Source organism: Limanda limanda, chromosome 14, assembly GCF_963576545.1.
Source record: "Limanda limanda chromosome 14, fLimLim1.1, whole genome shotgun sequence".
NCBI lineage: Eukaryota > Metazoa > Chordata > Actinopteri > Pleuronectiformes > Pleuronectidae > Limanda > Limanda limanda.
The window spans coordinates 17772116-17893099 of NC_083649.1; the positions used below are offsets into that span (position 1 = coordinate 17772116).

Consider the following 120984-nt stretch of genomic DNA (forward strand, 5'->3'; position numbering starts at 1 on the left):
ATTAGGTGCAGATGTTCATTCCTTCCTCAGGATAAATTGTGGTGATTTATCTTGTCAATATTTTTGATTCGGTCAATTTCATGACAAAAAAAAATCAAAAACATATGACATTTCCGTACTGCACTTCATATCATGCTAGCATAACTATTTGTCATGTTTCAACGTAAAAAATTCTGAAATCGGGGAGAAATAAATTGCATCATGTTAAATAGCTAGCTGATTCAAATCAATGATATTTTCCTATTCAAATATGCCATAAACATATCCTTTCAGTGTAATACTTAAAACTAGGGTTAATAATTTGTTTCTGGAATACTTTTTTGTTGAAATCCCCTTCCTGATAGCATCAACAAATGAAGTCTAATGGGAAAAAAAACAAGACAAAAAGCTGGTGTCTGGGGCCCTGGCAGGACTGTAATAAAAATAATCAATCATTTCATTGGACCTGCGTATCTGTCACTAGCTGAGAGGCAGGAGAAACATACATGGCTGAAAATTAGACAATAGTCAGAAGCTAGAGAGATACACGAAATTGAGCTTTTGCATTTGTCACCTATGTGTGTTCCTATGGTTGTAGCTCTAATGAGAGGGCCAATGGGAGGGGTGGGATTTATCGGTAGCCTGGTTTTACTAGCTTTTCCAGGATTACCAACCCTAGCTTTAAACATTGTGGGAAGTAGCTACTTAAGGTTGGAAAAGTGAGTCTGTGATTTAATCTGTGTGGGAGAATCACACACACACACACACACACACACACACACACACACACACACACACACACACACACACACAGAATTTAGATCAATTATTAAATATTTCCAAAATTCTAAATTACACAGATTAAACATGGTCTGTCAGTGTTAACAAGTATTCTGTTTTGTTCAGAAGCACATGAGACTTTAGACTGTGAAAAGGCTCCGGGTCAGGGTTTTTTCACCATTAACTCACAAAGATCTCATTTGCTTCAGGTCAGATTTTGTTCTTTTTATCAGCAAAAATACAGGATCACATTCAGGTTTGTCAAAAAATTAATGAACGTCTACCTGAGTTAGAAGTTTCCCACTGAGGGCTATAATCAGTGGGTTTCTTCTGGCTTTACTCACTAAAAACATAAGGTGTGTTATCAAATTCAGGACTTGCCTTCAATTGTTTAAGTTCTGTGCAGACTCCGTGGAGACAGCAACATTATATTAACTGTGGAATGGTTTCTGATAATTATTGCATTCAAAGCTTATTGTGGAGTCACCACCATCTCATTGTCTCAACAGAGTGTCCTAAAGGGAAACGCTCACTTTTATTTGTGTGTTTATGTTTCCTGTAAGTTCTCAGCACGAGGATATCCCTGCACCTCTACCCCTCTGTGTGATCATTTGACAGAAGCAGAAAGACTCGAGGCGGGTCCATTATGAGCCTTTGAAATGAGTCATGCACAGTGCTGACCCACATTCGGGACTTCAGCTGAGGGAAAATGCAACAAGGAAGTAGTCAAAAACAAAACACAGGAAGAGCATGGGGAAGTACTTTAGGGCAAAAACCAAAAGTCTCATCCTCTTGCCTTTCTTATGGATTAGAGTCACCTCTGTCTGACAGTGAGGGGATTACATTCACCCTTACATGTACATTATAGGGTTGCCTCCATGCTGTGTGTAGTCTACCTGTGGCCACCCCCCCCTTACTGTTGACCTAATAGATTCAAGGTCTTCTTGTCATGCGTCCATGGCCAAGTGGTGTTAGACTTTCATTTCAGACTGTACCATTCACAAATTTCCCACCCAGTGCAAAAGTGCGTTGTAAACCCACATCAGAAGACATGCAGGAGATTGTCAATCCCAGTTCTCCCAGTGACATTTAATGTGTTGCTATTAGCTGTGTATCAAGCACGCGTTAAAGATTACAATCCGCCCCCCCCTCTCCTGGTCACTGAAGGTTTCTCTCGGTTGTGTTGCACAGCCGACTGACTGCTTATGCTGCTGCCGTCGTTAGCCGAGTATTGAGCTACCAGCTGACCTACTTTCCTCCGCTCTCAGCCACTCAGTCCTGTTTACAAGCCGCTGCCAGCGGAGGATGTGGAGCACAGTGCCTGGAACATAGACGGACACAGCCCACCGGGACCAGGACTGGGGGATCTGGTCGTGTGTGGTTGATTCACTGGGAACTGTCAGATCCGCAGACCAAGATCACCGGTGATTCCAAACAGCACGTTGATAACTTAGGCGTTGTTATACAATTTAACGCTTTCGGCGCTGGGAGCTGCTGCTGCGATCAGCTGCTATGTTGTAGTTTTGTATGCTCTCCTCCTGTGAGAAAATGACTGGATCGGCCAAAGTTAAATGTGGATTTTTGGTTTCTGCCGGAGAGCCGCTTTCAAGGTACGTGCGATTTCATGTGCGCTTTCGCTTCTCCTCCTGTTGTCGTGTCGCTGCTGCCACCAGTTTGCACTGCGCGTAACATCAAAGTTCACCAGTGGCCTCCTCGCAGATTAAAGTAGAGTGAGCCGACCACATGATCAGCTCCTGTCAATACCCAGTTAATCATTTTCTACCACAGCCAGCCTGCGGAGGCTCAACATATATATACTGTGTTTTCTGGCAAATACAGGCGCTCTTGAACGCCGCTTGCATGTTTTCAGCTCTCAGTCACCAAGAGCCCTGATTACAACGTTTAAATAACCTATTTCCCCCTCTGCTGATGACACTCAGTAGCAAAACACTGGAGGATATGTTTGTTAATGCCTCCTCTGAGACCGACAGATAGCAAAATGTGAAAAGATATCCTTAAATAATTTCGCAGCAGGCTTATGTCAGGCTGATGTTACCCAACCTGGCAGCTTTTAAGTCTACTGGAGGTCACATTTCTCTGGCTAACCTGCTGTTTTCTTGTTCTCAAGGCATTTTGTGTGTCTGGTGTGAAGCTGACACGGTTCTCTGCAGAGACACTTCCTCGGTTTGACCCTGGGATGAAGTGTAGCGGAATAACTTATTTACTATGTATATACTAGGAAGCAAGGTTCATTGAGTGCATTCGTTGCCCTCCCACTGTTTTCCATTTGTAGGTGGGTAACCAATTGAAGTGCCTCCTGTTTCCTTATCAGTGAAGGGGGAGCTTCCCTTTCTCCAGAAACCCTGACGGAAAGCTGAGACATTTTCTTTTTGTAAATTCAGAAACTGACCTGTTATTAATGATCAAATGGTTTTAAAGCATTCAGAAATGTTCTTTATGTTTCCACTTTGTGTGTGTATGTGGTTTATATGGGCTTTTATGGGGATATGGCAGATGCATTTGGTTAATATTTAACCACAATAACCATCTATTGAGGAAATGAGGCAAGTGAATGAATTATAATTGTGTACAAATGTGATTTAGATTACATTCAGCCCAAGCCAATATAAACAGACTGAGATAAATGTTAAAACAAAAGTAAATCCTTGAGTAAGTACCAAAAATATTGTTTTTCCTTTTTGTCATGGACATTTCACAGTTAAGCAAAAGTGATTTTATGAAGTTCTCTTTAAAAAAAAGACAAAAACTAAACTAAGACTGAAACTAAGCCTGTCCAGGCCTTGTCAGTGTTTACCTGACAGCTTGACCTGCAGCCTCAAAACCAGATGCAGGTGGTCTGGAAATGTAAACTTTCAGACAAGCAGACAGTAGCATCCCACGCTGCGGAGTTGGATTAGCAAGTAGCCTGAACAAGTAACCCCAAGGCACTCATCCATCAGCACAAGAGAGGTAAAACAGTGTGAGCTGGAATAATGCAATAACTTTTGAAAGACTGTTGTTGGCTTTCAGAAAGCTTTCACATAGCTTTTTCTCATGGCAAGCTTGAACGTCTGTGTGGGCGAGTGAGTGACAGAGACAGAGAGAGCAGGTGAAACTTCCTAAACCCAGTGAAAATGTCGTCTCTTGTTAACATTAGTGGTCAGCATCATGTAATTGGTGGATTTATTGTTATTCCAGGGAGGAGATTTTTCAGTACCACTTTAAAAAAAAAAAAAAGTAAAGAGAAAATCCCAGTTGAAATATTAATAAACTAGGTCCGTCTATAATCTAGATGCAAGGTAAATGTGGAAGTTCTAACTCTAATATGTTCCATAAATTAAGGTCAATATAATTACATAGTTCTTTGCCAGTACAAGGGATATTCACCGTCTTGTCCTATATTCTAAAATAGATGAACAAAGCAGGTTTTCTTTGGTCTGTGGGTTTACAGTAGATTACAGATAAATGCACTGCTGTATGAATTACCCAGTTCCATGTTACAACAGTTGCTTTAGTTGAGAAGTCAGGACTTTATTCTCATGTAATGTATGAAGGAGAATGACTAAAGTCTGTGTCATCGCTGCTAACCCAAATGCTGTGTCATTAATAATAAATCACCATGAGTTGACGTTGACAGGCGTGCAGCCACACCCCATGCACTGACATAAAAAGGTATTTTGTCTTGAGAAATATCTGCTGTCAGTATCTTTTATCTGTGCCCATGTCATTCACCATTGTAAGTTTACAGTTACTGACACTATCACCTTTTTGCACAAGTGGTGTAATCCACCAATAACTAAAAGATAGTCAGAGGTTTTGATAATCTGTAAATGATCTGTCACATGACAGTGGTGTAGTATCTCAGATAGTTAACATTTTTGTATTTACAAGATAACACAGCTACCCGAGGGAATGTGGCTGCTGCATGTGAGGAACTCAATGTTCAGGGCCAGTACAATTGTCATTTCAAAGAAAAGGAGCTATGAGCTTGGCAGATGTACTTTTATTATTTCTGCTGTGTAGTATTAGAACTTCAGCAGCGAATGAGCCAATCATTCAATCAATCAAATCCATCAGACGATTTCAATGACTGCACAATGGTTTTTGGAATGAAAGTAAGACTGGTTGTGACTTTTAAGATTAGCTAGATGTTTAGGAATACAACACTGGGTGCAAACATTGAATATGTAAGAGCTGTTTGCCTCAGGAAAGCTTGTATATATATACTGGGCTTTAAATTAAATATACAAATGGACAGCATTATCTCGCAAGAGCTTTTAGGTAGGGAAGGTTTAAGACGCTTTGGCAGCAGGTGTTTTTCCTCCATTAAAGTTTTAAATTAATGTATTTACTTTCAAGAAAACACTGTAATTCCTGCATTTAGTTTCCTCTGTGGAAGTGTATGCACAATAACAAAGTCTGCATGTTTTGTACAGCCTACACAGAGTTTGGTCCTGAACTTGAACATGACCGTACTGACCTCTACAATGAGTTCAGGTTGCTGGTTTAAGGCTTTAAATACCTGGGGGCACAAGTGTAACTAGACTCTGGTGTTTTCTTGCTGTTAACCTTGCGAGGTGTGGTCTAACCTCAAAATATTACAAGAATGGAGGCTGAAATGTAAAGATTCATTTGACATGGTTGTGGAGAGTGAAGAAATCCCTGAAGCACCCAAAACAGTGCATTTTTTGTAGATATATCTTTTTTTTAATTTTACCAGTAGTTTAAATTCAATTATCAGTGGACAGCAATGCAGAAGTTATGTTTCTGATTATGCATTAGTGTTAACCCTCAGTTATAACATTTTATGTTGGTGCTGAGTATGAATAGATAGTCAGGGTTAATTTGGGAAACATCAATATAACAATGGTCCATTTGAATGATTCATATGTTTGTGTACGTTCAGTGGACAAGAGAGGAAGGAAAGGGATCGTGTGCATTCATTAAGACTGTAATGGAAAGGTCTGTTTCATTTGAAGTGTTTGGGTAAGTGTCAGTATGTTGGATAACCAAGTCATCTTACCTTCATCAAGCTCCCTCAGGGTGGGGTGACACCATGGGTACGAGATAATAATATTTATAAATAGTATAGACATATATATAGTATAGTCACATTTTTATGCTAAGAGTAAACAACACCATTGTTTAGGCCTCAAAAGTAAAGACTTGGGAAATTACATCCACAGAATATTTAAGGTGTGTTTCAGGGTAGTTATTATAAAACACTTTTGTCTGACTGTGTTCATGATTCATTATTGCTCAATGGAAGCAGGAGATGGGATGTGAACCTGGGCCTCCTGTGTTTAAGTCAAACACCTTGTAAGCCTGTTCAAAAGGGCATTGCTTTCTGCTTTAGAACTATATGCATTTTAGTTATTTACTTTCTGCAAATTAGTTGTTTATAAAGGCGCTATCCTCTGGTGGCTAATGTCAAATGTGAATTAATTCAATAATTATTATTATCCTGAACAGGAATTTGGGCTTTTGGATTTTTTTTATGTGTGAAGCAGTGAAGCGCTGTGTGGAAGGTAAGAGTTTGGGAGAAAGCACAGAAAAGCGGAACAAATCAGTCTGTGTAATCAGTAAGAACAGGAACTTATGAGTTCTTGGTTTAAAAACAAACAGCAGTATTTATATCTGACTTGAACTGTCTGAGATCAGAGCATAAGTGACATGCTTTTAGTAAAGAGTGGCAATTTTTATATACACTATATCGAGAGGTCGTATTATTTATTAGAGCCGGTATTCTTAAAAAAACCTACACATGAGAATTTTAAATCAGATAATATCATCTGACATGAACGTGTTTGAGAATTGCAGTGATGCTGCAGATATTTATTCGGTAATATTATGGACATAATGGGGAAGTTGCATGGAGAAATATCACAGTATGACATGTTTTTTTTTTTGTTTAGTATGGTATGATAAAAATAACTCATGTATCTGGTGCTAATGGAAGTCAGTCTTGTAGTTAGGGGCTATTGGACTCTTTCTCCTCTCATATATTTTACCCTTGAGCTGCAGTGCTTTGTAACTTGAATGCAGTTTGTTCCACTAAGTACATCTCTGTGGCTGAAGTAAGTGAAATTGTATTTTACCAGCTCCATACAGTTGTACGTGCTTATATATTCTATAGGGGTAATATAATTTTATTTGTATAGCACCAAAACATAACATGCATAATTATATAAATATTGAATGTACTCTTTTTTTCTACTGTAAAAGGGCAAAAGAAGACTAGTACAGAATACAGACCATTTTTTGTTATATCAAGATTAATAATCTGCTAGTAGTTCATAATTCAGGGTTACACCAAATCACTCTTGCATTTCTCTTCTCATATTGGCTCTCCTTTGACTTGAAAATGCAATAACAGGTAGTTTCCCCGAGGCCACTTGTGTACATCACTCGACTGCCTGAATTCTCATTCCGCACCAACTCTAATCATAACTTGAATATGATTCATATTTAATGTCAAATGTTTCTAGACCACAAAACCCATCAACCATTTTAAACAACCTCAAAGGAACGTGTGTGTTTTGTTTTTCTACTAGAACTTGATGGAGATTTTGAATAAAATAACAGCCCTTTGTTATTATGCGTATTTAAGACAGTTTTGACATGATGCAGGTTCTGTTGACCAAATAAAGAAAACATATTGGTTTGAAGTGTAAGCCAAATGCAGAGGTGTCACTAATAACTATAAACAAATACAATCTCCTGTTGTTTAATTGCTGCCGAACAAAGCTCCAGTCCGTGAGCTCTTAGTTGGGATTAGGTGGCTGTTACTACACAGGGTTGTCAAAATGAGGTGTCGTCTTCAGACTCATTTTTCTAGGTCAGGGGAGCTCCTCCTGTGCAACAACACTTCTTTTGTGATGAAGTACTCTACTCAGGTGGAGGCTGAAGGGAGTAATGTACTTTACATTGTGTTGTAGTTGCAACACACCCTATATCTTATGTAGGAGGATGGATGTTTTTCACAGATGTCCGGAAGATCTTATGTATTTTCCTTAAAGCAGGTCTCATCGAAAAAGCCTTCCTACAATATGTTAACATGAGTTCATCAGGAGTTTTCATCCTCCGTCCAAAATCTATCTTTTAGGTTGTAATGATTTTGTCTATGTTCACAGGACTTGGCGTTTCTTTGGTGGACTGGAGGAAGTGGTGGGTAGCTGGTCCGGGGTAGGATTTTCCATAAGAGTGTTCAGACAAGGTGAGCGCGGATGGGACTTATAAGACTTCCGAAAGGGCCTGGCTGGGAAAGGGTGTGAGAATGGACAACCTTTCTGACTTTGGTGTCCCTTGCTCATCCGCCCACAGGGATTGGGAGTGAGTATCAAATCGATTTACCTTTAGTTTGTGATCTGTTTAATACACAGGACTTGATTTATTCACGTATGACATGTTCTTCAACATTTGAGTGGGCTGAAACTGAGCAGGGGAACCTTGTGTGTGTGCATTTTAAATATAGTCAAAGATTCACTGAAGTCCTCATTTACTTTGCTTTAACTAGTGTCTCATATAGTGGATGACTCATAACATATGTAGTTTAGTAAATTGGCTTTGACATACAGATCTTAAACAATCTGATTTAATGTTATCAGTCAGATTTATTTCATAAGTTAAAGTCTTGTTTCGGGCTGGGTTTTTTATGCTTTGTGACGACTTATTTCTTTATTGAACCTGTTATAGTACATTTAAGGATAATGTGGTCTTTTGGCTTCAGATACTAAATATGTGCTTGTGATTTTATGTAAAGAAGATGACATTAGCTGAAACACAGTTTTAACTTTAACACTCTGTTTCTAGCACCAACAGCTGCGTGGACGATTTAATGGATGACGACGAGAAAGACAGGGCAAAAAGGTACTGATCAGTCCTGTGTGTATGTTAATGATTGAATTTTCGTTTGGTTGGAGGTAACATGTGTGTGTACTGTATAATGCAGGCCAATGAAGTTTTGGCTCATCTTCAGTGTCAAATTTCAATTCATGTCTTGGAAACTGAGCATAAAATTTGAAGAAAATGTAGATAGTTTAATACTATTAATACCAGTTTAAGTATTTCTCAATAGATCAGCTCAAGTTTCCTGATTAGTGGAGCTTTTGACTTTAAGTCCACTGATTGATAATTGGTTTCGTGTGGTTACGTTTTAAGGGCATCCCGTAACAAATCGGAAAAGAAAAGAAGAGACCAATTCAATGTGCTCATCAAGGAGCTATGCACTATGCTGCAGGGCCAAGGCCATCCACGCAAGATGGACAAGTCCACCATACTGCAGAGAACTATTGATTTCTTGCAGAAACAGAAAGGTACGAAATGCATTCTATACAGCATGAGTTCTCGAAAAATTGTGACATTATGTTTTTCCCCACTTTTTTAGTATTTAACTTCTATTATTCTTGGGAGTAATGTTTAGATTCCGTCATGAAGTTAGTTTAATCCTTTTACTTGCCCTTCTCTCTTCTTTAGACATCACTGCACAGAATGAAACCTGTGATGTGAGGCAGGACTGGAAGCCTTCGTTCCTCAGTAATGAGGAGTTCACTCAGCTAATGCTGGAGGTAAAGCTCAGGAGGATGTGTTTGTAGAACAGCTTATGATGATTAAGCTTTGACTAATATTGTTAACAAAATGAAAGACACAGTCTTTAACTGACATGTTATTAATGTGTTTGGCTCAGTTATATTTCCACTGTTGTTCAAGTTGGCTTATCCCAGAGCATTGTAAGAATTGTAAGAACTCCTGAACTGTGGTGGCAATGGAGGTGGCAAACACATTACTAACATGTCAGTATGATTTTGTTATGCAATTATCTACCACAGATGTAGATGACATGTGAAAGTGTACGAGTGTAACTGTTCATTTGCACAATGCTGTTCTACATACTTGTAGCCTCAATGTCAAGCCCCCACCTTTTCCCTCTTACAGGCCCTAGATGGTTTCTTGGTAGCATTAACTACAGATGGAAACATCATATACGTATCTGACAGTGTGTCTTCACTTACTGGCCATTTACCGGTAAGTAAGGAAACTAAAATCAGTTACTTTACCCTCTTGCTTAATCTGCATTGTGTAGTTGTTGTCGTCCTTTTTTGTTCAAATTTTGATGTTTTAATCTTTTTTTTTCTATTTTAAGAAACGTCAAGATACAAAACAAATACACACATGCATTTTACTCATATTTCAGAGCGATAATAGAAACATCATATTTAGGCTCATGGCTCCTTAGTGTATCTGAAATAACTTTAAAACACTGAAACCTTGCAGTGGTTAATGATGATGTCACATGTAATTATATTTGTATCGCAGCACTGTTACATATTGTACACTCCCCCAATACTGACCATCATTCTTGTGTCCTTTTTTGCACCAGTCAGATATGGTGGACCAAAATATCTTGAATTTCCTCCCGGAGCGGGAACATGGGGAGGTGTATAAGCTGCTATCATCCCACATGCTGATGACTGACCCCATTGCTGCTGACTTCCTTGACAGTGAGTATCCTGCTGGGCGGCCTCTCTGTGCCGGCTGGCCCTTGTCCACGTCTAACACCACACTGCGTCTGGGTCATTGAAGCACGACAGTTGAAAGGTCAAAGCCTGCAGATTTGTCTCCGATCTTAATCGGAAGGTCAAATGATGGGGATGAATGCGGAGCAAATCCTGTTTCCCTCATTTTATTCATTTTGTAGCTCAGAGTTGTTTTATTTAGTGTAAAGTTTTTGGTGGAAATATAGACACTTCACAAAACTTCATTCGTAAATACCACTTCAAGCTCTTTAAATATAGAGCAGGTTGCTGAATTGGGGTCTATTCTTTATTGGATTGCTGATTAGTGTGTATCTATGATTAGCCTTTTAGCTAATAATAGGTGCAAGCTTAGTATCATAGTTAAGACTTTAAATCACTGTTATGCTCTTGCACTAATCCAAAGCAATGTAGTATCTGGAGCTTAAGACACTGACCTTAATCCGGTGTCACTATTGGGCATTTCTGGGGAAGAGAGATGGTGAGTGGCAAGTGTCTCAGTCTGTCCTCAGAAGCCTAAATAGAAAACTGTCACAGAGCCATGCAGTAATCACCATCATCTCCTTGGCACAGTTTTAAAGACACACATCAATCTTTGGTGCTTCCTCCATGAAAAGGAATGTCTGGCTTTTAAGCAAATAACACTCAGTCAAGTTCTATCAAATGAGGATTTTCAAGTTCACCTGCTTGTTTTCTCCTTTAACGTGTCTTAAGTCACCAAAAAAGCAAAATTTAAGTGGTGCCCAAACTATCCTGACCTCTTCATTTAAAACTATATGATTTTGAGGATCTGGAGAATGACCACATGCTTGTAGATGGTGGCAAATTATGCATAGTTAAGTAATAAATATCTTTTTGATCAATCTAAAAGTTTTCTGCCGGATAGTTTATATGTGAGGACGACACAAAGACAATTGTATGTGTTGTTAAACCATTTATCAGCTCCTCTGACTCTAAAGTTCTAATTACTATAAATATAAATATTTCTTAAGCCGTATTTCATTGCGCTATATTGATATGAAGTCTTTCTTTTACCTCAGGATTTTCTATAGCAAACATTACGACGTGGGATATCATCTGTAGACCTGTTCGAGTTTGCAATGTTCCAAATAAATTGTACTTCTCTGTTCTTCATCTGCAAACTGCAGACCTGCAACTTGTCTGTCAAACCCAACCCCAAACAATTGAGAAGCTCCTCATTAATAATAGAGGCAATTTGTAGATACATGTATATTGTATAATGACTCAGAAAATCTGCTGTTTTTCAGGTGAGGCACATATTGAATTTTGCTGTCATCTAGCCAGAGGTAACATTGACCCCAAAGAACCACCTGTGTACGAGTATGTCAAGTTTGTTGGAGATTTCAAGTTTCATAACAATGGTAAGGATTTTAGTTTCCGTTAAAAGTCTTAAAATTGCGTAAAATGTTAATTTCAGTGTTGTTCTTGTATCCTCTTAATATGTAGATATAAATAGTTATTTTCATTGGATAAGATTATGACAGATGTGTCAACTAACTGTGTTCCCATATTCTTTTCCTTCCGTCACACAGTGCCTAGATCTTGTAACGGTCTTGAGTTGACGCTACCAAGAAGCCTACAGTCAGCATTGGAGGAGCAGGTCTGCCTCATTGCTACTGTACGATTAGTCACTCCACAGTTTCTCAAGGTGAGACCAACCGGGAATCTGAAACTCAACCCCTGATGTATTTTGCATGGGGCATTACCCTCAAAGGAAGAAAACAGGGGTGAACTGAACCAATAATGATCTACCAGCAATAAGCTGTGGTCTATGTGGCATGAAGGGGATTTAGTCTGGTCCATATTGACTGCACAGAGTCAAGTACTCTCTTGACATTTCCTGTTGCACACTGTCACACTGTGTTCCTCCCAGCTGATTATATCATTAGGATGCACCTGATCCCTACGGTGCTCAGTGAGTTTACATCTGGACCCATGCCAAGTTAGAGTCAAATAGAGTTGCGTTCATATGTCTGCAACCTTGCTGTGATCTACTCAGATCACAGGATCTCCGGCTGGGGGAGGAATAGCTGCACTGTCACACTAGTTGTTATAATGAAAACAATAGCGATACTTAAAGATGTACCAATGTCAATAATAACAGCAGCAATTGTAGCTGCGCCAATCAATGATATAGGTAGTAATGAGGTAGCCTTTAGAACGCAAAGGGACCTAATGGGATAATACAGTGCTATGAGCTCTTGAAGATATGTAGGGAGAAGGATTCTGAATTTTGTTCTCGATTGAATGGAATTGACACGTGTCATTAAACTCCTGTTTATCATGTCACAATTATTATGTCACCCTACAAAGGTTTAGAAAATATGAATTTATGAATGTTTTTAATAAATGGAACATGACAGAACTTTCCATTTTACCTTTCCACCTAAAAATATGCTGGAGCTTAGAGGGTAGATCTATTGAACAGACCTCTATTCTTCCCCACTACTTATTCCAAAATGTAAAAGAAAAAAACACTGATTACCCTCATTTACCGTATGGAATGACTGGAACAATGAATGTCTGGACTACGTGACATGGAATATTTTTTCCCTCAGATTCTCAGACACAAGACACATCCTTTGCACATACTGGTTTTAATCTGCAAGTTTTGAACCCTGCACAGTTCCTTCCACAGACCAGTTTCAGTGATCATAAGCTTTTGTTCACAATAAACTTAAATGTTAATTGTTGCAGCTTTTTAGAAAATAATCCTACCATGCAGACAACACAAATATAATTCCAAAATAGTATGTACATAGTACAGAAGTTATACTGTACATTCTGTTACATGCTATAGTACAATTATTATACCTGTATTTATTCAATAGTTCTGGTGGCTTCACATTATAGTAGTGCATCAATTCTCCAAACCAAATAATAGAAAGTATGATGAGACTGTTAATTCCTGTCTTTATTGTGAGGTTTTAATCATGACTTTCTCAATCTGTGACTGTGGCTTTGTTTAGGATCTGTGTAATGTGGAAGATCCTTGTGATGAGTTCACTTCCAGACACAGCCTTGAATGGAAGTTTCTGTTTTTAGATCACAGGTAAATGGTTTGTTTCTTCCTCTCAATAAATCATTAGGTTTTTATTTGGAACCAAAATCTTTCTAATGTGAAGATCATCTTCTTTTTTTTCAGAGCTTCACCAATCATCGGCTACTTACCCTTTGAGGTTCTTGGAACGTCTGGCTATGATTACTATCATGTAGATGACTTAGAGCTTATAGCTCAGTGTCACAATCAGTGTAAGTAACATTTCTGTCTGCTGCATCTTTCTTTCCAAACTTCACCACCACATCCAGGAATCCATTTCTCTCAAAGGGGTTAAATTTAACATACATGAATTCACTGTACTGGTGCAAAGACCTGTGATGCCTGAATATGTCACTGATGTGTGTCTTCTTTTCTCCTCTTAGTGATGCAGTTTGGAAAAGGTAAATCGTGTTACTATCGCTTCCTGACCAAAGGGCAGCAGTGGATTTGGTTGCAGACTCACTACTACATCACTTACCACCAGTGGAACTCAAAGCCTGAGTTCATTGTCTGCACTCACACTGTCGTCAGGTAAAACTGATTATTTTACCCTGGGGCATCTTGACGTGTGCCAAGTCTGTGTGTAGGTCGTCGGTTGTTTTGGCAAAGATAGCGGTTGTTTTAGATTCAGACAGGGGTTGATCTTCACCTGTCACTCATGGTGTTTCTATCTGCTGTTATTCAGTTATGCTGAAGTGCGAGCTGAAAGGAGGAGAGCGTTCGGCCTTGAAGAGATCTCTCCACCTGAGATAGCTCCCTCTTCTGTGAAGGTAAAGTATCAAGACTCCTTTTACTGTACACACAGTCTGTGAGGCCTCCAAGGACCAAGCCTTATACCTGACCTTCTGTTTTAAACATGGCTGTGTGTTCTAGGCTCAGGAGCTGTACTTGGACATCTGCTCCACACTGGACCCTACACGGGACAAAAACAGTGGTGCACGTTCGGTATCCTCCCACAGCTCCCGGAAGTCCTCCCACACAGCGCTGTCAGACTCTGCATGTGAGTCATCCTCTGCTCCCTAAAGTGCTAACTCATCCAACAGCAGGTCAATATTTGCAGTTATCCTGCTCCTGTATGGCTGCAGGAAAAACTGTCATTTACATTTGGCAGAAAAAATGTAAGAAAAAAAAAAAGTTGAGCCTTCGTATTTTAATCTGAAAAGATCTTGTGGTCAGATTTAAAACCTCTTCAACAGACAGATTATAAGTCAATAAAACGACCTCTGTTATATATGTGGATGACGATGCATCTATTTAAACATTAAACGTTTCCAAGGTTTACTTTAGCGTGGCCTATTTTTCTGAGCCTCCAGTCTCTCCGACTTCATCTGCTCTTCCACCCACCAATTAATGGACTAAAAGCCTTAACGCCATCTGCATATTCATGAATAATACACAGCAGCCGGCACTGCTGCTGTTGTCCTCTTCCCTTCACCTATTGTCAATGTTTCATTGTTTTCAAATATATTTTTTCAAGCTACATCTCTGAGAATAACGTGTTTGTCAATGATTTTTCTCTGCTTGCTCATTTTGCGTCAGCTACATTGACAAAAACGTCCAGTGAATGAATCACAGTTTGTGGGCTCAGGCAGAATTCGGTGGCAATCAAAGTCTAGTGAATCAGCAGATTTGTTACACAACAATAGAAGAAATGCAATTTATAAGTGGTTCTGGCTTTATCTTAGAAAAAAATCTGTGGATCTTCTTTTCAGGTTGAAACAGAGGTATTTTGAAAGAGGAGAGACTGCTGAGTTAAATATTGATAAGCATTATGTAGCACAGTGTTTCCTTCCTGAGAGTTATACAACCTATTTCCCATTTCATCCAGTTGTTATGCCTCAGCAGCAGCTGGTGGCTTTGTTTTTGGGTTGTCCTTCCGTCCATCCTATTCTCATGAATGCGATATCTCAGGAACACCTTCAGGGAGTTTCTTCAAACTTGGCTCAAACGTTCACTTGGACTTAAAGTGGAAGAGATAGAAATAGAACTGAATAAATCTTGGTGGTCAAACGACACCGTTACCTCACAAACAATAGTTCTGGCCAATAAGTCAAACATTCATATGGTGATTGACAGAATTTAAAACAAATGTCTAAATCGATAAAATAATGAAGTGAAAGAATTATATGTCCAAATGGTTAAAGTTAAAATTCACTGGCATCAAAATATTCAGCAAAAAATACTTCTCTGGCCCTTATTCAAGGACATATCTCAAAAATAGAAGGGAAGATTTGGGCCATATTTCCTGTAACTTAACTGGTTGGCAGAGGCAGACAACCACAAGCTGCTAATTCTAGTATTTATTTGCAGCCAAGAAGTTCTTAAAAAATGTTAAATGATAGAACTGTCTCTTGCACTGACTAGCAAATGCTTGACAGATAAAGTAATGCAGGAGAAACTGTATCTAGAGCATCAAGACCTTGTATATAACTTACCGGTGTTGTGGTTATCAGTTAACAGAGAAAAACACTGATTACAATCTAACTGAGCAGTGACCTGTTTCTTCTGCAACAGCTAACTCCTACACAGAGGCCTGCACACCATCGTGGCAGTCGGCTTCCATCGGGACGGAGAAGACTTCTGCCAGACTCCAGCTTAGTAGTTCAAAGGTCAGTTTATTCAACGTTTCGGTGTCTTTGGAGATAAAAATGCTCCGTGAATAACAACCGCACCCAAGTTGGCGCAATATCATGTCAGAGAGTGTGCTGGATTGTAAAACTTTGTCATTTCCCCCCTTGTAGAATTTGGCACAAAGACAAAATTCCTTTGACCTCGCCCCCCAAATGAGCCTCCCCCTTTCTCCTACCTGCAGCAAGCACTCCGCCATGGTCAGTGTTTAGAATTCCTCTCCTGCCTTTTTGCCTTCCTCTGCTCTGTTTGTGTACAATGTCTTACTGTTCTGACTGTTGCTGCTGCATGTCTTCATTTGTTGCTTGTGCGGACACAGTTAAAAAATAAATAATTATGAAGATTATATCTTGTTTATGTTTTTTGGTTGTTGCTTTCCACATATTTGTGCTTGTATATTGTTGTGATAGAAGAGCAGTTTCCATAGAACTCGTCTCCAGTTCCTCCCACTATCCTGAAATGAAGCCAAAATATTGCAGATGAGAACACATCTTGTGCTGAAGATTTCATTTACCTATGACGACATTCATCTTTATCATACATGTATTTTGACTTTTTAGTTGGCCCATGTTCCAGCGACTAACATGGAGGAGGCCTATACTGCAGCCAGCCTCCAGTGGCTGATCAATATGCTTTGGCGTAATTTTTCTGAGCCATCATTTCGTCCACCTTTGAGGGATAGTTCACCGAAAAATGTAAATTCACTCATTATCTTCTCACCACTATGCTGATGGAGGAGTAGGTGAAGTTTTTGAGTCCACAAAAAACTTAAAGAGTCTCAAAGGGAAACAGTATTGCAGCCAAAGGGACCTCTTCTTCAGATGTAATAAAACAACAGACAAAAACATAACATGCCTCTATACTTCTCATGTGGTGTCATCCAAGTGTCTGGAGGGTCCGACATCGTTTTCGGTGAATTATCCCTTTAACATACAGTCTATGGCAGTTTCACAGGAAAAGGTGTAAAGCCTGCTGTGCTTTCCTCATCACGAGAATTAACCATTATTATACAAGTATTGAAAAATCATTGTCTCCTTATGTAGTTACTTTCTCTGGAATACAAAATAATAGAACACAACTGCTGTACAAAACAAAACTGTCAGCTCATTCCCAGTTGATTTTTTGGATCATGTCTCTCCAGCAACAGCAAACACAGCAGCAGCCTCATCCGCAGTCGCCCATGTACCCGCTGCAGCAGCCTCAGCTCGGAGTGATGAACCAGCTGAAGGAGCAGCTGGAGGAGAGGACCCGAATTCTGCAGGCTGACATTAAGACACAGCAGCAGGAGTTGCATGCCATTAAGGAAAAGCTTCAATTGGCTAACCTCCAGGTAACTCTTAGACAGAAAAAAGTAAATATGAAATAAGGTATTCTATCTATTTAATTATGTATTAATTTATAATTTATTCTTAGCCACAGACTTACATCTAAGAGTTCTAAGTTAGCTTTTCTGAAAAGTCACCATCACATCAAGGGCCCATGTTGCCTAACTTCACACTGCAATGTTGGAATGGCCCCACCAAGAGGCCAGCACTAACAAGCTCAGCTCCAAGCGCTCTAACCACTACATGACCTACATAACACGCACAGAGAAGAGATTCTTCTGTCGTGTTGTAATGTTTGTTTAGTAAAGATGAGTTGTCTCTTTGTTTAATATCATTGCCTCTCGGGTGTGAAGATGACAAGAGATGAGCTGTGATTTGAAACGCAAACACCTATTATCCATGCCACATATGACCAGTTACCAGCGTGTTACCTCGACCAATTATGAATAAACTGAAGGCAATATAGACATACTGCTGTGAGCTTAAACAGACTAAACCCTCAACAATTATATGCAGAATAGCATTTGAGCCTTGTTTCTCTTTATAATAAATATACTTCTTCAAAAAAAAATCACTGTTAAAGTGAAGCAAGGATAAATTCATATTTTCTGTGTACGTGGATTTGTTAGATGCTGTTACAGCAGCCTGTCCACGATGACTTTGGCCCGGCCCAGCAGCCGCCTCAGCAGCAGGGCCTGGGCAGGCCGGCCCAGCAGAGCCCATTAGGGGTGATCAGGCAGCACTCAGGCCACCCAAAACCACCAGCCTGCAGGGTCCTCAGCTCGTCCCCTCACTCACTCCTGAGAGAGAACAGCTCACCCTCGACACAGGTGATCATGAAAACCTGACACAACACAAGAAGTGTTAAAAACACAGCTGTTAACAAAACGAATCAAAATACATGCAATAATTAGCAAGTGGCGTCTCACAACCTACTTCAGGCGAACGGGGTAAATGTTATGGTTCAGCCCTGGAGCAGTCGGTTATCGAAAGATACAAACACCACAACAACAGCAGCAGCAGGCAGTAGCTTCACATCCAGTTTCTTTTTCTCATGCTCACTGCAGCTGCAGCTTGTTTGCGTTGTAGCGAAAATACAGAAGAGAACATGAAAACCTCAATTGTCAGGTGATGGATGGAACTTAATAATAATTTCATACAATCCACTTTCATACAGGAAGGATGTATGAGCATAGTTAGAAATCATGTAATTTTACTGTTGGATTCTACTGTTTTTATATGCTGCTTTGGTATTTCATCGCAGGTCCAGCAGAGAGCTGCGCGAGGGGGGCAAGTGCAGGCAGTGAGTCTGCCCGTGCAGACCAACACGGGGCTGGCGATGCCCTTCTACAGCAACCCCATGATGTTCTCGCAGACTAACACGCGGCCTCTGCAGGACGCAAACCAAAGACTCACAGAAAACGATTTCAACCAAGATGGACAACTACGGTGAGAATATAAAAAAAAAGTATCATCAGTAGTAATACAATCAGATTTAAAGGGGACATATAATGCCCATTTCACCACAGTTGATATGGTTCCTTGGGGTCTTAATGAAATGTCTGTAACATTTTTTGGTCAAAATACCACAAGGATCATTTAAAACAGCAGCCTTTTTACCCTGTCTAAAACAGCCCTCCTCAGATTGTCCTGTTTTGAGTGCTCGGCCCCCCCCCCCCCGTCACAGCCCCGCACGTACACACTCCACCAGATCTCCGCCTCCGGGGGGGGGGGGGGGGGGGGGGCTATGCCATGCAGACAGACTGTGAGGTCACAATCTTGTGTTTTCCCATTCGACTCACTCTAGCTCAGACATGGGCAAAGTACGGCCCGTTGGGCTTTTTAATCTGGCCCGCCAAACTTGTCCAAATAATTAAAAAAAATTTTTTTTTTTTAAACTAACAATTTAGTAGCACTTAAATGGCACGTACTTATAGCACTTTGTAGTTTTGCTTTATATTAAGAAATCGTACTTTCTTGATTCTTGTTGTTGTTGAATGCACTTATTGTAAGTCGCTTTGGATAAAAGTGTCAGCTAAATTAAATTTGCCCCGGAGTGTGGTGTATAGGGCTCGAAAGGGCACATGATCTCCCTTCACTTTTTCCCTTTGCCCTGTGAGCCCTTCTGTAAAATGAGAGGATCAAGGAAACGAAAAGTGGACAATGAGTGCCGATTGTTTAACACTGATTCGACAACAAAATACTTTTTCACTGAAATCCAATCAAAGGCTGTATGCCTGATATGCCGAGAAACTGTCGCAGTTTTCATGGACTACAACATCAGCCGTCACTTTGCTACGTAGCATGCTAACTACGCTAGCAAGCAGTCAACGCAAGAACAGTTGGCTGCAGCTCAGAGGTTGGCGACTAATTTACAGACTCAGCAACATTTTTTTTCACAGACAAAATGCAATTAAAGAGTCATCTACCAAGGCATGTTTTTTTGGGGGCATTCGAAATAGCAAAGGTTAGCAAGCCTTTCTCTGAAGCGGGTTTTTGTTAAATGGCCTTGCAAATAATTGCTTTGCTACTTGTTAAAGGCCAAATCCTTTCATGTAATGATTTTTCCATGTCATTTATATTAGTTCACAAAAACACTCCATCCATCTGTTCCTGGCCCGGCCCCTCTGTCAAATTTTAGAACCCATTGTGGACCGCGAGTCAAAATGTTTGCCCACCCCTGCTCTAGCTTATAGATTCTGACATAGAGGAACCACAACAAATCGCGGGAGTTTTTTTTTTCAAGAGTTTTTTGGACGGTAGACACGCCAGATACCCAAATTAACGTGTAGAAGCACTACAAAAGTGGAATTTTCATAATATGTCCCCTTTAAGAACTGCATCGGTAAGGTAGAGATAGAAGAAAGAAAGAAAAAGCAGATGTTCCTTTTTGGTAGAATAAAAGTTTTATTCCAGCGCTTGATACTCTTTAGAGGAAAAGTTGAACGTGAGAACCTCATTCTTTTTGACATCCTGATTTGAGTTTTTATTTCCAATGTATGAAATGAGTTCTTCTAGTAACACATTAAATTTTGTGCAGCATGCTTCTCAACCAACCAATGCAGACACTGGTTCCCAGTAGCAGTGTCACCTCACAGCCTTCCCAGTGCAACATGGGCATCTCCCAAACCATGTGAGAACTGCACAGACACACACACACACACACAAACACACACACATACACAATAGTCTGTTTGTGTGGTAAAACCTCACATTGTGCTTGAGCTCTTCTTTGTGCTCTCTGTGCAGATACACCTTGGAGCAGCAGATCATCGCCCCGTCGTTCTCCATGCAACAGGTCAACTGCAACGCCGTCCTTGTTCCCTCCCCGGTCTTCACGTCACCCATCATGTTCCCACACAACAGTTTCATCCCACCCCAGCCTCAGTCAACCTACAACACTCAGCCTCAGGCCGCCCAGCACTCCCTTCAGCTACAGCAGCCCCAGCAGTTCTTTCAGGTATGGCGACCACCCACTATGTGTAGCGATGCAGTATTAGCAGTCGCTGTGTGTTTTGGTTTCTACTGACATATGTTAGACTTTAAATTTCATCTTCTGTGATGAGTTTTTGTAAATCGATGCACAAGCCGTTTATTCACTGAATAATATTAATTATAGGCGTTACACTGCAACTAAATCCTCCTTCAGAAACCTCAGCTTTTTAACAAATTTGTGATAAAATCTTAAATTAATTTGGTCAAATCAAATCATGTCTGAATTATTTTATCATGAACATCATGAACCTCCATGGATCATAAAGGTGTGTTTCACCAGGTGCCATAAGGAAAACAACCGTGTCTCGGGGCTTCATTTATTTTAAGGATTTACTTAGAAGGGACTGAGCATTCCTCAAAAGAATGTAACTATTGATTAATAAGCTAACAGTCGCATTTGCTTAGAATTAAGATGAATTTTGTAACATTCTCTTTTGTGTCCACAGATGACTCAAGGACTTGTACATGGTGGTTCTACTCCAGCATTCTTACACGCCACTAACGTTCCACAGCAAAGCACTGTGGGATACATCCAGCAGCAGCCGCAAGCTCAGCAGCAACAGCAGCAAAGGCAGTACCAACATTCCCAAAACCAGACAGGCAGCGTTTCAGACTTCCGAAATATGCTGACCCGGTAGCGCTGTGTACTATGTCATTGCGCTGAGGTCTCCCTCTGTGCCGTCGCCATGTTGGCAACAGCACGCTGTGGCGTTTGAAGTCAAACTTGACGTCATGTTCTGCAGGAGAAATGCTGGAAAGTGGAAGATGCTGGTAGTGACCCTTTTGATGTGAAGCTGCCTGTTCAGAGGAAGGAAATGGAGCTATAAAAAACCCAAGCAGAAGCTGCACTGACCTGACGTCAGCCCCGGCCGTCAGCCTGAGGGGCTGAGCTCACTTCACGCTCAGTCGTCAGTCAGTGACGCTGCTGGAACAAGTGGATTATCAAAGCTCTCAAGAAGACACCATTTTCACATGTTTACATGTGGACGTTTTCATCTAACACAAGAGAGTTTCCTTCTTAGTGTCTGTTTGCACTTTGTACCACCACCCCCCTGAAGTAGAATATGTATTTTTGCCCATGAATTAATTTTCTATTTTTCTCTCTAATAATGGCTTATCAGTGAGATTAGTTTTCACACCTAAAGCTTGACACCCCCTCCCCAGCAACCTAATATACCCCCCTGAGTCAAATCTTTAGCTCCAATGAAAATGCTTCATCTCATGAGGAAATTACATTTTGTCCCACCAAGCAAAGATTTATTTGCAGGAATGTTTGTGGCAAGTTGCTTGAGAGGAGCTTTACAGCTTTATGATTGTGGCACATGCAGTAATGAGATGACGATCATATCTAACATAAGGTGTAATCAGGTGTAACATGCTACACTGGGAAACTGGGGGGAGGGGAGATCCTCTTATAACTAGAAAGGTCTATCTAGATTTTTAAAGCCTCAACCTGGAGTGTTACGACTATCACACCACTTCTCACAGAGAATAACAGCAAAGCTCGGAAGTCTTGGTGCTAATGATGAGCTCTGCAGCACGAGACTGCAGGTGAAAAACAAGCTAAGGGGGGGGGGAATAATGTGTGCCTTTAACCGTGGCACGTCCGTGGTGCAGTTTGATAGTTTTGTCTGATTAAGGCTTTAAAAATCCAGCTCAGGTCCGTTTGGAATACAAAGTTATATTTTCATAGGTCATAATTTATTATTTTCCGCATCAGATTAAAACAAAGGACATCTAGATTTGTATCGGATATATTCCAAATATATATTGGCTGCTTTTTGCAACAGTGAACATCTGTATTTCCCAAATCTTTCTTTAAAGATGGTATCTAATAAGATTAATTTAACTATTTACTGAAACCCTAATGAATAGAGTTCATGTTTTATTTATTACATATATATTTGAAAACAATATATCAGATGAGAAACTAGTTTTATATAGATTTTATGTTCACACAGACATTAAAAGGTCAACGCTGGTCTTAATGTCTCACCCCATCATGTTCTTAGGAGAAGAGTGCACCACCTCTGATCTGTGGGTTTTTCCAAGATGCAGCAAACTGCTGCAACAAGCATCTCAGACACAGTGAGAAGAGATTTTCTGCCGGCTGTGATATCTCTGAACTGTTGCCCTGTTTGTTTAAGTCTGGTCATTTGATCGCATCAGTTCAAACATATGAAATCATGACATTTTGTTGAGAAGCTGGGCTCATTGACAAGTGAATAACGCACTGCTTCCTGCTATGATTGTGATCTCATTGGGAAAAAAGAGCAGATAATTCATTTACCTTGGAAACAAGGCCACTGTCAATGTGCTTCTTTGTGAAATATTATACAACAAAAACACTAAATTTGTCTTTATGTTGAAGTATTGAGCATCGGTCTTTCATATGTCGGAGGGTGAGTTGCGGAGTCTGTTCTGTCTGTACGTCAAGACCTCGTTCTTTACACACTGTGCTGTGAGAGACAATCTCCTGAGATGTTAGTATTTGAGAGAGGAAGAAACATAAAGGTTGATGCGCTGACATGACAGTTGTAAAAGAAGGAGGTCAGGAGGGGTTCGGTGGAGCCAGATTTGCAGTTGAACGATGTTGAGGAAGAAAACGTACGTGCCTCTCTTTCTGTAATGACAATCACACACTACTTTCAAGATTTTACTGTGCAGGACCTGTCTGTGTCAGAGTCTGACCTTTTGATTATTTATATCCTTCTTCTACCTTTAAATTTGTGTTACATTTTAGTTTCCTACAGGTGCATATTGCATTCACTTGAAAAAAAAATCCTGCTCTTTTTTTTTTTTTTTTTTTACAAGATCATTTTCTGTTGCCATGACAAAAATCAATCTGCTCTGTTTTTAGGAAATTAACGAAAGCTGATTTGTTTTTCTTGTGAAAACTGGGACGGACTGTTTTCTCTTGAAAACTCAAATTAGTAAAAAAGCAAAAACTAATTCTCATGAAAGTAGAAAATTTGTTTCAGCAGACACACTTGATTCAAATTGGCCCCATTCAAGACCGACGCTGTTCACATTGGACGATAAGACTCAAATGTCATAATACTCTGTGTGTATGTTTAGTGCAGTTTCACACTTCCCATCTGCAATGTCATTTTGGAAAGAAAAAGAATGTTAATTTATACTGTTTTAAATGTTTCAGAACAGATGTACGATGTATATAGAAGTGTATAATAAGCCATTGTACCATGTAAATTATATGGAAATATTTTTTTAATGAAATTGAAACATTCCTTCAGCAGTCGATATAAGCGGTATCTTTATGTAAAAAGGTACAGCGCGTGTCCACTGAAGGCTACGATCACAATGATTACACAGGACTTGGTCTGCATGGGATTGTGGTGCAGCGTTAGCTTCAGAAACATCATGGCAAATGAAAACCAATGAAGAGAAAAAAAGAAATAAAATTCAGAATCTTAATCTTTACGTCCTCATCAAGCAGAATTTCCGACATTTTTAGAGCAGCAACAGCTGTGTGGTGATCAAAAACAGCTGCGTCTTTAAAAAGGGTAATTCAGCCATGAGCGACTGAAGTCGTTTGTGCTCTCAGTTAAATTGGTTTCAGTCTTTTTTAAGATAAAGTGCAATTGTAAACAGTCATGAAAATATATTTTAGATGGGAAGCGTCAGTCTCTCTTCATAAGTCTCCAAACTTTCTCATGTTTGAATATAGAAACAATAAAGTGACTACCCGTAGCCAGCGACTAAGAGGTGCCATAGACGACTATAATTCTGTTTTCATTCATTTTTTCAAGATATTTATCAACCTTTCGGGAAGTGCAAGAAAAGATTTCTCCTTGAGGTAGTTTTCCATAGTCACACACCAGATCCAATTTTCAGTCCATTTCTGTATAACTATATATTTGTTGTTTTGCCTTGCTAAGGTGGGCTACTTCAGTTCTACTCATTAAACATAGTGCATTGTGCTCCAGCTGTGGGTTAAATTATTTTTGCTTTGGACAAATCACCAGAATGTTTGGATGGGCTTTTATTTTTTTGGTGTGAATTGTAAATAATCCCTCTGCTCTGTTAGAAAAGTTTTTGTTTGAGTTAAATTCTCTCCACATCTGTTGCTGCTGCACCTATTATTTTATTTGTCTTTCCTCAAACTGTCAGCTTTTCTTCTTCATGGGCTTTTCATCGAGTGTCTATGTCCTTCGAGGGCATGTGGTCTTTAAGTCACATTTAAACTTGTACTTTTTCCTGATTTGTAAAACAATGACTCTCTGGATGAGATTTGCCAGGACATGAACAAAACACACCTGGTACACAGCCCTTTCTGTTGTTTCCTTACAGAAACAAAGATTGAATATATTGTAAAATAGAATGTAAAAAAAAGTTTAGACTACATAGTTGTTTATTTTATATGTCTTATAGATTACATATGTATGTTACATGATTTTAAAAATTAAAGTAATTTTGTAACAGATAATGAAGTGTCTTATTAGAGGAGGTGAGGCTTTTTTGCGAGTTCGAGTTGGTATTGCACAGTCACTTGTACGGCTTGTTTTCTTTCTGTATTTACCAACAAAATAAGCTTTAAAAATATTGTTAATATTGTTTTAAAATAAATTAACAAATTAAGTTTACATTCTAAAATATCTTGATATTATGCTATATTGAATTATTTATAAATCAACCTGGATATTGTGAAATATATTGAAAATAAATATTTTAAACATATGTATTGTTATTCTGAGCAAACTGTTTACAAAGCAAATGATTCTTGTACAAGTGTGTTTCTCAGCTGTGTGTTCTGAATGCAGAAATATTTTCACTGAAGAAAAGTGATTCAATCTATGAAAAATTATACCAGCAGATGTAATTTGCAACACTTCTCCGAGGATTATATATTGTTTCATTAAAGAATTAAAGTTATTTAGACCTTAATTACTGGCTACCAAAAAAACTTAAACAATCCTCACATCAAAAACTCCCGTCACACAGAGGTTGAGTTATTAACTCTGCAATTAAAACCTGAACTTTTTTGGATTTTTCTCGCAAAAGGTTTAATTAAATACTTTCATATTATACCATTCCTGGGATTTTACTTCCCCCATCAATGATTCATGTATGTTTTCTCTTGATATCATGTTTTTTCTCCAGATATGTCTCTATACATCCACCTAAATGTTGACCTATGGTGTTACTCCATATTTTAACATGTACCCAGAGAGGAAGCCTCTAATAGCTACTATTGATGCAAATTAAATGTTACGAGTTTATATTTTGTACACTATTTTTCTATCTACTATGATATGTATATATTCTGCATTGCAAGTAATTTGTTAAAATCCATTGTGGTTATCTAAGATGGCGACTCTTCTTATATCAAAAGTCTGAGGCGGAGCCTTGTACCTAGAAAATCTTTGACATGATTTTATTTTTGGAGATTAATTTGACGGCAGACAATCAAAATACAGTTCCTTTGTAAAAATGAATGAATATTTCCTGGTCAAAGAAGTGAAACTCACAGGTTTTTTACAAACTGACACTGCTTGTATTTATTTATCTGTCAGTCACAGTAAATATACAGCTGAATTCTGAAGGTTAAAAATAAATTTGTATTTTACAGACCAACATTAGATTATAAAATATTTCACGATCTACAAAATCTTGTGACATTTACTGTACATGTGTTACAGGAGAATTTATAAATTATCAATTGAAGCTGGATCTAAAACAAGTGAAGGTTATGTTTCTGGACAAAATAACTTTCTGCTGACGTGATTGTAAAGTACCACAGGGGTGAACACTTGTTCTTGTCGAGCTGTTAGTTGAGAGAAACCTCCAAAACTCTGTAGATCTTGTTGATCACGACTTCCACCGCTTCTCCACCCAGATGACAAAGGTCCAGAATACACACGACATGTTTATCCTCCATCTCACCGGCACTCTCTAAGATCTCCTCTGCAAGACACACATAAAAAACACATTGAAAACTTGAGAGGTCTGTGATGTAGTGACCGTTTCCTGAGCTGGTTCTGTTCCTGGCCTACCTGGCTGGGGAAGAGCTGAATCACTTTGGTTCTCTGCGTCACTGAGAGGACAAAGGAAGCCTGAAGAAAGGCAGGACAGCATTGTGTTGCCATGGGGATCCTGAGGAAGACCCACAGCCCTGGGCTCATCTGCACTCACAACAGGAAAATATGCAGCATCGACTGCTATCTGTTTGTTGATGCCTGTCACGAAGATTTAGAAGAAGAAAAAAAGGAGAACGTTTAGAAAACTGATTTTAATAATCTTTGTTTTAGCTCGACAACCTAATAACATTAAAACTAAGGTAATTTTCAGTCCTTCCTGCAGGCTCGAGAATTGGCCCTACCTGAAATATGATGGCTACTCATGATTCTAAAAGCCAAGAGCATATGTAACAACACTATTTGTTAATAATAGACAAATAGACAGAACAAATGTAAACTAGAAAGGCATTCAGTAGAGGGCAAGCCTCCACCAAGGCCCAATAGTCCCCTTAAATTCAATCAAGCTGCCCGACATTGTTCACACATTTTTGAATGAATTATTGAGGAAAACAGTGAAAATGTCAAATAAACTGTCTCTGACAACGTTAAAGAAGGTGAAGAGTAATCCCTGGATCTTCCCTAGAATTTAAAGGGTTTTTTCTCCACCCATGTGCCATCTTTCCACCAAGTTTCATGGAAATCTATAGAGTAGTATTTGCATAATCCTGCTGACAATCAAACAAATAAAGCAACAGACCGACACAAAACCATAACCTCGTCGACTCCAGAGATGTGTGATGAGTTTTCTCACTGTGACAATGTGCAGCTCTGTTTCTGCTGGCAGCTGGTCTCAAACCTCAAAGTGACTTATTAATGGCATAAAGGTAATAAAATAAAAACATGAAAAGTCAGTGCTCAATGACTACGACAGCAGATTTTCTCCTCTTGGGCCAGATAATTCTAAGACAGAGATGCTGCCTGCATCATCCGTATGATTCAGAGTTTATTTTAGGGAGCGAGAGGATGTTCTGACACAGAGTGTGAAATTGGATTTGTACCAAGACCGAAAAAATGTGTTTTTCAGTGCGGGGTCATCTTGTGCATCACAAATCAGAGTAATTGTAGTAGACTGCTGCTTTACCCAATATCGTCACGTGGTAATATCCTCGACAAACCACAAGTGGGTTGGTGTTAGCGCTTTGCTCTGGTGTCCAGTGTGTTGGCTGAAGGTTACTCCACTGCAGGAGGACGTTCTTTGCATCAGACGTGAACCTCTGAGAGACACTGTCCTCGTAAAAACCATCTCGACCCAAATGCTCAGACATTTCTTCTCTTTGACTCAGCCAGCCGCTGCTTTCCCAGTATAAAACATCAAAGTCTGGTGGAAAACAGACACAAAAAAAGAGTCAAAAACGTAACCGACTCAAATCGCAGAGAGTCCACGCAGTGAAGGTGTAGCTCCAGGAACTCGCCTTGATTTGGATTTTGTGATGACGGTCTGTGTTCCGCATCCTGAGCCTCCTCGGATTCAGAAACGCTGCTGTCGTCTTCTACCTCCTCTTGTCCGTCCTCTGCACTCTGAGGTCTGGTTCTTCTGTACGAGCAGAGACAGATGAGTTCAGGATGGTTGAGATGAGTTTACTGATGAACAAAACCACATGAATCTCCTGTACCTTTTTGATGGAGTGCTACCACAATCTAAAGACGACCCCGCGGCTTTTCTGGAAAACATTTTCACATGATACATTTGATTTATTGAATTAAATTCAGGTTTAAAACGTGTTTGATGACATCTTAATATCAAACACACAATCTTTTTAATCAGGGCTCAAATCCTACCTCGTCTCAATTCTTCTTTTTCCTCTGATTGCTGAGATTTTCTCGGCAGAGGGAGATGTCGAAGTGTCCGTCAAACTCTCCTCAGCTGCTGAGGGATGATGCTGTGTGACTGGTTCACACACATCAGTGGGAACATCAGGCACCTGCAGGAAACCAGTTTATTAATTTCATAGTTTTAAAAGGCCACTTCTTGCTGTGAAATAATGTTTATTATTTACCTCTTTCTCGTGTGTGCCTTGTGAGTCTGGTTTCTTTGGGGCGTTCCTGTACCTCACCGATGTGATCTGTCCTTGAACGGCCAGTTGTTTATGCTCCCTGTATTGCAGGGTCTCTAACTCCCTCTTCAGGTCGGCCAGAGCAACCAGAGGAACTTGAGCTGAAGACGGAAGATTTCAAAATGGCAAAATGTGCCATGTACAAGTAAAACCCAATCACTTTCACTGTAAGATGCAGAATTTTAAATACAGAATGTTCTGTTCTCTGAAGACTAAACTGTCTATGAATTGTCCTCTCATAAGGGGTTTGTAGGAAAGCTTTTTAAGATTCAAACACAATGTATAAAGATTCACTCTGTGCAGCTATGGATTAGGACTCAGACTGATGGGTGTACATTACAATTGACTTATCGAGACCACACACTGCTCAGTGTTTTGTAGCAAAACTGTAGGACAATGCTGAGCCAGACTTTATCTGATTCCTGTCGCCCACTCGAGAACAGAGTGAATCTCATTGTGGTTCAGTACTGACGCAGGACTCAGCATTTCATGTCTTCACATTTCAAAACAGTCTTAAAAACAGGACTTAAATGAATGGCCTCTGGAATGAATATGTTCTGAAAACTAAAAAACAGTTGTTTGACATTCTGTCTTTTCGCTCCTCACCTGAGACGTCTGCCAGAGACTGTGTGAAAACCTTTGGGGGACAAGGATAACAGTAATGGCCGCCAACAGCAGTCTTCTGGAGGACGACGTTGTCCTTCAGAGTTTTGGTCCATTGGATGAAGTTCTTCACTTGGGGATGACTCACATATGGCTGACCTTTGTGGTAGCCTGTTGTGGACACAAACAATACACAGCTCAGCTCCAAATGCAGTGACCAACACATGCACTTATTATCAGGTCTTTATTTGTTTTCCTTGTTCACAGAAAGTAAAATTGCACAAAAACGGTGAAAGGACGTGATATAGATCAGGGGACAACACATTAAATGTTGGTGGGGATACTGATCAGGGGTCCGCTCCTGGAATTTAATGCTTTCTTTAACAGTGTAAGACAGGACGGTTTACAAACATGTTCACAGTTTTCCCGGAAAATAGTTCAAGGATCTTGGTGAAAGAAAATCTGACACATTCTGGGGATGTATTTCTATGAGTGTGGGAAATGTGGTGCAGCCTGATAGAATCTAAGGGGACTGTTGGGTATGGCGGAGGTGTGAGCTCCACGCAGAGCCATTCTAGTAACGGTTGTACTGACCTGTGATGAATGTCTCTGTCTCACAGCTGCTTGTGAGGTAGGGCAATGAACCTTCCACGTGACAAACCCTCATCTGAGTGCAAACCAGGTAGGTCACTGCGGAAGAGATGGTGATTACTGAATTGATCAAAGTAAGTGAAGCTGCTTTGTGGCACAGGCTCAGGTGACTTACTTGGGCATATACAGTTGAAGATCTCTGGTTGAGAAGAGGAAAAAATCTCCAGGATAAAAGGATGACCAGACGTCCCGTCCACAGCGTGGACCCAGCGGTACGTCCAGTATTTTTCTGGACCTAAATAGTGAACTTGGTCAATTTCCAATAACTGAATTATAATCAATCTGCCTTTACGAGTTATTTACATTTAATATAATAAATATAAACATCTCTTGCCCTTGTTCCCTTTGCTCTTCACTCTTTCAACGCGACCAACAAACGTCACCAAACCGATGACATCACATGCAGAATTGTTGGCTAATTGTTCCAACTCTGACCTGTGAGACACAAACATAACATGAGGCAGAGCCACAATTATAGTAGATTAACCAGCACAGTATTAATAGTTAACAGAGTGATAGAATGCGTTCTGGATAAAGACGGACGATAGTAAGACAATAGAGCAACAAGACTGTTTCATTACCTGGTGGTGAACTGGTAGGAAACCTCCGGCAGTCCCCACTGAGGCAGCACACTTTTTGGTGACACCACATTGATGATTGACACTGGGTTGCGAGCGTTGAGGCAGATTTCTACAAAGGCAGACAGTGTGACAAAGTCAACGGTATGTGTGTAGTTCTCTACTGCTTTCAGAAATCATTGGAAGAAATTAAACTACACACAGGTTTTTTGGAATACTTTAACTTGTCCATAAAGTTGAATCCTGCACAAGGAAAGGTCCTTGCTGGCATAGGCAGCAGGACAGCAGCACAAATTATCTAGGTTGGCCTGAATTTACTACAGCGCAGTGAGAGTGTATTGTCATTTTTTCACACAAACCGTGTGGTGGTACTACGCATTACATGTCCAGGTGTTGATCAGTGGTTAGGCACAAACCTAAAGAGTTAAAGCTCTTCATTCTGTGATGATCCATTTGCGGCCGTGACCGGTTTGGATAACTCGGCTTCAGGGTGTAATTCTGAAGGTACAACACAGCGCCCACGTTCAGTCTCTGGTAAAACTCTGGGCAAAGTTCATTCCAAAGCACAAGGGACATGGTGCCACTCTGGTCAGCAACTTCAAAGTATGCCTGAAATATACAGACAGAGCATGAGATGAGAAAAAGCAAGCTTCACTTTGTCGCAGCAGCACCACGGTTCGTACTCACCTGGTAGGGGTAATCAATCTTCAGACCAAACTTCCCGTAAAATCTTAATCTGGATTTGTGTATAACCTTCACTAATAGAGGCAGAATATTCCATGAGCTTCTAAAGCCAGACTCCAGACTGGAAAGCAGTGTGATCTTGGACACTATTGAAAAAAAATCACAGACAACACATCATCAGGAAGATAAATGTTTATTTGTAAAGGAGAGGCTTTAAATGGAGAGAGGGACAGATTTAGGAAATATCTTTTAGTCAATATTAGTATTCATACCATGTATAGTTTATATAGTATATATTACCTTAACTGTATATTAAATCCTTAAATTAAAGCTTTAAAATTGTCTTTTCAAAGTCTTAAGACTTGAATGGGCTACAATTATTTCCTAAATGAGTATAATATTGTTTCAGCTGAGTGAAATGCAATTTGTCTTATTAAATTGGTTCTCAATCATTCAGTTAAGTGTGTGTATGTTTATATTTTTTACATTTTATATATTTGTATTTTTCAAGGATTGTCAAAAATAAAGCAGCAGTTTAACGACAACCCCTGGAGTTGTTAGAAACTGTGATGGTAGATATTTGCTGGTTGGATTGTCGGTAAGAAAGATGACACAAAAACAATTGAGCCGATCTCCATGAAATATTGTGGAAGAGTGGCGCATCACCCAAGAAACAAACCATTCAATTTTGGTCAAATCTGGATCACTAGCAGATCTAGTAAAGTGTTTTCAAGCTGTGAAACAGGGTGTTTTCTCCAAATTTTCCTTGATTTCTCAAGAATCAAATCATGGATGTTGATTTTTTTTGTGAAATTTGGTTCAGATGCTAATCAAAAGCTAGATCTAGTGGATCTAAATGTGGTTTAGATCTACTGGGTGCCGTTTGAGTTCATCACATGTTTTTGCCAAGACTGGCCATAAAATAAAACCAATAATTTCCTTTAATAAACTAGAATGTCTTGTGATATCATATTCTGATTGCACCAAATGCCATATCATCATTGCGGGAGAGGTTCAGATTTGACCACCTCAGTCACGTAAATACAGATGAACTCTCAGTGTGTGTCAGTGGCACCAGGGAGCAGCATCTCACCGTCCAGCACCAGGTCGGACGAGGGGGCACCCGAGCTCCACATGTCTCCCTCCGGGTCGTCGTTGTTCCACAGACTCAGGTAGTGCTTGCGGCTCACCTGGAGGGGCATGTCGCTCCGCAGCACCACGCTCTCCTCCATGCCGGGTCTGATCAGCATGGGCAGCGAGCTGACATCTCTCACCCGGGGCAGGACCACGGATCTCCCCGCCACACACCGGAGCCCCTCGATGGACATGAACCCGTGTCCCAGCCTCCTCTCGTTGTACACGAAGGTGCACTGTGTGATGCTGATGTCCGCCCCGGTCCTCAGGGTGTTGCTGTGGACCAGGTGGTGTAGACCCGGGTGGAGGAAGCACTTGGCTCTCCAGGCTCCGTCAGTGACAGTCACATCGTAGGTGTAGTTTTCCCCCTGCTGCCCCTCACTCTGATCGGATAAGTACCTCTGAAGGGCAACGACCGCAACCGGAGCCTCCTCGCCGGCCCCGAGCTTCAGACACTGGGTGGATGATAGCCGCTGCAGGGTCCTCTGGAGGAAAGACACCGCCCCGGCACCGGGCAGCGCCGAGGAGCAAGACGAAGACTCGTCCTCCATCGTTCAGAGTTAAGTTCACCTCCTAGCGACACACGTCATATTAGCTCGTTAGCTAAATAACTAGCTTCTTCCGGACAGTGTAACCGCCGCGTTTAGACTCACCCAGATTCAACTGATCGCTTGTGAGTAAATAAAAGTTATCTCAAAACAAAGAGTCTGTTATTATCTGACAGTTACATTCAGCTCAGGATAACGTTTCAAACACCGCGGGTGCTGTTTGATTGCGTCACCATTTTTCTATAACAAAGAAAAACGTAAATAGAAATAAACTCACCTAAGTTATGACTTAGTTTCTATGTCTACAGATAATATACCGCTTTATTTAGTCCGGATGGAACACGGCACGGAAAGTTCACGCAACAAAAACAGTTTTGAAATTCCGCGCTGAGCTACTGACCGGGATCGATTGGACGTGACGTCATCAAAAGCGACGGATGTTTGGAAACGTCAAGTTTGTAGTTTGTTTTGGTAAATTGTTCAAATTTAGTTTGTTATAAAAATAATAAAAATGAAAATAATTAGGTAACAACAAACCCAGCTGCAAATGAAAATAATTAGGGCCCGAGCACCGAACAGAGTGAAACAGGGTGAGGCCCTATTGAAATTGTAAGGATTCTTTTTCAGGCAAATTAATTGCAGTTTTGCACTCCTAGAAGTTGTAAAAATTGTAATTTTTTATTATTATGATGGTGTATTGCTGCCATGGATACGGTTGGTTCAGATCATAGTTACAAATGTACATATAGGAATTCTAGGAAGCATTTGTAAGATTGTATGTCCTTTGATCCTTTGATGTAGGTAGGTATAAATTAAGTGAATCAAGGTTCACTCACTTAGTTTACCTGGTTCACTAGCACAACTGGTCATAACTTAGCTCTCTGCTACCAATTCGCTTGGTTTATTTTGCTTTCTGGACGCAATTTGCTTTTTAATTTCTCTGACCTCGACAAAAGAATTACAGAGAAACATGCAGTTTGAAATTGGGAGCGATCTCCTGCAGGAGGAGAAAATGAGTGAACTCTTCCAGGGTTATGATGGAAAGGAGCCAATCGTTTTCAAGATCAAGCTCAAAAGGATGAAGAAGTGCAAACCTATTCAAAGTGAGCCGGTCGCAGGTGCTGCCTCCTCTGAAGAGCAGCCACAGGTGGAAGTTACTGTTTCATCCACCCAGAACACTGAAGAGGAGACGCAGCCAATCAGCAGCCAGACTGACCCCACTCTCACTCTTAATGTGAAGACCTCAGTCACAGAGGAGGAAGAGGAGAAGCTGCCTGAGGACACTGTGGGTGTTGCATCCACCCACAACACTGAGAAGGAGATGCAGCCAATCAGCAGCCAGACTGAGCCCACTCCTCATGTGAAGACCTCAGTCACAGAGGAGGAGGTGGAGAAGCTATCTGAGGACACTGTTGATGTTGCGTCCACCCAGAACACTGAGAAGGAGATGCAGCAAATCAGCGAACAGTCTGACTCCACTATCGCTCTCCTGCAGGAGTCTGAAATGAGAGAAGTCTCCCAGAGTTATGGTGGAAAGGAGCCAGCTCAAGATCAAGATCAAGCTAAAAAAGAGGAAGAAGCACAGACCTGCCCAAACCAAGTCACAGGTGGATGGAGACGCTTTCCAAGATCATTTTTGACAGTTTTCAACATCAAACTCAAAAAGAAGAAGAAGCGCAAACCTGCTCAAAGTGAGCCGGTCTCAGGTGCTGCCTCCTCTGAAGAGCAGCCACAGGTGGAAGTTACTGTTTATGCTTCGTCTTCCCAGAACACTGAGGAGACGCAACCAATCAGCAGCCAGACTGACCTCACTCTCACTCCTTATGTGAAGGCCTCAGTCACAGAGGAGGAAGAAGAGAAGCTATCTGAGGACACTGTTGATGTTGCATCCACCCAGAACTCTGAGGAGGAGATGCAGCAAATCAGCGAACAGTCTGACTCCACTATCACTCTCCTTCAGGAATTTGAAATGAGAGAAATCTCTCAGGGTTATGGTGAAAAGGAGCCAGATCAAGATCAAGCTAAAAAGGAGGAAGAAGCACAGACCTGCCCAAACCAAGTCACAGGTGGATGGAGAAGCTTTCCAAGATCATTTTTGACAGATTTCAAGATCAAGCTCAAAAAGAAGAAGAAGCGCAAACCTGCTCAAAGTGAGCCGGTCTCAGGTGCTGCCTCCTCTGAAGAGCAGCCACAGGTGGAAGTTACTGTTGATGCTTCATCTACCCAGAACACTGAGGAGGAGACGCAACCAATCAGCAGCCAGACTGACCTCATTCTCACTCCTCATGTGAAGACCTCAGTCACAGAGGAGGAGGTGGAGAAGCTATCTGACGACACTGTTGATGTTGCATCCACCCAGAACTCTGAGGAGGAGATGCAGCAAATCAGCGAACAGTCTGACTCCACTATCGCTCTCCTGCAGGAGTCTGAAATGAGAGAAATCTCCCAGGGTTATGGTGAAAAGGAGCCAGATCCAGATCCAGATCAAGCTAAAAAGGAGGAAGAAGCACAGACTTGCCCAAACCAAGTCACAGGTGGATGGAAACGCTTTCCAAGATCATTTTTGACAGATTTCAAGATCAAGCTCAAAAAGAAGAAGCGAAAACCTGCTCAAAGTGAGCCGGTCTCAGGTGCTGCCTCCTCTGAAGAGCAGCCACAGGTGGAAGTTACTGTTGATGCTTCATCCCCCCAGAACACTGAGGAGGAGACGCAACCAATCAGCAGCCAGACTGACCTCACTCTCACTCCTCATGTGAAGACCTCAGTCACAGAGGAGGAAGAGGAGAAGCTATCTGAGGACACTGTTGACGTTGCATCCACCCAGAACTCTGAGGAGGAGATGCAGCAAATCAGCAGCCAGACTGACTCCACTCCTCATGTGAGGACCTCAGTCACAGAGGAGGAGGTGGAGCAGATATATGAGGTTACTGTTGGTGCTGTGTCCACGCAGAACACTGACGAGGAGATGCAGCAAATCAGCAACCAGATTGACATCACTCCTCATGTGAAGACCTCAGTCACAGAGGAGGAGGTGGAGAAGCTGTATGGGGACACTGTTGATGCTGTGTCCACCGAGAACACTGACGAGGAGATGCAGCAAATCAGCGAACAGTCTGACTCCACAATCGCTCTCCTGCAGGAGTCTGAAATGATAGAAATCTCCCTGAGTTATGATGGAAGGGAGCCAGATCAAGATCAAGATCAAGCTAAAAAAGAGGAAGAAGCACAAACCTGCTCAAACGAAGCCACAGGTGGATGGAAACGCTTTTCCAAGATCATGGCAGCTTGGAGGAAACCAGGAGCACTGTGGCAGACTGTGGAACAGGTTTTTGTCAGTTTAAAGATGGTCCGGACACGGACCTGGAGCAGGATGGGCCTTTTGCTGCGTGAAATGTGGAACAGCAGCACTAGTTAAAGTGCTGGAAGACGTCATAGATCAGCTGTTGACATTGATGAAGAGGTGCCCAACATCTGGCTGTACCACACTGAGGTGATCCGCCCTCTGCCTCCGGAGGCGTCTCCGTTGATCAACTTATTCAAGTATCTTGTAAAAAACATTCTAGAAATAAAAGTTTTACATTCCTGATCCCTTCTCTGCCTGGTCACATCATTAATCCAGCTATGAGGATAATAGAAGGAAACCTATGAAGAGTATAGAGGATCTAGAATTTAACATCACAACAGTATCTTCGGGACCAATATTTCCATAGACATGACAAAACCTGAATTATTGCCTTGCAGTATCAGTTTTCATACATTTCTTTACGTTTAAAATGAGGTCACATTAATATTTGTATCAAATTTGATGAGGGGTTAAGGTTAGAAGAATGAAATTCCCCGCAGGTGTTCATCATACAGTTTATCCACAAGAACCAGAGACTCCAGCTCCCTCAAAGCATCAGGGGTTTAGATAATGGATGGATGATGAAATGTCTCCCATCACGATGGTTGTCTAGTTCACCACAGTTGTCATCTTCTGACTCTGGTTAAACATTGATTTGGATCAGTAGCTACATTAATGTCAGCGTAAATTTAGTCCAGAGGTTGAATCAGACTCTTTTACTGAAGATAGCATCAACATATCAAGCCTAATAAATTAACTTTATTTGTACAAGGTTTCTTCATTAACAACAACTTGATTAAATACAAATTTAAAATTAAGGTTTTTCCCTGATCATATATTAAAACATCGTCTAGGCAAAATGTTCACTGATCATCGGCTCTGACCTCGGCTGAATATTGACCTCCAGATGTTTGGAGGCAGAGCTTGGTGACATTTTCCAGAAAACTTTACGTTGGTGGTTCAAAGACTCGCTGCAGTGCATTGTGGGACACAATTTTCATGTGGGGTGAGGTCAGGATGTGTGTACACGTGAGAGAATCACTGAGAAAGCAAACTATAAGTGTGTGTGTGTGTGTGTGTGTGTGTGTGTGTGTGTGTGTGTGTGTGTGTGTGTGTGTGTGTGTGTGTGTGTGTGTGTGTGTGTGTGTGTGTGTGTGTGTGTGTGTGTGTGTGTGTGTGTGTGTGTGTGTGTGAGAAGAGACAAACAAATAGCTCAAAATCAAAGGTTTACACTGGTAAGGGCATTGAACAAACAGTGTTTACTATCAATGGTTAATGAATTAAGGGTTCTTGATGTACTTTCTGAGTGTGCGTTAAAACTTTACTCAGTCACTTTGGAGGGGGGAAAAAAGTGGCAAGCCAATCTAAAATCATAAATGTGTGAAATATATCTAGTTTGATTTTTGAGCAAGTTCATAGCAGTGATTTTGCATGGAATTTTAAAGTTTTGACTGCTGGTTTTATGTAGTATCCAGACATCATGGTGTTGAAAGCTATATATATTCAGGGTAGCAGTTGGTGCCATGCGTTCCCGCTCACCAAGACAGTAGGTTCCTGTTACTTTTTTATTGCTATAAAACCACAACTCATCAGGTACAGCACAGGATTTTGAAAAGAAACATCTCCTCAGTTCCCTCTGGTTGCACATATACCTCTACTCTCTCCTATATTGTCATGTCTCCCAACATGACAGATAGGGAACACCAGTGCTCAATCTATCTATCTATTGACAGGTGGAATGACACAGCTGAATGAATGTCATGTCATATTTTCACCACAAGAGAGCAGTGAACCATTTCAACTTGGCTCTTCCTCAGCCGAAGTAAAGCCATGGGCACACATACACAGTGTCAGTCAGTGGGTAACAACAAACCCAGCTGCAGATCTGTTATCTTTACCCTCTGTGATCTACAATTGCTTCATCTTCAAGGGCATTAAACACAGGATCTGAAAGCTTTGTGGCTGGAGTCCAGACAATACATTTTCTGTTTCTTCATCACAGTGTCACCTTGTGCAAATCAAGGACCATGTAGAAACCACCATAGTCCTGTCCTTTGCTTCTGGGGAGGAACAGTTAATATACACGGGCTGAATTACATTTTATAATCTGCCCAACCTTTACAGAATATGTGGAGTGAAACTATGGTTAATATTAGGCTACATGCTTCTTAGAATTATAATAAAAACTGCGTAAACCCTTCTTGAGTAGCTTACAGATATTATATGTATTATAATACCTTGCTATTTAGCATTATGGGGCTGCCTGGGGCTTGTCAACTATGAGAAGGTCCTTGGTTAGTTCCCAGTCTCACCCATCTGAAAGTGTGTGAATAATGTGACAGTGTGTTGAATCTTTGACTGTACTGTGAAGCTCACTGAGTGGTCATCAAAACAAGAAAAGCTCTATATAAATACCAGCCATTTACCAACTTCAAGAGTGTTCAATAGTAAAATAGTTTTTTAAGAAACCACAACTAAGCAAACATGATAGATGATTAATAGGGACTGTGGGGCTAAAGATATGCTGCTGATAAGAGGATGTTGCCCTATGTTTTAGCTAATGCATGCCTGTTAAAGTCCCTGTGCCTCTAATATTAGAACATCAACAACAGTATATGAACACTACTGCCTTCAGGTAGTGTGTAGAGGTTTAGAAGTTAAGTTAATAAGGCTGTTGCAACTAGAAGACATTACAGACACCACAGACCACAGCAATGTAAATAAGGAGCAAACAAATTATCTGACGTAAAATGCTACCAAAGACTATTATGTGAATAAAAGGGAAAACCTAAAACACAACATGCGTGGTTCACATAGAAATATCATTTTGAGTCTTATAAATAATTATTTGATTTATATTCCTGCATGGTTCTGTTTTAAACAAATGATTAAAGATGTAATAATTTTTGTCGACGTGCCATGCAATTTAAAAAAAAAAATTGTATCTCCATTTTACTGTGTGCAATTGTTTCTCTTTTTTTCTCCTTTGCCTGTCTTGTTTACCTATTGTCAATAATAGGTGAAGCACTTTGAATTACACAAACCATAGTTTGTCTTGTGTTCTTGTCTATTAGGTTTTCTGTTGCCTTAAGTTACTTGCTTTTTATATTTGCACAAGGAGCTGGGCGAAATGCAGATTTGAACTGCACATCCTGTTGTATGGTCTGAATGACAATAAAGTTCAGACTTTTACAGACCTATCTTATCTTGTCTTAAAATATCTTATATAGTCTTATCTCAACCATTTTAATATTAACTTATATATATATTTATTTGATTATATATTTTATATATATATATATATATATAAACATCTTTATTAAAATGACTTATTTTCTTATTAATTAAAGATAAGTTAAATGCAATAGCAAAACCTTTAACAATCATCCAATGTTTTTTATAATAGAGTTGACCCCAGGATCTCCTTCAGCACCGCCCTCTCGTCACAGAACTACAATCCCAGAATGCCCCGCGCCTGTGGCAGCGTCTCCTGTCGACGTGTGAAGGGAGGGCTGACGATCCGGACACAAACAAATGTCCACGGGTTTGATGTGGGGCTCCGTGGCGGCTGACCGTGGCGTGTCGGGGCGGATTTGACAGATAAAAGTCGGGGACGCTGTCAAACATGTGGCTGAATCCGGAAGAGATCCTGCTGAAGAACGCCTTCAAACTGTGGCTCACCGAGAAGGATAACGAGTACTTCGTGCTGCAGAGGCGACGGGGGTACGGGGAAGGTGGCGGCGGGCTGACAGGTAACGTTCAGCGGCCGCGGACAGCTGCTGCTGACGCTGCGGAACCAAGCTGCGTTCACAAGAAGCCAGTTCGCAGCTTGTTGAGTGTCTGTGTGTTCGCTAAGCTAGCGTACTGTGTTCAGACAGGGGCGGACACTCCTCCACACACACACATATATATTTATATATATATATAGAAATGTCCTCATGGCAACAAGTACAAGCCAAGTGTTATAAATCGCATGAGTCAGTCTGGGCGCTGAGCAGCTGTGTGACAGCTCAGTTGGCAGCAGGGACTCTGTGTTTAGTGGACGTGTCAGTGAGCTTATCTCCTCTGTGTACTAAACCAGTGGTGGATCTAGGGTTTTTCTAATTCACGGGCCATGAGGAGGGGGCCCCAATTCACACTGGGGGGGGGGGGGGGGGGGGGGGGGGCAGTTATATGTCCAACACCCATGCTCAATTCCTGATTCAGTGAGTTGCACGTTTAAGGCATTCCTTTACTGTCCTCTCTGTCACATATGGGGCTGTCTATTTTGATTCAAGTGTTTATCTGAACGTTCGTAATCGACCTGTCATGATCCTTTGGAATTCAAAATACAGTCTCCAGGTGCATCGTGGTTAGTAGTTATTCTCCCAATCCAGCAGAGGGGGATCTTTGTCAGCTTGACCTATTGCATGTCCTCTTGAGCAATGGATGACACATGGCATGCGAGTTTCAGTGGGGAACCTTTACGCTGTGTTCTCTACCAATATGTGCCACTAAACAGTCGCTTCCTGCCGGCGAGGAAAATCGCAGCGTGGCTTTATGTGGAATTCTACCATGGTAAACTTTGACCCACAGTATTCAATTTACATTTGTGTATGTGACCTTTTTAAAATTGTGTGTCATGTGAAATTCATTAAAATTTCAATTTTGAAAAAAACTGACAGTCCTACCAGCCATTATTGACTGATTTTGAAAATTCAAACACATTATTCACTAAAAAAAGTGAAATTCTTCACAAATTGCCATATTTCTTTTGAATTGTTAGTAAGTGATCATTTATATATATATATATATATATACAGAAAAGAAAGCTACTGACGTCCCTGCGTGACACAGAGGTCACATGGGAAACGTCTGCTAGTCTTTCTGTCTGTGACCTCACCTCCTGCTGATTGGCTGCTCTGTAACTGTGCTAAGGTGACATTATTGTACATCACTGGCCTAAAAACACCAGAGCCATTGTTTTGAAGAAGGGATACAGATAATCTTATTGCATCAGATAAACATACTCCAGCTCCTCCATTTAGAAGTAGATTTGCTTTAGAGCATCACAAGATGACCTCACATGTATTATTTCCTTATTGGACAGCAAATAACTTCTAAGTTACTAAAACTGAACACATGTTGAGCAATGGTTTAAAGGCCATGGACAGTAAGACGCTTTTCATTATTATAATAAAGTGTCAAACAGGAGTAGTGTATCAGAAGCAAAGTGGTGCAGTGTTGAGACTGGCATCACAACAAGAAGGTAGCGTTTGCATGTTTTCTCCCGGTTCTCTGGTTTCCTCTCACAGTCCAAAGACATGCAGATTGGGGTTAGGTCAACTGGGGATTACATTGCCTGTAGGTGTGAATTCTAGGGTGATGGTTGTTTGTGTCGAAATGTCAACCCTTGACCAATGTCAGCAGCTCCAGCTCCCCTCTACAGATAGGTGGTGTGATGGATGGATGGATAGATGGTTTGTAAACTCTTAAAATAGCCGCACTCTGCTTTTGCATTATGCAACATCAAGTGCACGCTTGGGTCCTCGATTCCAGCGGAACCCCGAAAGAGACAAAACCTATTGTGTAATTAAACCTCATTGCGTGTCAATCTCTACTGACTTGTGTCTTTGAAAACAGTTGTACATGATGGTACAAGGTAGTACTTGTAACTCCAATGATGGTACAGTTACACAGTATTGAACCACATACCACAGCTTGACAGCTTTAAGGTAGTTAATAGATAATGAATGGTAATGAATGGTGTTCTAGCTGAAGACAATAGGCCTGATGGACCCCTCTGGCTGGTTTAATGATGGTGGAGTTTAATAGCACGCTGCACTTGAAGCTTCCTCCACAAGAGCTCTTTATATGTCTGAAGTATCTTTTATGTGTTCAGGCCCCCCTCTGCTGTGCCGTGTTGCTCTTCACTGATGAGAACATAAATTACAGGAACTGTGCCTGATCCCTCTGATCCCTTTACCGTGGAGAACGTGTGGAGAGCTGGTCTATGTTCAGCGGGCAGGCTGGTGTGATGCGGATGCGGTGCATGAGAGAGTGGTTTCACTGCAGGTTTATTAATTATTCATGGAGGACATGTCAGGGAGAAGTTGTAAAGGTGACAGATTTAGCTAATTTTAGTTGTATGACTCCAGCATCGACCTGTAGGGCCATTGTTTATTTCCACTGTCAGCATGGCTGTGAAGCGACTGTGAGTCTGCGATCCAAATATATAAACAAAAGGCTAAATGGTCCAAAGGTTTTGTAATACACTGAATAACCCTAGATAGCCACTGAATCTGATTAATTTATTCCTATTTTTTCTCACGCCCAAATCAAATCATTGGTTAATACACATATAAAAAGTTACATAATAGTCTGCTAGGTCTTAAATATCACATCTAAATTTGATATTTGTCCAATCTGATTTTCAAACGTGGCACTTGGTTGAAGGTTATATCATTGCACTGTATGTTACAGGCCTCCTTGTGGGAACTCTGGATACTGTCTTGGACTCCACATCCAAAGTTGCCCCCTTCCGCATCCTTCACCACAGACCCGACTCACAAGTGTACTGGTCGATAGCATGTGGTACGTCACTCTCTTTTCCTCTTATTATATATATATATTTTAATTGGTCGTTTTGAAATTACACAAGCTCATTGTGCATTTACTGACATCACAGTGACGCCAGTACCCTTATATTCATGTAATATAATAATTAACGGTAAATGTAATTTTTGGGGATATTGAACAAGACCTTTATCTTCAAAGATTGAAAAATGTTGCTGTTTTGCTCCGTGTTTGTGTAATTTCTCTCGCTCTTGATGCTGCATCAGGTGTCACCAAAGAGGAGATTGTTCAGCACTGGGATTGGCTGCAGCAGAACATCATGAGGACGCTCTCTGTGTTCGACTCCAGCGATGACATCACCAGCTTTGTACAGGGCAAGATAAGAGTAAGGCTCATGACGACAGAGACTCACAACTTCAATCCCAGCCAAATATTTAACACATTAATATTTCATCAAGGTTATAATTATCATGAAATTGTAATGTTGTAAAATACTAAGTTTGGTATTGGGCTCTAAACTCTTCTCGGCTGTCAGTTACTTTTTTTATGTTATAATTCTGATTATTCATTGACCTGGGGATGTTAAAAACAGCAACATGTTTCTTATTACACAGTAATTCTTTCCACTGTTAATAAAAACACATGGATTACAGCTCCTTCAATGTTTCCTGTGGTAGGGTCTTATTGCAGAGGAAGGGAAGTCGTCCATGGTGCTGGAAGAAGATCCTGAGAAGTTCCGAGAGGCACTCCTGAGGTTCGAGAAGTGGTTTGAGCTGCCGCCGCAGGAAAAGCTGGTCACGTATTACTCATGCAGCTACTGGAAAGGCAAAGTGCCGTGCCAGGGCTGGCTCTACCTCAGCACCAACTTCCTGTCCTTCTATTCATACCTGCTGGGGTCTGAGGGTAAGTCATCACAGTAGTTTGTCTTGATACTGTTGATTGGTGGTAACAAAGTCTATGGCAGCTCCTAATGGCCACCATAGTGGGCTTTTGTGGCGTCAGAGGACCATTTTTCCATCATAAAGTAGATCTAGGTAATTACAGCTGCCATTATTACGAAAAACGATTACAGTGGAGCTCATAGTGGATTCATTGAGACTCATAATTAACTCATAACATAGAGGGACCTTTTCACAATGAAAAATATTTAAATTTTCTGACATCAGCATTTCGTCTGTAATGGCATCATTAAGTATGTTCTTACTGGAGTGAAAACTGGACCATGAGAAATATGACAATGATCATAACAGCGATGACCATTCAGTCACTGTCATTAATGACTGATTTCAATTTCACCCACTCTGCAGTGAAGCTTGTCATCTCCTGGGACGAGATCTGGAAGCTGGAGAAAACTGCCAATGTCATTCTGACCGAGAGCATCCATGTCCTGGCTCACGGAGAGGACCACTACTTCTCCATGCTGATGCACCTCAATGAAACCTTCGTCATCATGGAGCAGCTGGCTGACTACTCTATCAAGCGCCTTTTTGACAAAGAGGCCTTCAAGAAAGAGCCGGCGCTCTCCGACCCCATGCAAATAACCAAGAGGTGATGTCTCTCCGCTACCCTGAACAGCCTTACATGATTGTGTTAGCTGGCTGCTATCAGCTGGAAGAGCCAGAGTAAAAACCAAGTCTGACTTGAGTCAAGTAGCATTTGTGTTTGTTTTTAACCTGCCTTGAGTATATAAGACAATCTTGGTGTACAGACATATTTATGTATATAAGACAATACTGGTGTACCTATAAATATGTCAGTTGTTAAATTGACCATTTTATATACATATTCTAGCTTTCCAGTGCTAGAATCCCACTGTGTCATTTAGGAAATAAATGTTTACATACATTTTTTAAGTCTAGAGTTATAGTGATACAACAATATAATATGACACAATAATATAATAATACAATATTATAGACCCTGTAATATGATGGTCTTTTCAAGAAATATTTCTGTTGTATTTCCACCGCAGAGGCCTAGAAGCTCATGCAAAGAGTGCGCAGTTCCGTACGTTTTTCAGGCTTCCAAATGAGGAAAACCTGATGGAGGCGCATGAGAGCTTCCTGTGGGTGCCCTTCTGCCATTTTAACACACTTGGCAAGATCTGTCTCTCGGAGAACTACCTGTGTTTTGCCAGTCAGGATGGCAGCCAATGCCATATCATCATTCCAATGCGAGAGGTAAAGTCAAACAAAGGCAGCATTACAGTATGGATTTAAAAAAAAAAAACACTTGTAATAATGGACAGTCTCAAATTGCACCCTGCATACTGATGAAGAGCATGGAAAATGAACGTCTGCTCTGCCAACATTGCCTTCTTCCAGGTTGTTAACGTTGAGAAGCCAGACCCCAACAGCAAAGCTTTAACGGTGTGTGTCCGCGGCAAGAGGGCAGTACGTTTCTCCGAGGTGCGAGACTATCAGCGGCTTGCCAACTCGATTCGTAGCAGGTGTGGCATCAGTCCCAGCCCTCAGCACTCAGCTTCACCAGAGGTAACATGTTCTTTTACTCTTCACGTACTCCTTGTTCACTCTGTGGATTGCAGTTATAATTCTGACAGTGAAAATGATTTGTTCTAAGGTCATACGAGGCGAATGTCAGTCACTCATCAACCACTTTGAGGACAATCCAGAGGATGTGACGCTGATGGTGGGACAGAAGGACAGCAGCAAGGCCGTCAGCACAGAGGCGCTCATGACGGTTTTCCACCCCCAGGATGTTGAAAACCTTGACCCCAAAATGGTAAATACCAGAGTTCTGTTAAAATCAAGCTTACATCGGATTTCACCAACCACCACATTACTTATCTTTGCTCTGCAGCATGGAGCTGTTTTGGGTGGATATTCAATCTATTCAGGGGTGGACTGAATAAAAGTAAAGCTTGCGTTGTGAGGTATATACAGTAACTGTGATGTGTTCTATCTGTGTGTTTGGCAGCTTAAAGAAAAGATGAAGGAGCAGTCTTGGAACATTCATTTCTCCGAATATGGACGTGGCACAAGTATGTTCTTCACCAGGAAGACAAGAGACTTGATAGTCCGTGGTGTTCCTGAGGCCTTGAGGGGAGAGCTGTGGATGCTTTTTTCAGGTATTTAGTCATCAACCCATGTTATGTGCAGTAAACACTATGTCAGTTTGATTTGTTTTTTCAAAGCTGTGCATGGTAGAAAGTGGTATGTTTTCAATTGCTTGCTTAACATAAATAATTAAGAAAAAGAATGAACTGATGCGTGATCACTGCAGCATCTGTTTTTGGACTGACCGTGGGTTTTGCCCCCTGTAGGAGCTGTGAACGACATGGCCACTCATCCCGGTTATTACACTGAGGTGGTTGAACAGTCTCTGGGCACGAGCACTCTGGCTACAGATGAGATTGAAAGAGACTTGCACCGCTCTCTGCCAGAGCACCCGGCCTTTCAGAGCGACACAGGGATCTCAGCTTTACGCAGAGTCCTCACTGCTTATGCCTACAGGAACCCGAAAATCGGATACTGCCAGGTACTGTGATTTCTTAAGGCTTGTAGTTAACAGGCAGGAAAAATCCTGGTGGGCAGGGTAGCAGAAGATTGGCCAGACGTGTTCACAACAACAGGAAAATATCCAGAACATTTAGGCGAGGGCTGGTGTCTGGGTACATGATGTGTAATGGCAAGGGGAAGGGGATTCAACACCTCTTGCATCCCCTTGTCTTTACAATGCTTCTTTTAGACATGCACTGAACTCTGGATGAAATTTTCTGCAGGGGCTGTATGTGAGAATACAAATGTCCGGGTCAGTTGCTGCGGACATTCTCCTTAGTTTCTCCAGGCAGTCACCTACTAAACACCCTTGATAATGTCCAAGCGAGTGGTCCTGTTGATGTGTTTTCTGATATACAAGCATACCTGAAAGTAGCATTAGAGGCAGTGAGAGGAAATTCAGGAACAATTATAAGTCGCATGAAAAACATCCACATCAAAACCCAATTATGAGGAAGCTGTAATCTTACTTCCTTTAACTTTATTTGTGTTTTGCAGTTTCAAAAGTGATAGATGAGCTGTTCTTTACGGTGCAGACTTGTGACCTCCTTCTCCTTGTTTTTGATTAGTCAGTTTGAGTCATTGTGCAGTAACCCTGAAAAATAGAGGTTATTTATAAAAAATAGGACAAGCACTCTGAAAAAAAGCTCTGCAAATCAGAAAAGGTCACAGATGCTGTGAAAGCACTGCACATAATTCTAAAAAAGCACAGGCAAATTTCTCACACACGCACATCCTCACGCTGGTCTTTCAGTTGATATACATTTCTATATTTTTCTGAAAGTGTCCTCTCTGTCTCCTCAGGCCATGAATATTCTCACCTCAGTTCTCCTGCTCTACGCAAAAGAGGAGGAGGCGTTCTGGCTCTTAGTGGCCGTGTGTGAGAGGATGTTGCCGGATTACTTTAACCGCCGAATTATTGGTGAGAGGGGAAGCAAAGGATGTCATTCTGATACTGCAACTGTTTGTTATTTTGGGACAGTTATCAGTCTACTCATTTCAGAAATTAACTAGTGCTTTCAAACGTTGTCCGTCTTCCTCTAGGTGCTTTGGTTGACCAGGCCGTGTTCGAGGACCTGATTCGGGAAAACCTGCCCCAGTTGGTGGAGCACATGACAGACCTGAGCTTCTTCTCGTCCGTATCCTTGTCCTGGTTTCTCACGCTCTTCATCAGTGTCCTGCCCATAGAGAGCGCCGTGAACGTGGTGGACTGTTTTTTCTACGACGGCATAAAAGCAATCCTGCAGCTCGGCCTGGCGGTGCTGGACTACAACATGGATGCGCTGATCAGCTGCCATGACGACGCAGAGGCCGTCACCATCCTTAGCAAGTGTGTATGACTACAGACACGGCAGGATTGACAGATTTTAGACATCATCACTGAATGTCTCTAATTCTCTTTTCAGATTCTTTGACAGTGTAACAAACAAAGACAGCCCATTACCTTCCACGGTGCAGCAAGCGTCAGTGGGACATAATGATAATTCATCCCGCTTGAACGTGGATATCAGTGAACTGATCCGAGAGGCCTACGAGGTAATGCCAGATATTTCAGTGTCAGTTTCCTTCAGCGAAGTTGGGTATTATAGTCGATGTAACCTATTTTATCTTTCATAGAAATATGGAAACATCCGTTCAGAGGAGGTCGAGAGCTCACGGAAAAGAAACAAACTCTATGTGATCCAGACACTGGAGGATACAACCAAGCAAAATGTTGTAAGTGGCAGTTGACTTAAGGAGGAAGTGGTGTAATTATATTGCTGCTGTGGCATTGAGGATTTATTTCAAATCTATTTTCAGATTCGAGTGGTGTCCCAAGAAGTCAGATTCAGTGCCTCAAACCTCGATGAGCTTTATAATTTGTTCAAAGTGAGTAAAAAACATGCTGCTATATTTCCTGTGTTTTATCGTGCATAAGCACCAATGTTCATAATGGAGAAAAAAGACACAAGTTAAATTTTTCTTGGTTTTCTTTGTGCAGAGGCAGCATTTCCTCAGCTGCTACTGGACGATGCAAAGTCCAGCTCTTCTCCATCATGACCCCAGCCTGGCGTATTTGGAGCAGTACCAGTTGGGTTTCCAACAATTCAGCGTGCTCTTCTCTCTCCTGGAGCCCTGGGGATTCTGCACCACCAAGAGCACCCTCTCCCTCTGGGTCTTCCGCCTGATCGACGAGAACCAGGACGGCCTTGTCAACTTTAAAGAGTTCTGCTGGGCCATCGGTAGGTTCCCTTGTTCTATTATTTTCTCTGCTAGTGCAGTTGCTGACTTCATTACTTCTGCTGCTTACTGCACATTTCTCCTCCTGCAGACACTTTGTGCTGTGGATCTTTCACAAATAAGCTGAAATTCCTCTTCAAGCTGCACTTGCCACCAGGTGAGTAACGAGTCATGGACAAAATTAGCAGCGACAAATCTGAATTTAACCTTTTCACGTGACAACTTTAATCCCTAACTCATTGTGTGGTTGTTATCTTGCTGCTTTTTTGTGTTACTGGATCTTCCGCTTGAACTTCTGACCCATTTCTTTCACAACATATCTATAGTGACATTCGACTCACACAGGTTCAAAGTTCACGCGCTGCAAATGCTTAGCATACAGGATTCTTTAGTCTCCAGGTTCTACCATCATAGCAATAACATGACGGCTGCATACACACAGAGGTAGAACACACTAAAATAAAAACACAAGGTCATCGGTCTGTGGTATGTGTTGTTGTTTCAATGATCCAGCTCATAACTCAGCACAGTGCCTCGGGAAGAAACTGTCATGGAATGTGTGGCTCTTGTCTGCATGATGTAGCAGGGGGTGCTTGAGGGCCAGGGGTAGGAATAGTCCATGTTGGATGAAAGAACTTTGCCATGGCAACGATGGGTCCATGGCGCTGTGAGGGCATTTTGCACTTGGCGTGTTCTCTGCAAAGAGGATCTGTGATGAGGAAGAGCCGCTCAAATTACAACTGACAGATTAGAGGCACTGTTTTGCGATGTGCTGGGCCAGTGAACATCAAGCAGCAGGGCTTGTTTTTTGTCTCATGTAGGAAACACACTGCCTCAGCACCGAGGGCAGGTTCTATCCAGATGTTACATTTCAAAGTAGAATGGCACATACCTCTGCCCAGGTCCTCACAAATATCCACACTTGTAGATATCAGTTCCCTAAATATGCCAGGTTTTTCTTTTCACCAATACCCATGAATTATTCTTTGGTAAATTGGTAAAAATGCCATATCTCATAATATTAAAGCTAGGGTTGTTGATCCTGAAAAAACTATCAAGAGCAGGATAAACTTTGAAAATATGCAACCAATGCCCTGATACTAAAAGCTCACCTTCGATGTCGCCATTTTGACAAGTGTTAAGAGATGTTGACTTGTGAAAAATGAAGTGTAAAGAAAAAGTAAACCAGAGACCTCAAACATTTAACCGACTTTACAGTCGGGCAGCCGTGAGCCTTCATGATCAGAGAGAGAGCCTGCATCAAAGTGTGTGGCTGTGTGAGATGGTTAGGGGCTGGGGAGGGTGGGGGTGGGGGGGGCTTTGGAACAGGGCCCAACGCTGCATTGATCAGGGAAGTAACATCCACCTTAAGCTCGGCTGCTATGATCTGCATATCCCTCACAGTAGGAAATGTTGGCTGAACATACCGTGGGCGTTTCCTATTCTGAGGGCATTACAGAAAGGACAAATGTTTACATCAGGAGTTCACTGCTAACAGCTCTGCATCTCGGCTCTCTCAGGAGGACATGAATAGTGTTGGACTTGGTTCTACACATAAAAAGTGCCACATATAAAAACTGGATAGAAAGAGCGCTGGCTTCAGTCTTTGGCTACTGTACTGCATGTTCAACTAAAGTGGATTTGAATGCGTTTATTTCAACTAACTTAACTAAACCAAACTGACACCTTAATATATTTTAGTATTTCGCTCAATCTTGTATGTAAGCTGAAAATTGTTATTGTGTATAAAGGTGATTGTTTGTTTGTAAGCAAGATTATGCAAGAATTACAATGAAATGTGGTGGGAAGATGGGACATGAGTGAAGAAACAATCCATAAGATTTGGGGATGGATTGGGACAAAGAGGCAGATCAAGGATATTTCTTAAACGTTGCGTTTTCTTAAAGAATAATTCATGGATCTTGATGAAGAAATAGTCAGGTATGTTTAGAGGAATGACATTTATGTGTGTGCAATATGGTTCCTATTTAATGAAATCTGATATAGTGAATTTAATTATGGGGACTGTTTGGTGGAGGTATGAACTTATGAGAGTCATTCTAGTTTGTTTGCTCGTACACAAAAACCACTGAACAGATTTCCACAGAACGTGGTTAGGGTTAGGGAAGAACCCATAGCATTATGGAAAAAACAATGCACGAAGGAAACTGATACATATGAGTCTGTGAAATTAAGTGCAGCTTGATTGAATTTAAGGGGGGAGGGTATGTATTCTACTGAGTGCCACTCTAGTTTAGATTAGATGTTTGGATGGACATATTAGATGCTTCCTGGCTAGAGTTAAAAGGTCACCACAATCAGGTTTATCATGTTTGGATCATGAATGAACGCCAATAATAGATGTCATGACAAAGAAACACTGAAGTCACCAACATGACAGTCATCAGGCTGTTAGGCACAAAAGCTGTCGGGCAAATATAATAAGTCTGCTGGCTTGTGAGGGTAACTGTATAATCCAAGCATGCAAACTGACACGCATGCATACACACATACAAAGTGGTGGGGGTTGGAGCATGAAGTACATCACACCCCACATTATAGCAGAGTGAAAAATTAAGTGATACTGGCAGAATTTATTTTACAAAGGAATGAATACGTTTTCAAAACAACACATTCTTTTCTTCGCACAGAATTTATGTAACTGTGTCTTTCTCCTCGTATAATAACCCTTTACATAACAATGAGTTAATGCACAGACACACATGCAACACCACCACGAGCTACAGCATCACTCAGAAGATCATGTCAGAGAGAAGTCAACGGGAAAGTAAACCGTAATTAATGAACTCAAAATCTTGTAGCCCATCGTCTGACATCTGAGGAAGAATTAGCTTCTGGGGCCAACGGCCAATATGGGGCTTTCTGCCACTCGGGGGGGTTCCGGCATAGGCAGCTGGTTTTTGGGGTAAGACTCCGACTTCTGTTCACCGAATAGTCTGACGAGTCCAAATGAGTCGAACATTTCTCCACAAAAAACACAAACCGTGAGGCTTTTTGTAGTTGTTTTAGGTCAAACATGATTGGTCAAACAAGAAACAGAAACTTCCAAACTCTTGTCCCTCACTTTCAGATTCTGCAAATTCACATACAGAATCTGTTTATAGGGATTAATAAAGTGTTAACTCAATGTTTATAGATTTTCTATGTTTTCTTCCATCAAATATTTCTTCTTCATAACTCTGGTGGATCCTCTGTCACCTCTGTCTCTTGGTCTCTGTGCACTCACAGACGGTATCTTTCTAGCTTTTACAGGTAGTCCTTTGCACGTAGAGGAGCAAAGAACCCAGCACTTTATCCCAGTGACTGAAGACTCCTCTCACTTGGGTAGACTCACTGGTTAGCCTCTTTACTCTTTCTCTTCTCTGCAATTTCACTTTCCCACTTCATTTTGTGGTAATTCTGTAGTGAATGCACAGATTTTCCTGGAAACCTGTTTTCTACAGTTTATTCTCATGCTGCTTTAAAATTTCAGCATTCGATCTTCCAGAAGATGGCGTGATAAGGAAAAGCCCAGAAAGAGGTGATGATACACACACATTTTCTACGTACCTGTCAGTATCCGAATTTCTGATTCCTGTATGGCTACAACAGAGTTTTGTGTAATAACTTTTGTGTGTGACAGGTAGAGGAAAGGTGGACCTGCAGGCCTACCTGAAACAGTGGCAAAATGAAATACTAAAGAAAGAAGAAACCATCAAGGACCTTCCCCGTATTAATCAGGTAATTTAATATACATTGTTTACTTTTTACAATGTGAAGTGTCAAAAAATAGTTATCTTTACTTTTGCTGAACAACAAATCTTTATATATTTCTCAGAGTCAGTTCATCCAGTTCTCCAAGACCTTGTACAACATTTTTCACGGCGACCCAGAGGAGGAAACTCTGTACCGAGCTGTGGCCCACGTCACCAGCCTCCTCCTGAGGATGGAGGAGGTGGGACGGAGGCTGCAGGAGGCGAGCAGCCCGCCCGAGTCCACCAAGCCCTCCGGCGTCTCTGCTGCGGAGGAGTCTTCCGCCGAAGACGCCTCCAGCCCCCCGGAGAGCTCTGACACCACCAGCTCCCACAACAGTCAGGACGCAGGAACCGAGGTGGATTGGTCTTTCTCGTTCGAACAGGTGCTGGCGTCTCTGCTCAACGAGCCGGTCATAGTCCGGTTTTTCGAAAGGCCCTTTGACATTCAGGGTAAACTGGCACAAGCCAGGGTTGCCCAGCTGAAGCTGAAGGCAAATAAGTGAAAGGATATATGAGTGAGTTGATGCTTTGCTTTCAACCCTAGAAGTCATGCTGAATTTAAGTCTCTTTGAGAGGAAGGTCGGATTTGGCGAGCCAGTCAGTAAGATGGCTGGAGAATAGAGCCCGACTGGTATGGATCTTTGGGGACCGATGGTGATACCAATATTAGGGAGTAAAAGAAATTCTGATAACGTGTATATATATGCCAATATATATATATATACGCAATGGCAATGATTCCCAAGATGTTCTTATTAAACCCTCATGGAAAAGAGGTGTTATTGAACCTTTTGTTTAACGGTTTATCCATAAACTTTATGATAAATAACTATAAATAATAAATAATTAAAAAGTTACCAAAAACATCCAATTAGAATTTAGATTATACACTTTTTATTTGATGTAAACTGCAAACATAAATCTTTTCTGCGTAGCCTATTTTGTAAGCGTTTTCTTTTGGCAAACATAAATGCTGGTAATTTTTATTGGCAAACATAAATTGGTCGGGCTCTATATATTGATTTCAAAATCTGTGTGTGCATGTGTCATTGTGTGGTTTGGATGATGCACAACATCATTTAGTCACTTTAAACACTGTCGTGTGAGTTCACTGACCAACACTTTCAGTGCGACTGTTCCTCAAATTGAATTATGCATTTTCTCTCATGTAGCCTCAGATTCTTCATATCGTATAAAATGTAGTTCAATCTATTTTCCCTGTCTGCCCAGGAGCACAAACATTATAGTTTTATATCGTATAAAAGAGACACTCAGTCCTGTCCTCTGAGTTAAGAAATATGACACATGAGTTTATCATGGCCGCCGTCTCTGATGTCATGCTTCGTGACGGATGACTCAGGACGAGGTGACCCGGGCGAACGCAGGAAGATTTTTCCTCTGGATGTCTAGATATATATTTTATCTGTAAAAATCACTATTTGCTGCCGTAAAGTGAAACATCCTGTAAATGCTAATGTGTTCCGTGACTGCCGTGTCTCCTGGTGAGTGTATCCTGTAAATGTCAGCTCATTGTGAGAAACACCAGCTTTTTCCAGTCGATACAGACGCAGAGCTAACAGTAGTACGGCGAGCAGGGACGAGCTGTAGTGCTGGAGCCGTGGAAAGAATTCAGAGATGAGTCAGATGTCGGATAGTGTATTGAAAGCGCAAGTGATTCGGTTATGGTATTATGCATTTGCAATAACATAAGAGAATGCTGCGCTGCCACAGCACGCTCATCTCTCTTCAGCACACGCACTAACAATGTTATCGTGTGACATCAACTACTTGATCTTTGCAGATAAACTAGTTTGAATCCCTCTGCGCTGCTGCAGGGAGACCACCTGTGTCGTCCTCTGACATAGTCTCAGAAATGTGCCGTGTGTGATCTTCACTGTTTGCTTCTGTCGGTCTTACTGCAAACGTAGGGTGTTCCGCTCTAGTATAGCTGCAGCAGTTTTGTAAACATAGGTCAGTGCAATAGGTGTTTGATTATTGTATTTATGAGGCTAGTATTGGAAGTGTAATATATCAGTTAGCAGACCTTTTTTGACACAATTTAAACCTTTTTGAAGGCCATTTTGTTTTTATCAAATCTCAGGGTGCAATTTGTGTGAAATGAAAAGGGAGAAAAGGGACCTTTTTTAGACCTGGGATATGTAAAGTATATGACTGAGTTATAAATATATATATATATATAAATATATATATATATATACATATATATATAGAGAGAGAGATAGCAACAGAGAGCGCACAACTTGTCTGTAACATAAGTATAGAGCATGTGTAGCATAGTTACAGGATTTGCCACATTATGCTAGCCTTCAACAAAGAGCAACCATTGCTGCTGACTTAAGAAAGATTTGACTTCTAGTTTCTTCTTATCTGTGCATTTTCTCTTTCTTATCGCTTCTGTATCAGTGAATTATTTGCACAGTTGTTTGAGATCCACAAGCTGCAGACACGTGCCTGTATCTCAGCCAGATCTCAGAGGTGTTGTCTTCCAAAAGGTCACGACTGCTTCAGCTGCAGCATGTTTTATTTCCTGGGGCCAAATTCACAAATTTAAAGAGCTTTATCTCTGCATGTGTAGAGAAAAAAATAGAAAAAATGTGTTTTAGAAGCTTCTTAAATGCAAGTGCAATTTTCAGTTTGCTGGAATGACTATTTTGACATTTCCTTTGAGCATTTTCTTGTTATGAAGTACTTATTTTTTCACTTAATACTTTAAGAAAAAGTCAATTTCATTGTATATTTTTTGCATTAATTGACACAAAATACAAGTGGGTTGTACATAATCCTTTTAGTTTTCATTGTAACTAAGTAAAAATCACTGTTACTGTTTACATGACTAATGACTAACCCTAACCCTACTCGAAATATGACCCGTCGTCTTTGATGCATTGTGATTTCTTGAATTAAAAAATGTATAAGTGGCTTAATTTCAGTATTTGAAGCCATAATGAAAACGTAGTGAGTTTAAACATGAAAGCTCAGCCTGAAGATTCAGGAGCTGAGTAGCTGAACCTATTCTTCATCTTTCTCCAACACACCGTGGTCCGACTGTTTCAGTTTGACTGTTTATCTGCAGGTTTTTGCTGCATTTCTTGCTGCTCCATCGACAAACTCCCAAGAAGTTATTTTTAGATTCATATTATAAAAGAGTGTGTTGTAATAATTCTGTTAGAATTGTGTCATGCTCAGACTATCTCTGATGATACCACTTTAAAAACATTCAAAAGTTTGCTTTCAAGAAATAATTTGTCGGCCTTCATGGGGAAAATATAGAACTGTGGTTAAAAACCTTTTGATGCTCAATATTTTTCTTTGCTGTATTTCCCCAGGCCTGGTTTCTGAAAGCTGGCACTTGAGTTTATTTTTTATTTTTTTTTATGTTTGTGGTTTTCATTTGGTGTGGAAATAAATTCAAGGAGACGCGTTCGGAGGAACAGAAGAGGGAAATGTTCAGCCCCCCTGGCATGATGTCAGATAGGCCATTAACCATCATATTGCTCCATGTACTGCTTTAGTATATAATCAACCAAGTCCTCATATAATTTTATGTGCAAATAGAGTCTACAGCTTTTATTGACTGTGGCTTGATTGAAATCGTATTCTGCAAAACACAGTATGGTGCACATATATTTCTGTTTACCTGCTTGATTATGTTTTTCTATTATTATTTGCTTAAAAATGTACCAGAATAAAGAGGGAGGATTCTATGAATAATATAGCTTGGCTCATTCTTACTGCATGAAGCACCTCTACATGCACTCACACATAACCAACATAAATATTGGTTCGTATCAGCCTGTGTACATTTGTATTTATTTAGCTATATGCATGTGAACAGTTTATCAAATAATGGTTATAATTATGTAGGATTTAGACAGTTGCTTACTCACAATTCTTAACACTGAAATTACTTTTCCAAAACTCATCAGCACAGCCACTGTGTGGATCATTTCTTTGACACAAATGGATACACAAACACCAACAACAAACAATAAATATCTACAGTCCAATAAAACTACAGTTCTGTGATGCTACTACTGGTTTGTTACACCACTGGTGATTGGGAGCCGGATGTTAACTGAATTAGAAATGTTTGAAAACTAGAAATTATTTAGATTTGTGTTTATTTCAAATCCACATGCTTATCGTGTGTAGAATTTCCAAACATGATCTAAATGAGTTATGGTGCTTCGTATACCAAAGGCCAAGTTTTAATGACAGAGACCTGATAGGTAAACGCGACACAGCAGCAACATAAATAGCCTCTATATGGAATGGCAGAAATTAGGGATCATACTTTGGGCCACAATAAATCATCATTAACCAAGAAATGTATCCTCATTGACTCGTCCTTAAAAGTGTGGACTCTTGTCTCTTTGATTGACGAGCTGCGGTGTGACCCCGGCGGCGAATGGTGTCTATGTGTCGCTCAAACTATTCTGGCTCAGAGATTTGGTTATAACCCGGGGTTCATACTGTAACCTTAACCCCCGTCACCTGTCAGTTTTCAGCCTTGTCCTGTCAAGCGATATAAGGCTGCCCTGAAAGTCTGAGACTTCTTTTCTTGGTTCACAACATTAATGAAAGTCACCGGAGACATTTCTCTCCTCTTACGGACAAACTGTTCTATCATCGTGCATCAGGGCTGCACTTTAATCCTGCACGCCACTGGCCTTGGTTAACCATAGTATGACTGTACACCATTATTCTAACTTTAAACTAATTCTGCTGCTCTTACATTTAAAACTCATCAGCTTTATTTGTTACAAGTTAAAATGACAAACCAATAAATCACAGAGAAACCGAGCTAATCACTCAGCCAACAAATAGTAACAGTATGACTAAATGAAATAAACCATTGCAGTTGTCCTCCCTGCTCGAGGCCAGATGATACACAGGGCTGTCATTGACAAGTCGTGCTGTTAAATAACTGTCTGAACCCTCTGGCCAGTGTTTGGCTATTTCAAGGCTGCATAATTTTCCAAATATTAGTGCTGCTTCATTATTCTGTGAACAACAAGCCCCTTTGCCGATATTTGGGTTAAATTTTTCGGATGCAGGACAAGAGTGTTTTTGGCCTCCTGCCCCCGTTTCTCCCACAATGCTCCTCCAAAGTGTGCATGAGGAGTTATTTATAGCTGCAGCGAGGAAGCCTTTGAAGCGTAGCTCTCAGTCACCGCAATGATGGTATGTGTTTTGAAAATGCGTCCGTCCACTGGGCTACTCCGTCTGTCAGCTGGTGGAAACCGTGCTGTAAACACGGCAGCTAAAGAAAACTGGGCTGCATTGATGCACTGTGCGGACTGCCCTATAGCAATGATCACACACAGCTCCACAAATAATCATAGTATGTTCATACCCTAAGGATATTCTTATGAGATATATACAATCTCCGTGTCTGTATATATTGTTAAAAACAGTCACAAGTATTATCCTTGTGCCACAGCAGATTAAAACGCACTTGGATAAAAAACACTTGTATGGTTCAGAAGGACAAGATATGGGCTGAGAGAAGAGCTTCTCCGTTCATGTGATTTTTTTGTTCATCATTTGAAAAAAAAAAAAACTCTGGTCATTTAAACTCAAACAAGGACGTTATTCATAAAAGCTCCGATACATTTTTTCCAATGAAGTTGAAGTGGAAGTTCTTTTCATGACTTAAACAATTCAAACTCTTGAAATCTACACCTTCTGTATATCTTATCTTCACAGTAACTGAGTTTACACTCTCATAAACATCCTAAAGACGTTTGTATTAATGCAAACATTGTTCAGCTCTCACAATGTGACATTTCCCTGCCTGAGGGATAACTAATACACTTTAATGACTAGTTTTATTTACATCGCACCATCCTCATCAGCCCCCAGCAATGGATACGTTGAGATAAAAGATGCATGTGAGCAGAATAAAACGCTTTCAGTGTAAATCTGACATTTTTATGTCTAGTGGCGAATTAATGGAGGTTTTTCTCAGCCCGTCGATGAACAAAGTAGATGTGAAATCTTGACAAAACTCGTGTTTACTCCTCAATATTTTATTGAATTACAGTCACAAATAAGTAAGCATGATTAATCATTGAATGGTAGCGTAACTCATAATATGTAATTTCATAGACAACCCAAATAAACATTTAAAGAAATTTATTGCCAGTGTTAATTGAAAAGTTTCTTGAAATGATAAACAGCAGAGAATTCCGTCATGGTAAACTATTTGGCTCATAGATATTTCAACATCTTTTGTTTTGACATGCAACTCGCAGTTTTAGTTTAAATACATTTGATTGTAAACAAAAAATTCTCAAGTAATCTCCATCTTTGTTACCAGCAAATATGCAAAAGTGTTAATTAATTTGCAAGTCAACGTTGTAGAGAACGCAAAGCCAGGATTTGTGAATACACAACATTGTTTTGAGCTTATGATGCCAATAGATGATGTCGTTAGCATCATCCACAAACTGAGAGTGAGAGAAGGGTAGAAGGTATTCAGGCATCACCCTCTTAACCCCTGCCTTCTTGGAAACATTATGCCAATTGCTCTCCTTGATTTACCCATGAAAAAGATGTGACCACAAGAGCCATCTATGGATGTTTCCTTTATTCGTGGATATGGGTAATTAACCTTCCACATTCAAAAGTCCTGTGAGCTTAGGAGTTCTGGTAAAGGCACTAAATACTTGTTCTATGCACCCAAAGCTGTCCCTGTGTGCTCTCAAATCTTGACTTGCAAATCGATCACAGCAATAATCTCTTTTCCGTTCACTCAGTAGCTTTGTCACGAACAGTTCTCCATACTCGTGCAAATATCTTAACAGGCTAGAAAGTTTGGTTCCTGAGAACGAGGAGAGGCTCCTCTAGATCTTAAGGTCGTTCAGCCTGCTCTTGTTGTTGCTGTGCTTGCTCGACTGACTGTTTCTGCGTTGGTTTTCAACGGGCATCTCAATGGCAGGAGTGGAGGTTTTCCTGTCATTCACATCCTCCCCCTCCGATTTCCCTTTCCTCTCCACAGCCATATTGTCTCTGTTCTGCTTGTAAACCGCTTTGCTGTTGTAGGGGCTGTAAGCAGAGTTTGGCTCCACTATGCCGTACTTCGAGTCTGCGGGGAAGGGCTCTGGAACCACAGGATGACCGGCAAAGTAGTTGTAGCTCGGTACGAAGGGCATGACCGGCTCAGTGAGGTGCCTGGAGGCCTCGATTGCGGCCTGCGATCGTCTGTAGCGGAGGCCCTGGTGGCACTTTGTGAAACCAAGGTGGTACATTTCCACCAGGTTGAGCAGCAGGGAGATACAGGCCACCGCCAGCATGAAGAGGATGAAGATCGTCTTCTCGGTGGGTCGGGAGATGTAGCAGTTCACCACGTTGGGGCAAGGCCAGCGGTCACAGGTGTACATCGGCTTGAGCTCAAAGCCGTACAGGAGGTACTGAGCAACAATAAAGGCCACTTCAAACAGGGTCTTGAAAACAATGTTTAAGACGTAGGTTCGCAGCAACGCGCCTTGCAAACGCACATGGCCCCCGGTGTCTTTAACTGGGGCCTTCTTTGTCTTTCTGTCAAGCATCTGCTGCTGCTTCTCGTTTTGGAGCTCGCGATCCTTCTCTTTCTGCTTTTCCTTTTCCTCCATGCGGACCAGATGAAGGATGTGGCCCAGATAAATGAGGGTCGGCGTGGAGATAAAGATGATTTGCATCACCCAGAAGCGGATGTGAGAAATGGGGAAGGTCTTGTCATAGCAAACGTTCTGACAACCAGGCTGCTTGGTGTCGCAGGTGAAGCCGGACAGCTCGTCGCCCCACACCTTTTCAGCGGCGGTTCCCAGCACCAGGATGCGGAAGATGAAGAGCACCGTCAGCCAGACTTTGCCCACAACGGTGGAGTGTTCCTGGGCGCTCTCCAGCAGCTTCCCCAACAAGTTCCAGTCCCCCATACTGGCTCACAGATATGGCCTCAGCTTTATGGAAAAAAACAGGATGTAAGGCTGTAAAGAATAAGAAAAATGTCAGGTGTAAATTTATCCAAAATAGTTTAACTTTTTGTTGGATGTCGGAAACAGAATGTCCTGAAACTACACAGGTAGCTTATTTTTATGCTACTTCAACACAGCAAAATTAAACTGCAAATACAATTCTGACGTAGAACTTTTTAAAGTAGAACAGAGGATGAAAAGAAGAGCTGCAGCAATGAACATGTGAGGAAAGGGATATGTTTTCTAAAAATAAAATAAGAACATGTTAACCTTCAGCATTGATAACATGAATATGAGCATAATATGTCTACTGTATTTACTGGATGATTACTAAAGCATGTCTGTGGTTTGTTGCTGGGTGTATTTTCACAGTGGGGCTGAAAACAGCTCCCTGATATGAACAAGAACAGTAATGAAGTTCCCCAAAGCTGAAAGCTAAAATAGCTGAAAAGAGTTGAAGGGAACTGCAGAGCTTTTTCATTGAACAGTCATTCTGAACTTTTATTTGAGCAGCGTTAAAACCAAGGGGTCACTGTAGGATCCGAATAAACCTGATACCCATCACTGTATCCTGTCTTTTAACCCATTTATGCATGAAAAATCTATCAGTAAAGTCTGATAATAAGTTTGTTTGTTAATGAATGATCCGATACATACACTGTCAGGATTTACTCATGACATCCCTTGACTGCATATAATTACAAATACTGTATCAGTTTTTTGCTCGTGGCGTAGTGCTTCAGAAACCCTGCAACCAAAGATCATTGTACTTCAGAAAACCCAGAAGTCACTTTTCAATAGGAACATTGATCGATCATGAGTCCACCATTTGTATTCGGAAATGCTACGATCTATCCAGTGTGCGCTGATAAAACGGAGCTGGACACAGCGGACTGTGTGTGAGAGAAAGCCCTGCAGCAGGCTGGGGAGACACGACGCCTCAGCATGGATCTTGTGACACAGAACCCAACAGTGCTCCCCGACCCCAGAATTAAGTTTCTAGTTTAAATTCCAAGGGGGTTTTCGTTATGGAATGGCAAAAAAAGTTTTGCTGTAAAATAAAATGTCACTTACAGATATGATCACACTGAGATTGGGAGCACCTGTTGTAAATATTAATGACACCAGGCAGGAAATAAAGGATACAGCAAATTACTTCTCATATAGTAATAAAACTTCTTAAAAGGATTATATTCACATATATACAAACAGTATTATATATATAATATAATATAATGATATGATATGATTATACCATTTTAAAAACTTTGGAACTAGGGGAGTCCAACCGTCTGAGACAAAGTGGCCTCAGACTATTGAACCAGCATGTTTCTAAATAAGTACCCTGGTTATTTTCATGAAGCGACACGTACCTGATAATGTTCATCTCCCACCGCAGCACAGCTCCGGAGTCACTTCAGTGGCTTCAGTTCACAGAGAGGCCATGTTTTCCTGAAGCCCTGAGGAAAGTGCAGCACCAAGATAAACTTCTCTAAGATAGTTTGCTCTGGCAGCTCTGTGATCCCGCCTGCCTCCCTCCCACTCTGACCGGATCAATGCTCAGTCAGTGCTCAACAAACCATCACAACCTAAACCCCGGCCTGGTCTCTCTGTACGAGCACAGATTGAAGATCTGGCTGTAGAAAAGTATAAATCCCCCCTCGCTCTAGAGGTGTCTCTGTTGAGCTGAGTGGCAGCTGAGGAGTCCACTGAGGGTGCAGGTTAGTCTTACATGTCAGGGTGCGCTAAATATAATTCACGGTGAAGGGAGTGGCTTTGTTGTCACTCTCATGGAGATATGACCCTTGACAGCGTCACACACTGGGGAGCCGTCCCTCAGTGCTGCAGTCTGGGTAACTGCCTGTTGGAGAAGTGACACCCCAGTTATTCATGGTGGTATCACTACTTCTGTAATTCAATGTTTCCAGTTCCATTTACTGTGTTGCTCTGGTGCAGACCCCAGAACACTGGTGGAAAGGGATAAAGTGCATTTACTTAAGTGAAACTAAATATAACTGTTTTGAACTTTACTTATTTCAGTTGGTCCTGAACTCTGCAGTATTTTACAGTTTTTCTATTTCATATATTTTTATCCCACATGCATAATATATGATTAGCTTTAAGATATGCTGCATTGCTACAGATTTCAAGTCACAATATGTAAAGATGGATTAAACTACCACCTTGAGCAGCAACTATCTAAATGCTGTGTAAACATAAATGCATTATGTAACAAATATTCAAATAGCTAATAAGCTATAGCTCAAAAGGTAGACTACCTCATAATGGTTCACTTTATACTTATATTCCACTGCAGGGCTGACTGTGGTTCAGCAGGCAGAGCTGGTTGGCTGCTGGTTCCTGTGTTGGTGGTTTGATCCCCTGAACTTAGTTCGAGTCATTCAAGACATCCAATGTAAAAAAAAAAAAAAAATCCAAAACACCAAAAGCATAGTTATACTAAACTTAATTTCAGGGATATATATTGTGCATTTTACATGTAACTCCACCACAATTATAGAACAGCTACAGTCACAAGTTACTTTCATTCCTAAAATTCCTCAAATCAGATCTACATATACCCAACTACTTTTTGTACTGCTTATACCCAACAGTATAAAAAGTTTACATTCAAGTGTTACCAACTGAAGTATTATTTAAAGTTGGTCATATCATTTTCCTATTTCAGTGTTAATAATGTACCATTATTAAATACAATATACTAATATACTGGAAATATTTATACTAATTGAGACTATTTTGAATGATTGGTATTTTAGACACATTGTTCTGCCAATACGTACTTACTCTTATTTAAATAACATTTGTATACAGGAATTTTTATGTATTTTTACATCACACTTTGTTGTAGGTGACCGCCCTCACAATTCAGGATGAACCAGGTTGAACCAGGTGAACCAGGTGAACCTCCCCATGATGAAACATTTCAAGTAGGCAGGACTAAAATAGTAGAAATTTGGAAACACACAGTCACATGAGTATTTGATGGAGGGATTTGTTTATGGTACACTGCCGATAAGCGTCCCATCACTCCGAGCCTTGTAGGTGGTGTGTGTTCACACTTGCCTTAAAAAGATAAATGCCCTCTTGCCAGGTCAAGACAGGTTTAGCTGTCCCCTGGGTCAACCATTGTCACCCACACACTGACCCCTTAGGTAGCGAGTCTATTGATAACCCCCCAATACTCTGCACTCTGGCCTCCAGAGGTAGAACTTAATCAGCCTGAGATGTTTCCTCACAGGTGGCACCATGACTCAGAGACGATGGCACGTCTAAAGATGGTGACGGTGCCACTAGATGTGTAATAAAGCTTTATTCAGAGTTCGTTCACCTTTCCCCCCCCCCCCCCCCCTCACACACTGACGACAGCTGAGAAGAATCACAAAGTGGCACCGCTGTGACTACAACTTCATTTGCTCCCACGGATACAACAACTGCTGCTCTCTGGTGATTTATGGTGTCACATTAAACATCTCAACTTAGTCAGGAAATCCTGGGACAATGCACCAGAGCTATTGTGGTCCATTGTGTGTTCCTGCATGTGTTCTAGTCTCAGTTTGAATTTCAACTTGGTGAGAAACAGAAAATTACACAATTACACAAACAAACGGCTGTTGATCTTATCTGTGTATTGACAATATTCAAACATCCAGCTACAAAATGAATGAACTGAAATAAAATGTTTAGTTTTTTTTCTGAAGTCATTACTTTGTGTATAAAGGAGCCATTAAACCATCAAAAATCTCTATTAAACAAAACATACAGTATCATATATAATTTAACATTTATATAATCCAACATCCACGTATTAGTGAAACATCTTACTTATAACAGCTGAACAAAAGCCATAACAATTGTGATGATATTTGATGTAAACAGCAGAATATTATAAATTAAACGATCAGGTGTACATTGTATTTTCAGCAGATGAAATCTAAATTTAATATTTCATTTCAAGACCAAAAGCTTTCATCAAAATCAAAGTGTCATACAGCCAATGTCAATTAAAGCCGATGAGGTCAGCTGCAACATTGATTTTTAAAAATGATTACTGTAATTATTCTCTATTCTCTATTATTCTTTATTTGGCCAAACATCAATTACCAAAGCTATTATATCATGTTACATTATATTGTTGTTGGTGTAAGTGCAGCTGTTTACAGTGACTTTGGTTTGTTCTAACATATCAGTGTGTTTGTTCTGCATAGCCAGTGAGAATGTCTGGTGCACACTCATGTGAATTTGGTCGTGTGAAGATAATGGCAGTGAATTCTTGGTAGTTTTTATGTATCTTCCTCATGAGTTAACTCTGTCTGTCACTTTCCTTGTTGCGGATATGATCTATATGATCTACGTGTTTTGTTAGAGTGAGCAGAGTTTTTGTTGGATCCAGGCCCCCATAGTTGAGTCTCCAGCATTGTGCAGATGCTTACTGCAGTGCTTCCCCACCAAGAAGAACACCTCTGCAATGTTGAGCAGGATGCACACCCCAGACGCAGCCAACATGAACACAGTGAAGACCGTCTTCTCCGTGGGCCTCGACACGAAGCAGTCCACCGTGTTGGGACATGGGTACGAGTCACACTTCACCAGCCTGATCATCTTGTAACCAGGGTAGATCATGTAAAACAAGTACATAAAGATGACCTCGAGGACAACACGGAAGAACAAGCTGATGACGTACGTCCACCACAGAGCGCCTGTGATTTTCATCTTCTGGGTCTTAATCAGCTCCAGGTCTTTGGGGTTGGCCCGTCCTGACATTCTGTAGAGCCTCTTGTCAACATGGCGACGGTGGGCCACGTGCATGGCCACCAAGAGCGCGGGAGTGGAGACCAGGATGAGCTGCAGCGCCCACAGGCGGATGTGAGAGATGGGGAAGAAGTGGTCATAGCAGACACTGTTGCAGCCCGGCTGCTGGGTGTTGCAGGTGAAGCCGGACTTCTCATCGCCCCACACGCTCTCGGCTGCCACCACCAGCACCAGGATGCGGAAAATGAAGAGGACAGAGAGCCAGATGCGACCGATGCCGGTGGAGTGTCTGTTCACACCACTGATGACAGCGTAAAATGATGCCCAGTTCATCTTTGGTTCTGGGTCTGATGAAAAACAAATCGGTATCAGGTGAAAGAAGATAATGCTGCATAGTAATTTCTTTTTTAGAAGACAAAACAACTATACAGTAAAATCATTGAGAACGGAATAAACTGAACAAAAATGTCCCCATTAAAGTAGCTATAAAGACAAACTAAGAAAAACCAATAAAAATAATTATAAAACGCGACTAAATTAAAATAAAATGCTTCCTTTTTACACTATCAACAATCATTATTATCCACAGGTCCAAAGCTCTGAAGTTTAATAGATCTCTCATAATTTATTGTATTTTGTGTGAGTAATTTAGCAGTCTATAAATTGTAATCTCTAACTGCCCGTCTGGCATCACTCATCATGTTTATCCTCTCCTTAAAATTAACAATCCTTTTCCACATACCAGACCTTTCAAAAAAATGTTATGTAGTGAGCTCACTCAAAGCCAATTTTAGATTTCAAATTATTTATTTCTTCTCGATTTCATTGAAAGCTGAGACTTTGAAGAAAAACAATTCCCTCCCAATTGTCTAGACAAAAATGTTGAATTCTTGACATAAACTTTGTACCGATGGCTTTAGTTATTTTCACTGTGTCAATGTCATGAAGAAAAATAGTCAGTTTTCTTATTTAGAGGACTGATGGACGTTAAAAAAATTAGGTAGATTTTTTCTATAATCAATAAGTACTAGTACATATACACCCGACATATAGTTTTGATGATTCAAAGGACACTCCATTGTCACAGCAGATTTTTACATGTTTTAAAGACAGTACATCAGAGCTGAAACAAATAGATGATTAATTGATATTAATAAATAGAAAGTTTTGATGTTGTAATTATCATTAAAGGGATTTTTCAAGATGAAATAACAAACCTCTCCACTGTGAGGACTTTCTTTGTCCTCTGTGATATAAAGTTAAATATATTTGGGTTTTGAAGTGTTGATCGCACAAAACAAGCAATTTGAGAACACAAACTTGGTCCTTTAGGAATTTATATTTGGCATTTTTCTGATATATTATAAAAGAAACCATCAAGACAATAATTTGCAGATAATTTGAATCTAAAAAAATTAAATTAATTACATGAATATCTAGTCAGGTGACCACCAGAAACTTCACAGAATTGACTAAGAAATAAATTGTTAATCTGATCAAATATTCAGCAGGATTAGGGTTTAATGGGACAATTAAATCAGATTAGATATCGGATTTAAACAAATAGAGATAAATTACATTAACTGTCTTTTACTCCTTACCTTGTCTTTTCATCAAATAAGTACATTAAAATGTATTTTTAAAATGTCAAAAAGAATTTATTTAATTTCCTCTTTCCTGCTGATGTTTGTCATGTGTCTTCCACATGTTTGCATTTCCAGTGTGATATCAAAGTCAAGGTTGTTACCCGGCTCAGAAGGAGGTGTAAGAGGCATAGGAGGCGACGTAGAGGACAACGCTGGCCCACTGCTTTGGCATGGATGTGACTTCAGAGATGAAGGAAGCCTCTCTGCCCTCCCTGGGCAGTTGGCAAGCCATTTAAGAGTGCACCACCAAAGTCAGGCACCATGCGTCATGTGACAGTCGCCATGGGGGAGCATGCCAAGTGGGCATCTGCACCCCACGTAACGGCATCTGTAGCCTGTTACTCTCTTCATCTCAGTTTAGCTACCACGTTTAATAGAGAGAGATTAATTTGGTTCAGATGGTATGAAAAGTTAAACTCTTTTATTTTGTGAGAAACTCTTTTTAGCTGGATAGTCACAGTTTATATTCCTTTTAAATGAAATTTTAAGTTTTAAAGAATTTCACAAACTCCTCAATGTCATAACAGTAGTGCAGAAGCTTCCCATAAGCACAGAGCAAGCCAGCTGTAACACAGTCGAAACAAACTATTTCTTCACAGTGAGAAATAGAATCAACTTACCTTCAGCTGCAGTTTGGAATCAAGTACATCCAGAAACATTTATATTGACAAAAGCAGATTGCTATTTTCTTTTTTTTCAATCTGTAACTGTGAACAAGAGTATCAGAGCACCATGACTTTGCATTGCTAATGATTTCTCTCACACTAGCCACTGCCCTGCACTGGAGAGGTCATATGCTTCTGAGCCGGATATTTGCATACAATAGCCCCTTTTTACCCCGGTCCAAACAAACAGCTTCAGAATTCAGATCAAATGTTTTAATTTCTGCCCAGCTGAGGAATCTGTGTGGGGACTGTGGTCGGTCCCCTTGTCCTCATTGTTCTGTGTCCTGCACAGGAAGTGGAGGATGATTTTGACGCAATGTAACGTAAAACATAAAGGTCTAAAACAAAGAAAGAGCCATGACATCCAAAGATAAGAGGACAAAGGGTTATTATCGTATTAATCCGGCTCTCGTCAGGGTTTTCTCCTCAACCGTCACATTCACGTTGTTGCTGCCCACCTAATATTTAGCCACTGATTCAACCTGCTCCCTCCCAATATTATGGGATCAGGCAGAATTTTACTCATTTCTGCCAGATGATATTTATTGTTTATTCCTTAAGTGCTTTAAAGACTTCGACATATTGTTTTTGTGGATGAAACTCTGTAGATGCAGTCACAAACTTAAACCAACTGAGTATCTGAATCCTGCTTAAAAGACAAATTAAATAACTTTCAAAAGATGACAAAAATATGTACTATCAGTTGTCATTTAATTTTTTTGGCTGTTTAAATTTCTTTTTCTGAAATTTACTAAATCAGAAGCCCACATATAAATCAAGATCCATTTTAAAAGAGACCAGAAAATAACATTTGCAACATCATGATAAGGTAGTAACAGCATCTCACATGATATCTCCATAATCAAGTAATAGTACAGTATTGTGTATTTTTTTTAATTTCGCAATTTCGAGCCAAACTCCTAAATGTGTACCAAATTGTACTATGTCTTTTCGATTACCAATTTCCAATATTCCTATGATAACTCTATGTACTTTGTGAAATTTATATTTTGGGAGTCAACAACAAACTTGAGTTCAATAAAACAGGTCAGGATGTTATCAAAGACACACTGTCTCCTGGTTTAGGCCTGCTTGGCAGTGGAGATGATGGCACAAACATGATGTCATCGGCATAAAGAGACAGATGAAAGATAAATATATGAAAAAATTATTTAGCAAGGGGCTAAGATTGATTCTTGTGGGACGTCACCTTTATTATACAGCAGGTTACTTGATTTAAACAAAAAAGTAAGGTCAACTACAAAGAGCGAAATTCAGCGCAGTTTGGATATTAATAAGTAAAATATTCTGATCAGTGTGACGATAACTTAATCGATGGAAAAAATCTTTGAGAATAATATCTATGACGTGACCTTTGACTATAGAGTTTGGCCCATGCCCCATCCACTAACCCGGAGGAGTTATGTCCTTTATTGCGGCTAGCCACCAGGTGACGATCGAGTCGATTTGGCTTCACTCTTGTGGAGCCATCATGTCATCCATCTTTTTTAGAAGTCTATGGTTTGTAGAGTCTGTTGTTCCCTGCTTCAATTCTGTCGAAAGGAGGACATCTGGAGGACATTAATAGTTACTGCAGCCTAACAGTGATGACCGCATTAGAGAGACATTTACTGGAGTGCCACATCTCAGAGCAGATCTCTCAGGAGTGGAACAGGTCTGTAGATTTAATAACATAGTGACATTCACAATGTTCATCATCAGACAGTAATTAAAATGTTATCAGGTCAGTTTTCATACAAGCATATTGTGTTTCTTCTATAATTAGTGGCACCATACTTTGAAGCAATTATGTTATTGTTTAACACTATTATATAACTCTTCCTGTAACTTCAGTGCTTGTGCACACTCAGCCTGGTGAACAAAGTCAGGTCAGGTTAACCATCTTAAATCTCTAGAATGCAGTCACACACAGGTGTGTCCGGTTGAGCAGTCACATGGTTCTTATGACACATTCACACGTCCACATATACTGCATTAGTCTGCGCAGGTGCATGTTTGTCATGGGCCAGATGCAATCTGAGTAAAGTTATTTGCTGTGGAAATAGTTACACAGTGAAAAATGTCGAAATGAGCACAACTCACCTACAATTTATACATGGAGACATGAATAAATCAGACTATCAGCAAAGAGCAGCCAGTTTAACAGAGGTGAAGTTTACAAGTAATTCCACATGACCCGTCAGTCACACAACCACCACATGATCTTTAAATCTATCATAGGCACTCATATAAATACAAGAGTAAATAAATAGACAACATAATGAAAACTGTTAATGTTAAATGATGAAGGAATAGCTGTAAGGTGTTACAAAAACAATAACAGAGTAATGGCTTATGAAGACCCTCCAGATCCAGTTCAAGCAGAAGATCAACGTTGAGATTGATTAACCACTTTTTTGAATGAATTTTGAACTGAATGACCGACTTTTTCAGTGTCACTTTTTCACCTGTTTCTTGTTGTACACATTTAGAGCATCTTTTACTCTCTACATGTGTTTTTGCCAGGGTGCAGATACATTTTCTATGAATGCCACAACATATAAGAAATCCATCCTCTGTCAACTTGTTCAAAAACCTTTACGTTGTTCTGTCTTATGTAAAGCACATTGAGCCGCATTTTATGCTCTGGAAAGTGCTATATGAGAAACGTTTATAACCATCACTATTGTTGGCATTTATTGTTTTTAGCCGATGTGCATCTGGTACTTTTGTTTAAAATCCTCTATTCATGAGAACAAACCCTGTAACAACCGTTATCCCTGAAAACAAAGGCCCACATGTCCCCCCTCTTTAGGGGTTGCACGCATCTTTTAGTTGTTCAACCAAAAGCAAAAACGAAAATCCTTAAGTTTTACTTGATGAATAAATAAAAGCCTACTCGATATTTTAACAAAAATTACAAATTACACATCAAATTTACTGTAGTAGACTCTGATTTATCTTTATCTTTTAGATTTATGAGAGCACAAGGCGAAGTAGTAAGATTTCCGACAGCACTTGAAAGCAGCATTAATAAACCAGTTTCTGCCACTGTGCCGCGGCCCCTTTAAGAACCTCCTGGGTGTGGGAAAGGGGGACGTTTTCTTTGCGTCCGTAGCCAGTTGGTTACGTTCAATTTAGCTTTATCTTACACTCTCTGCGAATATTTGTGGTTTGATTTGTGTCTCTTTTCTATTAAAGTAAGTGTTACAGTTTTAGAGACGTAGTTAATCGCAGAGTGAGGAGGGGATGATTTTATAAGATAGCTTATAATGTCAAACCGAGGTGAAGGACATAAGGAGGACTCGTGAGAGGGTGCAACGCTTCTGAATGGAACGCGTCCACAAGTCTTCAGGCCGCCTTGCTTTAATTACGACTTGAGCAACAAGGAAAAGTGGAAAAGTGGAAAAGAGGCAAAGGCTCCGGTCGAAATAGAGCGGAACCAACGCGTGAGGCGAAGGAAAGAGGGGAAGTGAGTGTGGACGGTTCCTCTTCTCTGTTTCCTCCACTCCACACCCGACCAGCGGCTCCACAGGCTCCCTCAGCTCCCACGGACACCATGGCTGCTGCTCACCCGAACAGATGGGACCGAGGAGCCGCCTCCACGGAGCAGCAGTGAGCGGAGGAGCGGAGGCTGCTGGGATCACCGACACAACGTCAGTGGCTCGTATTGACTGACACACACAGTAGAAGAAGAAGAAAAAGAAGATGGGGCATCCCCCGCTGGAGTTCAGTGCCTGCTACCTGGACAGCCCGGAGTTCAGAGAGACCCTCAAGTGCTACGAGGTGGAGCTGGAGAGGACCAGCAAGTCCCTGAAGGAGCTGATCAAAGATGGCAACAGTGTCATCACTGCGATCAGGGGTGAGCGAGCTGGGTTTTTAACATGAGCAGCAGCTTTTTTTGCACGGAGAGTGTGTGCAGTGGTGTGATGGGGGGGTGTCAGCATCAGTGGGCCCTTTGTATGAGTCCATGTGGGAGGTGGAGAGGCTCTTCCAGGGAGGTGCCAGCAGTGCTCCCCTGGGATCAGGCCAAACAGGCTGCTCTGACAAGCTGGAGCTGATGCAGATGTGCAGGATGCACCACGCGCCACACAACAGCTGCCCCCCCCCCCCTGCAGTAACTGGACCTCTCATCACGTGTTGCTTCCCCACCTACCTCTGTGTGTCATCGCCCTGCTGCTGGTTGTAGAGTCCCACTGATAGTATGGACCAGGGCCAGAGGATGCAGCAGTGTAGATGTGTACATGTGGGTCAGTGTGGCACTACTACTCATGAGGGAGATCTCTGTTTGTTTTTATGTGACTGGCCAAGATACTGTCCTCTCTGCTGCCTTCACAACCAGTGACAAGCTCTCCCCCTAGGAGACAAGCTGTCATTGTAGGTGCTGCAGAGTGGTGAGGGTCCTGCATTCACTGCAGATAGAAGCCTTGAGGTCACGAGCACTTATTGTTGGGATAAACTGCACTGAGGGATATTCACAAGCGTCACATTGGCTCTGTCAACACAGGCCGATCGGGACAGAGTCACAGAACAGAAAACACTATTTGTCGATGGAAAAAACGTGTAATGGTTGAATGATGGGATAATAGAAAAGATCCAGTGCTTAAAGAAGGATTTCAGATATGAGAAGAGATTTTCCTCAGGCACAGTGATCCACAGAACTCACCTGACAGTCTGTTTATTTTTAGTGATAAAAGCCAGATGTAGCAGAGGGGGTAATGTATTGCATCGGCTGCACACTGGCTGCTGCTGCTGCTTCTTCTGTGTCGTTCAGACTTTCCTCGGAGCGATAAAAAGAAGAATGCACAGCTATAATAATCCTGGACTGCTCTTTTTTTGAGAGATTTATTTTTGGATTTGTACGTTACAGTTAAATGAAGTTGTGACTGAGGCCTGTGGAGCTCCAGTCATTTGATTGGTAAAAATACTTAATCTGGCTTTTTTCATATTATAGGTTATTCAGTGGCTGTGCAGAGGTTTTCTCAGACTCTCGGCATGTTCCAGCTCGACTTCATCGGTGACTCCCTGACCGACGATGAGATCAACATCGGTAAGCTCCTACAGACACGCTGATAATACAAACACAGAAGTTACAAACTTTTAAAATTATGACCATGAACTGACTTTTAGAGAACTCCATTTACTCCTCCTTGTATTTGTTATTATAAATTGAGAAGAGTTCGACATCAGAATCAGCTATTACAAATATTTTTGGCAGCCGAGTGCTGATTCCTCAACTAGTATGTGAGGAATCAGGAAATGAAGTGGTTTGGATAAACAGAACCTTTAGCCGTAGAGGTTAATGATGATAACAATTGCTGGAAATACTATTATCATTGGCTCTCAACTCCATGCTACTGCTGGAACGTTTTTCCGAATTGCTGCGACCGTGTTTCCTGCATCAGACACTTGAGATAACAATGTGCAAAGTCTTTATTCCGGTCCTCAGCATCTTTGTCCTTTTCTCCTGCAGCCGAGTCGTTCCATGAGTTTGCTGGTCTCCTGCAGGAAGTGGAGCACGACAGGATGATGCTGGTGGGTTATCGGTTTCCTCCATGTTGACTCTGCATCCTATTTGAAACCTCATTAGATCAACCAAACCACGTTAACATCACCTACAGTCCCTGTTAGACCACATGGAAGGAAAGATTTGGCACAATAACTAACAAACACAATTTCTGTTTGTTTGTGTGTCTTTGTACATCATATATTTGTCTTTGTTGATTGGAATATGTTATAACACATCCTCTAGTTAACATTATGTTGGTGTAAATGTGTGTTCTTGTTAAGGTGAATACTGGTAATTAGTTAGTTCCTCTCTTGGTTTCCATGTTCCTTTTTGCTAACGGATCCATTCCCCTCTCTGTGTTTGTATCATTTCTGTTTTTGTTTTAGTTCACACACTTTCTTACCTAACCGAAATAACACTAATTGATTAATTCTCTAATGCAGTTGTGCTGTAATAGCATTATCGGCAATATATTGTTGTCACGTTAAACGTTCTCTTTGTGGTTATTTCACATCACTTGAACTTCAGTTACAAACTCATCTTTGTTTTGTCCTCACAATTCACCAGTGGAGACACAAGTAGAAGCACCTGCTATTAACCGTTTTTTCTGGATGCAGCCTACATTTTATTTTTAACATGTTCTTCATGTAACATTTAATCCACAGACAGTCTGTGTTTGAGAGGGTTTTCTACACTTGGCAATTTGTGTGTGTATGTGCGTGTGCGTGTGCGTGCAGTTCTATCTTTGTGATGACCAGTTTGACTTTTAGACCTTACAGAGTGACGTCCTCACAATCTTCTTGATAATCTTGGTGATAATCTTCAGAGCAAACACCTGTTCTTCTGGGGTGAAAGGTGTGTCCCCTATTATGGGGCAACTATGAAATGTCTGTGTCTTGTGTGACCTGCACCAGAGTAACATCCTCTTCATATTTACTTGTCCAGGTGCAGAACGCCTCCGATCTTCTCATCAAGCCGTTGGAGAAGTTCAGAAAAGAGCAAATTGGAGTAACTAAAGTGAGTGTTTCTGTGATTCCGCTGCTCTGCAAGTGAAATGTGGCTCATTAACATGAATAAAGGAAGTTGGCAGTGCAAACTCTTCTTTGCTCCAGTGGGCTCATAGTTTGATCTGTTTCTGTGTAACGGAAATCAAAACTTTTCTGAACTGCTACATCTTGCTGAGTTATAGACTGAACAGGATGTCAGAATCTACTTCCGCAAATCTATTACTAAATATATAGGACAAACAGCCACCTGGTTAATAACAAAAAGATGCCGGTCTTCTTCTTCCTCTTTGACAGGACATGCTATGTCACATGTTATTTGTAAAGTCGAGGAGGAGTTTTCTAGTTCAGAGCAGCTAATGTTTTTGCATCTTGAGTCATCAGGAAAATGTGATTATTAGTTTGATTAGTTTGATATTCAGAAGTCTCTTAGACCGCGATGTAGTTTCCCTTCAATGTAAGGATTACCCAGCTTTATCCATAACTGTTCTGTTGATATGTTACTTATTCAGGTCCGAGATGCCCTGGAAAATTAAATACTATCTTCAAACAATTACTTTAATGTAAACCTAATGTAATATAAAATAAGAACTTTTATTGTTCAAGGTAACATCACAAGTTCACAACAAATAATACAGATTCAGATCAATGATTTCCAATCTCCGTTATGCTCACAGCCCTTTAATATGAAGCATTGATTTTAACTGTTTCTTTTTAGTTAAACTATTTTGTATGTTTTGTTTATTGCCACATATAGACTCCTCTGTTAATTCAATAGCTAGTTTTAATGTTAATGTCAGTGGATTGATATCATTTTCAAAAATCCTAGTTTCTTCATAATTAAAAAAACTCTGTGTCTCCCTTACATACTTTGTCCACTTGAGAGCGCTGACAACTGCAGAATCTCTCATGCAGCATGTAGCTTGGACTCAATCGTTTAAACAAATTTATGTTATGCAAAAAAGGAAATATTGGCTAAATCTTCATAGTAACAGTTCTTAAGAGGAAGTCATGATTAGAGGACAGGATGACTAAACTTTTCTATGAAGGGTTTTTGTTTCTTTTTATACTATGTTAAAATGTTCTTTTAATCATATGAAAATGTTTCTAATCTTCCCCACTAACACGTGTGTCCTGCAGGAAAAGAAGAAGAAGTTTGAAAAAGAGAGTGAAAAATATTACTCTCAGCTGGACAAACACCTGAATCTCTCTGCCAAGAAGAAGGAGAGTCAACTTCAAGAGGTCGGGTGAAGTATACAGACAGTTGGGTCATTTTTTGCAACATCAGTCATGTCATAAAATGTAGAACTGAGAGCCGCTGACTGAAATTTCCTGTCTTTCTCCACCGCAGGCTGATGAACTGTTGGACAAAGAGCGGGTGAACTTCTACGAATCGTCAGTGGAGTACGTTTACCAGATCCATCAGGTGCAGGACCGGAAGAAGTTTGATGTGGTGGAGCCTGTGAGTGTCGCCTGTGGCATCCCATACTGTTCCACTTCCCTTTCACACATACACAAACAGACACACACAGACACACACGCTCACTCACTCGCTCACTCACTCATCCATTATTTAACCAGAATGAATCCTATGTTGCTCTTAACTACTGTGATAGTTGTAGATAATAGTAAAATATGTACTCCATGTTTTGGTTGGACAGGTGCTGGCGTTTCTTCACAGCATTTTAACGCTCAACAACCTGACAGTGGAGATGACTCAGGACTTCATGCCTTATAAGCAGGAGCTGCAGCTCAGCTTGCAGAATGTGAGTGTTGTTGCTGGCAGAGAGCAATGCCAGGTATGAGATTTAATACTTTTTAATAGAGCGAGTGTTACTGTCCTGAGTGCTGTCTGGTTTTGTCTGCAGACAAGAAACCACTATGAGAGCACTCGTGAGGAGATGGAGGAGCTGATGAAGAGAATGAAGCAGCCGTCGCAGATCTGTAAAATGCACAACTTTCTGCCAGTGGAGGGTTATCTGCAGTGCCAGGAGAAGTGTAAGTACAAGTTGTACAACACTGGAGCCTGTTTTTTTGTTGCTTGAATTCCCTCTGACATGATCTGTCTTGTTTGTGTTTTGTCATTCCTCCTCACAGGGGCTCTGGGGATGACGTGGGTGAAATATTATTGCAAGTATCACAAGGAGGGAAGACAGCTGGTCATGGCACCTTGTGAACAGAAGCCTACAACTAAACAGGTGCGTTTGGCCTGTGTTGATGCTGGTTGCAGCTTTTCTATCTTAAAAAACGTAAATGTGACCTGCAGCAATCGAGCTGGGGCAAGTAAAGACCTGCTGCTGGTCCCAATCCACATACATATAGACAGAGATTTCTGGAATATGGCGGCAGTATAAGTTAGTATGTCAAACTTTCAGAGAAGACACTGTCGCTGTCCCCCTAGGTTATCCATTCTTGCTCGTTACCCATCGCAGGAAGTACAAACACCTTTTCCTGTAGGTTATCCAAGCACATAGAAAAATACATGTTAAACTTGATCCACATACTGAAGGCAAACTGCCCCACCCCCACTGACTGCAAAGCTCAGTTTGCCTCTTAATTAAATGTTTATTGATATTGAAAATAGTGTGTGTCCAAATCCCACCATGCATTTCCATGGGCCCTTAACAACACAAATGCCAAGTGTGAAGCCGATGAATGATGAATGGTTATCAAGATATGAGAGCCACATACAGAAAGACAGATATTGTAACCACTAACCTCAGATTCTTTTGTCGTCTGTCTTTTCTTCTAACGTCATGAATACCAACACCTCTCTGAATTTTCTCTTTTTTCCCCGCAGGGCCCCACACAGCTGACATTGAAGTCTTGCATTCGCCGGAAGACAGAGTCCATAGATAAGCGCTTTTGCTTCGACGTGGAAACTAACGAGAGGTTAGCACAAAAAAAAACAAATTTTACAGAGTGTGAGATGAGGCAATAGGAAAGCCCGGTGGGATAAACAGGTTGGGGGGTGAACAGGTGGTTTCCAAGGACAGAGTGTGAGGGATAAATGGGCCGTAGCCCAAACAATCCCTAAGCAACAGGCACATGCTGGAAACAGATGGCAAACCCTGTGATTTCAGGGGGAAAGAACAGCTCATATTTGTCTGAGCGGGCCATTCAGTACTAAATGCATTTTAATAGACACTTCTTTGTGTCTGTGGAGATAGCCGGAGTGTCAGCGGGGTATTTTAAATGGTTTAAAAGCTGCTTGAATTATGCATTTAGAGCTTGCAAAGTGTCTGAATGTGGAGCAACTGATTTGCGTTTTAATCCTTACAACATAATGACTATACGGCTGCTTGATAAACTCAAGGTGTCTAGTGTAGAAGATTGTTCCCCAACCTGAAAGTCCTGGTGCTAATACCTGACCTTGACCTTTGACCTCAGAAGATAAGAATGAATTGTGATGTATCTTACTTTCATACTCCTCTAACCCCTAACCCAAAGAGGACAAACAAAAGCAAGTAAAATAAGGGAAAACGGACAGAAACGGACAATTAGTAGTGCAGTCCATGCAGTAAAAGTGTGTTTTGAAGCCCCATCATCTTTGCTCTTCAGTCTTTAGCGACACAAATCCATCTAATTATCTCAATTCCTGTTTGCACACACTAATACATGACCGAAAAGTTACTTATACAACTTTGTGAAGGTTTTTAATTGTGTGTTCATAATTACAGGTTGGCAGAAATAGCTTTTAAACCCGCACGGTTGTTTTCGTTAACAATTGATTCAGTCGCCTACAAGCTGTAAAACTTGGCTCCTGATTTTGTTGCTTTCACTTGTCGACAGATTGCATCAGTGGCTTTTCATCTTCTCTTCATGCTTTGTCTTATTTATCTCCTGCTTCCATCGGCACCACACAGAACATGATCACTTACTTCAAACACTTACTCAGTCCTTTCTGCTGTGTTCTCGTTATTTTGTCCACCCTCTAAAACGTGTGTTTGATTCATGACAGGCACAAGCTTGACAGATGAGAGAGCAATATTCAGGGATGTTAGGGACTGTAGCTGTGCTTCCTGTGACTGAAAAATTTCACTGCAACCTTTGTCTCCTTCATGGCATTTCTGTTACCGTCTCCATAGAAACACGCCCGTTACTTTCCAGGCTCTTTCCGAGGGGGACAGGAAGATGTGGATGGAGGCCATGGATGGAAAAGAGCCTGTGAGTTTATTTCTCATCTCATTTATTCTAATACTGAAAAGCAATGCAGCGACTGGGCTCACAAATTCAACCCCCAACATCAGTTTGGAATTCCAAAGCATGTCAGAGTCTATCCAAACTATATTGATTTATTTTTTTGGGGATACAATCTCCCTAGATGTTGGCAGATAGTTAAATCTGTAATCACAACTTCTATTGTTAGAGGCTACAATTGTTATTATTGAAATGCCTCATTTACAACTTCCTGATTGGATCACACCTAATTAACTGTGTTCTATCTTCACAAGACAAATCAATTGAACCCTGGAGAGAAAAACTGGAACAAATGATAGAGAAACAAATTAAGTTGAGCATATTAATTGATTATTAAACAATCGTGAAAGACAAGTCACATCTCATGTGTGAAATCTGTTAAGTGCTTCAGGATATAGGCGTGAGTGATGTCATTATGGCTCATTAGTTCATCAGTGTGTGGCTAAATGATGGCTCCTGGCGTAGCCGTAATTCACAGTTTGAAATCATGTGTTAGTTCTTGAATACCAGTTCCAAACACTGTGTTGCTTTCGGTGGTGCTCTGTCAGGTCTCTTTAGTGTCAGACGGTTAGATGGTGGATGTCGTGTGAGGTGCGGACACACAAACACATAAACAGTCACTGTCAGCGGATGTGAAAATAACTGAAGGTACACTTTTCAGTGCCCTCTTCCTGTGCAACTTCCCCAATGACTTCTGCATATGATGAACATTTCATAATAACTTTTCTAACTTGGTTGGATTTTAGGGGACTGCAGCGCCTTGCAGTCTACTGGGAGGCATTTGAGTTTATTTAAAGGTTTTTATTATAGCTGATATACTACAATGGCCCAGTTGTGATACTTGGAGAAGCGGTTGTGGTGAAAATAATTAGTTTGGAAAGATTGATTAGTCATAAAGTTATTTAAAGAATTTTATCTTCACATGTTTCAGCTTCTCAAATGATCATCAGTGAATTCATAGCTGCGTGCCATCAAACTTTTGCTGACCACAGTTGTTTTTTTAGATTTCATGAACCAAACAACTTATCAGGGAAATTATCTGTAGCTCATTTGATATTGAAAATAACTTTTACACGCAGCCCTTGTAGACAAACTTTGGCCATAACGTTAGAGGTTCTGTGCCCGTACAAATATCCCCAGGAGCTGTGGAAGCAGAAACCCTCCTGGAAGCGGGCAGTCAGATCAGCCATTACAGGCCACAAGTCTGTTTGAAATTTGTCCCATCTCCAGACCAGAAAAGGGTTGACATGCATAAGCCCATGTGCCAAAATGACAAATCTAATACTGCACTTCAGATTCACTTCACTTTCCAGTAACTGCTTTTAAAACTGTTTGGCATTAAAGTGCAGGACAAAGAGCAAGTGCCTCTCCAAACTCTGGTTTCAATTCAGCAGATAGCACAGTCATTCAAATTCTTTAAAGAGGCAATTATTTCAGATTTTTCAGTCCTAAAGCAAAACCGTTACAGACGTAACGTCAGTTAACGTTTGCAGTTTGAATTGTTGTTGAAATGTGCTGTACAAATAAGCTTGCCTTGCCTTAGTTGACAGTCAACGTATTTTAAACTGAGAATAAGCAGTGGTTCTTCACTCCTCAACTGAAGTGTGGTCTGCAGCTGCTCTGTAGTTGTCCCTGACCTCTGGCCTTCATTGGTGGAGGAGAACAAAACGTTATTTGGGGGAGAGTTGGTTCAGCCGTTTAATTGTAAATCTGAAAGATGTGATAACAGACTATGCATTTTGTCACTTTGCATTCGTTTGTTTGTTTTCCATGCAGGAATTCTTTATTATTTTACTCAACACACTCATTCCATTTCCTTTCTTTTTGCATTATTATTATTATTTAAATGTTATTTAAGTCTGCTCTTAAAATTTAACTCAAAATCTGGTGAAAATCGTTCCCCTCACTTATCCTAGAATCTTTCACTGTTTCCTGGAGGCATTTTTGTGCTCTTGTATCACCATCAAGTCTTTTAACTGTCGTGTTATTTTCATTTTTTAGAAAGTCACGTTCATCAGTCAGGCTCTGGTGGATTTTTCCACATGCTCCACATTCTTCACTTTCCTTTTTCCATTTTTTTCATTTCAGATCTATCACTCCCCAATTCACAATCAAGCTGAAAGTAAGTTGTTTTTTTTCTCAGTCTGAAGATAAGTTGATGAAGAAAGACATGGTGATGTCTCATGTCTTTAGTTAACATCTGATGTCACTGAAATACTCTGAATAATATATATTGGAAAACTCCTCTTTGCTAATTTCCTTTGTCTTGTTTATGTCACAGTGGAGCTGAATGAAACTGGATTCAAATTTGTGCGAAAGTGCATCAACTATATTGAATCAAAAGGTAACGGTTCCTATCACTTAGTTTGCCTCTATTCCCTTAAGGGGGCGTAGTTGAGTCATAGATTTTGATGCCACTCCTGAAGGCCGCTCTCAGGAACAAAACATCCCCTCAATTGTAGATGTCTACATATCTGGAATACAGTCTATTTAATATTGGTCAGATTTTCAATCATCATATCTTTATCCTTTGCTCATTATGAGAAGGTCCTTGAAGATTTTTTATTTTTTTTTTGTAATAATGATCCTTCCCATTATTTCATGCATTTTCTCAGTGTATGCTACAAACTGAATATTAAAACTGTATCTCGAAGGCAAATGTAGCTTCATAATTTTACAGTCACAATATGTTTTTCCATCACTGGTATTCATCTAGCAGTGAATTGAATTAAGTGCTCAAACCATGAGCATGTAATTTGACACACGATCCAAGAATTGGATCATTGTTCAGTCTCGAACCAAATTGTGAAATGAAGCGTTCATAATCAGGAAAGAACATCTGTATCTCAATTCAGGCTCATGCAGACTCTGAAAAGAAGCATGTGGTACATTTCCACGAATTTTTGTCCGGATTACACTCCCTGTTTTTTTTTCTTACCTCCCCCGTTCTCCTCTCCTCTTTCCAGGAGTGACACAAGAAGGAGTGTACCGAACAGTTGGCAGCAACATCCAAGTGCAGAAGCTCTTAAATACCTTCTTTGGTAAGGAAATAAGCCTGTGAACATGTGCTACATCAGTCCATCCACTCCACTGGCTCATCTACCTGACTCCGCACGTAACGGGTTCTGCAGCTTTTTGGGAACTTATGATGTATTGACAAGGGGGCTGGAAGCTTTGATTCTTCAAGTGGTTGTAAATAATATTTATTTAAAATAAGAATGCATGAAAAAGATATGCCTCATATGAAAGGGGTCACCTGCAGTGACAGAGCAACAGGGAACTGTGACTCTACTCCATGTGCCTTCTAGCTCTGAAGAACTTTACAGCCTCCCCCAGCTCATTGTTTAGATTTCCCGTCTCATAACTTACAAGTAGCGGTTCTTTCTGGTTGTATCGTTTTTGACTGCTAGCTGCTGTTTGTAGAGAAATGAAAGCTCTACAAATTCCACTGTGCACTTGTTGCTCATCCTCCTAATGTAGACAAAGTTACGGTTGGCTGGTGAACAAAGTGGCGCATTTAGCAGCTAAAGAGATACAACACAACCCTGATTGGATTAAGATTTATCCCATGGACACAAACATCACTCCAAATGAGCAGTAAAGCTGCTGCATATCTTCTGGATGTCAGAGCTGGCTTTTACTGCAGGTTAAACTTCTGTTCCTTGATTTATATCTAGGGATTTTCATCCATAGGACACATACATGTTGACCTTTCATAGTAGTAAATGCACTAACAACATTAACTAGCATTGGGTATACCTTTGCCAAGGCTCAACAGTCACCTTATGAAACCACATTTAAATCAGCTAAATCCAGATTTAATTTGGACCTGCACCAAATTGCACACACACATTCTTACAAATAAGTCACAATGTCCAAAATTCCTGGATCTGTCACGGGATATGTCACTTTTTTTGCAAAGGTCAGTAAAAGGTCTGTAAAAATGTGGTTTAAGTTCAGACTTAAACCACATCATTCCAGCACGTGGAAATTCGCCCCCGGTATTTTTTGCTTAATCCTCTTGACAAACAAACCAACCAAAAAACAAACAATCGGAAAGGGGTGAAAACATAATCCCCTTGGTGGAGGTAGTGAGTATGAATAACACCTGGACCTAAATGGAATGGAATTCAGCTTTCATTCATTGGATTATTTACTCCTGTGCTTTTCCCACTCTGACAATCTGATTTAACTATTGTTTTACTTCTTGGCCCCACGCTGCATATCTGTTATCATTATTTAATCAGAGGTTCCATGTGTCCCAGTCAAATCTAATGTCTTTTATAAATCAAGCTACTGATCACAGGTGGTTTTCAGTGTTCACATGAGATATGGTATAAACCGTGTTAAATATTTGGTAAGTGTTTGTTCTGATTTGCTCCTTCGTAGACCCGATAAATCCAGCTGATGTGGACCTTCACAGCAGCGAGTTGGATGTTAAAACCATCACGAGTGCATTGAAGTTTTACCTCAGGTGGGTTTCTGTATATATAGACACATGTAAATGCACCATATAATTCTTACTATACAGATTTTGTTTACAATTTTTTTTAATGATCCAAGCTGTATATGTGTTCTGTATCATTAAGATGCATTTAATTATGAATGAATACAATATCATCATAATTTAACAAATATTTTATGCGTTACAATTGGTTATTAGTCTAACTTGCCTGATATTTGGGTAAGATCCAGATGCACAAAACAAACTGTCTGCTATAATTAGAATAACAAATTCGGCCACGACAGAGGTTTTGCTTTCTAAGGGCTTTCTAGTATAATAGTGTAATAAGTGAGTGCAGACATTTTAGCTTTTTTTGTGTTCCATGTGGTGAGTTGTATCACACTGTGTTCTCATGTTTCTTTATTTATTTCTGTGCAGGAGTCTGTCTGAACCACTGATGACCTACGACCGACACACGGACCTCATGCGTGCTGCAAGTAAGACGTTTTGGAAAGGATTCAGTGCTAAAATTAGCTGAGGCTGTGTCACTATCTCTGCCCCCGCTATAAGTTCTCCTCTTGTAGCTTCTGTATATCTACCACTAAAATATATTTTTTCTTATGTAAATGTATAAATGTGTTCAACTACTCTCCTCTCAAAAACAAACAATTTAGATGTCACAGACTTCAGGAAGGTTAAAACTTGCTATGAACTCAATGCAGAGAAAAAAACTTTCCTTTGTGTAAATTTTAGAAAATCTTTTCAGATAGTTTGGACAGTACTTCTTCTTTACTCTTGTTGTAACAACAATTGTAACTTCTTTTAAGTTTTGGGTTAAATGTTCCTCCCTGGGATGCTTGGCTTAAACATGTCTACCACACACCCGCCACCCCACAATATGGAAGTCATCCACCATGTCTCTCCACGAGTGACGACTCCAGTAGCTGCAGCAGACACACTTTTACGATAGAATGGTCACATGAAGCCATTTAGCCCGTCAGCATAGTCATAAGTTTCAGCCAGTGTTGTGCTTTGGGGGTTTACTTTCAGCAGGGAAATGAGAATGATTTAAAATGAGTGTTAATATCTTCAAATTTGTATATGTCATAATGTGGAGACGGCCCAGCAAGGTCCAAGATGGTTTGAAGCACTGAGTGAGCCATACATGTAGATTCTTGTATAAATTTGGTAAAAAATAGGGGTGATGTTTTTCACCAAAGAAAATTTCTATAGTTTAGTTCACGGCTCAAAAACGTAATTTTAAGTATCACTCAAAAATTGTAAGAACTGCCTTGAGGTATAATAGAGTGCGTCAGTGCTGTGCAGACTGCAGGTTCATCAGGTCCGCGGGCAGGATTATATCACTGTGGACACTAAAGGAAATCTAAGCCCACTGTTTGTTTTTGTCCGTCACAACACTTCCCTGTCAAACAGAGACGACAGTGAGTTTAATAGCATCGACCTCATTTCGCTGAGATGTTACAGGTGGTCCTTTACACAACCGTTAGCTTGAGTTTCCTGGAAATTCTCATCATTAAATGAATGGGGGCCTGACTTTGTTATGGAGAGTCGGTTTTGTTAGTCTAGTCCCATTACAGTTGATGTCTGCCTCCTCCTTCATGTTTATATGTGTATTTGTATCATTTATTTACATATTTATCTTCACATATTCAAGGTGTATCCTTTTGTAACCTTTGTGTTTTCCTTGTCACAGAGTCAGATAATCTGGACTTTCGACTGAGTGAAATTCATTCTCTTACCCACAAAGTACCGGAGAAGAATCGAGAGATGCTGGAGATGCTAATCAAACACTTGGTGACGTGAGTGCCGTCACCGGGCTTTGTTGTCATGTACTGTTTCTACCAATCGCAGAGGTCCTCTGAGTTAATGTGTCACTACCTGGGCCAACAGCTGTTACTTTTTATCCAGCCCAGTTTTGTATTTGTTGACAGTGTGTGCAGCCACAGCGATGAAAACCGCATGACTCCTTCTAACATGGCCGTCATCTTTGGACCCACACTGATGAGGGCGAGGGAGGAGACTGTCGCGGCCATGTTGGATATCAAGTTCCAAAACATTGTCGTCGAGATCCTGATAGAGGACTACAAAAAAGTACGGTTTCAATCATTTTCTCTTTAAAATATCACTTATTTTATTGAACAGCATCATAGGCTGCATGTATCTGAAACACAAGCTGCTGAATTCAAGTGTTACTGTAACCTCTCTTCTCTTGTGATTACAGATATTCAGTAATACGCCAGAGGACAGCACCGCCCCGCCTGTCCCTCCTCCGCGGATCACCCCGAGAAAGCGGCAGCCCATCACAATCTCCAAGCGGCCACCTCGTGTTTATCAACCGCTTAGTCACGACAACTTCCAGAACACTGAGAGTAATTATTAGCCTCCTTCCTCGGGGCCTGATTGTCGCTGTCATCCTCATCATTATCTCATTCTGTCTGTGCTGAACGTGCATTAGATGACTGCAGGGTCAATTTCTGGAGTATAGAAAAAACTGTGCTTTACTTTCCATAACATAGTCCATACAGTTATTGCATATTTTAATAACAAAGTTTTTCATCTGCCTGTCAAACTATAATCTCCTAATTTTCTCTTTTTTTTTCTTTTCTTTTTATACCCTTGATTGTTGATAGTTTAAAAACCTCATGTGCTTTTATTTTTCTCAAATAAACTTATCTTCTCTACATTTTAAATCTCACAATAGTCTTTTATTGAAATGCCTCGGACTAAATCATGTAATTTTCCTTGGGTTTGAACTGCTCTTTAAGTGGGTGTGACTCCATCATCTCATAGGCTGTGGCAGAGAAATGAGCAGCACCTGCAACTTGTCCTCCCTGTGTTGTGGGATATTTAACAATTCTTTACTCACTCCTTGGTTTAGCCAAATAACCACCTCTGTATGATCAATCCAAAGCTTGGTGTGTGAGTGTTGAATTCTTTAACCAATAATTTCGGTGTCATCTTAAATCGGGGATGTGCCAGCTCAGTAGTTGTATTTCCAGATCACATTGTATTGTATGTGATCTTTTATGCTTTTTCCCCGTGTTTTAGTCTTGCACATTGAGAGACATATTCATTACTTGTCTCTTTGTTGAGCTCCACTACAAACAGTCACAGCCTTGCATAATTGTTATGTGGTTTCTTTGTAACAGATGGTCAGGAGATCAGCTGCGCAGCGGACGTCTCTGTGAGCCCTGTCCCCCTCCTGCGGACAAAACCTGCTCCACTGATGCCAAAAGACCCTCCTCCGAGAGTGCCGCTGATGCCCAGGCCGTCGATCCGCTCCGACAGACCCCGGGACTCCGACGTTGGGAAGGTAGACGATACGAGGCAAAGGCCTGATTCCTCCTCTGCAGCAAACGGGGAATCTGGAGTCTATGTGAGCCGAGTACCGTCTTTCCAGAGCAGGAAACCGCCTCCGAAGGGCACGTCAGCCAACAGAGAAGGTACGAGGAACCCTTTGTGTGTATGTAGCTGAAAATGTCTTGGAGCTTACTCACTTATATGCAAATCAGTGCCCCCACATATATATCAAATCAAAAAGCTTTCCATAATTAAATAATTTGCATGTGTGATTTGTTGGTCAAATTCAAAATAATTGATTTTGCCATCCAAAATCCAATTTATTCCAAAGATTTGTATTTGATGGCTGCTCTTTGTTGTTTTAGTCGTCGTTAAAACTAGAACATGTCCAGCTGCTCCGATCTCTGCTCAATAAATGAGAAAGTAGTTGATTCTGCGCCTTTTAATTGGTTTAGTTGGTTTCTAAAAGAATAAAGACTTTTAGTTTCATTTCCTTTCACCCAAACAGTGTCACTAAGCAGAAGATCATTACAGAATGTGGAAGTATATGTGAGAGTTTGTGGTGGATGATCAATCAGTCACTGTTAAGTTGCAGATCCAAAGTCTTTCCTCATTATCTCTGCCGGGGATGATATATTTTCACCCATGTCCATCTCTTTGTTTGTTGGTTTGTAAGTAAGATTAAACTTTTACCCAATAAATTGAGTGTTTATCAGGATCAGGGGGCGGCTCCAGGATAATTTCTCACTCTTAAGCATAGCGAGATATGGCCTTTTTCTACATTTCTGTTCATTTCTCAGAAAATGGTCAATTGTTAAATATCTCGGACAGTAAATAAGTGTAATAGACTTCAGCTCTCTTTTAGGTCAGTAGCTTATAACTGAAAGGGAATGCTGATCCAGTGAGCAGGTTCAGCTCACTCCTGTGGTTTTACAGCCTGAAAAGAAACACCCACACACACATGTTTCCAGCGGCAGCAACAGATCTCAGACGATTTTCTGAAAAAAGGCTGTAATCACCCTCGATACTCCCTGATCTGCACCAAACGGCAGACAGAGAATCTGTTGAACCTCGGGAGGTTTAATGCATGTGACCGTGCATCACACATGAAGCTGGAGAATTGTCTTTGTTTCTCAGGAGATTCCGAAGGTCTGACCAGAACGAAGTCCGCAGAGAAACATGCCATTTGCAGACCCCCAGTGAGGCCTCCTGAGCCCCCCTCCAGACTACCCGCTGCACAAAAGCCCCAAACTGCAGTTAGCAGCGAGAGCTCGGCCCCATCCTAGTAAGTGCTCCTCTCTGATACAAAAGCCTGCGGCCACTTATTTTTGCATACTGTTAGGTATGAAAATGCAGAAGTGTACAATAAATACTCCACTGTCGGAGCTGCTGTTTTGATTAAAAGGGAATAAGTTCCTGTAGAGAAGCATCGCACACATGTTACGCCCACAAAACTGGTGGGCATAGAAAAAGCAAAGCTGACTGTTGGATCAAAAATGTTTGAACCAAAGATGAATCCTATGTTTATCTACAACACTAACAAATCAGTTTCTTCTTTTTCTGCAGCGTTGCCTCTAAAACTAAGTTTTTTGAGAATGCCTCGAGGAAAGTAGGCAGGTATGTAAAATATCTTTATTTTTCTTTGCTCTTGTTTAATATTAATTCATTAGATATGTCTGTATAATAGTTGTTAATGACTAGTATGGCATAATTGGTAATAGCCTTGTCAAATGAATGAATAACTTCATTTCACTTTACAGAGTTAATTCCACAACATTATAAAAGTGTGTGTGTGTGTGTGTGTGTGTGTGTGTGTGTGTGTGTGTGTGTGTGTGTGTGTGTGTGTGTGTGTGTGTGTGTGTGTGTGTGTGTGTGTGTGTGTGTGTGTGTGTGTGTGTGTGTGTGTGTGTGTGTGTCAGAGGAAAATAAATTTCCGCTTCTATTCCATTTTTTTCTGCATCTCAAACTACTTGGATTCAGATATTTTGTGCTTCCTACTTGGACAGATGTGCAGCACTCCAGCCGTAGCTCTTCCTTCACACACTTGTGAAATGTCTGTTCTTTTTTATTCCTCCTCTGCTCTTGGATTTTTTCCACATTTTTTTCTAAATAAAATACCTACGCAGACACACACGGTTGCACATTAGGCCTCTCCCAATTTGGCTGATGCTACTGATGATGTAATCACTGTCAGATGGCAACACATGTGACACAAAACAAGGTCAGCTAGGAGACTGTGGGAGGGTTTTGTGGAAGTTTTATCAAAGCTAGATTAGCACTTTGTTTATTTTAATGTCTTGTCAGTGTTGGATCCAGTTTACATGAATGTGTCCAAAAGAATGAGGCTGTGACCTCTGCTTATTGTGGCTTTTGTGATTGTTGTCCCACAGAATTGGTACTTTTTAAAAGGACTGTTGTGTGTTTCTTTATAAACCATACAATACCAACATGGAAGTACAGTATCAACACCATAAATATGTTTAAAATTGTTTGTTTGTGTTTCTTTTACTTCTAATTCAGTCCACCGACCCCTCCGTCACCATCAACAGCGACAAATGTTAAGAAAGAGGTGAGAGTTCCTAAATTCCTTCACCATATTGGTATAAAAAAACTGGAACTTAAATGTGCACTCATGCATTTAAATTAATGTAAGAATTATTTTCTTTGTGTTATATCCTCAGAATTGAAGTTGAGGAGATGTAGACCACGTCGCATGACCTCATCCTGTTCTGTTAGGAGCTCACTGAGCTGGAGGGAGTCGCCACTGATGAATTCAGTCGATTTTGATCTCAGCAGATAAATTGAGGTAGTGACTCTCGACGCGACTGGACTTGGTGATAAGAATCCTCATTTGAATGAGCTTCTACAGAAACTTTGTCAGTGTTTGAAAATTTGAATGAAGTAAATGTATTTCTGTTGCCTTCCACATCAGACAACACTGATAATGTCACAATGTATTGTAATTTTACAGTGTTTAACTGTTCAAACAAAACTTTTATATGTGGGAACTAACTATTTTAATGGGCAATGAATGACTCATCCTTATTTTTAACATTTGTTTTCAGCAGTGTGAAATAGATGTCCCAAAGAAGACTAATTAATTAAAACTGGCTCAAATCAGTTAGATCAAAAATAAATCGTGGCTATGCAAAGCAATTGAGACAAACTCTGTTTAGAGAGAGAACCGTTGAAGATGTTATATCAGTATTTAAACAAAAGAGGATTTGAAAAAGAAATCTGAGAAGATTTAAATGTTTTTCATGGAACTGGACAATTTAATTCATCTTAAGCTACTTCTCACAATGGAGTTATTATGATTTTAAATGCTATTTTAATCGTCAGTTGAGATGGAGCTTGTCACACGGAAATAAAGCACTTTTTAAAAGGCATTAGAAAAGTATTTGCTATAAAGTGTCGGTCTGTATTACAGTCTGTGTAGTTTGAGTGTAGGTATAATGCTAGTGTTAGTATAAAAACTCAAGGTCACATTCCCTCACTTCTGACCATGACATCAATCATGTCTTACTCTTGTAGGTTGGTCAGGTTTTACAAAGAGTTGTCTTAGATTTTTTGAATTTGAAGAGTTGATGTTTGCTGGAACTTGTTCCACCGAAAATGTATTGTTGGGATCAGAAAGTAGGTCAAAATCAGACTGGATCGACATGTGGCTCCACTTTGACGCTCTGTACGGAAATAAAGTCAAAAATCCAGGATACGAAAGCCCTGATCTTGCATATTTGGAGCCTGAGTAGTAGTAATTGGCGGATGGAGCCATGGCAGTGAGGTCCTGCCGATACATGCACTCGAGTCAGTCTCATGTCAATCATGACATTTCACCCCGTTTTTATAGAATCAAATATTAAATTAAAACAAAACTTACTGAAAAAAATAAGCACTTGCAGAATCATCAGTGTGATAAAAACTGTCAAAAAGACCACTTTGATAAAAAAATATTTTACATGTACTTCGACTTTTTTGTTTAATCTATGTCCCATAGGATTTATTCCCAATACTGCAGTAAGCCACCAGGGCATGATCAAGACACCTTGGCTTCATTTCTGGGGGGCTGTTCTGTTGTCCATTCAAAATTGCAGTTAAAAATTGCATTGAATACAAAAATGTCTTCAAAACTGATACAAACTGTTACAATATAAATAACACTCCATTTTTTTTGTTTTGTTCTTAACATGGAAATGTTCGTTTGACACTTTCATAATTTTTTGGGTGAACCCAAATGGAAAATTCTGTTTGCTCTCTGGTTTCCAAAACAATAAAAAAATGAACAAAACACGCTCTTCCCTTGACCGCTGTGTATTTTTGTGTACTTCTGTGTTACTGTCTGATGCCTCAGTGTCGCTGATCTTTGAAGTCAGTCTAGTAACTTATGTTTCATATTTTCACTAAATGAATATGAATATTGCTGAGCAGTAAATAGTTTCTCTAAAAGATGAATCACTCCGTAATGTGGTGTAAACAGCCCTGTTATATAACTCGAGGTCACACCCATCTCTGCCTGCAAAGTGCCACTTTGCCAATGTGTCCATCCCTCCCTCCATGTGTTGAATACTTGAAGAAGCCTCTGACTTTGACTGTGAACTTCTTTCATCTGTGTCCCTCCTGCTTTATTTGATCTTGTGGCTCCATGTGGTTTGACCTTCATTCACTCCCATACTAAGATCCTGTTTCAACAGGTCAAACATGCAGAAGTAAAATATAATCAAAATAGCAGTTAAGTTAAGAAGATATGACATCAACTTTTCTACCTAAAACATTGGTAATGAAAGAGAGGAAAAAAAACCTCTCAGCATTATGCACTCAGCAGTTATCTGAATAAAAAGCCTGTTGTAGACATTGTATTTATTTTGTAATCCACTCCTCCGACCACATTCCATCCTTCGCTGCCAGCCCGAGCCAGTCCTCCTCACCTCTGCCTATTTCACTGCCTCAAGGCTTCCCACAGCTACTCTGACTGAACCATCCTCTGCAGCGGCGGGTGGTTGGCCCACATTAGGGCCAGGCGGAAATTCCCCTGCTGATTTCAGGCCAATTCATAATTATGTCGAGCTTTGGTAAATTAATTTGCGGCCAAGTGCAGGACTCTCACACACAAGCACACAAGCTCACACAAGAAGAAAAGTAGGTGTGTTCTCAGTGAAGCAGACTCACTGTTTCTTGGATCTTCAAACCTGCATCCAAGTTGTATTTATTGCTTATGTATCCCACTGGTTTGGGAATGTACAACAAACTGAATCTTGTTAAATCACCCCTCTATTTTTTCCATTTATGGCACCACGCTAGCTAATTTTCCTCATTGGTAACTGACTATTACTCCAGCATTTTGGGCTTTGGAGAGGCTGAAATGTTGTTACATATTCACAGGTTTAATTCTCCCACTCTGCTGCTGCTGAGCAGTTTATGCTGCAATCCAACTATTAAGTATAAGATTGAAAGGAGAGTTAAGCCTCCAAGCTTATTTCTCATTATCGTTTTGGTCGTGAAAATTACAAACTTCCCTACTTCACTACTCGAAATTCAAAACAAACATCTTTAGAGTCAGAAGTATTTTTTTTAATTGCTTTCAAAAGATTATGCAGCTTTACATCTTTTTGAAAAATACACAAATTGGAAAAACACACAGCAAGTCACAAAAGGTATAAATCATACAAGAGATGACTGTAAAAGTCAAGTGTCCAGACACCAAAACAGATGATAAACAAATCAATATATACAGTTACTGTTTCATGTACAAAGAACAAGCTTCATATGCAGTACACCGGGCACATACCAGCTACTGTCCATTGACATCCAACAAAACACAGCCTACTGTGATTCAGTCGTTTCAGTATTGGGAAAAAAAAACAGGGGCATCGACAGTGTGTGGCTCATTGAGATGCGAGAGGCACCGGCACTGTAATGTTTTCCGATTCCGCCCCGTCTAATGCATAATAAAGCTATACAGGATTAATAGAAACAGACTACTGCATTATTTAGAACAGTGTTATTATCAATATTAAAGAGAAACAAAGTGTAACTGTTAAGAACAGTGGTACAACATAGTGCATTCAGGAAATGTAGAAAGGCATGAATATCTGTTTCTGGATTTTATCATTTGAATAAAACTTAAGCATTTTCCGCTTATTTAAAATATAAATGATCCAAATCATATTACTGCTTTTGCACAAGAATAATATTTTATCTGGGTTCCTGTCTTAATCCAATGTCTGTCTATAGCATTTAAACTGATAGGAGACACGTCTTTATCAAGTTTCAGGGCTATAATTAGTAGGTGCATTGGGGTCAAGACTCATGCATGAACTATACTTGTCCGTAGCGACTATATCGCCTCTCCTCCCCCCCACCCCGTCCTTTTCACATAGCAAATATCATATAAAAAAGACAAGACAAAGACATGAGGAACCTGTGCGGATGAAGTTAGGTACAAGCTTCACTTACGTTAACGGATGAAAACTGTCATCTTATCACTGTGCACTGTACAACACATTTTTCATGCCTCCTGATAGTGTCGCCATCGTTCAATGCAGGGGACAGCTGTCAGATAGTATAGAACACAAAGGTAACTCGAGGAACACATGGATGTCTGGGCAGTGCTTTTTGTAAAGCTAGACGTTACACAGACAGATATACACTTGGTGCATGCATCGTCAGGCGTGTAAAAGAAACTGTCTTTAAAAAAAGGGTTGGATTTACACAATATTAAAACATTGTTGAAAACTGTTGAAAAGGCAGAAGAAGCCTCAGAAGTTATTGTTTGCTTTTCGCAGCAGCTGGATTCAGACTCTTTTACTGAAAGGATTCAGTCTTAGTTACACTCACTGCACAAAGAGTGTTTGGACATATATACAAAGTGCTTCACCAGCTGGATTCAGGCAAAACCTGATGAATGAGTTCAACTGGATCAATGGCGACACGTCTCATCAGCTCCCCTTCAGTGTCTGTGTTCGGTTATCTTCAAAGCATTCCACTGGGGTTTCTTTTCTTCGATAATATCTGTGAGGTTTTTGCAACCGCAGTCATAGATTTCCACATTTGACATCTAAGGGCCTTCCTGTTTTAAGATGGCTTTGAATTTATATCTATTGTCCTGTTGGGGCATCATTGCAATAATTGGAGTTCTCTGGCACCAGTGTTTGTCTGCATGACGCTGTCAACACCGTGTTGTCTGGGAGGAACAATGGTAAGTGACTGAAGGGCTTCGATTCTTTTCTTTAACGTAGTGTATGGTAAATGTAACAATAATCAGATGGGGGGTCAATCTGGCGGATGGATGTAAACAGGTGAATGTGACTCGTAGTGTAAACGGCTTGATTGGTTGTTAAGACTCAGAGCGCCACATGCATCTCATTCACCATTTAACAATATTTTCTAAAACCACTTCAAATCATTAGTTTGTCCTGTGGCAGTTTTTTCTGTGGCAATTTCATTTGTTTGTTTTTAAGCAACACTACGTAAACATTACTGGACGGATTTCCACAAAAATTGGTAGAAGGATGTGATATGTGTCAATGAAGAGCCCATTACATTTTGATGCAGATCTGGATCAGGGGGCCGATCAAGTAGAAAACATTTCAACTGGACGGGAAAAGGTTTGAAATGCAGAATGACTGTCAACCTGAAGTGTCTTCTCAAGATGTCCATATTGTTCTGGCTCAGAGAGACTGACTGTGTGAAGACAACATGTGTGAGTGAAGTGTGTGTTTCCTGTCAATTCTGCCATACGTACAGGACTAAGATTGTGTATTCAATTCAGTTTAACTGTTTCCTTTGTGGCTTGGTTCAAATTAGACACTTTGCTCTATCTTATGAGAAACGGTGTATGATATTTGATTTTAGGATAGTGACACGTATTTAATGTTTCAAATGCATAATGTTGAGTTTTGCTTGTATGGCTGCCACCTGCTGATATGATATCTGATATGACCTGTCATCTTGTCCACCATTTTTCTTAAAGAAAAGGTAAAGTACTCTTTGATTTTATTGTAATTGTGATTTATTAAATACTAATTTTTAACCAATGAATGAGCACAATCTGGCAGATATAAATACTCATATTTACAACAGGTCAAACATAAACAATATAAATAACTTACAGCTGCCCCTGCCATCAGAAACATTGTAGTGTCAAACCTAGCAAGTGGTAAATACAACTGAGTGGTCATTTCCTCCGCCTCATTGAGAACCAAGTAAGCGCTTTAGTCTTAGTAACAGTGATGTAATATCACAGCTTACTATTGGATTTGAAACATCCAATGTTTTTAATTTACTCTATGTTAAGTATTGTAACACATCAAATGAGTGTTTTTCAGTGATGATTTATTCAACACAGTTTATGAACACATTTTATTGCCACACTGGGATTTCAGGATCTTGTGCATGTATTAGGAAGTTTAATTTGAAAAAAATGTCTTCAAGTTGAATTTTGCGAATGATAGAAACTAAATCTTAAACCTGTACTTTTCAAATTTTAGCCTCTTTCATTCCTTACAAGTTGTATTTATCACTTTCTATTTCACACACAGCACCTGAAGGCAGCATTTATAAAAACAGAGTGTCAGTTTATTACGGTGATCCATTTCTCTCCGGCTCTTTGGGCCATCTTTCATTTGCTTGTTTTTTAATATTTATGTGTACCTCCTCAAGTGTTGGTATAATGAAGGTCACATGCAAAACCTGATGTTTTTAACCCTGCTACTTTTATGATTTACAGACTTGCTGCATATGTAAAGTAGCATCTCTGGCCGAGCAGAATAAAAAAACCCTCCACTCATAAAGAGCAGAGCTGTCAACTGGCTGATGCCTCGCAGCTCTGCAGATAAAAGCTTTATCAGTTCAGAGCAAACAATCTCAATTATGGCTAAAAGGAAAAAAAAAAAAGCTTGAGCAATAAAATTGATGATTGTGGGACAGAGCTTGGCGCTATTATGTTGGACATGGAGGGAAACAGTGCAAAGCCTTTGTTGAAGTTTATGCAGGCAGCAGAGCAGAGTAGTCATTTTTTTATATAAAAAAATCTGTCTACTGGTGAAACAAGATGGGCTTAGCCAAACCTGCCAGGATCCGTGGTACATGAACTGATATTATTTCTCCAATCATCTCTGGAAAGCTGACCTGGCTGGGGAGTGACTGAGCCTGGACGAAAAGGTCAAATGTAAACTGGTGGAGCTTCTTTACCGTCTGAAACCAGGAGAAAAGACAAAGAGATGACATAATTTTAATTACACTCCCAACAGGCACATGTTTGACTGTGACTCAGAAAACATGAGTCTAGAAAACATAGCACACACCCAACGAGTGCTATTTCCTCGAATGACAAAAACTGTTTTAATCACATTCTGCATGTACCAACATGAATACAGCATTTTTCCACCGGCTTTTAAAAATAGCAGGACAATCTCTGATTTAATTGCACTCTTCACCGAGAAATGTTTTAGGCAAATTAAACTCTTAAATTGATGTTGTTTTCCCTGACCTTCTCATTTGGTAAAATGCAACAACATGTTCTGGTATGAGGACGGAAAACGTGTGCACGTGTAACAACAATTAACCATTGAGATTGGAACCATGGAAAGCAGTGTTGTCTCACCATCTGGAGAGAGTCCAGCAGACGGGTGAGCTGGTAGAACCTCTGAGAACAATTGTTCGTCATTCGACAGCTGATGAGCCGATCGAGTTCGTTGATGTAGGTGAGACGCAGCTCGTCAAAGTACTTCTGACTCTTCAGACCCTCGACTGGAACTGGTGAGAAACAGAAACAGTTTATACGTCACGCTCGACAATCCTCTGACCTTGTCGCCGTGCTCACTACACATGACGGTTCTTACGAATGCTGAAGAGGAGCAGGGCCTTCATGCACAGGAACTCCTCCTGAGTGATCTGCAGCAGCACGAACTCCTGGGAGAGATGCCTCATCCGGATGCAGTGCTCATACATGGTGGAGACGTGCATCCGATTTCTGCGGACGTGAAAAGGTCAGGACCGGAGAAGTGAGTGGGTGTTAAAATCGCAGAGAAGCAAAGGATGAATCGCCTAGTACATTGGACATTTGTTTTGTAATGAGCGACAGCAGGAGAGGGAAGAATGTCAGAGGTTAGATCCGTCTTTATTACTGGTGTAATGGTGACAGTGACAGTGGATTCGATTTCTACTGTGTGATCTTTGACTTCTGGTGCGAGATTATCATAACCACATTACATTATCAGAATCATCCTCATTTTTCGCTGGTTTAGAGTTCATCACAGCAGCCGATTGGATATTTCATGTTCATCATGACTGAACGAAGATGTAAAAGTTTGCCATTCCTTAAAATGTGCAATCATTCTGCCTGTATTATGAGTCAGGAACAGAAAATGTAAATCATATCTGAAGATAGAGGGTGAAATAAATCAGTTTGATATTGAAATGGCCCCAGCTGCAGAGACAAGAAGATATAGAGGGACACGTAATGAATTGACTAATGCATTGAAATGGACGATAGTTTTAGTTATGTGGTTGTATCAATATTAATTATACATACATGAGAAGTTTCTCGATATATCATCATGACGTCTTCATCATGGATAAGGATCACCACTGTTTTTGTAGAAAGCCTGATTTCTAAACTGGGGGCAGGACTTTGAAAGACATGACTGTTTTAGAGGCAGAGAGAGTTTAATGAAAGACACCGCTGAGTGGATTCATGGGAAATGTAGGATTAAGTGCTTTTGGGGTTGAGCCATAGCTAAATGTTTTTTTTTGCTTTACTTTTGACCCTTATCTTTACTGATTATTTCTATATTCTCCACGTGAAAATGCAGAATCTGTAGGCAGGGGACACGATTTTGGGGACGTAGGTCTTCTGGTTTCAGTTTCCAGTTTGTGTGGAACAGATTGACAGAAATGCATCAGCTGCTTGCTTTTTAATTGATTGGCATTCCTTTTCAGTTGTTAATAGAGAAGAACAAAAATGTGGTCTGGACCTAAAACTCCTATAAAAAATATCACTGGTTGTGTTGGACTGTAAACAAAGTACAGCAAAAAGAAGACAGAGTCTTGGCCCAGATATCCACTATCGACATCTGAACCATTATTGGGCACAGACATGTTTTGATTCCATCTTATTCTGTTCTTGAAAATCTGCCAACTGTATGCAGGGGCAGTTCTAAATCCCTGCAGAGCCCTTTAATTAAATTAAAAGATTAATGAAGCTATACTAACATTATTCAAATGCTCCCAAGCAAAAACAAAATCACCACTTTGTTTGCCTCTTTCTATTATTTGTGTATCAGCAACTTTAACTGTTGTAATTACATAGAAATTAACTAATCACTGAAGCTCAACATTTCCATAATAAACTAACATTAATATTTAACATAGAGCTCAATGACTGTTTTGGGAATGAACCTGTTGTTGTAAACGTCAAGTAAATGCATCCCGTGTGTTAGCTTCACGATGTTGTGTTAAATGTTGATGGTACCTGCCAGTCCAGGCACACTCTTACACTCCCAGTGTTGTGCTTTGTCAAAAACTTTGCCGCTGTTTTGCATAATGGTTGTGGCATCATATTGAGGACACTAAAAACTGTGAGAAGGGAAAAGAAAACAACACACTAATGGTCCTCTCTCATTTAAAGTATCCACTTATGTCAATGTGGGATACTATTTACTATTCAAGCCCTTACTTAATTCTCATATTCCCTGACACTTGGATAGTTTTGAACAACTACTTTTTTTAAAAGCTTTGTTTATTCAGCGCCGGTTCACTGTGCATAGATTCTCGAAGGCTTCAGCAACACCCTGCCACACACTGACGTGACTGGAGTTACACAATCATATCTTGAAGCGAACCAGTTTGACCACAGTCATATCTGCTGGTCACTGAGCAGCTTCACTGTTGCAGTTCGTGTTTTGTTGCTCATTTAGTTCCCTGCACAGGATTTTACTGCCAGTTCGAGATTAAGCCAACTATCTTCTATGATCATAAGGTTATTTCTTGGGCAGATATACTCATAAATATAAATTCTTATTGGGGGAATTCTACCTGCCAAATTCACCAGGGACACTTCTCTTGATTTGAGATCTTACTAAAAAGCTTGATAATAGAAAAGAGCATGGGGCATCTTCCAAAGTGACGCACCAAGTAAATCAATCTTGGTGGATTTTCTGCCATTTCAAAAAATATATAATCTATTCTGCCCAATTGAAGCAATTACAACCAAATGTGGAATGCAGCATGAACAGATGAGGCCCAAATACCTGTTTTTTTATATTAAAATAAAAACTGGCCAGAATAATAACTTGATTATCTAAAGTCTGTTTAGATTACAATTATGTTATATAAGTTTGTGAATTGCAATATACTGATATAGTGATGAAAGATGGAAAGATTTATCCAATGTATTTGTCAATGTATAGAGTTTGTGTGGGGTAGATAAATAAGAGTTGTTGTAAACATGAATAGTACATATACATTTAAAAACACATTAATTTGAAGACAAATGTATGAAACCTCATATAATTTTGAACATTCGATGGAACTAAGATATCGGTCGTTGTTAGCATTAATATTCCTCACTTATAATTGGACAGACCTCACCACTGTTGTTGTCTGTAATATTCATATCGGAATCAGCTGAAGCCGTGAGAATTTGAATGCTGAGAACTAATGTTCCTCACTTTAATCTCACGGTAACAATAGAACACCTAAATTGGGGAAATTGGATGAACACTGTCCTGAAAAGCCTGCAACAATTTCTACTTTACTTTTATACAATTCTAGAGATGTCTTTGTGTTTGTGCATGAGCTGAATCAAAGAGAGACGAAGGCTGACCGAGATTGGTTTCTGTATTATGTATGATGGCACCAGCTTACTCACTGGGGGTGATATGTGTAATGAGAAGCAAAGCATTTTGGTCGCCCACTGATAAAATTCTTTGACAAAACATAATTGAATTCGGAGTTGTACATACTCGTTGAACACCAAATCTGGGGCGAAGTAAAGCATCCTGCCATTGACGTTCTTATAGGACCTCCATCCCAGGGCAAACACCATCACCCCCATCCATGAGTGTTGAATGACAGTCATTTGGTCATCCACGTGGAGATTTCTAAAACCTAAGGACAAAGAATCCATGTCCAAAAATGTGACACATTGCAGATTTTAAAAATTGATCCACCCAAAATGTTCTTACTGGCAAATAACCTATGTTTTGAATAGATTGAGAGAACACACTGACCTCATTTAGGTCATTATATTCTAATTTGTTTGTATCTCTTGGAGAGAAAGTGTTTTTGTCTCTCACACATTGTAGAATATAACTTGTGGTGTTCCTCAGGGATCAATTTTAGAGCCACTTCAATTTTATCAATTTATTTTACCCAGGGTCATCAAAATAAGGGCTGTAGCCCCCACCCCCCAGATGCCGGCAACAACAGAAATGTTAGGGCTAACCCAAAGATGGAACATAAAGAAAGTGGATGTGGAGCCCTGTTGATCAGGTTCCCTCCTATGGGGACTGGTGGACTGCTCAGGATTGTAGATTTGATTCATCCTCCAACTGACTAGCCTTCTCCATAGGGTCTGGGTGTGGCCAAGGCAGGGGATGAGTTTTCCATTGATCCACAGAGCAGGACAAAAACCTATAGTGAAGAAGCTTTCAGTTTTCATGCTCTGGGCTTTAAAAAAATATATATAATAGGAAGATAAGAAAAGGTCATATGTCCTGTTTCCAAGCAGTATTTTAAAACTGCCATTATCACTATGGATCAATTCACAGGCAATTATCACCTGCTGCTGCAGTTTCCCTCATGTTTATGGAGCATTTAGTGCATTTCAGGTAAATAATTGAACCAAAGTGAACTTACATCAGTAAGTTGAATTCTACAGTAAATTAGTTGATCAACTTTGCCTCTATCAGTGTTCTACCTGGCAGTACTTTCGCCCATTTGACCACTTTGACCAGTTGCCTCTCTCCCAGCTCGTTGAGGCTGGTGAGCAGGGTGGCAGCTGAGTCAGGTTGGCCGTAGTCGTGTCCCGCGTTCACCACCTCAGGCTCGATGGACTCCAGGATGTTGAGGAAGACCAGCTGGGAGTTCAAGTTCAGGCCTGACTTAGGAGAGATATTCTGGATGACCTCTATAGAGTCCTGCACAGGATGATCCTCTTCAGGGTTCTTCTGCTGTCCGATCTTCTTTAGTTTACGTGCTTTAAACAAAGGCAAGGTAGGAGAGTCAGTTCACGATCTGTAATTATGCTATCAATATAATAAACCTGATCTTCAACCCTCCTTAATTAAAAAAGGACAAAGGAGGAAAGTTGTAGGATATTATTTAATAATAATTACATTATTAATCCCCTCAGTTCAGGTCTCATACGTCTGACTGGATTTTAATGGTGAATCCAGCTGGTTTTACTCTAAAGACTTGTATCTGGAGCCACGAATAATTTTCTGCCTCTGATTTTAACAAGACGTTGTATTTGTATGTGGTTAACTTTGTCGTCTTTTAAACATAAAAGGAAACTTGTGCAAGCGCTATGATAACAATAAAAATCTCTCTGTCTGTCTGAGGAACGCCTATCTTGAGAACCGTTTATCTTATTAGCTTCACACTTGCGTGTTTATTTAGTGTGTAAGGAGGTGCAGAGTTGAATTAGGTGAGATTGGGACACGAGATACATTTAATAATAATACATTTTTAATAAACAGGCATCGAGCACTTTGTGGCAGCGGCTGCTGGGACTCATCAACACTAGTGACATTGTTAATCTTGACGACGTGCATTCGTGACAATATGATTCATGACAGCTGATTCTCCAGGTGAAGGTTCTGCTTCACTGAACTGTAAATAAACATGTGAACAGCTCTTTTGGCAGGCGCGATGATGCAGCTTCAGGGTCCAGCAGCCGGTCTTTATTTGCCACAGCTCAATTACTGCAGGTCACTTTGACTACCACAGGTTAAGCAAACAGCCCATTCCAAACAGGCAGGTTTAGAACGGGAACGGGACTAGTTATTCCTTAATTTCTAAATCCTCAATAAGAAATGTCTCATACGGCAACTGCAGTTTGTAATTCATAAGTAAAATATAAATTATGTATCTGACAAAACATAATGCCGATCTGCGAATAGCTTTGAAGACGTTGAATCAAATTCCATTCGGAAAATAATTCTCTGACCAGATTAGGCTCATCTGGTGGAAAGGCCTGCGTGTGAGTCCTGGTCATCCAGATGAAAAATTTAAAATTTAAAAAAAAAACACTGCAAGGTTTACAATGATTTTCTTTAACTATATACCTTGGTACATTATGTAGATTTGCATAATCTTCCACACAGAAATGCAGGGATTAGATGGCACCAAAATGCCAAGAGAGTAAAAAAACTGAATCCAATAATAAGAAAACTCTTCAGCAATGTCAAAGCTACAATTTCTTTCCCCAAAAAAGCTGAGAATCCAGATGCAGCTGCTCCGTATGACAACCTGCACTTACAAACTACAGTAAATTGGAGCCAGATTTGGTAGAGCAGACTGCCGTGTGTAGTAAGCAGCTATACAATCAGACTGAAATGATTATTTTCTCTGCTAAACCGCAACCAAATACATTTATTCTTTAACAGTCAGGTTTAATACACTGTACTCAATCACTGACAGTTTTCTGTCGGAGTTGTGAGCAGCTACGCCTCAGCTCAGCCTGTTATTTCCCAGTGACAGCAGTGTTGCAGAGAGAGTGACAGGCAAATGTAAAAATGGTGACAATGTGCTGAGTGCAGAACAGACATTTTTGTTGTCAAAGTGGGATGCACAACGAAATCTTAAAAAAGGCCTAATTTCATTTATTTAGATACAGGCAGTGAAGAAAAACCTTAAATAGTTGGAAAGTTATGATTTCGTTGATCCCTTTTAATCACAGTTGACTGACAGTAAAAAGTAATTGTTAATTGTCATGTTATTGCCTCCTTTAGCTCCAGCGTTGAGAATCTCTCAATAACACCGCAGCTCGGCTTTTCACTTCACTCTGATCAATATTGAACTGCCAGTAATAGATACAACCTAAGTCTCTGTCAGAAGTGGCCGCGTCAAAAGCAAATTGCAGATTATATAAGACGGATCATTTGAAAGTCTCACATTTCCATTTCTGATCCGTTAACAAACACTGGAAATACAAATGTTTAATTAAAAATTCCCCCATGTGATTCTCAACTGTAACACACACACACACACACACACACACACCCACACACACACACACACACACACACACACACACACACACACACATCTGATCTTTGCAGAGTACAGTGTAAATAAGTTGGGATCTCCATGCTTGAATCAAAGCCAATGCGTTCCACTCACAAGTCCATAGGTACAATTTATTAGCAGAGATACCGTAATTCCAAACTAAATCTGATCTCCGGTGAATAAGCAGATTTCTCCACTACAATCCCATTCAATCGAACTTCATTGGCCACGTTCTGCTCACTGTATTTACATTCACAGGAAGTTTACTTTAGCACTTCCTCCTCCCGCTGGAAATAATTGTTTGTAATCTCTACTGCAGTTAAATTTCACTTTGGTGTCCAGGTTGTAGTTGTCATGACGTCACTACCTCATCAACTTAAATCGTGTTTCTGCAAAGGTGAGTGTGAGCATTGCATCCTACAGTTTGACAACAGGACAAAGGAAAGGCTGGACAAATGTCCAATATCACAACTTCCAACTTAGTCCAATAGGTCTCCTGTCTAAAACATTAAATGTTGAATATTTCAAGGAAAACACATCATATGTGAGAAGTGAAAATAATATACTATGAGCTATATACAATACTATACATATACTATAGTGCAGGGGTGCCCAATATGTTGATCGTGGAGGCAGTGTGGGTCGATCGCACGACTGGACAAGAGGCAGTCACGTTGACGCGCCGGCGCACGTACCCCCTCTTTTTTTTTTTGCCGCCACCGCTGCCACACCCCCCCACCCTGGACGATGTTGAGAACTGCTCGTCCGCACCCCTGCTTAAGTGTGTCGCATTTATGTTACAGCTCCATAAGGAAATGTGATAATGGGGTAATGGCTTGATAATAACAGAGTAATATTGGGATTTTAATGTTGTTATTAAAAATGTAACATATTCATTTTAATATTAAGCTTTACTTTTTGTATATATGGGATAACAACATGACACATTATTGGCAATTATGATTATAAACATTGATATAATCTTATATTATTCTGATTAATGATGGAGTGCTTTTAAAATCTCAAGAATGAAATATCCATGATTCAGGACTGAATGCAAAGTCATGAATTTATTATCAATGATGAGTTACACCATTGATTGTTTGGTCAAGTTTTGGACTTTTCCCATTTGGGATTGCCCTTCTCAAATAAGTTGGCACCAGCAGTTACTATGACATCATCTGAAACAGCGGCTTGCTTCTGATGTGCGCTCAAATTCTCTCAGCTCAGGTGTCAGGTGTTTGAATCCAGTTCCGCCATCTGGTCGTCGTGGTAAGATGAGAAGTGACCATTAGAAACTACTGGTGTTGTGCCAAGTTAACATCGACTGACAACACGGTCTGAAGCCCGTTTGTAACTGAGCCATGACCAAGACGTCAAAATTATGTCTATGGGAAAAGTAAGGAACAAAACAGTTGAGTCTGCAGTTTCATTGTGCCAATATACTGGGTTTTGACCTGGTCTTCCAAACATGTCCACTTCTTGTGACTGACTTGCTCTAACTGGGGGAGGGGATATGTATAGTTGGCCATTTTTGTTGTGCCCTCTGAATGTTTAGCGGAAGTTTTTATACCCTATATAGTGTACTAATTGTTTCCCATAATGCATTGTTTGTATTTCTTCATTTGAAGATGATTATTCAACGTGTTGTTTACCTAAAAGTATTAATACTAAGTGTAAAATAAACATTAACATTTTTAAAATACATAGAGGACCCTATAAAGCAAATTACAGTCACAGTTCATGTCAGAGAGAAGTGACTGAGATCATGAAAACTACACTGAGGTGGTTTTTGGTGCATAAAACCACAAATAAATCTGGATTTATGGATTTCAAAACTACAAAGAAAACCCTTGGCACTGGCTGCTTGTGTCAATCATTTACTTTAAAAGACACTTGATGACACTTGATGACAGCTGATGTGGCTCTAAGCACATCTCGTATTTGTGTCACAGTGGGTTGGAGACAAATTGCTCTGGAAGCAAGTTCATGAAAAGAGTGCAGGGTCCAGATTGTTCTGAACCATTTTCAGCATATGATAGACTGAGTGATCATATGTATGAAGTGTATAGGGATTTCCACACCAAAGCCTATTTGCAGATGTGCAGTGAGATTTCTTCACGCTGCTGCCAAATGAGGCTACTATCAAACTATCATGGTTTGACCGAGGTTACCTCCCTGCTCAGCTTCTATTTGTGGACATAATTAACATGCTAGGATAATATGGAATTGGGAAAAAAAAAGAAAAAGAAAACTTCAATAGCTCTGATTCTCAATCAACTCAACTAAAAGAGATTCATTGCTTCTTTTCAGACCTTTTAAACTACCAGAAGTGAAACAAACAGAGATCTAATGATAAGAAATAGTTCATATAGCTGCCAATACCTTTGTGTTTCCTCAAATTAATACGCTCCCTTTCCCTCCGTATTTCTTGATTTCACTTTGAAGAACTTTGAGTAAAAATGGGATAATAAGACCAAATGTATAATTTTTTTCTGCCTCCACTGCTACAAATTATTGTCATAGATTTTCCTGTGAAATACCCCGGTGTGAATTACATGTCCATGATGAGAATATAAGTGAAAGGATCTCTTCAGCCACAACTAGAAAAGGTGTGCCTTTTTACTGACAATCACAGCCTTAGATCACATTTTCCCTCCATGGGTTTGTCAGCGACTGGTGGGGAAATTACCAGCATGTCTTCTGCTTTAATTCACATGTCTCATGTCAGCTTTGTGCCTCCGGTACAATTTTCACCGCTAACAAAATGAGAAAATGGAAGAGAGTGAAAATTGAACACAAGACTAAAATTAGTCCACTACATGTCAATCTTCATGACGAACAGGCCTGGGTGACAGTAAGGAGAAGTGAATGGAAGAGCTCTAAATTGCATGGCAGCTCAGTCAGGGGCTTGATTATCAGTAACATCCCCTATTGTGATGATGCTGCAATTGAAGAGAGCCAGCTAAGATGTGCAGTGTAGAGAATAAAGTGCTTGGTCTTGGGAAACCATTAATAGTTTCACTTTTGGGACTTTCACTTTCTCGGTCGTGGGCTTTGTTCACACAGTATGTAGTATGCTGTGTTTATCATAGTCCATACAAGTGTATATCATATCTGGTGGGAGCAGCAATGAACAATAACAATTAATCAAATCAAAGCATATTTTAGTACATGATCCTCTTACCTCCAAGTGTCATTCCAGCTTCAAAACACTTCTTCAGCCGACAAGAAGGACAGTTCTTTCTTCTTAGCTTATCGATGGTGCAGTCATTTTTGCTCGCACACAAGTATTTCTGTTTGCCTACTTGGACAGAGAAAACAAAGGTAAAACACCGTTAACCACATAATCCCAAAAAGGTTATTTTTCCTCTATCCGTTTGTTGGTTGGTTGGTTGGTTTTTTGGTTGGTTGTTGTGTTTTCGATTGGACGGTTTGTCAGCAGGATTACACAAAACTACTCAACAGATTTCCATTAAACTTGGTGCAAGGAGGGGATATGAAACCCATTTTCACTTTCTTAAACAAAGCAAGTAGGGGTGTTTTTAACATTTCCACCAATTTTCTCAGGCAATTTTTCAATATCAAATTTCTGGATCTATGGCAACATTTGATGGGCTCTTTCTTGGCTTATGTCCCATCCTTCCACCAAGTGACATGGAAATCTGTTCGTTAGTTTTTTACTTTATCCTGCTGACAAACAAATAAACCTACCAACAAGACAACCAACAGACCGTGGTTAAAACAACCTCCACGGTGGATGCAAAAAGGTCTTCAAAAATAGCAAGCATACATGAGCTTCAAAGGGCTGCGACCAAGTCACAGACATTTGGCTTCTTACCTTCTGCAGCTCTTTTGAAGAAAACCTTGCAGCTGCCACAGGTGAGTGCACCGTAATGGCAGCCAGACGCCTCATCTGAACAGATCAGGCACGTCCTCTGGGGTGGGAAGAAGAACTCCATGGGGAACATGTGCTCTCTGCCACCCTCAAACCTGCAGTCAAACATATGAAACCAGAGGTTTATAGACCACGAATACCTATGGCCGTGTGCTCGCCGTGTGATTCAACAAGTTGCTTCTGATCGTAACTGGCATTTAATAATTGCTAGAATTAGTAAATGTATATATTCATACAGTTTTTCATAACTCACTGCTACTTTTTTTTTTTTTATCCTGTCGCTTCCAAGTCTTCTGAAACGAATAGCCAATTCGGGATAAATAAAACCTAACCTTCAACTTGTTCATCACATCAACTCCATAATTGTTTTTTCCTAGTTAAATTCCAAACTAACCACAAAGCAGTTAACGTTCACTCCCCAGAGCCATGCTGCGGCCTCTCGCTGTGTGATTTAAGGAGGGTAGAGCGTGTGATGACTGAGGACGGTGTGGGAAAGATTGGAGCGCCAACACCACAGCTGAGCTGGGGGTGGGGTTGGGGGGGGGGGGGACCGATGGGGCGCCTGGGTTTAGCCTTGAAACACTGAGGGACTGGGAAAGGGCTCAGACATAACGTTACCTCAGTGATATGCAACTTAGATTTCAAGGTTCGGCGTAAAAAAAAAAGAGGCGCGGAGAGGAAGCTCAAAGGAAGAACATCCGCTGTGCCGTGATTCATTTCAGGTGTCAGAATATTTCATTTAAACGGGAAAGACAAATTCTAACGAAACCCTGCCACACAGCTCATCGGTAAGTGCTCCAGTATATTGTTGGAGAGGCCTCTCTTGCTCACAGTTTCCAATTTATTTCACGTGCAACAATGAAAATCTATGAAACCTGTAATTAGCCGTCTTCAGACCTGTGATTGAAGTCCAGTTACGGCTGTAATTAACATGACACATCATTTTAAACAAAGAGAGCTGAGTTTAGATGAATAGTGACAGAGAATTTTTTTGTGGTCCGGATCCATCAGCAATATATGCGAATTATATGTCAGGATCAGCATGCCGACCCTCTCAGTCCACAGACAGAAACTAATCATACCCAGAATAACAGTTCTTCTGAACCCACATTACTAAAATAATGCTTCCTATTACACATTGTTCTGTACATCCTAACCTGCGTTTAACAGTGAATAACTTACTGCTCCAGCTGCATGGGGCACTTTTCTATAGGCTGGAAGTTCACAGGACTGTTTCTACAACACAAAGTATCACTGGTAAACAAAGGGAGAAAAAACATGTTTTCAAAATTTTACAGAGGACCAAAAAAATCCCCAAACATTTTTTTTATGATGTTCTTTATGATTTTTTTGTGAAAAGTTCGATTTATTAAAATATTATAAAGATCTAATATACACTGTACACATTTAACAGGATAAAGATCCCATACCAAATATCTCATTATTTCAGGTGGAAAATATAGTATAGGAAATTTAGTAATTGAAAGATTTACTTTCATTTACTAACTTTAGAGATTTCGTGTTCTTAATGTCATAGTGTGTGTGTGCGTGTGCGTGTGCGTGTGCATGTGCGTGTGTGTGTGTGTGTGTGTGTGTGTGTGTGTGTGTGTGTTTTCTGACCAGAAAAAACACACACACACCAGATCTGGAAATTCCTCAGTTTACGGGCTTACAGGGATCTATAAAAGATACTGCGGTAGTCGTAATAGTACCTTTCTTACTTTTGTAAAATATTTTATAACTTTTTTTACCGTTTTTTGTAAATGCAATATTTCAGTCACAGATTTACAATAAAAACAGTCATTCTCACACTCAACATCTAGTCACTTCTGACATAAAATATCATTTATATAATTAGTTTTGAATATATTTTGGCATCGTAGCTGATTCAACTTATTCTGCTCTTCATAGTGATGATTATCATGTTTACTTACAACCAGACACATATATATTATACATATATAAACAGGAATTATTGAATCACAACATTATTAATTCCCAAAACAATTAAAGACTTTCCAGAAACACATTTACATTCACAAATTCTATACAGATACATTTTTTTTTACTAAAATAGTAATATATTGATGTATTTGTGTATTAAATTCTCTTCCCAACTGACAAAGACCAACTGGTCTTTAGCATAAAATGTTTTATTAACTATAAAGGTCAGTAAAAACTAATGAGAGCCGTGTTTCAGTAGTCAAAAAGCATTGTGCATGGACACCAACTCTGTGTGATCCATGTTTTAACGTGCTGCGGTTTGCACAGCGACTTCATGCACAGAGCAGCTTCAGTTTGTAATCTCATTAACTCATTTCACTTAGTATCATTAACTAAAGTAAAACACCTTCATAAAAACTGAAATTAAGCCGATGTAGCCAGTATAAGAGGCTGGAAACTGTGTTTAAAGTGTTGTTTCGTGCAGTAAAATAGTTTAACAAACATCTGTTTTCACTCCTTGGTCAGAATAATACCAAGAGGAAAAGCATCGTGTATTTTTGGCCCATGCATGGAAATGTAGACTGATCCCACATCCTCTAAAAACAAATATTATCACTGAATTCCAGTAGATTTCTCTTGCTGCAGTTTGTAGTCACTGTTAATCGCTTCAATAGATATTCATCTCAGATACAGATGTGGACTGAATGCAAAATCCACCTCTCTCTGTGACCCAGGTCATGTGACCCATATACATATATGAAGGACTACAACTTCCATAGAGTATACACTTGATATGTCGCACATTGAGAACAAATGAAATATATCCATAATGCACGTGTTCTTTCTGACTTACTAAGTCGCAGAAAGATGAAGCAAAGCAACAGGTGCTTGTTCATGGAAAAACAGATACTAGCTGTTTGGTGGCAGCTTGCGTTGCAACTGAGCAGATCATTGATATAAAAAATAGCACAGAAACAGTGTTTGTGTGATATTTTTGTAGCTATACTTTAAAGTGATATTCCCTGTTTCAACCATTTGGGTCTCCCCACAAGCAGAAGAGTGCTGTCTAAATACAACATCATTTAAACAAATTTGCTAACTCTAGCGCGTCCTCTTTTTTACATTTGCCTGCAAAACTGTTCCTGTTCCCTTCTACCCCGTCGAAGCCGCTGTGTCCTTCTTGCAGCATAGTGCTTCAACCCTCAAGTAACCATGGAGCGATGAGCCATGTCTAAATTGGTTAAAGACACTTGAAAAGGAAAAAATGTGGAACGAAACCGTCGCAGCTGTTTAGCTAAATACACATTACAGATTGGACTAACTCAAACTCAGAGAAACTTTTCTGAATAGATTATTGAAGTGTCCCCTGTTGTTGAGCGAGGCCACATCAAAGACCTGCGTAATCTGAGTTTTAGTCAGCAACTAAACGTCGTCCGGATAATTCAGTTAATCTTCCTCTTGGATAGGGCTGCAGAACTTGAGGTGAGAAGGCAGAGGATTGAGAGCTGGATCTAGCAGTGCTCCCAGATCTTTGTGCAAAAAGTCTAAACTGCACAACATCATATAACCGGCTTGATCCCTGTTTGGCATGTGGCTGACGACCTTTGTCCAACATCTCTCTCTTTGCAGTGTTTCATGTCGCCATCTGCTGTCAGGATATTTAACATAGGTTAATAAGTTTTGAGCAAATTAACAAAGTGTACTGCCCTCTAACAGCAAGAGACAATGGTTTCAGATGGTGCTCACAATCATTCACCAGGCATGTCCACATGTCAAGATGGATCACACATGGTACTTCCCATGTCAGTCAGTCATGGCCACTCTGTGCGCTTCGTAGTGAGCATGCAAATTTAAGATTAAGATTGCACAACTATGCAAGGAGGGAAATTTAACCTCTGCTTTTACACAGAGCAGTGGGCAGCGCCCGGGGAGCAGATGTTGGGGGAGTAAGGTGCCTTGCTCAGGGGCACTAGACAGGGTAAACCCTCTTGGATTTTTGGACAGATCGATCCAGGTTCGTCTTTTTGTTGTTTCTCCGTGGAGTCAAACCAGAGACCTTTTCAAAGTCCAAGTTTCTGCCACTAGTCCACCGCCTCTCTAAAGAGCAGTTCCCATACCGGGAGTCGAACCCGGGCTGCCTGGGTGAAAACCAGGAATCTTAACCGCTAGACCATATGGGACATATGCATTGGGACAAATGCACCATTATGAAAAAAAGCATGTGGAACCTTTGAAAAAATATATTTTTTAAACGTCACCAAATTACTTGCTTCTCTGCCATTTGCCTCTGTGCATTCAGTCTAATCAGACCTATTTATTAAATCATTACAGCAAATTCAGTGATAATATTCCCTCAAAGAAAAGCTATGAATCAGAAAACAAAGTGGGGCTTTTTTGTCCCACTAAAGAGCCGTGGAGCCATTCAAATATAAACAAACATGATTTTTCCGTTGTTCAGGAGAGACAGCAGGTGTCCCGGACGAAACACAATGTGTTGTTTGATGAAGAAAACAAGACAAGGAAGAAGCTGTATTATGGTACGAGCCTTAAATATGTGTTTGAACAGAAAGAAAATCGACTTTATTCTTTTTCTTTATGTTTTCTTCCATTGTGATTATATCTCTATAGGTATGAGTCCTCAAATTAAATATGAATGGTTGAAAATGTATTTTAACAACTTCCACTTTGACCTGAATAAACTTTATTTTCATACTCAAACAAAAATATGGAAATCATCTCTTACCAATATCCCAACCAAACAAATATACAAATATATGTCCTTTTAAAAAAATGCATCGAAATAAGATTTACTTAAGATTTAAATAACTGTAATTTCAACATCTGTCTGTAAGGAACAAAGAAAAAAAGCAGGCTGCATTTTAAGATGACATTCACATATTCCTGCAGTGAAGTCCGACTTATTATGATGAAGTGCTGTTATTTCAGTCATTCTACCCTTGGCCGAAAACATGTGTGTAACGCCGGAGAGATTCTGGGGACAGACAGGACTCCCATGACTTCTGAGTGTGGTGAGCGGACGGCCAGACTGTGGTCACATTTCAGATATTTCGAATTAAGTCAGGCTCCAATTACTGTTTTTGTTTTGCTACTTCAGACCTCACAACATACCGTGTTAAGCAAATAATAAAAACAACTTTTAAAACGAGTATTATTATGACTATTTATTGTTTATTTTTGTATTCTATGTTTTCTCATTATTATCCTGATTATTAGTATTACTTACCTCGTGTCGTTGTAGTTGACGTCCATCCACTCGTCCACCTCCGCCTTCACGTAGCCGGGGTTGGGGCCGCCGGGCCTCAGCATCCCGGCCGGGTACCAGTGCTCGGTGCGCGTCACGCTGTGCTCGTATGGATTACATATGAACGCGCCGGCCGCGCCAGGGCCGCGCGCCTTTACGCAGTGCCGGGAGCCCCACAGCGGGGAGCTGTACGTGTCGGTGAAGGTGTATTCCCCGGGCCACGGAGCCCCGGGGCTCTCCTCCTCCTCGCATTTGACTTTGACGCCGTACTGTTCGGGCTGGTACCCGCGGAACCTGCTCTCCACGGCCTCGTCCGGAGGTCGGTAGCCCCGGCTCGGCCTCTCCGGGCCGGCGTGGCTGAAGTGCGCCAGGCTGCCGGGCGCGGACGCGGAGTACGGGCACGGGTGTGTGCGCGCCGGGCTCCTGTCATCCGGCTCACACAGGCTGAAGTGTGGCTCGTCTTCACATGTCCGAGTGGAGGTGTAGTGGTGCAGGGGGGCAGCGCTCTCTAAACTTTTAAACACTTCCACCAGTTGCTTGGGGCCGGCCAGGGGCCGCTCGTCCCGGTCCGGGCACCTGTAGCCGGCAGCCTGCAGGGATCCGGAGCAGCTCACCGCTCCGGATCCGTAGGAACTCTCCCCGCCGCGGAGGTGGTCGGCACACGGGGGCAGAGCAGGGTCCATGTCGCCGGGGTCAGTGGACTCCACGGTGAGCCCCAGGGACACGGACACAGCCTTGCACAGCTCCCGGGTTGTTTCTGAGATTGTGGCGCAGGAAGAAGAAGAAGCAGAGTCGCCCACTCGGCAGCCGGTGCTCATCAGCCCCTGAGGTGCAGCAGCTGTCTGACGGGAGTGGTTCTCCATGGCACAGCTCTGGGCACCAACGCGTCCGGATGCGTAGACGTTCGCGTCCGCATCGTCTGGTTCCCTGTGCCGGGCAGCACCGCTTCCACAAGAGCTCTTCACCAAGTAGAGCCGACTTTCCTCACTTTTCTGCGACATGCTGGGAGCAGTGCCACCGTCGCCTGCCTCCTTTCTGCTCTCCCCCCCCTGTGGCCAAACCGTGCTACCAAACAACCGTTGGTTAGTTTGGCTCATCTCCCAGAAAGCTGCGCTCACTTTGCCAAGAGAGCGAACTTTGCACGACACTAAGTCTCTGGTAGTGCCGCTCCGTGTTCGTGCTCAGCCCAGCTCCCTCTCTGTGTGAGAGGTCTGTGCAGAGGTCCAGGGAGAGAAGTGCAGGAGTCCCAAACTCCTCCTAAACTCGCTTCTTCACTGGCTCAGGCGCTCAACTTGCGTGTGATTTAAACATGCACCCAGCAGGGGACTTCTCTGTTTCCTCTTCTGATATAAAAACATCATGTTGAATGATTAACTTGGCAAATTTTAACAGTTTTTTAAAACTTGCTTATGTTCCCTTTTTTATACTTTAACCCGCTATTTTATCGTTTCTCAGGCAATGACCCCCCTACAAATGGAAAACATTTTATAGGTCAGCCCTTGGGGGTCATTTTTTTTTTGTCCGTCTTTCTGTAAGTCCGGTGCCCATCACTCACATAAGTTCCTCCATTGCACGACAAGCCATGACCCAACCACTAGCAAACAAGAAAAGACGAAATGGGGTTTTCATTTGGCAAAACTCTGTTTTAGTTTGGTTTAACATGTGAGATCATGTTCTCCACTTAAAAATGAGTTGTATACTGTTACTTCACTTGGTTATTTGAGCCTCCCTGTGCAAAATGATGTATGTGTAGAGGTTGGCACCGTAAAGCTGTTTTTATATTCATCTCCTGAAGGGCTGAAGTTTCTCATCGTGTTACAAGCACGATTTTTTTTTGGTTTTGGCTCATGTTATGTTTTCAACCTCATTTCCGTCAGATTATGCAAAACTACTGTACAACAAACACATTTAGGATTTTGTGGGTCAGAGAAGAACTTTTCACACCTTTCGTGTGGATCTTTTTTTATCACTGTCTTTAACGTTGCAATATAACTGGGGAAAAATTTCCACCAGATTTCCACACAAATAATTAACAGATCTTGAGGAAAAAATCTGGCATATTTTGCCATTTAAGATTGATATGCAGCAAAAGTGTGTGTGACGTAAAAGCTCTAAGCCTTTGGTGCACTTCCATTAAGAGTGGACGGCTTGTGTTTGGTTTTGCAACAATATTATAACAACTATCTTTCTATGGTCACTGATTCATATGATTCTTTTACGAGGTAAGATGCCGATAAGGACTTTTTTAATTGAACTTATTTAATCACAAAAATTAGGTTTTTTTACCAATAAATTTGTATATATTCTCGAGAATCAAAAATGTTTAGTGAGTGTTTATGAAAAAGGTTGATGAACTGATCAGACATGTACATGAGCTCACCAGCTACGTTATCCATAACAAACAGTGTCAGAAATCCTACAAGTTTTTGACCTGGAAAACAAGACGACAAGATGACAAGGTAAATATCAGGGATGTGTTGGTTGTCAGGTTTCCCACCCAGTATAAAAAAAGCGTTCATTTGCATTATTGAGAGCCACCACCGTTGAAAGTGTCCATAAGGTTGCGTGTAATTGTAAAACAGTTTTGAATTATGCATCAAGAGAAGTGACATAATGTTCTCTCTGCCTAGAAATGACAATACCTTATTTTCACTTTACCAGCCTGGGCCTAAAGTAAATGTTCACACACTAGTAACCATTACGCTATTACAGGTGTGACTCCTGCTCCGTTATATGCGCATTTAAATCATATCAGACATATAAACCACTTTTTCAGACACTGAAACCTGCTTGATTTTTGTCTGTGGAGTAAAATGTAACTTATAAGGAACAAACAGCAACAGGCTGAAGTAATTCTGAGTAAGAACGACTTGCTGTAATGGAGACTCTCCATCATCTCATGGTGTATTTCATGGTGCGTGTGTGTTAAGGTTTGTGCTTGTATGCGTGGGGGGATTTGTCGCTCTGCAGCTTTTGGCAGTCACACATGTCAGTCCACCCCAACCATGGAACAGATGAGGAGCAGGGCCAGAACCACGCAGTCATGTTGGCCGCTCCATGTTTCTTTAAACACAATGGCAAGCCGAGGCACCAGCGCTCGACTCAGTGTATCAAAACATGCTGTTTTGATTTGTGGAGTCAAATCAGCGTCGCATCACATGACTGACGTTTGAAGGCTCCAATTTAAAGGACGCTCTGAAGGTGGTGACAGCTGAAATCCAGCACAGTGCAGTGAAAATTATGTTTACATTCATTTCATACAGTGGATCCCAACTCCAGATTTACAAAGTATTGTACAAGTTAGTTTTAGACAAGATGTATTCATCTTCATGATGAACAAGACGTAGCCTTCTTATAGACTTTACACGCAGGATTGAAGAGATCCAATCACCGAGGTGATGTGCCATTACCTTGGCCTCAGTCTTAACTACAAACAGATATCAGATATTACTTGACTCTCTGTTTTCATTCCCCCGGAGCTAACATTTGTTTTCAAAACAAAAAATAGAAAAAATGCTAATAAGGGCTCTCAAAGGGTTGGTCTAAAAAATTATTAATGTCCAAAAGCTTCTCATATTTTTTTCTGCACAAACAGGAACAGGGGTTTGGAAACATTGAGATATTATCAGCACATAAATATCATCAAATCACCAACAATGAAGCCGACTGCTCAGGGACCAAATAATAATAGAAACGCCCCATAAAGAATGAATATCAAGCTCCTAATATGTTGAAGGTTGTTTGAGCTGATCTTCATATGCTCTTACACTTTTACATTTTAGAGAAAGTAATGCCACCTGGAGTCATTTCTCAACGTTTAAAACACTGTTTAAGTTGCACTGCACTTGTGACAGTGAGTGTATATCTATCTCAAGGACTTCTCCGATTGAATGAACTATCCTCTGGAACTAATTTGTCTGATTATTTCGACACCACATGTACGCACATAACAGAACCAAACAGTCCCATGATCCATAAAAGTTATAGTCTGTGATGACATCTTAAACGAATTTTAAGTGCACGTCTTATATCTTTCTAAGATATTTCTGTCTCATTAGAATTTTTCTCTCACATAGTCAGATGACTCGCCCTGACTGTGGCACATCTGTGATCCAGACTGAACAACAGTTGTGTTGCTTTTCAAGCCGGAACCTGTTCCTGGTGAACAGTGCCCCTCGGGCCTCAACCACCACAGCCCGCATGATCTCCTTTCCTGGTTCCGCCTTTATAACTGAGGGTTCATGGTCTGCATCTTAATGTGAGGACATCTGAGCCACTCACAATTCCACAACTGCAATTTGGTCAATGGCCACCGTGCAGCTTTTGTACTGTGACCACATTGTGGAATGGGGTTGTGACTAGAAGTGTTTTCTTTATACGAAAATCCCTGCTGGGTTAACTCAGGTATTATACATTCGTTCCAGTGTTAACTGAGTAAACAGCATGTTGCAGGTGCTGCTCTGCATCATTTACATTGAGTTGATTCCAATGTAGCCTTGCCAGAAATATGAATGAAAGTAGCTGTATACACTTTTTGACTATGTAAACTTACAGCCTCGGTAATGTCTCAGAAAAGAGATCCAACGTTTTCCTCTGTATAATATAAGAAAGGACCCGTGTTATTTCTGAGCCACTGTCATAGCTTCTTTTGTTAATTAACATATGAACATCATTGTTACATTACTACCGCAGCGGTGCTTGTGCTGTGTCCTTGGTGCTGTGGATTAGGTTTGCCACCCCTCCTGATAATGGATCCAAAACTTGTGTTTCTCTTAAGGTTGAGTACTAATCTTAAATACTCTTTTACTTTTACTTTTTATACTTTTTTAAAGGGTGGCCTTCAGAGTTTTTTTTTTTTAAATTATATATTACTACCTTATCTAACCACGGCCAGTAGGGAGAAAGTAAAACAGATTTGATATATAGCTGGGATTAATGGGTGATTTAGAGATTAAATAAACATTAAATCATTAATTAAACAGACAAGTAAAGAGAACAAAATAAACTCAGATTATATGAAAGAGCAAAACATTATAGTTCTCTTTGATTCAGTATAAATACTTATATATTTACTTTTAACATCATCTCAACACCCAACCTCCAGCTATCACCAAAAGTCACTTCATAATCCTGATTCACAACATTTTTCTAACCTTTTCTGATAAATCTGGATTATTTAAATGATACAGCCTCAACATTTTTAGCTGTTGAATCTAAATTAATCAAATGTCCTGGCTTATTTTCTCTGATATCTCCCTGAAGTCCATTAAAATATTAAAATGAAAAAGTTAATCCACTGTCATCCTGTCGATTGTTCAGATCAAGAAACTAAAGAGAGCACTTCCATTTGAACAGGTGAGTAGGAGAGGTTCGAGTAGAACAAAAACTGGGAAAAAGCTCCCGCACGCTCTCCAACTTGCATTCTGTGATTTATTTTGCTGCAAAGTTTCAGTTCTAGACCTTCATCAATGAACCATTGATTGTTCAGATGAAGACAAGTTGTTCTAGGTTAACGCTCACTGCTTTCTTATGATTACTGTTGCTGTCTGTTCTCAACTATAAAGCAAAAGAGCCTGCTGTCTGTGAGCAGGGTACCTTGTTATTCACAGTTAATGGCAAACAGGCAACAGAATAACATCAACTGTTTTCTGTCTTAATTTGCAAGACGTATGTAAAGTTTTTCTTTGATAGATAAGAGTGTCCGTAGGAACACTAAGAGTTTGAGCAAAACCCATGTGACTATAAGCCCTGGCTGCGTATCAGTGAGTTCCCACAGGCCAAGGATCCTTCTGTTTGATCCACATTCACCTTGATGGAGTCTGGGAGGACCGTCTCTGCAGGTCAGCCTGTGAGATGAACTGTTGAAGGAACTGAAAAACAACTACAGCCTTTAAACGGTGCTCATTTCTGAAATGCACATCACTGTCACACAAGACTTACATTAAAGTGAATTAATGATTCTTGATGGTGGTCCTGTAATTTAAATCGTCAGTATCTGCGTAGGCAGGCACTAGAAACAAGAATGGCTCCCAGTACTGAGCATACCTCTGCAAACAGCTGCCTTATGAAACCACAATTTAATTCAATATCCAGACTTTTGTTTGGATCTGCACCTAATTGCACACACTGATACATGTCAGTCCCCTAAACATGTTGGATTTATAATAATCAAGTTCTATTAATTATTCTTTGAGAATTCAAGGAAAAGGTTTCAAAACGTTCTATCTCAAAAAAGTTACTGAAAGTGATCCACCCCCAGAACTTTATCCACTACGACATTTTAGACAATCTTCCGAGACCAATACAACATTTTACCGTGGTAATCCATCCTCTAGTTTTTATCTAATCAATCTAAAAGAACAAACAAACAAACACAGACAAATATATAACTTCCTTGGCAGAGGTAAAGCAGTGGGTAGTCATGCCACCATAGCACTTTATACATTACTACAAGATTTCAATTACTCCACGCAGTCGAGTTCAAACAAGGAAAAATGTTGTTGAGTCTAAGAAGAGAAAACAAACCACTAACAACGTCAGCTCCCACCTAGTTAACGGCTTCTGTGTTTTTTGTTGAAGTTGTCTTATTAATTTAATTGACTGTCTGCTTGTTAGCCAACCTGCAAGCTTCAACTTGTCCCTCCACTAACTCAACAAGGATGCATAACCGAACAGGTCAAACTGTATCCGTGTGTGCAGTGTTGTGAGATCCTTTTTAAAAGTAGGCACAGTAACCGCAGTACGATTTTAGATCGCACCAACAATTCTAATTTCAGTTTGATTATGAAAGACATCAAAATAACAATGGTTGAATTTTTTATAAGCAACAACAGAAAAAGGATATGTATACAGTGGAGTCTGACACTTAGGCCCTATTGTGTGTTTTTTATTATCTTGTGTGTGTACCATTTTATCAGCTCTTTAACACCCTGATAATGTTTCCCCCAGTGAGGGTTTCGAGACCAAACTGGGAACCCTCGAGCTGTTCGTTTGTAACCTTGAGTTCTCACTTTCACAGATTTCCTGGTTTTTCTGGAGAGGAAGGTCTTCACTCTGAGCCTTGGCACTTTGCCTCTTTGTCTCTTTTCCTCGCCTCCTCTCCCACACATTCCCACCTTTTATCTCCAGGCTCTTTCAGTTCCAGGGAAAAGGGGGATTATTAAGGCTTCATATACATCTAACTTGAATCAAGAAAAAGTGGTGTGACAAGTGGCAGCAATTGTAAGTGTGAATTCTTGGGGAATATTTGTGCAGGTAATTTACAGTGCGGAGCCTCCAAGATGTAAACACAAATGGAACATTTTAATGTCGCTCCAAGGATATAGTATAATTTGCTTTGGATGTTAAGTATAACACAATTTAATTGAGCACACAAAAAACGTGCTAGATTAAGTGTGTGTTTTAACAGGGTTTAACAAGGCTACAATCATACAAGGGAAAATGCAGGTGTTAAATGTTGCTGTCAGCATTCTTATCTAGGACATTTTTGTCTGGCAGCCATTCATGGCCTTCACAGTTCTCGCTCCAACTGGGACTCAGTCCTTCAAGAGGGAGGACAAAAAAAAGGGAGTGACCTAAGAAGAAGCATAGAGCCGTGTTGGAGCCCACATTAGCATGATTACAGTTTTTCTTATTAACATCAATTAACAAATAGAGCTTTTATGATAATTACACCGGGTCAGGGATAGGTGGTGGACTAGGGGAGAGGCGGTGGACTACTGGCAGAAACTTGGACTATGGGCAGAAAAGGTCTCTGGTTCAACTCCACGGAAAAACAACAAAAAGATGAACCTGGATTGATCTGTCCAAAAAAAAAAAAATCCAAGAGGATTCTCCCTACCCTGTCTAGTGCCCCTGAGCAAGACTGCTTACTCCCCCAACATCTGCTCCCTAGGCGCCGTACATGGCTGCCCACTGCTCTGTGTGTCCTGCACCAGATGGGTTAAAAGCAGAGGTTAAATTTCCCTCCTTGCATGAGTGTGCTTGTGCATGTGTTTGGGACAAATAAATGTATCTTAATCTGTATCTTAATCTTAATGATTTGAGCTTTCAGATGTCAGATGCCTGTTTCAATTTGAATCAAACACACTCATCAATTCCCTGTTTGTTTTCCTTGCTATATTAAATAATTACGCTGCTCTGTAAGTAAGTCATCTCCTGTATGTGATTCTACTATAAGAAGACAGCAGTTTTGTAATGCATTGTTGTCTAGAAACTGTTCTGATCTGGAGAAGGAAGACAAAAATGAATCAGTAAAAATGAATACAACTATAAGCTATGTCTGTTATGTTGACTATAACGATTTTGACCCTTTGTAATGTTCAACTGGGGATAATGGTTGGGTGAGAAAAAAATGGTCGGGGTCTTGATTGACTCAAGTGAAGTTCAACAAATCAAATGATGTTGTTTTATGCTGAGTTGTATTGATCATAGTGAAATGATTGTGAGTAATATGGAGACGGTTGTTTCAATGTTAGATCTTTCAGTCAGATTTAAGGCAAGAAGAGGCATGCTGGTGACATGAATCAAAGTTTATCGTGACCCAAAGTTTCACGGATGGGAAGTCTTAATGCCTCGATTTTATTTCTGCTTCCAAGTTCCTGGTATCCGATCTAGACTAGCGGAGGTTATAGGGTATTATATCCTGTCAATCTATCTTGAAAATCTAATTTAAAAATTATATTTTTATCTATGTGCTTTTACTGGGCTTGTGCTGTGAACTTTATTTTTTTAAGGTCACCTTATAAATCAAAGGTTATACAATGGTATTCTGGTCACCTGTATTTAATCTTATCTATAATTATAAATAATTATATACAGTATTTCATCATATGACTGGACTCTTTGCCTGACCATGTATATCAGAAAAGAAGGAAAGATCCATTTGACTGACTCCATAGCATTTTCTTGCTCAATCTCCAATTAATTGTATCATTTTATATCAATATAATGTTTAATTGTAATACATGCTCGGTTGTCATGTCAATATATCTTGAATATTGCACTAACATATAAAGTTAGGTTGGTCTACTTTGTTTTACTTAACTGAAAGTAAGAGATGAGTTGTTGATATGTGTTGGAATGTGAGTTTATGTTACCTGTCAATGTGCTATGTGATTGGAGACCAGGGAAAAAACTGCATTTGCTTTGATGAAACCAAAAGTGTTCACATTGAATTAATGAAGCTATTAGAGGATTAATATGTTTTTCAAGGTTTTGAAAACCAGTAAGCTGGTGACCGGCTGATCTATTCCCCCTGAAATGACACAGAGCCTCAAATTAAAGGCTCCAGTATACTTCTACGTAATCCGTTTCTCGGAGAGGGCTCCACGGAGGGCGAAGAGTCTTTTTGATTTTTGCTTCTCCGACCACTGTACGTCGAAAAAAATTCACCGCCAAACCCATAGGTGGCGCAACGGAAGACGAGCTCAGAGAAGCCTACCCCATTTGGGGAGAAGAAGTCCACGAGTCTCTGTTTACATGTTAGCCTGCCTCCCACACACTGAACCATGGCAACTAACAGAACTAAATAAAGTGACACCCAGCGGGTCAAGATGCTGATGTAATCGTTTCTTAGCGCAGCGGTTCCCCGGTCTTGTGTCCCAACTGTGTTGCTGATTCCACAGC

The 120984-nt window shown here is 40.5% G+C and overlaps 7 protein-coding genes and 1 non-coding gene across 15 annotated transcripts; 3 read left to right on the top strand and 5 right to left on the bottom strand.

Annotated features, from left to right (window-relative positions):
• Window positions 1-1990: 1990 nt before the first annotated feature.
• Window positions 1991-24747, top strand: npas2 (neuronal PAS domain protein 2). Of its 2 annotated transcripts, XM_061085903.1 has the most exons (22): window positions 1991-2369; window positions 7893-8091; window positions 8572-8628; window positions 8920-9074; window positions 9235-9326; window positions 9694-9783; window positions 10139-10259; window positions 11561-11674; window positions 11846-11961; window positions 13283-13365; window positions 13459-13565; window positions 13737-13884; window positions 14039-14123; window positions 14227-14353; window positions 15868-15962; window positions 16095-16181; window positions 17123-17311; window positions 17936-18136; window positions 18571-18755; window positions 20347-20439; window positions 20556-20766; window positions 21248-24747. In XM_061085903.1, the coding sequence occupies exons 2-22, from the start codon at window positions 8036-8038 to the stop codon at window positions 21437-21439; spliced, it is 2604 nt and encodes an 867-aa protein (XP_060941886.1). In that variant the 5' UTR covers window positions 1991-2369; window positions 7893-8035; the 3' UTR covers window positions 21440-24747. The 2 variants fall into 2 exon arrangements, with proteins under 2 accessions (XP_060941886.1, XP_060941887.1); XM_061085904.1 differs by lacking the exon at window positions 17936-18136.
• Window positions 24748-26445: 1698 nt separating this feature from the next.
• On the bottom strand, window positions 26446-33094 carry radx (RPA1 related single stranded DNA binding protein). The gene is made up of 15 exons (XM_061085335.1): window positions 32503-33094; window positions 31413-31555; window positions 31142-31334; window positions 30729-30837; window positions 30482-30582; window positions 30263-30382; window positions 30091-30186; window positions 29500-29667; window positions 28837-28994; window positions 28619-28761; window positions 28453-28500; window positions 28252-28373; window positions 27921-28157; window positions 26816-26998; window positions 26446-26726 (listed from the first exon to the last, which is right to left on the bottom strand). Exons 1-15 carry the CDS (start codon window positions 33092-33094, stop codon window positions 26590-26592), a joined length of 2550 nt encoding a protein of 849 aa, XP_060941318.1. The 3' UTR covers window positions 26446-26589.
• A 6852-nt stretch (window positions 33095-39946) lies between these two features.
• Window positions 39947-56214, top strand: tbc1d8b (TBC1 domain family member 8B). Of its 2 annotated transcripts, XM_061085258.1 has the most exons (21): window positions 39947-40186; window positions 42897-43007; window positions 43256-43374; window positions 43667-43892; window positions 44297-44537; window positions 44962-45169; window positions 45314-45481; window positions 45570-45731; window positions 45927-46077; window positions 46273-46487; window positions 47312-47429; window positions 47552-47837; window positions 47914-48043; window positions 48125-48223; window positions 48308-48376; window positions 48489-48729; window positions 48819-48884; window positions 51992-52084; window positions 52221-52268; window positions 52371-52468; window positions 52566-56214. In XM_061085258.1, exons 1-21 carry the CDS (start codon window positions 40060-40062, stop codon window positions 52983-52985), a joined length of 3396 nt encoding a protein of 1131 aa, XP_060941241.1. In that variant the 5' UTR covers window positions 39947-40059; the 3' UTR covers window positions 52986-56214. The 2 variants fall into 2 exon arrangements, with proteins under 2 accessions (XP_060941241.1, XP_060941242.1); XM_061085259.1 differs by lacking the exon at window positions 51992-52084.
• A 3137-nt stretch (window positions 56215-59351) lies between these two features.
• gja2 (gap junction protein, alpha 2) lies at window positions 59352-60422 on the bottom strand. The gene has a single exon (XM_061085260.1). It carries the CDS (start codon window positions 60420-60422, stop codon window positions 59352-59354), a length of 1071 nt encoding a protein of 356 aa, XP_060941243.1.
• A 4422-nt stretch (window positions 60423-64844) lies between these two features.
• On the bottom strand, window positions 64845-67009 carry gjb1a (gap junction protein beta 1a). The gene is made up of 2 exons (XM_061085336.1): window positions 66982-67009; window positions 64845-65581 (listed from the first exon to the last, which is right to left on the bottom strand). Exons 1-2 carry the CDS (start codon window positions 67007-67009, stop codon window positions 64845-64847), a joined length of 765 nt encoding a protein of 254 aa, XP_060941319.1.
• A 3713-nt stretch (window positions 67010-70722) lies between these two features.
• On the top strand, window positions 70723-90276 carry LOC133019803 (oligophrenin-1-like). The gene is made up of 24 exons (XM_061086374.1): window positions 70723-71407; window positions 72500-72595; window positions 73019-73080; window positions 74000-74071; window positions 75199-75300; window positions 75410-75520; window positions 75720-75824; window positions 75927-76056; window positions 76156-76256; window positions 76859-76950; window positions 78147-78225; window positions 80347-80380; window positions 80540-80602; window positions 81225-81299; window positions 82648-82732; window positions 83141-83199; window positions 84417-84522; window positions 84655-84814; window positions 84945-85092; window positions 85873-86166; window positions 87161-87308; window positions 87590-87640; window positions 88544-88592; window positions 88705-90276. Exons 1-24 carry the CDS (start codon window positions 71254-71256, stop codon window positions 88708-88710), a joined length of 2382 nt encoding a protein of 793 aa, XP_060942357.1. The 5' UTR covers window positions 70723-71253; the 3' UTR covers window positions 88711-90276.
• A 1300-nt stretch (window positions 90277-91576) lies between these two features.
• ar (androgen receptor) lies at window positions 91577-112530 on the bottom strand. Of its 6 annotated transcripts, none has more exons than XM_061085261.1 (9): window positions 111340-112524; window positions 107334-107405; window positions 106095-106246; window positions 105441-105560; window positions 99942-100220; window positions 98986-99130; window positions 95863-95993; window positions 95625-95776; window positions 91577-95215 (listed from the first exon to the last, which is right to left on the bottom strand). In XM_061085261.1, exons 1-9 carry the CDS (start codon window positions 112452-112454, stop codon window positions 95057-95059), a joined length of 2325 nt encoding a protein of 774 aa, XP_060941244.1. In that variant the 5' UTR covers window positions 112455-112524; the 3' UTR covers window positions 91577-95056. The 6 variants fall into 6 exon arrangements, with proteins under 6 accessions (XP_060941244.1, XP_060941246.1, XP_060941245.1 ...); XM_061085263.1 differs by having other exon boundaries at window positions 107334-107387; window positions 111340-112523; XM_061085262.1 differs by having other exon boundaries at window positions 105441-105557; window positions 111340-112523.
• trnae-uuc (transfer RNA glutamic acid (anticodon UUC)) lies at window positions 110204-110275 on the bottom strand. The gene has a single exon. It is a non-coding gene; the product is annotated as a tRNA-Glu (tRNA).
• Window positions 112531-120984: the final 8454 nt, after the last annotated feature.

What these genes read in the sequence shown, in the direction of transcription:
- ar (XM_061085261.1), bottom strand. Translation starts at nt 112,454, where the DNA reads ATGAGCCAAACTAACCAACGGTTGTTTGGTAGCACGGTTTGGCCACAG. An exon ending in ATGGGCGAAAGTACTGCCAG is followed by an intron (nt 99,131 to 99,941) that starts GTAGAACACTGA and finishes CTTTGTCCTTAG; the next exon opens with GTTTTAGAAATCTCCACGTG. An exon ending in CCAGATTTGGTGTTCAACGA is followed by an intron (nt 95,994 to 98,985) that starts GTATGTACAACT and finishes TCACGTCCGCAG; the next exon opens with AAATCGGATGCACGTCTCCA.
- gja2 (XM_061085260.1), bottom strand. Translation starts at nt 60,422, where the DNA reads ATGGGGGACTGGAACTTGTTGGGGAAGCTGCTGGAGAGCGCCCAGGAA.
- gjb1a (XM_061085336.1), bottom strand. Translation starts at nt 67,009, where the DNA reads ATGCCTCTTACACCTCCTTCTGAGCCGG. An exon ending in TACACCTCCTTCTGAGCCGG is followed by an intron (nt 65,582 to 66,981) that starts GTAACAACCTTG and finishes GTTTTTCATCAG; the next exon opens with ACCCAGAACCAAAGATGAAC.
- tbc1d8b (XM_061085258.1), top strand. Translation starts at nt 40,060, where the DNA reads ATGTGGCTGAATCCGGAAGAGATCCTGCTGAAGAACGCCTTCAAACTG. An exon ending in CCCATGCAAATAACCAAGAG is followed by an intron (nt 44,538 to 44,961) that starts GTGATGTCTCTC and finishes TTTCCACCGCAG; the next exon opens with AGGCCTAGAAGCTCATGCAA. An exon ending in CAAGCTGCACTTGCCACCAG is followed by an intron (nt 48,885 to 51,991) that starts GTGAGTAACGAG and finishes GTATCTTTCTAG; the next exon opens with CTTTTACAGGTAGTCCTTTG.
- radx (XM_061085335.1), bottom strand. Translation starts at nt 33,094, where the DNA reads ATGGAGGACGAGTCTTCGTCTTGCTCCTCGGCGCTGCCCGGTGCCGGG. An exon ending in AAGGCACACACGAGAAAGAG is followed by an intron (nt 28,762 to 28,836) that starts GTAAATAATAAA and finishes GGTTTCCTGCAG; the next exon opens with GTGCCTGATGTTCCCACTGA. An exon ending in AAAAGAAGAATTGAGACGAG is followed by an intron (nt 28,501 to 28,618) that starts GTAGGATTTGAG and finishes AATGTTTTCCAG; the next exon opens with AAAAGCCGCGGGGTCGTCTT.
- npas2 (XM_061085903.1), top strand. Translation starts at nt 8,036, where the DNA reads ATGGACAACCTTTCTGACTTTGGTGTCCCTTGCTCATCCGCCCACAGG. An exon ending in TGCTGCTGACTTCCTTGACA is followed by an intron (nt 10,260 to 11,560) that starts GTGAGTATCCTG and finishes GCTGTTTTTCAG; the next exon opens with GTGAGGCACATATTGAATTT. An exon ending in ACAGCTCACCCTCGACACAG is followed by an intron (nt 18,137 to 18,570) that starts GTGATCATGAAA and finishes ATTTCATCGCAG; the next exon opens with GTCCAGCAGAGAGCTGCGCG.
- LOC133019803 (XM_061086374.1), top strand. Translation starts at nt 71,254, where the DNA reads ATGGGGCATCCCCCGCTGGAGTTCAGTGCCTGCTACCTGGACAGCCCG. An exon ending in AGTTTGATGTGGTGGAGCCT is followed by an intron (nt 75,521 to 75,719) that starts GTGAGTGTCGCC and finishes TTGGTTGGACAG; the next exon opens with GTGCTGGCGTTTCTTCACAG. An exon ending in CAACTATATTGAATCAAAAG is followed by an intron (nt 80,603 to 81,224) that starts GTAACGGTTCCT and finishes TCCTCTTTCCAG; the next exon opens with GAGTGACACAAGAAGGAGTG.